The 144,179-nt window shown below is 36.8% G+C and overlaps 6 protein-coding genes across 11 annotated transcripts in view; all 6 read right to left on the bottom strand.

Annotated features, from left to right (window-relative positions):
* The window catches only part of LOC104116694 (endoribonuclease Dicer homolog 2), an 11,085-nt gene extending 940 nt beyond the window's left edge, over positions 1-10,145 (bottom strand). The window contains exons 1-22 of one of the 3 annotated variants that reach the window (XM_009627603.4): positions 9,896-10,145; positions 9,261-9,341; positions 8,970-9,147; positions 8,610-8,723; positions 7,901-8,035; positions 7,271-7,355; positions 7,093-7,154; positions 6,619-6,759; positions 6,139-6,267; positions 5,925-6,054; positions 5,719-5,818; positions 4,955-5,150; positions 4,713-4,873; positions 4,220-4,438; positions 3,888-4,117; positions 3,318-3,589; positions 2,799-3,232; positions 2,606-2,709; positions 2,296-2,492; positions 1,923-2,132; positions 1,036-1,446; positions 132-410 (exon numbers count right to left, since the gene is read on the bottom strand). In XM_009627603.4, coding sequence (XP_009625898.2) covers positions 132-410; positions 1,036-1,446; positions 1,923-2,132; positions 2,296-2,492; positions 2,606-2,709; positions 2,799-3,232; positions 3,318-3,589; positions 3,888-4,117; positions 4,220-4,438; positions 4,713-4,873; positions 4,955-5,150; positions 5,719-5,818; positions 5,925-6,054; positions 6,139-6,267; positions 6,619-6,759; positions 7,093-7,154; positions 7,271-7,355; positions 7,901-8,035; positions 8,610-8,723; positions 8,970-9,147; positions 9,261-9,331 — 3,858 coding nt within the window. In that variant the 5' untranslated portion in view covers positions 9,332-9,341; positions 9,896-10,145. The remainder of the gene's footprint in view (positions 1-131; positions 411-1,035; positions 1,447-1,922; positions 2,133-2,295; positions 2,493-2,605; positions 2,710-2,798; positions 3,233-3,317; positions 3,590-3,887; positions 4,118-4,219; positions 4,439-4,712; positions 4,874-4,954; positions 5,151-5,718; positions 5,819-5,924; positions 6,055-6,138; positions 6,268-6,618; positions 6,760-7,092; positions 7,155-7,270; positions 7,356-7,900; positions 8,036-8,609; positions 8,724-8,969; positions 9,148-9,260; positions 9,342-9,895) is intronic. The other 2 variants (XM_070175309.1, XM_070175310.1) reach the window with 2 other exon arrangements.
* A 58,674-nt stretch (positions 10,146-68,819) lies between these two features.
* On the bottom strand, positions 68,820-70,525 carry LOC104112799 (large ribosomal subunit protein eL38-like). The gene is made up of 3 exons (XM_009622824.4): positions 70,390-70,525; positions 69,195-69,378; positions 68,820-69,055 (listed from the first exon to the last, which is right to left on the bottom strand). Exons 1-3 carry the CDS (start codon positions 70,390-70,392, stop codon positions 69,033-69,035), a joined length of 210 nt encoding a protein of 69 aa, XP_009621119.1. The 5' UTR covers positions 70,393-70,525; the 3' UTR covers positions 68,820-69,032.
* A 3,148-nt stretch (positions 70,526-73,673) lies between these two features.
* LOC104112798 (actin-related protein 7) lies at positions 73,674-80,610 on the bottom strand. 2 transcript variants are annotated; one of them, XR_690066.4, is made up of 8 exons: positions 80,337-80,610; positions 79,243-79,458; positions 78,486-78,627; positions 76,655-76,899; positions 75,996-76,179; positions 75,217-75,517; positions 74,436-74,503; positions 73,846-73,989 (listed from the first exon to the last, which is right to left on the bottom strand). XR_690066.4 is itself a non-coding variant. In XM_009622822.4 (7 exons), exons 1-7 carry the CDS (start codon positions 80,412-80,414, stop codon positions 73,837-73,839), a joined length of 1,086 nt encoding a protein of 361 aa, XP_009621117.1. In that variant the 5' UTR covers positions 80,415-80,608; the 3' UTR covers positions 73,674-73,836. The 2 variants fall into 2 exon arrangements, 1 of the variants encoding a protein (XP_009621117.1); XM_009622822.4 differs by lacking the exon at positions 75,217-75,517 and having other exon boundaries at positions 73,674-73,989; positions 80,337-80,608.
* Positions 80,611-100,003: 19,393 nt separating this feature from the next.
* LOC104120711 (pumilio homolog 4-like) lies at positions 100,004-106,649 on the bottom strand. Its single transcript, XM_009632531.4, has 11 exons — positions 106,423-106,649; positions 105,077-105,719; positions 103,569-104,199; positions 103,053-103,479; positions 102,828-102,969; positions 102,606-102,713; positions 101,621-101,833; positions 101,432-101,542; positions 100,957-101,151; positions 100,640-100,814; positions 100,004-100,401 (listed from the first exon to the last, which is right to left on the bottom strand). The coding sequence occupies exons 2-11, from the start codon at positions 105,647-105,649 to the stop codon at positions 100,343-100,345; spliced, it is 2,634 nt and encodes an 877-aa protein (XP_009630826.1). The 5' UTR covers positions 105,650-105,719; positions 106,423-106,649; the 3' UTR covers positions 100,004-100,342.
* Positions 106,650-114,065: 7,416 nt separating this feature from the next.
* On the bottom strand, positions 114,066-127,082 carry LOC104120710 (SART-1 family protein DOT2). Of its 2 annotated transcripts, XM_018766384.3 has the most exons (14): positions 126,903-126,979; positions 126,418-126,612; positions 125,280-126,209; positions 120,786-120,927; positions 120,640-120,694; positions 120,045-120,158; positions 119,836-119,932; positions 119,688-119,754; positions 119,488-119,547; positions 118,779-119,394; positions 117,480-117,841; positions 116,436-116,656; positions 115,671-115,755; positions 114,066-114,408 (listed from the first exon to the last, which is right to left on the bottom strand). In XM_018766384.3, the coding sequence occupies exons 3-14, from the start codon at positions 126,152-126,154 to the stop codon at positions 114,334-114,336; spliced, it is 2,769 nt and encodes a 922-aa protein (XP_018621900.1). In that variant the 5' UTR covers positions 126,155-126,209; positions 126,418-126,612; positions 126,903-126,979; the 3' UTR covers positions 114,066-114,333. The 2 variants fall into 2 exon arrangements, with proteins under 2 accessions (XP_018621900.1, XP_009630824.1); XM_009632529.4 differs by lacking the exon at positions 126,418-126,612 and having other exon boundaries at positions 126,903-127,082.
* Positions 127,083-129,454: 2,372 nt separating this feature from the next.
* On the bottom strand, positions 129,455-134,753 carry LOC104120709 (thioredoxin-like 3-2, chloroplastic). Of its 2 annotated transcripts, none has more exons than XM_009632527.4 (5): positions 134,304-134,753; positions 131,720-131,794; positions 131,019-131,090; positions 129,882-129,899; positions 129,455-129,761 (listed from the first exon to the last, which is right to left on the bottom strand). In XM_009632527.4, exons 1-5 carry the CDS (start codon positions 134,612-134,614, stop codon positions 129,728-129,730), a joined length of 510 nt encoding a protein of 169 aa, XP_009630822.1. In that variant the 5' UTR covers positions 134,615-134,753; the 3' UTR covers positions 129,455-129,727. The 2 variants fall into 2 exon arrangements, with proteins under 2 accessions (XP_009630822.1, XP_009630821.1); XM_009632526.4 differs by having other exon boundaries at positions 131,024-131,090; positions 134,304-134,747.
* Between the last annotated feature and the right edge of the window lie 9,426 nt (positions 134,754-144,179).

The following is a 144,179-nucleotide window of genomic DNA, read 5'->3' as shown; positions in this document are numbered from 1 at the left end:
AATGATGGAAAGGAGATGTTTTACACTTTCATTGCGGGAAGAGCTGTCCGTCAACTTTTTTCCTTTCGTTTCTAAAATTTATGGTTTTCAGATGAAGTGTTATTTCTAACTATGAGGCAAGTATGCAATACCTTTGGAAAAGTAGTTTCGGACTCCCATCCGAACGTGGACACGGGATCCAATTTCTCAAAATTCAGAACAGTATTAACCATCTGTCTCTGCAGATCTTGTGAAGCATGAAGAATGTGCTTGTGTAGGCCAGCCTTAACAGCAGCCTGAGCGTAGCATTCATTATTTACGGAGGCAGACCTCAAATCAGTAATGAGTCCTGGAGACAGTCCCGGATATTTGAAATAGAGATGCGCTGTGACAGCATAATCTAGCACTGCATCTCCAAGAAATTCCAAGCGCTACATAGCCAGGTAAATCATCAACAGTTGAATCAAGAAAGTTACCTAGATTTAGGAAACATCAAACTTGATATATTTCATTGTTCATATAACATTAAGTTCACGAGATTGCTAATGGAAGACTACAAGTCAATTGGAAACAACGTCCGATTACTGCTTTTGTTTTTAAGATATTCTGAGTCAATTGGTTCAGATCACACGCAATTGTAAGAACTTCAACCTTACAACAGAACAGGAAAAGGAAATCTGAACTTCGAATAAGATAAGACGGCAAGACAGGATTCAAATAAAATCATGAAAAAATCGCTTGAAAGAATTAAACGGTGACAGCCTCTCTACCCCCCACGGGTAGGGGTAAGGTATGCGTACACTCTACCCTCTCTACCCTCCTTAGACCCCACTTGTGGGATCCTACTGGGTTGTTGAATTAAACGGTGCAGTTTGTTCCTTGTCACTAGCAGTTTTATGAAGAATCACTAAGTACTATCGAGCCGCTTAGGTCAATGAAATGTTCGGGTTAATAAGAAATAGACCCAACTAATTGACGATTTAATGATAGAGCAACCACAAGAAGCAAAAATGCAATCAACATCAAGATGGATAAATCTTTATTTACGAGAATAACCTGATAGCATCGTGGAATCTCAGGTAGCATGTAAGATCCGTGAGTTAGAGCTTCAACAAGCAGAGAAGGATCATGGAACTTGTAATCTAGCAGTGATTCCAAGTATCGAATATTAACTAGCTTCTCAGCATTCATGGGGAAGTGCCTCAGCGTAGGTGCAGCTACAAAATCAATGTCGATCCCAAGCCATTTCATAAATGACAAAGCCGCTACTTCACCACCTGAGCTGAGAAAGGCACCTATCAGTGCTTCAACAACATCAGCTACTCTCTTACTTTTAATCTTCTGCCTTCCCCTACTATACATTTTTACAGAAGGCATCAGCACTTCTTCATCGAAATTGCGAACTTGAGAATTATCACCAGGAATGAGCCATCCTTTAAGATCGAATGGCTCATTACGAATAAATCCCTGTAAAGAAAGGTATTTATTGAGATAGCACACATCAGGCAATCCAGAAGTTTTAAACAAATAAAATGTTAAGACTCAACTATAGGAAATCTTTAAGTATACACAGGCATATTTACTTATTCAAGGATCCAAAAACAGTGTCAAAATTGACATGTCCTACGACAAACGTACTCCAATTGATGCACTGACAAAAAGTAGACAATTTTTACAAATATAGATAACAGCAATGGCCAATAACTACTAATTTACATTATAACAAACACTAGACTTAGTTGTGTGGGCAAGGGACAGTAGAAAAGAATGTTCATACGTGATAGTTCGTAACTTTTAGGTTGCAGGAATAATTAACATTCAACAAAGGATCTTTGATTAAAGTGCACGTGCAAATAAGTAAGAAAAATTAATATAGACATGGAGTTGATACTATCCAAACTCATAAGGAAAACCCAACTAAACTATCACCAAGGAATACCTACCGGTATTTTACGAGCACATCCAAGCTTGCACAATGCAGCATTGGAAATAATTTTGTTTTTCTTAACAGTGAGTAGACCCTCGTGATGATTTTCATAAGTCTTGAACAGCTGTATACTCGCAGCATATTTGAGAAAAGAGTCTCCAAGTGTCTCAAGTGATTCCAAATGAAACTTTTCAACGCATTTCTTTGTAGTAATTGCCTCCAGAACCTAAAATAACCAAACAAGGACCACAAATCAGCTAAAACACAAGGAAGTCGAGAAAAAGCTAGTCCAATGATGTAAAGTCAAGCCCTAGACTATGTGTAAAGTTAAGAGTTTAAGACTGATTAAATTGGAGCTAAATCTGTGATGAGATCATAGCAGCACATACCTTAGCGGTTGGAATAAAAATGTTTTGCGTGCACTGATCCGAGTGCATCCTTTTCAAGTTTGAGGCCATAACCAATGACTCAATCCGATGCATGACCGAAGGAACATATGAATAGGTATAAAGGGTAGAAATAGAGATAGGTGACATGATGATGGAACAAAGTTCAGGGGGCAATTCAACAGATGAATCAGTTGAATCTGCAAAGTCGGCCAAGGAGGTCAAATGAAAATTGAATAAGTGATTTTCCATTAAACTATGAAACTAAGTTTTGAGTTCTGCATTATAATAAAAAGAGAAACATTTGTTCAACCTTTAGCCTTCTGACTTCTGCATCTTTGAAGGTAATTGTGCACTTTGAAAATGCGTTTCCCCCTAAGAAGTGGTTCTCCTTCAAAGCATAAGTTGATCCCATGCCTGTAAACCGCACCTTACTTAATATTTTGAAACCAAAAGTTCATACAAGGAAAAGCTGCACCAAGAAATTAGTAGTTAATTGTACAAACCGCTTTTTGTAGTATTCTTTGTAGGTAATGGATTCTCCAGTTCTCTGTTCCAGCAATGAGTTGCAATCTAAATTATCCAAAAAACCGGTAATGCAGTACACATAGCCATTATGAGGCGTACAGACCAATGAGTTCTCCAACATGCAGCTGCATACCACCCCAGTTTTGATGTTCACACTGCGTTTGCGACCTTGTGTAGAACAACAATCAATATGCTTATCCCCAAGAACTTGAGAAGGAAACAGCACAGAATTCACACATTCCCAATTTATTTGAGGGTTTTGAGTTGAACCCAAAGATGGAAGCAAAAGATAATCAGAAACTGCAGAACCAACAGGCAGTTGAACTGCAGACAAAGCGTCCTGCAGCTTACTCAGATCGCGGTCAAGAAGAATTCTGAATAGACTGACTTGAAACCTCTGACATCGTAAAATCTGGAGAGAGAATATAAAAAGTATTACCTACTTTTTTACAGGTGACAAGTAAAGAGAGGATAGAAGTCATAAAAATTATAGTCACCTCTTCAGACGTAAGCCTAACAACTCCACTATAATTTACTTGAACTAGCAAGCTTCCATTATCAACATCCAAGTCAAAAATCAATCTTTCATCGTCTAACTTGAGCCTTGTCCTAACAGCAAGTATTATCCCACGAAGCTGGTAATTGCTGTAAGAGTCATGTTGCAAATCAACTACGTAGCAGTAGTACACTGCTTCTGTATCATTGGCACAATGACTAACCAATTCTGGTGGAAAGTACTTTGATTCTTCATCAGTATAGATTTGACATCCTGCGCAATATAATGGGTTAGAAGGCAAGTAACTTTAGTCCAAAAAAGAAGGACCAAATATACCCCTCTACTTTCATAATATTGTCTAGCATTTAACCTCCGTTATACTATCGGGCCAAATTTACCCCTACAATCAGCAAACTTTTAAATTTAGGGGTATTTTCAAAGTTTGCTGATTGTAGGGGTAAATTTGGCCCAATAGTATAACGAAGGTTAAATGTAGACAATATATGAAAGTAGAGGGATATATTTGGCTCTTTTCTAAAAAAAACAACCTATTACCAAAAGCGAGAATTACCCAATTCTTTGACGATGGCTTCTTCCTCCACGATATCAGGAACAAGATTGTCGGTCAATGCACCCTCACGATGAAGTTCTTTACAAGCTTCAAGGCAAGCAAGTTGCTTCAATATTTTGGTATTCCCTTTCACACTAATAACTTTTTGCAGTGGGCAATTTTTGGGAAGATGTAGGGTGCAGGTTTCTGTTTCCTCCTCAATAACACACCTAGGACTGGGTTTATAGTACCTAAAATCACATTGAAGGGCAGTCAATAATGCAACATTTAACACCTGAAGTACTCAAAGATACCAAATCATTAGAACGTAGCAAGGATTATGCAGTACAAACCCATCCGAAGGTAGCCTTGAGCAATAGAAGTATAACAATGACACGCTAGAACTGAGGGTGACAACTGCTCCAGTTGTTTCAACTTTATAGCAAGGTTCATTGTGCAATTCATCATCAAGAGGTGAACACGGAATAGAAGCATTGCGTAATGATTCTTGCCGCATGATCTCCCCACTTTTCATATAATTTTGCATGCGAGTGAGAGTTGAAGCATCCCCGCTAGGAATTAAGCCAGAAATAGAAGGATAATCAGTCCATTGTTATAATTAAATCTTCCAAATTTTATCAATAATAATTGCACAAAATCAAGAGCTGAAGTAATTTAATGTTTTTAAAAGTTGCACAACAGACAGGAGCATAAATAGAATGTTTTAAGTGAAAAATAGACCAATAACAATATATAATGATAGAACCCTTTAAAACATTCATATATCAATTATACTCAAGTTATAATATTTGTATTTGCGAGGAGGGAATGGATGGAAAAGCATACCTCCCAACCATCATAATAAAGTGTGAGTTCTGCATTCGAGCTCGACCACGAGACTGTATAAAGCTACAAACGGTTGCTGAGGGATCAAATCGAATGACAAGGTTGCAACTTTGAACATCCAAACCCTCTTCAAGAATAGAAGTCGCTACAATAATGTTGACCTGCAGCGTTTTGCATGGAAATGAAACTTTCAATCTTCAGAAATTATCTACAAAGATGGGGAAAAATAAAACCGGACTTACCACACCCTTGCGAAATTCTTCAACAATTTTATTTTGAACATTTCTGCTCTGTGACTGCAGCATAGAACTATGTCCTGCAGTGTACTCGGTTTTCCAACCACTTAATTCCGGAAGCAACTCATTTAACAAAGACCGAAGAACAATAGCTGTAATGATTCTCTCAACAAATATGATGCATCTCAAATCCTTCAGGTCTCTATTGGATTGGAAACAAAAGTCAACAACAAAAAAAGATTGTTAGCCAGTGAATCACCAAATAGAAAATCCTATTTCCCAACAAGAGAGTTGCATTATTTAAGACATCTCACAAAATCAAGGAGCAAATAGAGTGATAGACTCCAGCATCATATTTAATCAAAGATAAGACGAGACAAGAAGCAGAGGATTACAGTTTTAACATTAAAACGTGATCATTAAAAGCAATAGCATAAACCATCGGTAAACTACCATGTACAATGTTATTTCAAAAGCATAGATGAAAGTACAGTCATGTAAGGGAGTCACTTGGCAGCATAATGCTCCCTCCATTACAGTTAGATGGTTTGCGAGTTCAATGACTCTAGAATTGAAATTTTTAGCACTCATCTTGTGCTTCTAAAAATATTTAAAGCCGTCAACACAAAATTGCATGTCATTCTCTCGTTGCCACAAATCCTAAGAAATCTATCCGACAACTTTTTTTTCCATTTATTCTATAGAACATCCAATAGATTGAATTGATATTGATGCTTTTAACAAATAGAGTTACTAGTCAGACCTCTCACCTGTACTCAAGAAGAGACTCTATAAGACTATTAATTTTGGATGTCAAATATCCAGCATCAACATTTGCATGAATATCACCACCAAGTGACCAATGTGAACCTATGTTTCCAGGGAGGGAGAGAGAGCGCACGAACAAACAAGAAAGAAGTCAAAAAAACATATTTACAGCTCAGGAAAAGAAAATGGATGTTGCTAATTATGATACCAGATGGTATGCGAGCCGAGAAGACCTTAGATGCACCCAAACTGAAATTTCTAACAATCGTTTGAGCACAAACATCTAATTCTCCCCATGAAAAGAAGTCGCTTTCTTCAGAGGACAAGAACTCGGCTGCCTGATTCAAAACGAATTCATGTTAGGAAAATGATCAAGGCCAAACTGATTAATTTTTTTATGCACAAGCAAGGAACGTATTTACCTTGAAAGCCGGAAAAACACCCAGCTCACTCAAACAAAATACGAAGGACGAATATAGTTTTGACAATCTTTTTTTTGCAGAACCAGCACTTAAATCAGATAGGCTCGATTTTGAAATCGAATCTTCATACTGCAATGATAAGAAAACACAACCAGAATTGAAAGAGCAAAAATGTAGACCCCATATGTTGAACAAGCCAACATGATTGTTCTAATCTCATTACAAGAATATATTAAGGTTTAGTTCTAAGTTCCATTATTTTCTCAGTGCACTACCCGTTTTCAGCTCGCACACAAACTACTGTATATAGAGAAAGGAAGAGCCAACATAAACTGAATGATAAATGATGTTGTATATAGGTTCCAAGGGGAAAAAACATATGATATAAAGGGAGTAAATCCAGAGAGAAAGACAAAAGGTATGTATGAACATTCTATAAATAGAAAGGCAGAACCCACTGGCTAAAGAATTGATGCTCACCTTGTCTTTCAACCTTATCAGGTCAGAAACTAAACTAACAAACAATGTGCACGGAATATCCACATGTTGATATATCTTCAGCTTTGGAGTTGAGAATGGGATATACTCGGCCAAAACAGATTCACTGACACACGTGTATACCTTCATTTGCAAAGGCAGAACACAATCAGAAGAACTGAATATATATCTACTTGTGTCTGTCTACTTGCATACATTAAAAAGACATGCTACCCAAAAAACAAGTGCAATGCTCTGCAATGTACTGACGACAAGTATCTGAAGCAAAAAGTTTAATGCTTGCACAGTCCAGTAATAAACACGACTTACAGAAAGATACATTTGCAAAAATCAAGTTGATGCCATCACCAAAACAATTTCTTTAAAAAAGGAAACAACATGCTTCTATCCTTTGAACTACATTTAAGAACATATCGCATGACGTGAATGGATAAAAGGAAAATATTTGGAGAGAACCTTGGAATTCATAAGGTTCTCGAGGTCACGAATCATTTTCCAAGTAAATTCCGCGCTAGAACCTGAAATAAAAGTATGAATATGACAATCCACAGAAAGACAGTTTGCTAAGAGTATGAATTATGAGGTAAAAGCATCTCAAAGGATGTTCAAAGCTATAAAATTAAATGTCAGTAACCTTTAGTCTTTATAGGGGAAGCAGTCATTCCCAATATTCTCGGAAGTTGTGCACTTTCGAGGGTTAATTGACGATGATAAAATTCCTGAAAAGAAAATCCACCCTTTAAGACAAAAATTGTTCAAGCACCGTAATAAAGGCATGCTCAAGCAAGATTATCATGGGTCTTTTCTTAAGTGCAGTTAGATTGGTTGGACTAGTTAGACTTAAGTCACATATGTACAAAAGCAATGACGTGAGCATAAGAGTGCCACATCAGGTAAATGTATGCCTATAAAAGAATTAAGCCATAAGACATGTATTCCCGTATTCTCTCAAATCTCTTTTTTATCTAATTCCCAAATTCTCATAAATCTCTTTTTTATCTAACTTTTTACAAGTGGTATGTGAAATGCAACACATACACTCAAGCGGCAGGAAGTACTGAAATAAAATACTGTTGAAGAAGTGGCGATAAGTACACATTAGTAATCAATATCCATTGACAAAGAAATCAAATGTTGTTGATATAACTTTGCTCCATTCTTTCTTCTTTATGATGGTAAGTAGGGCACTCTCCCGAAGATAAGCACAAAAGTTTAGATCCAGCGTGATACCGATAGAAGATGAGTATGAGTATAAACAACGTACCTTCATTATGCAGGCATAAGGGTGTTTGGCTCGTGCATTGTGACATTCATCAAATATTAGAACTTTGATCATTTCAATTTTTAAGAAGCTATGCCTCAAAGCAGCAAGTAGTATTGCGGGTGTCATTACCAGCACCTGAAAGACAGAAACGATAATTACTTATCAAGCATCCAGGTATATATTTTTTGATAAGGGCATCCAAGTGATATATATACAGTTCCTAACTTAAGTCCTAGCATGTACAGTAAGACCTGTCTATAACAGCATCCCTATATTAAAAGCCAAGCTTTTTCCGGAACCAATTTTCATGTTATGTTATAATATCTGTTCTCTATAACAGCAATTCGCGATAACATCCAAAAATAGTTGGAACAAACGAGGTTATTATAGAGAGGTTTGACTGTATAGCTGAAACTCAAATCTAAAATATTCGCCAAGAGCCATGCCAAAACAACAAAAAAAAGCAGCTTTGTTTGCGAATTCCCTTGGAGAGAAACTATTAGCTTATACTTCATAGCCATTGGCTTTGGGCAGGAAAAATAGAGGAGACATGTAGACATGCAATTCCATTTTTGTCCCAACAAAAAATTGTAGTATTTAAGTAACTTCAGTAATGGAATCTTTTTGAGAACATCGTAGCCATATCTAATGCCTACTCAAGCAAGTGTTAATAATTTATCACTAAAGATAAAATATAGTTCACGCATACCTCATGATTGTCCACCTGTTGTTGCCATGTAGCAGCATCCCAATAATCGACACCCATTTCTCCCCAATACTTGCCCACTTTCAAGTCAGTATGCATAATGAGAGCATCTCCTTGCTTTGTAATTATCAATCGCAAGATCAACAACATTAGGACAAGTCAAATAGACAGTTATGCACCTAAAACCATAGCCCTTAGAAAAAACACAAACTAAAGAGGTACTCCTCAAACAGTATAACAATTCGCAAAATGTGGTAAAACCAATGCTCAATAAAACAGTTCTACAAACTATAGACAGGAGTGAAAATATACACATTAAGATAATGAAGTTTAAGCACTAGCTTGGGAAGCTAGAAGTAGTACCTGAGCCACCAAAACAACAGTCGGGACCAAGAAAACAGCTATGTAGGGAGACGGCTTTCGAAGAAGGTAAGCATAGCTTCTCAGAAGCATAATAGCGATAAGGGTCTTTCCCGAACCAGTCTCCAAATAAACAATAGTGTTCTGCTTTAATGCCGTCTCCAATGCCTCTAACTGATAACTACATAACAAAATCATACATAAAAAACACACATTACAAAAGTTCCTTCCTTTTTTATTTTTTTTTCTAACTCCATGATACATTAAAAGAGAAAATAAATGTAAAATGCCAACCTTCTTGCAAAAGGCAGAGAGACAGCGCAGAGCTGTTGGTTTTCAGAGACTGTAACTTCAGTTGGATCCATTGATTGTTATCTACATTAACATCAGGCCAAATAAACATAAGGACACCAACCAAGTAACAAAGATGAAACAGAAAAATCTACAAGAAAATGACAACCAGTTGATCATACATAATAGAAGCCTATTTATCTTACATACCCTTTTTACCATTTTAAGGAAACACAAAGAAAAACCAAGGATTTCACAAGGCACAAATAATTAAAGATTTAACACCATGTAAACACCCACTTCATAAAAAATCCAAGAAAACTCTATGAGTAACAATGATGAAACAGTAAACTCCTAAAGGAGATGACAATCAGGTGATCATACATTAAAAAAAAAAAACACAAAACTCCTGCATACCCTTTTTACCTTTTTTTTTTTTTTAAAAACACAAGGACAAACCAAAAATCAAGAAAAGAAATCGGATCAACCCCCCCCCCCCCCCCCAAAAAAAAAAAGACATCACAAGTAAATCACATATGCATAAAAGAGTAATCTGTATGAAAAACACCCACTTGAATAAAATGCATAAAAGAGTGATATTTATGGGAAAAAACACATAAATAGTTAAGAAAACTCACTGGCTAGAGTTGAATTGCAGGATTGGTGTATAGAATATTTCAAACAGTTTTGAGTGTTCAGTGAAGAAGAAAAAGTAAGAGAGATACAAGGGGACTATATGTAGAGGTCTTTAGCTTCTATGGCAAGGAAAAATACACTCCCCCACCTCAGAGTAACTCTGCAACACCACCATACCCCGCACCCCTTCCCCTACCCCAGGGAAAAAGCAATGACAGTACAATTTTTTATCAATACAACACAACCCCAGATGAAAAGACAAGAAGCATATTGACCTATTAAATATAGGAAATCCAAATTGAAGGAATAAATCAAAACTCCTTTAATACTTTTCTGTTTGAATTTCTCTAAAGAGAGAAACGCACTCTGTATATACATTTGTTTTTTATTTCATTATTACCCTTGAGAAGCTATTTAATGACAATCTGATATCCAGAACGAAATTTGATAATAGGAAGGGTATTTTAGTCATTTTGCATAAGAAAATGGATACGGGATTCTGTTTCTCGTCACTGTTACGAGGAAATAGGAAAAACGCTGACGATTACTGCTGCTTTCCTCTGTGTGCCGTGCACGTGACCGAGAAATAAGAGGGGGAAAAACCTAAACATTTTAAAAGTTCAAAATAAAGTTGGTTTCTATCAAAATATAATTATAATTATTTGTTTGGCTTTTAGTGAGCGATTGGACATAACAATTATGAAATTCCGGAAAAAAAATAAAATATTTTTTTAAATAAAAATAGTATTTGAAAATTAGAGTTATGTTTGGATATGAATACATAAAAAAACTATTTTATAATTTTTTGTGAGTGATTTGAACTGAAATTTTTGAAAAATAACTTTTTGGAGTTTTTTAAATTTCTGAAATTTTTTAAAGTTCAGATTCAAGTGAAATTTAAAATTTTCATGATCAAACATTGAATCCGGAAAAAGTAAAAAAATCCCCAAAAAAGTAATTTTTTTTATAGTTAAACGGTCCTTAATTTAGTACTTTGTATGATTGACTACAGACAAATTGTCAAGATGATTTCAAATTTATATCGGAGTTAAAGTAATTATTTATTGTTTTAAAGAGGAATAAATAAAAGTGCATCTTATCAAGAATTATAAATAACAAATTACTAAGTACTATTAATTAATGCTTCTCTCAAAATACCATTCAAAGAGATCAAAGTTGTTACTATTGGAATATTTATACTTTCATTGGCAGAGCATTTGGTTTACACACGCGCTAATACTTTACTTGTAAAGTGGCATTAAAAAATCAATTAGTTACTTTCTGACAAAAATTAATTTGAATTTCTTAAAATTAAATAAAAATTGTCACTAGATTCAAAAAAAATATTTTATTATAAAGTTCAGATCAGTTGCTAACTTACAAAGGATGTGAATTCTTTGTCACAGCATAGATAGTGTGACAATTGAGTGCTATTTTTTTTTTTTGCATTTTCATGTAAAACATTTAAGTAGTACTTCTTATGTCCCAATTTATATGGCATAGTTTGAATTTCGAGAGTCAAACTTCTTAATTTGGATCGTGAATTTGAACATAAAAATTATTAATTTTTTTAAAATAAAATTTACACACTTAGAAACTATATAAAAAGTACTACTATAAGTCACGACAACTAATAAAATCAAATTATTTAAAATCCATATGAAAAAATTGCATTGAAACAAAATTTGTTTGACTCTTAAAATTCAAATGATGCCACATAAATTGAGGCGAAAGGAGTAATAATTATTAATGATAATTAATTACTTCATCACTGTGAAAGAGAGTAGTAAATAATTTACTGCAATTGATAGGCATTTCAATCAATGATATGACATTAAGTAGGAGTAATAAATATACAAATCAAATATATTATGGATGAGCATGGCATTAAACGGTTTATAATCCTGAAAAAAGAGTAACATTTAGAAGAAACACAAAAATAGTTAGGAAAACTTACTGGCAAGAGTTGAATTGCAAGATTGTGTACAAAGTAATTCAAGCAATTTTGAGTACAATTTATAATCAAAATACAATACAATCCCACTTCTTTTTTCAGAATGAAAGAGAGAGAGAGGGGGGAAATGAAAAGACAAAATCTTTTGGCCTATTATAGTATTATATAGGAAATCCAATTGAAGGCAAAAACCAGTACTCCTATTAAATTTTAATAATATTCTGTTTAAATTTCATAAGAAGAAAAAAAAAACGCAGCAAGTACATTTGTTTTTTCTTCCTTATTTAGCCTTGAGAATATGTTTAATGACATGTGAGCCTTTTGTTGTATAGACGGAATTACGATAAAGAAAAGGGTATTTTCGTCTATATATATAACAATTCAAGGGAAAAGAAAAAGACTGACGCCTACTTGGGCTTGCTTCCGTGTGCAGTGCACGTGACCATGAAATAAAAGAAGAAAAATTAAATTAAACATATTAAAAGGTTCAAAAGAAATATAGGAAAATTATATTTATTTGTTTGGTTCTTGGCCATTTGCATGAATGACTTCCAAATAAAATATAATGTCAAGTTGATTTAAATTTATATATGAGTTAAGTAAGTTATTATTATTTTAAATAAAACTAAAGTAAGGGTATCCTATTGAGGATTATAAATATCGGATATCTTATTACTTATAACTAATTACTAATCTAAAGAATACCATTTAAAGAGATGCATCATACCAGATCATGTATTATTTCTAATGTAATTGGCAGAGCACCTGGTTTACCCACATGCTAATGGTTTTTCCATAAAATGGCATTGAGAAATTAATTGTTTACTTTTCGACAATAATAAACATGATTTTCTTGAAATAAATAAAATTTGTCACAAGATTCACTAGTTTGCAACCCAAAAAAAACTTTACTAAAGATGATATCAAATGCAAGGAATGTGAAACCTTTAATTTGTCTTAGCATAGGTAGTGTGACAATTGATTGTTTTTTTTACTATGTGACATAATGGATTAATTTCTCTATTCTTAATTAGAGTTTTGGATTCGAAGCTTATAATGAAGGAAATAAACCTTACACGATGTCACTTTGGATTAGTTGAGCCAATAATCTCTGATAGTAGATGATTAAACAAAAATAATTTTTTAAAAAAATTTCGTGTGCAGACTTTAAGTGGTACTAGTATTACTAGTTACTAATGACCATTAATTGTTTCATCACGGTATAATTTAGTACTCAAAATGTAGGAGTTATAAATATACGAGCCAAACATAAATGAGTATGTTGTGTATAATTTTGATGACTTAAGTTTGTTTATTATCAATCAAAAATGCGATGAAATAACATTTCATTTTGTCTGCTCTACCCATCCAAATTCGAAATAGTAGTATATTTTGAATATGAAATATATTTTTTTTAAAGTTCAATGATCTAGTACAAGTTCCTTATCAACTTCCTTATCAATCAATGGGGGTCATTTTCTTGATTTCAACTTAGGAGAAGAAAATAAAGGAATTTGTTTTCCTGCTAACTCTTCTCCAAATTCTAACATATGGCCTTCACTCAAACAAAAAAGAAAAAGAAACACACAGAGGCAAAAACCCAATTAAGAATAGCATTCTGAAAGAGATCAAAGATTATTAATATTGGATTATGAATGAAATATTTATAGTTCAATGGCAGAGCATTTTGTTTGCACGGGCGCCTATGTTTACTTGTAATATGACATTGACAAAATTACTTAGTTGCTTTCTAACAAAAATAAAAATTGAATTTCTTGAAATGAAATAAAAACCGTCACTAGATTCACGAGTTTGCAACCCAAGAAACGTTTTAGGATAAAGTTCATGAGATCACTTGCAATGATGTGAATTTGTTTTCACCGCCCGAAATTCCCACATTCAAAACCGTGATGAAACCTAACATTTCACTTGTTAGACAAGGCAACGTTAGAATAATTTAAATTATTTTTAACAATTTATTTTAATTAAATAATAAAAAACCCAACAATCGAAATAATATCTGAATTTAAATGTGCAAACCAAAAATAATATGATGTCTAAATATCATCCCAAAATTGGAGTCACAAGTGCATGATCTTCTAGAATAATACAAACAAGGGTCTAAATAAAATAAAATTGTCTAAAAAAAAGCACATAGCTAAGATAAAGTAGAAGAGGACTTCAGAGTTGTGAACGTCGTGCATCTATACCTCAAGTCTCATCTGATAGCTAAATTTGAGCAATTCTACAGTACGTCGTTGGGACCAACTCCGAAATCTACACAAGAAGTGCAGAGTGTAGTATGAGTACAACCGACCCCATGTACTCTGTAAGTGTCGAGCCTAACCTCGACGAAGTAGTGACGAGGCTAAGGCAGGTCGCTTACATTAACCTATACGCAATAATAATAATAATAATAATAATAATAATAATAATAATAATAATAATAATAATAATAATAATAATAATAATAATAATAATAATAATAATAATAACAGGAATAGAAGTAAGATCAGTAAAGCATATCAATAATTGAAGTCAATTCAGTAGTCATAATCCCTCAATTAATTTCCGTTGCGGCGTGCAATCCGCTCCAACAATATAAACTTAAAATAAAATCTCTTGTGGCGTGCAACCTGATCCAACAATATAATCTTTCAATTAAATTTTGTTGCGGCGTGCAACCTGCTCCAACAATATAAACTTAAATTAAATCTGTTGCGGCATGCAACCTGATCCAACAATATAATTTAACAACTCTTAAATATAAAAATACTCCAATAAATACCATATTAATAAGAAATTATTAGGCAACAAAGCATACAGTAATTATGATTTATTTAGAAAAATAAGTAATGACAAGTAGCAATTAATTGTGAAAAACAAGGAGAAAATAGGCAATTTAATATTTAATATGCTAAATATCAAGTAACAATTAATACACATAATTTAATTAAGCATATAGCAATTATAGCATGAATTCAAGACATAATATTGAACAGGGAATATGAGAGAAATAATCAATGTAATAATTAATTCATGATTTTAAATAATTTATGATATTCAGATAATTATGCAAACAATCAATTTGACGACGTATAGGCACTCGTCACCTCGCTTGTAAATCATTACACATGAAATTCACTTAACAATAATTTAAGGGTTCTATTCCCTCAAGTCAAGGTTAACCACGACACTTACCTCGCTTCGCAACCAAATTCACGATTTCAATAAACGTTTGCCTCGCGAATTCATGTCTGAAAGCTTTAAATCTAGTCACAAATAATTCAATATACTCGACACGAGTCGTAGGAATTAATTCTATATGAATTTACAAATTTTCTAGATTAAAAATCTGGAATTCATTTTAAAAATTGACAGTGGGACCCACTTCTCGAATACTGGAAAAACTAGCGAAATTCGAATACCTATTTCGAGACGAGTCAAACCATACAAAAATTATCAAATTCTGATGTCAAATGGACCTTCAAATCCTAAATTTTCATTTTTGGAAAGTTTTACAAAAAAAACCAATTTCTTCCATCTAAATCCGAAATAAAACGATGAATATAGATGTGAATTTATGAAATATAATTACTTTCGGGTATATAACACTTACCCAAGTCGAAGTTGTGAAAAACTCTTTCCACTGAACCGCTTCTTGCTTGGGTTGTACTTCGGACCAGAAGCCTTTTTCCTCTTCTTGTTAGCTTCAACAATATTTGCTCCCATTATTGTTGAATTTCCACGGCCTCTCCTTTCAGCAGCTTTATTGTCCTCTTCGATTCTCAACCGAACAATGAGATCTTCAAGGGACATTTCCTTTCGTTTGTGTTTCAAATAATTTTTGAAGTCCTTCCACAACGGAGGCAACTTCTCAATCATTGCTGCTACTTGGAATGCTTCGTTGATTACAAGACCTTCAGCAAGTAGATCATGAATAATCACTTGCAATTCCTGGACTTGAGTAATAACAGACTTGCTATCTATCATTTTGTAGTCCAGAAATTTTGCGGCAACGAATTTCTTCATCCCGGCATCTTCAGTCTTATATTTCTTTTCAAGTGCATTCCACAATTCTTTGGATGTCTCCATGCTACTGTATACATTATACAGATTATCATCCAGTCCGCTAAGAATATAATTCTTGCATAAAAAATCAGAATGCTTCCACGCTTCAATCACGAGAAAGCGTTCATTATCTGGAGTTTTATCCGGCAGATCAGGAACATCTTCCTTGATGAACTTCTGTAGACATAACGTAGTTAAGTAGAAGAACATCTTCTGCTGCCAGCGTTTGAAATCAATCCCGGAAAATTTTTCGGGTTTTTCTGCCGGTGCCAACGCCGGTGTTCGGCTTGTCGTTGCGTTGGCAGTCGCCATCGGAACAGCTTGGTTTTCGTTTTCAGTCATCATCTTTTACAGAAAAGAATGACACAAACAAACGTTTAATACACGTTTTCAAACTGGAGTAAAAATCACGTAGATTTTAATATCCAACAAAACGCCACGAAGGTTTAACTCTCCAAAACGGGAGTACACAAACCACAAAGGTTTTAGTTTGCAGAATAATAAGAATAACACAAGTACAGAAATAAATATTAAATTCCTTAAGATTGTTATTCCCGGTCAATATTGCTGTATTTGTAAATATTAATTCTGCAAAATATAAGTTAACGTAATGAAACAATAATAATAAATTCGAGCCCACTGAATTCACAGTGTTTCCTTAAGGAATTTAATCCCCTCCTAGTACCCAAGGTAATGGATTATTTCCTCCCAGGATAGAACGAATAACACACTGGTGTAGCGGTACTTCAAACCCCAGTGTTTCGGCGAACACAAAGTTCGGTAGCAAATCACACTTACAGTTGCTTTGTTTGAAGTTAAAAAACAATGCAGAACGAAGGAGTATATACTCAGAAAAACGTATGGAAGTTCTGAGAGGAAGGAGTGCAATGTATAGCCAATTTGTTGAGCAAATTGTATGTTGAGTTTTTGTTATCTTTCTTCAACATTTGCTGCTCATATATATAGCAGCCAAGAAGGAGTGCAAGACCAAACCGTTTACAAATACGGATAATCTTACGTTAATATTTACTATTAACAAATAAATTTGGTCCAAAAAATTAATCAATCAATCATTTGAGCCGAAGCCGAAGCCGAAGCCGAAGCCGAAGCCGTAGCCGTAGCCGAGCCGAGCGAGCGAGCGACGACGACGGTGCGAGGCTTGCTTTCTTCTTAACTCTTTAAGAGCTACAAGATGATCAATTATATATATACCCACCAAAAATGTCTTCCACTTCCAATATGGGACAATGTCTCATTGTTAAGAGGGGAAAACTTAAAATTTTACTCAAAATTTCATTTTCCCTCCATTTCCCATTCACCCTCATTTTAAGAATATTACATCTTAAAAAATAAAACCTCAACAATCCCCCCGCGCTAAGGATTTTTCCATAAAGTGGCATTGAGAAATTAATTATTTACTTTTCGACAATAATAAACATGATTTTCTTGAAATAAATAAAAATTGTCACAAGATTCACTAGTTTGCAATCAAAAAAAAAAAAACTTTACTAAAGATGATATCAAATGCAAGGAATGTGAAACCTTTAATTTGTCTTAGCATAGGTAGTGGGACAACTGATTTTTTTTATTTTTTTTTATCTATAGCAGCCAAGAAGGAGTGCAAGACCAAACCGTTTACAAATACGGATAATCTTACGTTAATATTTACTATTAACAAATAAATTTGGTCCAAAAAATTAATCAATCAAAAATCCAAATCCAAATCCGAAGCCGAGCGAGCGACGACGACGACGGCGCGAGGCTTGCTTTCTTCTTAACTCTTTAAGAGCTACAAGATGATCAATTATATATATACCCACCAAAAATGTCTTCCACTTCCAATATGGGACAATGTCTCATTGTTAAGAGGGGAAACTTAAAATTTTACTCAAAATTTCATTTTCCCTCCATTTCCCATTCACCCTCATTTTAAGAATATTACATCTTAAAAAATAAAACCTCAACAATCCCCCCGCGCTAAGGATTTTTCCATAAAGTGGCATTGAGAAATTAATTATTTACTTTTCGACAATAATAAACATGATTTTCTTGAAATAAATAAAAATTGTCACAAGATTCACTAGTTTGCAATAAAAAAAAAAAAAACTTTACTAAAGATGATATCAAATGCAAGGAATGTGAAACCTTTAATTTGTCTTAGCATAGGTAGTGGGACAACTGATTTTTTTTATTTTTTTTTATCTATGTGACATAATGAATTAATTTCTCTATTTTTAATTAGAGTTTTGGATTCGAACCTTGTAATGAAGGAAACGAACTCTATACGGCGCTACTTTGAATTAATCGAGCCAGTAGTCTCTGATAGCATAGCAGATGATTAAACAAAAATAATCATTTTTAAAAATTTCATGTACAAAATTTAAGTGGTGCAATTAATTACTAATGACCATTAATTGTTTCATCACGGTATAATTTAGTAATTCTCAGACCTTACATTTAAAGAAGTGATGCTAAGTTGGAGTAATATAAATATACGCAAACACAATGAGTATGTTGTGTATAATTTTGATGACTTAAGTTTGTTTATTATCAATGAAAAATGCATGAAATAACATTTCACTCGGTGTGCTCTACCCATCCAAATTCGAAATAGTAGTATATTTTGAATATGAAATATATTTTTTTAAAGTTCTAAGGTTGCATACAATAAATACTTGTGGTTCGGCCGGGGCATAACGGAAGCTTAGTGCATCAGGCTGCCCCTTTTTACTGATCTAGTATAAGTTGTGACGTACAAACAGATTCTAGGGTCCTTTAATTAAAAGACCTATTCTAAATCTTCGTAAATGAGCTTAAGTTATTTTTTATTGGATGGATGACCCTTTAATTAGATTAAAGAATTTAAAAAACAAATAAAATGTTGTTCTTTTGTTTATTTTTTCTATTCCAATTTCAAATATATTCTATTGAATCGGTCAGAAATTGATTAAATAAAAGATTATTAATATCGGATTATGAAATATTTATAGTTCACCGACAAAGCACTTTGTTTACACAGGCGCCTGTGTCGACTTGTAATATGACATTGAAAAAATTAATTAGTTGCTTTCTGACAAAAATAAAATTTGAGCTTTGTAATAACCAAATTATCGGTAGAACGCGCATCCCCTTAAATGGAACCTAAGAGATAGTGTATCTGAATTAGTCGAGGTTAGTAGGTCTCTCGAAAACCAGTCAGTATTTTCGCGAAATGTATTTACGTACCTCTAACCTAACACATATTATTATCGGTATTCTAACAATTTGAAGATATTTTAATTTTACAAATTTGAAGATCTTATTATATTGGCTCTAACAAGATGCCGATGTAAATATTATTACATTACTTTTAAGTTGAGAAAACTAATAAGTTAAGATATTAACCAAAGAGTAACATCACTTTTTGGAAAAATTGCAGTGTCATACAACTATTTGAGGAGAAACGGGAAGAAAAAATGTTCTCATTTGTTCAACGGCAAAAAGGAAAAATAGCAATCGAATTGATCTCAAGGAAAACGACGTTGATCTTAACAACTTATAAATGGATCAGCTAAAGTTGTCGTGGAGTAATAAGTATTTCTTTTCTTTTTTATATCTGGTCTTGGATTCGAGCTTTAGATATAAATTTGTCTTTATTACAATATGTTTCACTCTTCAATGTAGAATTTCGAGACACAAATTTAAATTTAGTGGAGCCCCGATACGAGCAGACAATATGTTTGTGAAACCAAAAAAAAATTATAAAGGGCTTATAGCTAGTGGATATTATACTTCCACGGTCTATTCAAAGAACGAGGATTAAAATATTTAATCTTTTGTGTGAAAATTGAACAAAAAGATGTATTCACTTAATTACCTTTAATTAATTATTACCTTGACACATTGTAATATGTAAATAAAGAAAAATTTTGGAAAAATAAAATTAATTTTTTGTTGATTATGTAAAAAAATAATTATTTTGAACCAAAATATAAAAGTCAAAATGTCACTTATTATGGATAGAAAGAAATATTATTTTTCAGTGACGTAGAGAGGGAGAACTGTTGAAACCTTGGTCTCCAAGTAAACATTAGTCACTACTCACTAGTGGAATAATTCATTTTTATTTTTTGAAAGCTCCATTATTATGTTAGAACTGAGAAAGCAAATGGACAAAAACGAAAGAAAAAAAAGAGAAAGCAAATGGACAAAGAACTTTTTAGTTTCTATACTACGACAAAGACTAAAGGACACTATCGACCAATAACAAAATACAATTAATTTATGGTTTGACAAAGGATAGCCATCGCCTAATATTTAAGGTGTATTAGAGTACCTATGAGTTTGTGAAATTTATTATCCTAACGCTCTGCTAACCGATAAGATTCGGATAAGGGTTTTAGTTATTCTAAGGTCAATATATTCTGTTTAATTAGTGATTAAAGCGGCTAAATAAGATTTAAGGAAAATATTTTAAGTCTTATTTAAACTCATTGTTTTAAAATGGTTGTGAAGGAATTCAAAGTGTGGGGATTAAAACATTTAATCTTTTGTGTGAAATTTGAACATAAATTTTAAAAATATTACATAAGAAATGTTGGGGTATGAAAATTAAATGTCTGTCTACATATTTAATAATTTAAAATATATTTTTATTTTTTTTAAAAATCGTAATAAAATATTATTTTTCAGTGACGTGGAGAGGAAGAACTGTTGAAACCTTGGTCTCCAAGGAAGAACAAGTCACTACTCACTAGTGGAATAATAATACATTTTTTGTTTTTGATGTGGAGAGGAATACTTTTAAAAGCTTAATCTCTAAGAAAAGCTCCATTATTATATTACAACTGTGAGAAAGCAAATGGACAAAGAACTTTCTATTCTACGACAAAGACTAATCGACCAATAGTACTAGTCTGTGTAGCCCTTTACATTTTTTTTTATTTTTTTTTGTTGTTGATAATTTGAATAGTATTTTTATTTTAAATATAATATTTATTTTGATTGTTATTTGATGTAGTGATATCGTTACACTAGTAAAACCAGTACTGGATGGGTGTGAGAGAGTTTAGTGCAAAGCTCAATGAATTGTAGAGCTAGAGTTACAATTATTTAACTGACTATAAAATAGAGCAATTTCGAATAATACATCGACAAAATTAAACCATTTATGTTTTCCCTTTTTCAAAAACTCATCGTGAAGGTGTAAATTGATAATAAAAAGAAATATAAGAAACTGTTTAATCATTGAATCATTAAATAATTTAAATATTCATATCATTCGCCCAACATTTTTACAGCGATTTATTTGGTTAGTTCTTAACACAAGATGCACTTCCTTTGCATGGTAACTAGTGAGGTATGCTATTTGCCCTGCTTTATATTTTGTGATCTCCTCGTATCTTTTTAAAAAAATTCTACCTATAGCTCTTATTAAGAGCAAAGAGATTAACTGGACGGGTTGGGTCAAAAATTTGAGTGGATTAAAGTGTGTTAAATAAAAGAAAATTTTACCGCATACATCAAAGTTTTACACCTTATTTATTATAAATAAAAATCTTTTAAAATATTATTTTCTATAGCTACCTTTTAGTTTTTATAGCAAAATATGTATTTATTGGTCACTCCCTACCGTTAAGCCATTAAATACGTTGTCTAACATTTTTCTCTCCTTTTATTTTTTTCTCTCCCAAAATTACTGTATAGTATCAAAGTTCTCTCTCCATGATCTCTCTTAGAACGCCATTTTCTTTCCCATTCTATAGCCACGATTCTCCTTTTATCTTCTCCATTGTCTCTCTCAATTTTCAATATTTTTTACTTCAAAAAGTTGTGGTAAGTGTTAAAGTTATTAGCTTTTTTGCGGTACTGTGCTTCTTCTTTTTCTCTTTACTATTTTTTTTTAAATATTCACCATTGTTATGCTTTCACCAGAAAACTTGAAATTTTCTATTCCAATAGCTGATTCAATAACTCCGAAGAGGGTTACCCGAGGTATACTCACCAATGCACTCAATTTCGATGGGCCATCTTTCGATTTGCAAATCACTCAAGCGGAACATATATTTGCAGGTTTAGCAACAACAATTGTTGCAGAAAGGAGAACAAAAATACGCAATGACACACCGAAACAAGGCCAATTTGAGAAATCTTCGAAAGAATTAACACTTTCTGATGCGAAAAAGAGAAGAAAACTTATGGATGATGCTTCAGGGGGTAAGGGAAAAGAGGTCGATACAGGAACTAGCTCAGAAACACCGAACGAAAAGGTAATTGTAGATGTATTTATATGTATTTGAGTCCGCATACATTGATTATTACTTTCTACAATAATTTTCTCTTCTTGTATGTTGTTGTCATTATATGTATTCAATAGTGCCTACACTGATTTTTACTTATTATAGTGACTTTTGACGGTTGTATTTAGATGTATTTTAGTTCATTCAACAACTTTTTAAAATACACTAGTTGTTCTAATTTTAGCTATGTATTCCAACTAAGTGTTTTCATTTGTATTCTAAAGCCAACTGTATTATGTTGTATTTAAAACAATAATCATTGTCATAACTCGCATTTTGTGGTAATTATCAATACATTATATTTGTAAATCATGACTGAGTTATGTATTCCAAATTATTGTATTCATCTATATATTCAACCATTTATTTTATCTTTTTAATTTTTGTTGTATGGAGAAAATAAAACTCTTTGTTAAACACCCGCCTATTTTATCACCGCATATCAGTTCCTATACTAACACAGACATAGTCTCTGACCTCAAAGAAAAGCTTACTCCAGAGCAGTACAAAATATTTAGTACTACTTGTTTTGGAAGTTTCCTCGATATGAAGCACTATGAGGTTCAACATCAATTGTTCAGGTGCTTCATGGTTCTGCAGCTGGAATAAAGTCATGATGATTCATTTTCAATATATGTGAATGGTACAATATTATGCTTTTCAATTAGGGAGTTTGCGGTAGTTACTGGTCTTAATTGTGTTAGTGACGCTGAAGATTTTCAGTTTAACACAGAGATGCCTAACATGATTGTGGATACATACTTTGATGGTGCAAAGAATGCCAAGAAAAAAGATTTATTGGAATGCTTTGACGACAATAATTGGGGTTATGACAACGGTGGAGATGCCATTAAAATAGTTGTATTATATTTCATACATACTTTTATATTATCCACCGAGAAGAACTGCACAACCATCCCAAGACTACATTTTGACTTGGTCGAGAGCGAGAGATATTCTGATTATCCATAGGGTAAGGATGCATTTCAGGCCCTTATTAGATCTATTAGTAAGAAGATGGATTCTCAGAAGAAGTATTACAGGATAGCTGGGATGCCTCTCGCTATGCAAGTATGATTCTACGAGTGTTATTCAAAGGTTGACCCCAAAATTACACTCCGAGTTGATAACCGAATTTCCAGAATACTCAATTGGAAATTCACAGTCAACCAGCCAACTTATACTTACTTGATGAACGGCATGTTCAGCGACTAGGAAAACTTGATAATTTACTATTATTTAATTGACTGGTATTTTAGTCAACATATATTTCTATTAGTAAAAACAGTATTGAAATTAAAAATGAAATGCAGTTTAATATATCATATATCAATGTACCTGTTTTCATAATTAACTGGAATGCAGTAGAATACATAATACAGTGTTAAAATTTAAAACTAAATACAGTTGCATACATCATACATCAATGCTTACTTTTCAAAATAAACTGGAATACATTAGAATACATAATACAGTTTACAGCTACACATTTAATTCAATGTTGTTAATTTTATATACAATACAACTGAATAAATTTATATAGATAATTTCCCATATACATAAAGCATATTACATTAGTAATCATATATCAAGCGTGATTTGCATTGAGTGTATGTCTGTTTTTAGATAAAATACAACAACATTCAACCAAACGCTAGAGAGCTTGCCGTTATTCAGTTTCCTCTGGATGGCGTTGATGAAGACAAAAGTCCTATTCATACAGACAACAATGAAGATGATTCTGATGATTTTAGTCCTACACCGTCTCTTCAGCCTAAGAAGAAACATGATGCAAGCGTTAGTCCATTTTCATCTCCACCTCACAAAAAGCGCAAACAAAAACTAATTGATCCCTCAACTGTAGAGAGTTCAATTCCACATGTATTTGCAATACCTCAAGCCAAGTTTCCTCCTACTGCTAATATTGAAATCAAGGAAACTGTATTGAGTGTTAAGAAGCCAGCTGATTCTAAATCTGATGATTTATCTGCTTTGAGGCAGGACCTAAATTTATTCAAGGATTATGTAAGTATTGTTAAAACATATTCAACTTTACAGTTTATGTATTAACTTTTATATATGTTTCTAACCCCTCTTTAATTGTTTGTGTATTTATTAGGTAATGAGCGAGTTCACTTCTCTATGATCATTGATCAATGAAAATTTCAAAAAACTTTCTAAACATGTTAAAGCCAATCAGAATATAGAAAGGGTATACCAAAGATAGAAATATATTGGGAGACATGATGGTGGTATTCAAATGTCAACCGAGGCCAACTTGCATGATAATCCCAAAGTCCAAGCACAACATGATATAGCTGTTGGGGAGAATTCAGAGGTTAATATTTTAAAACCTATTTAGTATATATGTAGTATAGTGATACATGTGTAATCAATGTATTTATATGTTGCTACAACTATATTCATGATTTTCAGAATACATTTATATACATGTGAATACAGTGTTATATCTGTATTCATGATTTTCTAAATATATATTGTAAATCAGCTTTTACTATTCTTCAGTTTAATCATGTATACAACAACATACATATTTTAGAATACACCTATATACATGTAAATACATTGTTATATATGTATTCGTGATTTTTAAATACATATTGTAAAACAACTTTTACTATTCTTCATTTTAATCATGTATACATCAACATACATGATTCAGAATACACTCATATACATGTGAATACATTGACAGAATACAAGTCCGTATACCTACTATGAATTTATGAAGAAATATTTTTAATATAATTTGATTTGGATGTATCCAGAGAAATACATGTATCTAGTTAAAATAGCATATGGATGTTCATCGGCATGAATGTCTGTGTTCAGCTTCATTTCCATAGCCTTAACATACACCTAATAGAATACATTAATATAGCATATATTTTAAAGAATTGTATTTATCAGATTAGATTAAAAATATTTCTTCACAAGTTCATAGTAGGTGTGCAAACTTAAATTCTATCAATGTCTTCACATGTATATGCGTGTATTCTGAATCATTTATGTTGCTGTATACATGATTAAACTGAAGAATAGTAAAAACTATTTTATAATATGTATTTAGAAAATCATGAATACATATATAACAATGTATTTACATGTATATAAGTGTATTCTGAAATATGTATGTTATTGTATACATGATTAAACTAAAGAATAATAAAAGCTATTTTACAATATGTATTTAGAAAATCATCAATACAGATATAACATTGTATTCACATGTAACTGTATTTTGAAAATCATGAATATAGTTATAGCAACATATAAATACATTGATTGCACATGTATCATTATACTACATATATACTAAAGAGGTTAAAAATTATTAACCTCTGAATTCTCCCCAACAGTTATATCATGTTGTGCTCGGCCTTTGGGATTATCATGCAAGTTGGCCTCGATTGACATTTGAATACCACCATTATGTCTCCTAGTTTATTTTTTTCTTTGGTATACCCTTTTTGTATTCTGATTGGCTTTAACATGTTCAGAAAGCTTTTTAAAATTTTTATTGATCAATGATCGTAGAGAAGTGAACTTGCCCATCACCTAATAATTACTCAAATAATTAGAGAAGGGTTAGAAACATATATGAAAGTTAATACATAAATTATAAAGTTGAATATATTTTAACAATACATATATAATCCTTGAATGAATTTAGGTCTTGCCTCAAAGCAGACAAATCATCAGATTTAGAATCAGCTGGCTTCTTAACACTCAATACAGTTTCCTTTATTTTAATATTAGCAGTAGGAGGAAACTTGGCTTGAGGTATTGCGGTCACATGTGGAATTGGACCCTCTGCAGTTGAGATATCAATTAGCTGTTGTTTGCGCTTTTTGTGAGGTGGTGATGAAGATAGACAAACGCTTGCATCACGTTTCTTCTTAGGCTGAAGAGGCGGTGTAGGACTAAAGTCATCAAAATCATATTCATTGTTGTCTATATGAATAGGACTTTTGTCTACATCAACGCCATCCAGAGAAACCTGAATAACAACAAGCTCTCTAGCGTTTGGTTAAATATTATTGTATTTCATCTGAAAATAGAAATGCACTTAATGTAAATCACGCTTGATGTATGATTACTAATGTAATATGCTTTATGTATATGGAAAATTATCTATATAAATGTATTGTATACAAAATTAACATCATTGAATTAAATGTGTAGTTGTAAACTATATTATGTATTCTACTGTATTCTAGTTAATTTTGAAAAGTACGCATTAATGTATGATGTATGCAACTGTATTTAATTTTTAATTTTAACACTGTATTATGTATTCTGTTGTATTCCACTTAATTATGAAAGCATGTGCATTGATGTATGATGTATTAAACTATATTTCATTTTTAAATTCAGCACTGCTTTTACTAACAGAAATATATGTTGACTAAAATACCAGTCAATTAAATAATAGTAAATTACCAAGTTTTCCTGGTCGTTGAACATGCCATTCATCAAGTTGGCTGGTTGACTGTGAATTTTTAATTGAGTATTCTGGGAATTCGGTTATCAACTCGGAGTGCAATTTTGGGATCAACCTTTGAACAACACTCGTAGAACCATAGTTGCATAGCGAGAGGCATCCCAGCTATCCTGTAATACTTCTTCTAAGAATCCATCTTCGTGCTCATAGATCTAATAAGGGCCTGGAATGCATCCTTACCCTAAGGATAATCAGAATATCTCCCGCTCTTGACCAAGTCAAAATGTAGTCTTGGGATGGTTGTGCAGTTCTTCTCGGTGGATAATATGAAAGTATGTATGAAATACAACACAATTATTTTAATGGCATCTCCATCGTTGTCATAACCCCAATTCTTGTCATCAAAGCATTTCAACAAATCTTTCTTCTTGACATTCTTTGCACCGCCAAAGTATGTATCTGCATCCTGTTAGGCATCTTTGTGTTAAACTAAAAATCTCCAGCGTCACTAACACAATTGAGACCAATAACTACCACAAACTCCCTGATTGAAAGCATAATATTGTACCATTCACATATATTGAAAATGAATCATCATGGATTTCTTCCAGCTCCATAACCATGAAGCACCTGAACAATTGATGTTGAACCTCACAGTGCTTCATATCGAGGAAACTTCCAAAATAAGAAGTACAAAATATTTTGTATTGCTTTGGAGTAAGCTTTTCTTTGAGGTCGGAGACTATGTCTGTATTAGTGTAGGAGTTGATATGCGATGATACAATAGGCGGGTGTTTAACAAAGAGTTTTATTTCATGCATACAACAAAAATTAAAAAGATAAAATAAATGGTTGAAAATATAGATGAATACAATTATTTAGAATACATAACTCATTCATGAATTACAAACATAATGTATTGATAATTACCACAAAAAATATGAGTTGTGACAATGACTGTTGTTTTAAATACAACAGAATACAGTTGGCTTGAAAATAAAGATGAAAACACTTAGTTGGAATACATAGCTAAAATTAGAACAACTAGTGTATTTAAAAAAGTTGTTGAATGAACTAAAATACATCTAAATACAATCGTCAAAAGTCACCGTAATAAGTAAAAATCAGTGTAGGCACTATTGAATACATATAAATACATCAACATACAAGAAGAGAAAACTATTGTAAAAGGTAATAATCAATGTATGCGGACTCAAATACATATAAATACATCTACAATTACCTTTTCGTTCGGTGTTTCCGAGCTAGTTCTTGTATCGACCTCTTTTCCCTTACCCCCTGAAGCATCATCCATAAGTTTTTTTTTCTTTTCCGCATCAGGAAGTATTGATTCTTTCGAAGATTTCTCAAATTGGCCTTGTTTCGGTGTGTCATTGCGTATTTTTATTCTCCTTTCTGCAACAGTTGTTGTTGCTGAACCTGCAAATACATGTTCCGCTTGATTGATTTGCAAATCGAAAGATGGCCCATCGAAATTGAGTGCTTTGGTGGGTATACCTCGGGTAACCCTCTTCGGAGTTATTGAATCAGCTATTGGAATAGGAAATTTCAAGTTTTCTGGTGAAAGCATAACAATGGTGAATATTTTAAAAAAATTAGTAAAGAGAAAAAGAAGAAGCACAGTACTAGCATAAAACTAACAACTTTAACACTTACCACAATATTTTGGAGCAAAAAATATTGAAAATTGAGAGAGACAATGAAGATGATAAAAGGAGAATCGTGGCTATAGAATGGGGAAAAAAATGACGTTGTGAGAGAGAGATAGTGGAGAGAGAACTTTGATACTATACGGTGATTTTGGGAGAGAAAAAACTGAAAGAAGGAGAGAAAAATATTAGACAGTATATTTAATGGCTTAACGGTAGGAAGTGGCCATAAATACATATTTTGCTATAAAAACTAAAAGGTAGCTATAGAAAATAATATTTTAAAAGGGTATTTATTTATAATAAATAAGGTGTAAAACTTTGCTATAGGAAGTAAAATTTTCTATTTTAAAAAGGGATCTTTACACATATAAATAACCATATTAATTGTTTACGTTTTCTAGCTATATACATAGAACATACATTGACTATACATAATTATACACATGTAATACATGAATTATGCATATATTATATCTTCACCGGCTATTTTTAATTTAAGTGATAGGGTGGACGACTATTTGAGTTACTTCTTTTAAAAAACACTATGTGCCATCACTTTTCATCTTGTTAATATTGTAGAAAGTGATCTTTTCATCTACAACTTCACTTACCATAAAATAGCCTCGCATCATTATTCATGCTTATATCAAATTATCCTGCCTTTTATTTTCCTGAAAAGGAAGATCAGTTTCGTAATATATTTCATAATTTGTAAATATTGAAGTTCACAATCTGCAAATACTTCTATTAAGTAATGGTTTGGACATCATTATCTGCAGATATTGAGTTTCTTTGCAATATTGGTGAAATATTAAAAACTTTATTTGAAAAGAGTAAAAACAGTGGAATAAGAGTAATGCTTTTTACACACATACAACTTTGTTTTTTCAAATGAAATTCATGTCCAAACTAATTTAGAATAATGTTATTCAACTTCAAATTCTCTTTTTTTTTTCCTTCTTTTTTTCCAATTCCAATCATGCAAAAGCCTACTAAAAGAACTTCCTGCACAAAGCAACACTCACGTTGAAAGAGCGAGAGTCGAAAAGAGGATTTAGTACCATTATTTTTCATCTCGTAAACATTGTACAGAGTTAGTTTCTGGCGATTCACTTGTATTAAGTGCAAATGGCCATAAGATTCCCCAAAATAGACAATCTTATGATCCTCAACATCCCGGCCTTGTCCATTCCTGCAATTAGGCATGAGAATTGTTTCAAATATTTCTTGTTCCACATTGAAACATTCGTTATATGAGAAATAAATAGCTTCATTCCAGTAGTGCAACTTATATCATGTCGTATAGGCAAATATATATGGACCTGAGACTCTCCATTTCTTTGATTCGGATGAGTAAATCTCAATCTGAGCGATCTCAGGTTCCAATTTAGAAATTCGGAGGCAGATAATTTTATAACAAGGCGATTTCCAAGGATCAAAGGCTAAACTCATCCCCATAAGTATAATAGGAAGTGTGATGAATTGTTGAGTAGTCGGGTTGAATATGAAGTAGTTGTTGAGAAACGTGTCAGGCTAATAGAAGAGAAAAATATTTGAAAGAGAAAAGCAATAAATTGAACAAGACAAGATTTACGTGGTTCGGCAATTTTGCCTACTCCACGGCCACACAAAGAATAACTCTTTATTAATTGAAGAGAGAAAGAAGAAATTGAGGGATAATTTGATAATGAAAATGCATACCTCTTTTATAGACATTTGAATGCCCTGCCGAGGTAAGCGCTTACATCATAAGAATGCCGATATAAGTGCTTAGATCATTCGAATGCCGATGTAAGAGCATACATCATAAGAATGCCGATGTAAGCGCTACATCATAAGTTCATCTCTTTTTGATTTTTCTTTCTTTTGTTTTGTCCACTTTTTTTTCCTTCACATACAACAATATGTTTGATATTATCAATCTCCCCCTCAAACCTATGTTACATCAAGAAAGAAATTAAAATAAAGATTTGCTATTCTCTGGTGGCGCCTTCACCCTATCAGTCTTGAAGACTAACTGAGGCAGTGCACAACCTCAGTTTGTCAACACCGACAACTTTGGTCAACATGTCTGACGGGTTCTTTGATCCTGGTATCTTCTGCGAGGAAAGAGTTTTTTCACTTATCAACTCTTGGATATGATGATATCTCAACTGGATATGCTTCGATCTTGCATGAAACACTGGATTCTTGGCAAGATGAATTACACTCTGGCTATCGCTGAAAAGCTCACAATTGTCCTGCTCTTTACCTAACTCTTTAAGAAAATTCTTGAGCCAAATCATCTCTTTTCCAGCTTCTGAGATTGCCATATACTCTGCTTCAGTGGTAGATAGAGCAACACTTTTCTGAAGTCTAGATATCTAACTAACAACAGTACCACCCAAGGTGAATGCGTAGCCCGTGGTACTTTTTCGACTATCCAGATCGCCGCCTAAATTTGCATCAACAAAATCTTGTAAGATAATATTGCTCCTTTTAAAATAAAGTGTCATACCTGAGGTGCCTTTGAGATATCGCAATATCCATTTTACACCTTTCCAATGCTCATTTCCTGGATTTGACATGTATCTACTGACAACTCCAACTGCATGGGCTATGTCAGGTCTAGTGCAAACCATAACATACATCAAACTTCCTACTGCTGAAGCATATAAAATTTTGGACATGTACTTCCTTTCTTCATCTGTCTTAGGTGATTGGTCCTTCGACAGATTAAGATGGCTTCCGAGTGGAGTGCTTCTGGTCTTTGCATCATGAAGACTGAACCTGCTTAGTACCTTCTGTATGTACTTTTCTTGAGATAATTTTAAGGTTCCTTCAGACCTGTTTATGCTAATCCTCATCCCAAGCATTTGCTTAGCTGGTCCTAAGTCTTTCATTTCAAACTCATCCGCGAGTTGTTGCTTAACCCTGTTGATCTCATTTATGCTAGATCCTGCAATTAGCATATCATCAACGTACAACAGTAAAATGATATAGGATTTATCAAGATTTTTGATATAATAGCAATGGTCCGTCTCACATCGTGTGAAACAACTATTATGCATGAATCCATCAAATTTCCTGTACCATTGTCGGGGTGCTTGTTTCAAACCATACAAACTCTTCTGAAACTTACACACAAGGTTTTCTTTACCAGAAATTTAAAAACCTTCAGATTGCTTCATATAGATGTCTTCTTCAAGGTCACCATGCAAGAAAGCAGTTTTAACATCTAGCTGCTCCAAATGCAAATTTTCTGTAGTTACGATACTTAGCACCAACCTAATAGTAGTTAATTTGAATACAGGAGAGAAGATCTCGGTGTAGTCAATCCCTTCCTTCTGCTGAAAGCCTTTTACTACTAATCATGCTTTGTATCTCTTCTTACCATCATGCTCTTCCTTAACCTTGTACACCCACTTGTTTTGCAATGCCTTCTTTCCTTTTGGTAACTCTGTAAGTATCCATGTTTTATTCTTTTGAAGAGAATTCATCTCTTCTTTCATGGCTAGCTTCCACTTATCAGAGCTTATCGCCTGCATTGCTTCAATAAAATGCTCTAGTTTTCCAGCATCAGTCAGAAGTAAATAGTGGAGAGAGAGAGAGAGAGAGAGTTAATCTATCTGGAGCATTCGTGACTCTTTTAGATCTCCTTAATGTAGGTTCAGGATTATCTGATCCCGAATTTGATTCAAGTCCTGACTCCAGATCGGGTTCTCCATCTGATTCTATCTCTGGTTCTGGTTCTGATTCTGATCTAGATTCGGCTTCTGGTTCGGCATCTTCAATTTCAGATCCAGTTGTAGTCTCTCTAGCCACTTCATTTTCTTATATTTCTTCTAAGTCAACTGTTTCAGATATCTATCTACTGGTGCTGGTTGGTTCTACTTCAAGCTTATCTTTGTACATCACATTTTCATTAAATGTGACATTCCTGTGTCTCAGGATCTTTCTATTCTGATCATCCCAAAATCGATAACCAAAATTATCATCACCATAGCCAATAAAGAAATATTTTTTGGCCTTAGGATCAAGCTTATCTCTATCATTAGAGTTTACATGCACATAAGCAACACAACCAAAAATTTTCAGATATGAGAGAGTTACCTCCTTTCATGTCCATACCTCCTCAGAAATTTCAAAATTCAGCGGTACAGAGGGTCCCCTATTTATGAGGTAAGCTTCCGTGTTAACAGCCTCAGCCTAAAAATACTTCGACAATCCAGAATGTATTCTCATACTTCTGGCTCGTTCATTCAGGTTTCTGTTCATCCTCTCAGCAACGCCATTTTGTTCCGGTATTCCAGGAACTGTCTTGATCATTCTGATACCATTCTCAAAGCAGAATGCTTTAAACTCTTGACTATCATACTCTCCTCCATTGTCAGACTTTAGACATTTTAACTTTAGACTTGTCTTATTTTCAACTTCAACTTTCCATCTTTTAAAGGTAACAAACACATCAGATTTATTTTTCAGAAAATAAACCCATACCTTTCTTGTGGAATCATCAATGAAGGTGATATAATAGCGTGAGCCTCCCAGAGAAGTTACAAGTGCTGGTCCCCACACATCTGTATGTACTATATCCAGCTTCTCTTTCTTTGGCGTCCTTCCCACCTTTGAGAAACTAACTCTCTTTTGTTTCCCGTAAATACAATCTTTGCACAAACCAAATTCAACATGCTTTAGGTTTGGCAACTTTTCTTTGGATACCAACAACTTCATTCTCTTCTCACTCATATGCCGAGCCTCCGGTGCCACAATGTTGTATCACGACCATGATCAACTGTTGCTATAATATCTCGCTCTATTCAGTTGCATACAGTGTTCCCTTCTTGAAGCCTCGTGCCACAACCAAATTTCCTTTGGTTATCTTCCACGATCCATTACCGAATATTGTTGTATATCCTTCACTGTCAATCTGACCCATAGATATCAGATTTTTCTTGAGGCCAGGAACATGTCGGACATTTTGCAATTTCCATAACATGCCTTATGAAGTCTTTATATGAACTTCACCTTTTCCGACAATGTCCAGAGGTTCGCCGTCTGCTAGATAAACTTTTCCAAAATTTCCAGTAATATATTTATGTAATAATTCTTGCATGATGTAGAGTGAAGGGAAGCACCTGAGTCGAGAATCCAAGATTCGACTGGACTGTCTGCACAACAAATTAGTACATCACCGACTTGTTCAACAATTGCATTTGCTGAATTATCATCCTTGTATTGATCGTTCTTCTTCTTCTTTGGCTCTCTACACTCACTACTGCAGTGGCCCTTTTTATCGCAATTCCAACACATAATGTCTTTGCGATTTTTGAATTGCCCTCTTCTCCTTGACTTTGATCTGCCACGACCATGACTTTGTCCTCTTTAGTTGTTTCTCTCCTGCTTTCGATATTCAAAGCAGATCCTGGGGAATCACTTGATTCTCTCTGGCGAATATCTTTGCTTAGAACCAAGTCTCTAATATCATCCAATTTGAGTTTGGTAATTCCCAATGAACTGTTAACTACAGTTACTGTTGCAGACCAACTCTCCGGTAGAGATGTAATAGAATCAATGCCCTGACTTTGTCATCGAATGTTATATTGACAGAACTCAACTAAGTTAATATTACATTAAACTCATTGATATGTTTCATAACAGATCCACCTTCTGTCATCTTTAGGTTGAACAATCGACGCATCAAATAGACTTTATTTGAAGCAGATGGCTTCTCGTACATATTTGATAACGCCTTCATCAGGTCTGCAGTGGTCTTCTCGTTAATAATGTTAAACGCCACATTTCGTGTTAGCGTCAAACGAATCACACCAAGAGCTTGGTGATCTAATAGATCCCAATCCTCTTTGGCCATATTCTCTAGTTTTACCTAGGTCTGAGGTAAGTGTAACTTTTTCTAGTACAAATAATCCTTTATTTGTATTTTTCAGTATCCAAAATCTTTGCCATTGAACTTGTCAATCTTAACCTTCCCTTCTTTACCAGATGAAAATTGATGTGCAAGACCAAGAAGGAATCTTTCTCTTTTTCTGCATTTTAGGGGTCGTTTCATAGGATGTATTAGGAAAAATAATGCAACACGTATAAGTTTTTGTATTATTAACCCTTTGTTTGATAGTATTTTTTCAACCTATGTATAATTAATCTAATTCTCTCCAAATATGTACAATAGTGGATTTGTTAACCTCCAACAAAAATATTTGCAATCTTCAATAATGACAGCGAGTAGGCAGTCCATATCTACTTTTAATTCTTTATATGCCTTGTTTACCCAAAAAATGAATAATCAATTGAATTTATACGCAGTTCTAAGGATACATGGTATAATTCGATACAAGTTTGAGAAAGTATATAAAAGAATATCGAAATGAACTGTAAAAGAAATGAATGCAAACCGAATAAATTAATTAGCCTAAGCTTTAAAGTTTTATCACCTTCAGACTGAATGGAGAGTAACTAATAGAAGAACAATATGACTAAAAATCAAAGCCAGAAAAAGGATAGTATATTGCTTTATGTTCTATGAATCTGCCTCTCTCCCCCTCACAAATAATCAAAGCACCTTTTATATAGTGAGGAGGTCCTATTCTTAATATCATTTTTAAATACGACAAGGAATCACATGATAGATTAATTAATTGGCCTCTCATTGATATGCGTCGTAATTTTCGCCGAGCTTCTCGCCCAATTGCGGATATTCCTCAATAAGCTTTCCTCGATCGAGGCCGATCGAGGCCTCGATCGATTTTCATTTAGCCCGATCTCGATCTTGGCCGATCTCGATCTTTGGCCGGTCACTATTTTGCTCGACCTTGATCTTAGCAGATCTCGATTTTGACCGGTCTCTATTTTGTTCGACCTCTGGATCTCGAGCTCGGTAACCTAGCTTCGCATCATGGCTTGATATTACACAAAGTTGATCCTTGGTCTATCGTGTTCCAATCTTGATTATTCATACGAAAGGCAAACTCGGTTTTGACCGTATACAGATAGTTCCCTCGTTTCTCGGAAAGATGATGACGAGAAACGATATGAATTTCCGAATTCTGACTCGGTGGGTGACGACGTCAGCGAAGAGCCCGATTATGACATATGTGACAAACGTCCCGTCGGTTCAGTTACCAAGGCATAAAATGCATGTCAGTCGTTGGTCGGCCACTACCAGTTTTGAACCGTCATTACGAGGCTATAAGTATTCAAACCTTCATATTTATTCAAAACTTTTCACTCAAAACTTCTTCTCTACTCTTGCATCTTCTTCAAAATATCGTTTTGCTTCACAATTCTCACACCGCATACAATCTTAATTCTCTTTTCCTTTGATCATCAATGGCGAAAACCTCCAAAACAGTGCCGCAAAAAGAGGCCGCTTCTTCATCACGGCCCGTCGGTGGCGAGGATGTGCCGTAAAAAGTGCTTAGATCATACGAATGCCGATGTAAGAGCATACATCATAAGAATGCCGATGTAAGCGCTACATCATAAGTTCATCTCTTTTTGATTTTTCTTTCTTTTGTTTTGTCCACTTTTTTTTTTTTTTCACATACAACAATATGTTTGCTATTATCAATCTCCCCCTCAAACCTATGTTACATCAAGAAAGAAATTAAAATAAAGATTTGCTATTCTCTGGTGGCGCCTTCACCCTATCAGTCTTGAAGGCTAACTGAGGCAGTGCACAACCTCAGTTTGTCAACACCGACAACTTTGGTCAACATGTCTGACGGGTTCTTTGATCCTGGTATCTTTTGCAAGGAAAGAGTTTCTTCACTTATCAACTCTCGGATATGATGATATCTCAACTGGATATGCTTCGATCTTGCATGAAACACTGGATTCTTGGCAAGATGAATTGCACTCTGGCTATCGCTGAAAAGCTTACAATTGTCCTGCTCTTTACCTAACTCTTTAAGAAAATTCTTGAGCCAAATCATCTCTTTTCCAGCTTCTGAGATTGCCATATACTCTGCTTCAGTGGTAGATAGAGCAACACTTTTCTGAAGTCTAGACATCCAACTAACAACAGTACCACCCAAGGTGAATGCGTAGCCCGTGGTACTTTTTCGACTATCTAGATCGCCGCCTAAATTTGCATCAACAAAATCTTGTAAGATAATATTGCTCCTTTTAAAACAAAGTGCCATACCTGAGGTGCCTTTGAGATATCGCAATATCCATTTTACACCTTTCCAATGCTCATTTCCTGGATTTGACATGTATCTACTGACAACTCCAATTGCATGGGCTATGTCAGGTCTAGTGCAAACCATAACATACATCAAACTTCCTACTGCTGAAGCATATGGAATTTTGGACATGTACTTCCTTTCTTCATCTGTCTTAGGTGATTGGTCCTTCAACAGATTAAGATGGCTTCCGAGTGGAGTGCTTCTGGTCTTTGCATCATGAAGACTGAACCTGCTTAGTACCTTCTGTATGTACTTTTCTTGAGATAATTTTAAGGTTCCTTCAGACCTGTTTATGCTAATCCTCATCCCAAGCATTTGCTTAGCTGGTCCTAAGTCTTTCATTTCAAACTCCTCCGCGAGTTGTTGCTTAACCCTGTTGATCTCATTTATGCTAGATCCTGCAATTAGCATATCATTAACGTACAACAGTAAAATGATATAGGATTTATCAAGATTTTTGATATAACAGCAATGGTCCATCTCACATCGTGTGAAACTATTATTATGCATGAATCCATCAAATTTCCTGTACCATTGTCGGGGTGCTTGTTTCAAACCATACAAGCTCTTCTGCAACTTACACACAAGGTTTTCTTTACCAGAAATTTAAAAACCTTCAGATTGCTTCATATAGATGTCTTCTTCAAGGTCACCATGCAAGAAAGCAGTTTTAACATCTAGCTGCTCCAAATGCAAATTTTCTGTAGCTACGTGTCACGACCCAAAACTAACCCCTGTCGTGATGGCACCTATCGTGGAACTAGGCAAGCCGACTCATTTTCAAAACAAACCGATATCTTCATTTTTAAAGATAATTTCAAGGTTATTTAGCATAAACCTTCATTTAAAGAGTTCAAATCAAAGAAAAACAGAAGTGCGGAAAAGAAAAGCCCGACATCGGGGCGTCACTAGTCATGAGCATATACTACAATCTGGCTAACAATATCAAGGCTAACTCAGCCCGAAAAATAGCTAAATACAACTAGAGAAAGATAATAGGGAGAAGAGCAGGGGCTGCGATCGCCAAACAACTACATTGCTATCTCCAAGAAAATCTGCAACCAGAACACTCAATAAACGCTACCATGTCCAGCTACACCTGGATCTACACACAAGGTGCAGGGAGTAACGTGAGTACGCCAACTCAGTAAGTAACAACAATAAATAAAGACTGAGCAGTAATGACGAGCAATAAACATATAACGTTCATATCAGGAAATCTCAGTAAAATACCACATGCTCTTAAAAATCAGGATTTGAATCAAACATCTCGTTTAAACCCAGTTCCAGTAAAAATCATTTTAAAGACATTTTTCCAAAAGTTTCTCAAACAAAGGCTCAATGCAAAGGCGAGCAAAATGATGAAATCATAAACAACCACTCGGCCGACCTCACAGTCACTCGTGCCACTCGGGCATACCTCACAATCACTCTTGCCACTCGGGCATACCTCACAATCACTCGGGCATACCTCACAATCACTCTTGCCACTCGGGCATACCTCACAATCACTCATGCCTCCCAGTCACTCAGCACTCGGCACTCGCACTCAGTAGGTACCTGCGCTCACTGGGGGTGTGTACAGACTCCGGAGGGGCTCCTTCAGCCCAAGCGCTATAATCTGCACGGACAACTCACGTGCGATAATAATAAAGTATGCTGCAGGCGGGCAGCCCCGATCCACACTCATCCTCACCAATCAGGCCCTCGGCCTCACTCAGTCACAAGTATGCTGCAGGCGGGCAGCCCCGATCCACACTCATCCTCACAAATCAAGCCACTCGGGCATTTCAGTAAAACAGGGCATTCGGCCCAAAATATTTGTATGCATCAAAATAGAGTCACAAAACTGAGTTATGCAGTAAACAAGTATAACCATGACTGAGTATAGATTTTTGATCGAAAACAGTGAGAGGATGATACAAAACAGCCCCTAAGGGTCCAAACAGCATTGGCGCAAGGCCCAAACATGGCATTCAACCCAATTTACAGAAATTCTTTCTAAATCATATAAGTATCAATGGTTTCAACAAAGTATGCAACTTTACAGTGCACGCCCACACGCCCGTCACCTAGCATGTGCGTCACTAAAAATAGTAGAATGATACGAAATCCGGGGTTTCATACCCTCAGGACTAGATTTACAATCGTTACTTATCTCAAACCGGTCAAATCTCTACCCCGCAATGCTCTTGCCTCTAGACTCTACCTCCAAATGCTCCAAATCTATTCACAATCAGTATAATACCATCAATATATGCTAATGGAATGAATTCCACAAGAAAAGCTTCAAAATTAGACCAAAACCCGAAATTGGCTCAAAAATCGCCTATGGGGCCCACGTCTCGGAACCCGACAAAAGTTATAAAATCCGAAAGCCCATCCAACCACGAGTCTACCCATACCAATTTTACCAAAATCCGACCTCAACTCGACCCTCAAATCTACAAATCTTATTTCCAAATTTCTAAGTTTCAATTTCTGATTTACACCTCAAAATCATGTAATCTAGTCGGATTACTCAATAATAATTCAATATTATGGAGTAGAAATGATCACAAGGGACTTACCTCAAGTTTTTCTTGAAAAATATATCAAAAATCGCCTCTCCCCAAGCTCCAATTCGTTAAAAATGGCAAATGGGACGAAGTCCCTGTTTTTATAATTCTGCCCAGACATCATCGGTTCTGCCTCGATCTTGGCCCTCGATCTTGGCCTTCGATCGAGGTCCTCAATCCTGGTCCTCGGTCCTCGTCCTCGATCCTGGTTCTCGATCCTGGTTCTCGATTATGACTTCGACCCGGCCTTCGATCGTAGCCCTCGACTCTGGGATCGATCTTGCCTTCGATCGTGGCCCTCGATCCTGGGCTCGATCATGCCTTCGATCGTGGCCCTCGACCTTGAGCTCGATCTGGGATTCGGTCGTGGCCCTTGACCCTGAGCTCGATCTGGGCTTCGGTCGTGGACCTCGACCCTGAGCTCGATCTGGGCTCACATCTGGGCTCGATTTCTGGGCAGAAGCAGTTTCCAACAGAAGAAAATTGCAGCAGCTGTTCTAGTTCACTTTTTGATCCGTTAACCATCCGAAACTCACCCAAGGCCCTCGGGACCTCAACCAAATATACCAACAAGTCCTAAAGCATCATACGAACTTAGTCGAATCCTCAAATCACCTCAAACAACGCTAAAATAATGAATTATACCCCAATTCAAGCCTAATGAACTTTGAAATTTCTAATTTTTACAAACAACTCCGAAACATATCAAATCACGTCCGATTGACCTCAAATTTTGCACATAAGTCCTAAATGACATAACAGAGGTGTTCCAATTTTCAGAATCGGATTCCGACCCCGATATCAAAAAGTCAATCCCTCGGTCAAACTTCTCAAAAATAAAACTTTCGGCATTTCAAGCCTAATTCCTCTACGGACTTCCAAATAATATTCCGGACATGATCCTAAGCCCAAAATCATCATATAGAGCTATTGGAATCATCAAAATTCAAATCCGAGGTCGTTTACATATAGGTCCATATCCGGTCCACTTTTCTAACTTAAATTTTTTAATTATGAGACTAAGTGTCTCATTTCACTCCGAGTTCCTTTCGGACTCGAACCCAACTAACCCGATATAACATGATATAGCTGAATAACACAAAAAGAAGTAGGAATTGGGAAAATAGGGTTATAACTCTAGAAACGACCGGCCGGGTCATTACATCCTCCCCCTCTTAAACATCCATTCGTCCTCGAACGGATCTAGAAACATACCTGGAGTCTCGAATAGGCGTGGATATCTGCTCCGCATCTCTCGCTCGATCTCCCAAGTGGCCTCCTCCACAGACTGACCTCTCAATTGCACCTTCAATGAAGCTATATCCTTTGACCTCAACCTTCGAACCTGTCGATCCAAAATAGCCACCGGCTCCACATCATAAGTCATATCACTCTCTAACTGAACCGTGCTGAAATCCAAAACATGGTACGGATCTCCAATATACTTCCGGAGCATGGAAACATGAAACACTGATGCACACTCGACAAGCTGGGTGGCAAGGCAAGCTTATAAGCCACCTCTCCTATCCTCTGAAGCACCTCAAAAGGCCCAATGAACTGGGGGCTCAACTTGCCACTCTTCCCAAACCTCATAACACCCTTCATGGGTGATATCTTCAGCAAAACCTTCTCCCCAACCATAAAAGACACATCACGGACCTTCCTATCCGCGTAGCTCTTCTGCCTAGACTGTGCCGTGCGAAGCCACTCCTGAATCAATTTCACCTTATCTAATGCGTCCTGGACCAAGTCTGTACCTAAGAGCCTAGCCTCACACGGCTCAAACCATCCAACCGGAGATCTACACCTCCTCCCATACAAAGCCTCGTACGGAGCCATCTGAATGCTCGACTGATAACTGTTGTTATATGCAAACTCTGCGAGTGGCAGAAACTGGTCCCATGAACCCCCAAAGTCAATGACACAAGCACGCAACATGTCCTCCAATATCTGAATAGTGCGCTCGGACTGCCCGTCCGTCTGAGGGTGAAAAGCTGTGCTTAACTCAACCTGAGTACCCAACTCTCGCTGCACGGCCCTCCAAAATCGCGATGTGAACTGAGTACCCCTATCTGAAATGATGGAAACTGGGACACCATGCAGGCGAACGATCTCTCGGATGTAAATTTCAGCCAACCGCTCTGAAGAGTAAGTAGTACCAATTGGAATGAAGTGCGCGGACTTGGTCAGCCGATCCACAATAACCCAAATAGCGTCGAACTTCCTCGAAGTCCGTGGGAGCCCAACTACAAAGTCCATAGTGATCCGCTCCCACTTCCACTCTGGGATCTCTAACCTCTGAAGCAAGCCACCTGGTCTCTGATGCTCATACTTAACCTGCTGACAGTTTAGACACCGAGCCACAAACCCAACTATATCCTTCTTCATCTGCCTCCACCAATAGTGCTGCCTCAAATCCTGGTACATCTTCACGGCACCCGGATGGATGGAATACCGCGAGCTGTGGGCCTCCTCAAGAATCAGCTCTCGAAACCCATCTACATTAGGCACACATATCCGGCCCTGCATTCTCAGCACCCCGTCATCACCAATAGTCACATCCCTAGAATCACCTCTCCGAACCCTATCCTGAAGAATGAGCAAGTGAGGGTCATCGTACTGACGCTCCCTGATACAGTCATAAAGAGAAGACCTGGAGACCATACAAGCCAATACCCGACTAGGCTCCAAAATATCCAATCTGACAAGCTGACCTGCCAAGGTCTGAACATCTAATGTCAATGGTCTCTCTGCTGCTGGAAGATATGCTAAACTCCCCAAACTCTCTGCCCGGCGACTCAAGGCATCGGCCACCACATTGGCCTTCCCCGGATGGTACAAGATAGTGATATCATAGTCCATAAGAAGCTCCAACCATCTCCGCTGACGCAAATTAAGATCCTTCTGCTTTAACAGATATTGCAGACTCCGGTGATCAGTATAGATCTCGCAATGAACCCCATACAAATAATGACGCCAAATCTTCAAGGCGTGAACAATGGCTGCTAACTCAAGATCATGGATAGGATAGTTCTTCTCATGGGTCTTCAACTGGCGCGAGGCATAGGCAATCACCCTACCCTCCTGCATCAAAACACAACCAATGCCTATCCTCGAGGCATCACAATACACGGTGTAAGAACCTGAAACTGATGGCAGAACTAACACTGGAGCTGTGGTCAAAGCAGTCTTGAGCTTCTGAAAGCTCTCCTCACATTCATCCGACCACCTGAATGGAGCACCCTTTTGGGTCAATTTGGTCAAGGGCGATACAATAGATGAAAATCCCTCCACAAAGCGACGATAGTAACCCGCCAAACCAAGAAAGCTCCTAATCTCCGTGGCTGAGGACGGTCTGGGCCAACTCTGCACCGCCTCTATCTTCTTCGGATCCATCTGAATATCCTCATTGGACACCACGTGCCCCAAGAATGCTACTGAACTGAGCCAAAACTCACATTTAGAGAACTTTGCATAAAGTTTCTCCTCCCTCAATCTCTGCAATATACAACCCTCAAATGCTGAGAGTGCTCTTCCTGGCTACGAGAGTACACCAGGATGTCGTCAATGAATACAGCGACGAATGAGTCCAAATAGGGATGGAATACACTGTTCATTAGATGCATGAACGTTGCTGGGGCATTGGTCAGCCCAAAAGACATCACCAAGAACTCATAATGGCTATATCGGGTTCTGAAAGCTGTCTTGAGAATATCTGAATCCCTAATCTTCAGTTGGTGATAACCGGACCTCAAATCAATCTTGGAGAACACCCTCGCTCCCTGAAGCTGGTCGAATAAATCATCAATACGAGGCAAAGGACACTTGTTCTTGACTGTGACCCTGTTCAACTGCCTGTAATCAATACACATTCTCATGGAACCATCCTTCTTTTTCACAAATAGAATCGGTGCACCCTAAGGTGACACACTAGGCCGAATAAACCCCTTATCAAGGAGTTCTTGAAGCTGTTCTTTCAATTCCTTCAACTCCACCAGTGCCATTCAATAGGGTGGAACAAAAATAGGCCGAGTGCCCGGCACCAAATCAATACCAAAGTCAATATCCCTGTCTGGCGGCATGCCCGGTAGGTCTGCAGGAAACACATCCGGAAAATTATGTACCACCGGAACATAATCAATGACAGGAGTCTCTGCACTAACATCCCTCACAAAAGCCAAATAAGATAGGCAACCCTTCTCAACCATGCGTTGAGCCTTCAAATATGAAATCACCCTACTTGGTACATAATCTATAGAACCGCTCCACTCAACCCTCGGAATTCCCGGCATAGCCAACGTCACCATCTTAGCATGACAATCTAGAACAGCATGACATGGAGATAACCAATCCATACCCAATATCACATCAAAGTCAACCATGCTGAGTAACAATAGATCGACTCGGGTCTCCAGGCCCCCAATAGTCACCACACATGACCGATATACGCGGTCCACAATAATAGTATCGCCCACAGGAGTAGATACATGTACAGATGAAACTAAGGACTCATGGGGCATATCCAGAAAATGGGCAAAATACGAGGAAACATATGAATACGTGGAACCAGGGTCAAATAATACTGAAACATCTCTGTGGCAAACTGAGACAATACCTGTAATCACAGCATCTGAAGCAATAGCATCTGGTCTGGCAGGGAGAGCATAGAAATGAGCCTGACCACCCCCTGATCTGCCTCCCCCTCTAGGGCGACCCCTAGCTGACTGACCTCTACCCCGAGCTGACTGGGCGGATGGTGAGGTAGCTGGGGCTGTAGTCAGAGGCTAACTCCTCTGCCGAGATAAATCTCCATGACGACGAGGACACTGCCTCCACATATGCCCAAGCTCCCCACACTCAAAACAACTCCCTGGTGATGGCAGTGGAAACTGAAGGGAACCCCTAGCACCGGGATGACTGGTAAAAGAACCTGACATGGAAGAGCCCTGAACATGTGGAGCACGGGACGAACTCTGAACTGGAAAGGCACTAAGTGATGAGTGGCCTTGATGAGAACTGTGAGAACCATGGCCAGATGATGCACCCCGATGAAATGGCCGAGCTGACTGAGCCTGTCTGAAATGACGACCTCTACCGTGCTGGAACTGACCCCCAAAAGGAGCACCGCTGAATCCACCCTGACCACAAGGCCTCTTGGCCTCCCTTTCGACCCTCTCCTAACCGTGAACCATCTCAATCTGCCGAGCAATGTCGACAACCTCATCAAAGGTAGCACCTAAAACCCGCTCCCTGGTCATAAGCAACTGTAGTTGATAAGTGAGGCCATCAATAAACCTCATGATCCTCTCTCTGTCCGTGGGAACCAACCAGATAGCATGACGGGCCAACTCGGAGAACCGTATCTCAAACTGCATCACATACATATCACCCTGGCGTAGCCGCTCAAACTGTCTACGCAGCTTCTCTCTGCGGGATCGAGGTACGAACTTCTCCAAAAAGACCACGGAGAACTGCTGCCAAGTAAGGGGTGTTGCGCCAACAGGCCTACGCCTTTTGTAAGTCTCCCACCATCTAAGTGCACCCCCAGAAAACTGAAAGGTAGTGAATGAGACCCCACAAGTCTCCAAAATACCAGCAGTATGGAGTATCCTCTGACACCTATCCAAAAAGTCCTGAGCATCCTCTCTCTTTGTGCTACTGAAAGGTGGTGGCTGAAGTCTCCCAAACCTCTCCAACCTACGCTGATCATCCTCAGGCATAGTAGGAACCACATAATCCTGAGCAATAGCAACTGGCTGGGCTGGTGGTGCCTCTGGTGTCTGAAGTCCCTGAATAACCTGCTCGGGTGTGCGAGCGACTGGAGTCTGAGTGCCTCCCCTGGCCTGAGAAATGGTTGCGGCCGTCGAAATAGAGACCGCCTGAGCAAGGCCAGTACACGCTGTGAGAATCTGAACTAGGGCCTCCTGAAGGCCTGGAATCACAATAGGCACATGTGGTGCCTGAGCTGGTGCATCAACAACAGGAACTTGGTCCTGATCTGGGACAACCAGTGGATCTGTAGGTACTGCCCCAACTGCTGTACGGGCTACGCCTCTGCCCCTACCACGGCCTCTACCGCGGCCTCGGCTTCTCGCGGCCCTGGCTGGTGGTACTGGTGGCTGGCCCTCCTGACCGGTAGTACGAGTCCTCACCATCTGTGAGAGAATGAAACAACAGATGTTTAGTTACTAGAATCAACAGATTCGCACGACAAGAAATCAAGAATGTGGATTTTCCTAAAGGTTCTGCAGCCTCCTGAAGATAAGTATAGACGTCTCCGTACTGATCCGCAAGACTCTACTAAACCCGCTCATGACTCGTGAGACCTATGTAACCTAGGCTCTTATACCAATCTGTCATGACCCAAAACTAACCCCTGTCGTGATGGCGCCTATCGTGGAACTAGGCAAGCCGACTCATTTCCAAAACAAACTGAGATCTTCATTTTTAAAGATAATTTCAAGGTTATTTAGCATAAACCTTCATTTAAAGAGTTCAAATCAAAGAAAAATAGAAGTGCGGAAAAAAAAAGCCCGACATCGGGGTGTCACTAGTCATGAGCATATACTACAATCTGGCTAACAATATCAAGGCTAACTCAGCCCGAAAAATAGTTAAATACAACTAGAGGAAGATAAGAGGGAGAAGAGCTGGGGTTGCGATCGCCAAATAGCTACCTTGCTATCTCCAAGAAAATCTGCAACCAGAACACTCAATAACCGCTACCGTGTCCAGCTACACCTGGATCTGCACACAAGGTGCAGGGAGTAACGTGAGTACGCCAACTCAGTAAGTAACAACAATAAATAAAGACTGAGCAGTAGTGACGAGCAATAAACATATAACGTTCATATCAGGAAATCTCAGTAAAATACCACATGCCCTTAAAAATCAGGATTTGAATCAAACATCTCATTTAAACCCAGTTCCAGTAAAAATCATTTTAAAGACATTTTTCCAACAGTTTCTCAAACAAAGGCTCAATGCAAAGGTGAGAAAAATGATGAAATCATAAACAGCCACTCGGCCAACCTTACAGTCACTTGTGACACTCGGGCATACCTCACAATCACTCTTGCCACTCGGGCATACCTCACAATCACTCTTGCCACTCGGGCATACCTCGCAATCACTCATGCCTCCCAGTCACTCAGCACTCGGCACTCGGCACTCGCACTCAGTAGGTACCTGCGCTCACTGGGGGGTGTGTACAGACTCCGAAGAGGCTCCTTCAGCCCAAGCGCTATACACATGCGATAATAATAAAGTATGCTGCAGGTGGGCAGCCCCGATCCATACTCATCCTCACCAATCAGGCCCTCGGCCTCACTCAGTCACAAGTATACTGCAGGTAGGCAGCCCCGATCCACACTCATCCTCACAAATCAATCCACTCGGGCATTTCATTAAAACAGGGCATTCGGCCCAAAATATTTGTATGCATCAAAATAGAGTCACAAAACTGAGTTATGCAGTAAACAAGTATAACCATGACTGAGTATAGATTTTCGATCGAAAACAGTGAGAGGATGATACAAAACAGCCCCTAAGGGTCCAAACAGCATTGGCGTAAGGCCCAAACATGGCATTCAGCCCAATTTACAGAAATTCTTTCTAAATCATATAAGTATCAATGATTTCAACAAAGTATGCAACTTTACAATTGCTACGAGGCGGATCAAGTCACAAATCCCCAACAGTGCACGCCCACACGCCCGTCACCTAGCATGTGCGTCACTAAAAATAGTAGAATGATACGAAATCCGAGGTTTCATACCCTCAGGACTAGATTTACAATCGTTACTTACCTCAAACCGGTCAAATCTCTACCCCGCAATGCTCTTGCCTCTGGACTCTGCCTCCAAATGCTCCAAATCTATTCACAATTAGTATAATACCATCAATATATGCTAATGGAATGAATTTCACAAGAAAAGCTTCAAAATTAGACCAAAACCCGAAATTGGCTCAAATATCGCCTGTGGGGTCCACGTCTCGGAACCCAACAAAAGATATAAAATCCGAAAGCCCATCCAACCACGATTCTACCCATACCAATTTTACCAAAATCCGACCTCAACTCGACCCTCAAATCTACAAATCTTATTTCCAAATTTCTAAGTTTCAATCTCTGATTTACACCTCAAAATCATGTAATCTAGTCGGATTACTCGATAATAATTCAATATTATGGAGTAAAAATGATCACAAGGGACTTACCTCAAGTTTTCCTTGAAAAATATATCAAAAATTGCCTCTCCCCAAGCTCCAATTCGTCAAAAATGGCAAATGGGACGAAGTCCCTATTTTTATAATTCTGCCCAGACATCATCGGTTCTGCCTCGATCTTGGCCCTCGATCTTGGCCTTCGATCGAGGTCCTCGATCCTGGTCCTCGGTCCTCGTCCTCAATCCTGGTTCTCGATTATGACTTCGACCCGGCCTTCGATCGTAGCCCTCGACTCTGGGATCGATCTTGCCTTCGATCGTGGCCCTCGACCCTGGGCTCGATCATGCCTTCGATCGTGGCCCTCGACCCTGAGCTCGATCTGGAATTCGGTCGTGGCCCTTGACCCTGAGCTCGATCTGGGCTTCGGTCGTGGACCTCGACCCTGAGCTCAATCTGGGCTCACATCTGGGCTCGATTTCTGGGCAGAAGCAGTTTCCAACAGAAGGAAATTGCAGCAGCTGTTCTAGTTCACTTTTTGATCCGTTAACCATCCGAAACTCACCCGAGGCCCTCGGGACCTCAACCAAATATATCAACAAGTCCTAAAGCATCATACGAACTTAGTCGAATCCTCAAATCACCTCAAACAATGCTAAAATAATGAATTATACCCCAATTCAAGCCTAATGAACTTTGAAATTTCTAATTTTTACAAACAACTCCGAAACATATCAAATCATGTCCGATTGACCTCAAATTTAGCACACAGGTCCTAAATGACATAACAGAGGTATTTCAATTTTCAAAATCGGATTCCGACCCCGATATCAAAAAGTCAACCCCCCGGTCAAACTTCTCAAAAATAAAACTTTCGGCATTTCAAGCTTAATTCGTCTATGGACTTCCAAATAATATTCCGGACATGCTCCTAAGCCCAAAATTACCATACAGAGCTATTGGAATCATCAAAATTCAAATCCGAGGTCGTTTACATATAGGTCCATATCCGGTCCACTTTTCTAACTTAAAATTTTTAATTATGAGACTAAGTGTCTCATTTCACTCCGAGTTCTTTCCGGACTCGAACCCAACTAACCAGATATAACATAATATAGCTGAATAATACAAAAAGAAGTAGGAATGGGGGAAAACAGGGTTATAACTCTCAAAACGACCAGCCGGGTCATTACACTACGATACTTAGCACCAACCTGATAGTAGTTAATTTGACTACAGGAGAGAAGATCTCGGTGTAGTCAATCCCTTCCTTCTGCTGAAAGCCTTTTACTACTAATCATGCTTTGTATCTCTTCTTACCATCATGCTCTTTCTTAACCTTGTACACCCACTTGTTTTGCAATGCCTTCTTTCCTTTGGGTAATTCTGTAAGTATCCATGTTTTATTCTTTTGAAGAGAATTCATCTTCTTTCATGGCTAGCTTCCACTTATTAGAGTTTATCACCTGCATTGATTCAACAAAATGCTCTAGTTTTCCAACATCAGTCAGAAGTAAATAGTGGAGAGAGAGAGAGAGTTAATCTATCTGGAGCATTCGTGACTCTTTTAGATCTCCTTAGTATAGGTTCAGGATTATCTGATCCCGAATTTGATTCAAGTCCTGACTCCAGATATGGTTCTCTATCTGATTCTATCTCTGGTTCTGGTTCTGATTCTGATCCAGATTCGGCTTCTGGTTCGGCATCTTCAATTTCAGATCCAGTTGTAGTCTCTCTAGCCACTTCATTTTCTTATATTTCTTCTAAGTCAACTGTTTCAGATATCTGTCTACTGGTGCTGGTTGGTTCTACTTCAAGCTTGTCTTTGTACATCACATTTTCATTAAATGTGACATTCCTGTGTCTCAGGATCTTTCCATTCTGATCATCCCAAAATCGATAACCAAAATTATCATCACCATAGCCAATAAAGAAATATTTTTTGGCCTTAGGATCAAGCTTATCTCTATCATTAGAGTTTACATGCACATAAGCAACACAACCAAAAAAATTTAGATATGAGAGAGTTACCTCCTTTCTTGTCCATACCTCCTCAGAAATTTCAAAATTCAGCGGTACAGAGGGTCCCCTATTTATGAGGTAAGCTTCCATGTTAACAGCCTCAGCCTAAAAATACTTCGACAATCCAGAATGTATTCTCATACTTCTGGCTCGTTCATTCAGGGTTTTGTTCATTCTCTCAGCAACGCCATTTTGTTCCGGTATTCCAGGAACTGTCTTGATCATTCTGATACCATTCTCAGAGCAGAATGCTTTAAACTCTTGACTATCATACTCTCCTCCATTGTCAGACTTTAGACATTTTAACTTTAGACTTGTCTTATTTTCAACTTCAGCTTTCCATCTTTTAAAGGTAACAAACACATCAGATTTATTTTTCAGAAAATAAACCCATACCTTTCTTGTGGAATCATCAATGAAGGTGACATAATAGCGTGAGCCTCCCAGAGAAGTTACAAGTGCTGGTCCCCACACATCTGTATGCACTATATTCAGCTTCTCTTTCTTTGGCGTCCTTCCCACCTTTGAGAAACTAACTCTCTTTTGTTTCCCGTAAATGCAATCTTTGCACAAACCTAATTCAACATGCTTTAGGTTTGGCAACTTTTCTTTGGATACCAACAACTTCATTCCCTTCTCATTCATATGTCGAGCCTCTAGTGCCACAATGTTGTATCATGACCATGATCAACTGTTGCTATAGTATCTCGCTCTATTGCAGTTGCATATAATGTTCCCTTCTTGAAGCCTCGTGCCACAACCAAATTTCCTTTGGTTATCTTCCACGATCCGTTACCGAATATTGTTGTATATCCTTCACTGTCAATCTGACCCATAGATATCAGATTTTTCTTGAGGCCAGGAACATGTCGGACATTTTGCAATTTCCATAACATGCCTTGTGAAGTCTTTATATGAACTTCACCTTTCCCGACAATGTCCAGAGATTCGTCGTCTGTTAGATAAACTTTTCCAAATTTTTCAGTAATATATTTATGTAATAATTCTTTGCATGATGTAGAGTAAAAGGAAGCACCTGAGTCGAGAATCCAAGATTCGACTGGACTGTCTGCACAACAAATTAGTACATCATCGACTTGTTCAACAATTGCATTTGCTGAATTATCATCCTTGTATTGATCGTTCTTCTTCTTCTTTGGCTCTCTACACTCACTGCTGCAGTGGCCCTTTTTATCACAATTCCAACACATAATGTCTTTGCGATTTTTGAATTGCCCTCTTCTCCTTGACATTGATCTGTCACGACCATGACTTTATCCTCTTTGGTTATTTCTCCCCCTGCTTTCGATATTCAAAGCAGATCCTGGGGAATCACTTGATTCTCTCTGGCGAATATCTTCTCTTAGAATCAAGTCTCTAATATCATCCAATTTGAGTTTGGTACATCCCAATGAACTGTTAACTACAGTTACTGTTGCAGACCAACTCTCCGGTAGAGATGATAATAGAATCAATGCCCTGACTTCGTCATCGAATGTTATATTGACAGACCTCAACTGAGTTAATATTACATTAAACTCATTGATATGTTCCGTAACAAATCCACCTTTTGTCATCTTTAGGTTGAACAATCGACGCATCAAATAGACTTTATTTGAAACAGATGGCTTCTCGTACATATTTGATAACGCCTTCATCAGGTCTGCAGTGGTCTTCTCGTTAATAATATTAAACGTCATATTTCGTGTTAGCGTCAAACGAATCACACCAAGAGCTTGGCGATCTAATAGATCCCAATCCGCTTTGGCCATATTCTCTAGTTTTACCTCGGTCAGAGGTAAGTGTAACTTTTTCTAGTACAAATAATCCTTTATTTGCATTTTTCAGTATCCAAAATCTTTGCCATTGAACTTGTCAATCTTAACCTTCCCTTCTTCCGATGCCATTTTTCACAAAAATAATTTATGTGAATAGTGCCTGTGAATAGTAACGATGATCAATAATGTCGCACAATTCTTGAGAATAGTACCTGCACTGATACTATACTTTTCTACTAGAATTACACTATCGGTACTCTGATACCAATTGTTGGGAAACGTGTCAGGCTAATAGAAGGAAAAAATATTTGAAAGAGAAAAGCAATAAATTGTACGAGACAAGACAAGACAAGATTTACGTGGTTCGACAATTTTGCCTACTCCACAGCCACACAAAGAATAATTCTTTATTAATTGAAGAGAGAAAGAAGAAGTTGAGAGATGATTTACAAATGAAAATTCATACCCCTTTTATAGGCATTTAAATGCCCTGCCGAGGTAAGCGCTTACATCATAGGAATGCCGATGTAAGCGCTTAAATCATACGAATGCCGATGTAAGCGCATACGTCATTAGAATACCGATGTAAGCGCTTACATCATAAGTTCATCTCTTTTTGATTTTTTTTTTTGTTTTGTCCACTTTTCTTTCTTTCACATACAACAACAGGTTTGCTACTACCAGTAATCCTGATTAAATGTGAAAGATTAATGAATGGTGCAACAGAGCAAAAGTCCATTGCAAAATCAAAACTTGAGGAAAGTCATGTAGTGCAAAAGGGAATTTATGGAATGGTGGTGGAATTGGATTTTCTAGGCCTAAAAAAGGCACAAATTTGTAAAAAAATGTTACTTGAAAACCATGAATGGTACAAGATGATGCCACTTGCAGGATTGACACAACGGATTCTGAGGCGTGTGAAGTGACAACATAAACAACAATGATAACAAACCCAGTGAAATCCCATAAATGAGGTATGAGAACGGTAGTGTGTATGAAGAGCTTACCCTTACCCTACCCTATCCTGGGAGGTAAAGAGGTTGTTTCCGAAACACCCTCGACTCGAGAGGAAAGGCGTGTGAAGTGACGACTAGAGATTAAAGAACGCCATGTTTTCGATATGCATTTGCATTGGACGAGTGATTTTACAGGCAGACGAAGGAGGATCTCCGTCAACAGTCCGTCATTAAAAAATACGACATTTGCTGAAAATTTGGACGGACTAATTATGATCTTCTTTTTGCTGTTTGGCATTCTGATACTATGTATAATAAACTTTTGGAATATGAAAAGGAATAAGGAGTGGTTGTCTAGAGAAAGTTTGTTGAATTGAAGCATTTGGAATTGCAATGGCCATTTTTATAAAAGCTAGTTTTCTGCAAACATTAAGCTTGCCAAGAACGTTTCCATTGACATTCTTTATTTTGTTTAGTTGTTGGATATTAATTTGATTCCTCAAATGCAATTTAATATGCAACCAAAAGTCAATGCAGTAGTGTTATACACTTGTGGAGTTGATTTAGCTAGTTCATTTAAACTTCCTTATTATGTTATCGTTATTATTTTATTGTTAAGATGCAAATCAGTTAAGTATTATTTAGTTAAACAAAATAATAAATAAATACATGTACAGAAAAACCAAGAGCATACACAAAACATTGAGATTTACTCATATGAAAACTATCAAACATAAGTTTCAATATTTACCAGATGAAAATTGATGTGCAAGACCAAGAAGGAATCTTTCTCTTTTTCTGCATTTTAGGGGTCGTTTCAGAGGATATATTAGGAAAAATAATGAAATACGTATAAGTTTTTGTATTATTAACCCTTTGTTATAGTATTTTTTCAACCTATGTATAATTAATCTAATTCACTCCAAATATGTACAATAGTGGATTTGTTAACCTCCAACAAAAATATTTGCAATCTTCAATAATGACAGCGAGTAGGCAGTCCATATCTACTTTTAATTCTTTATATGCCTTGTTTACCCCAAAAAAACGAATAATCAATTGAATTTATACACGGTTCTAAGGATACATAGTATAAATCGGTACAAATTTGAGAAAGTATATAAAAGAATATCGAAATGAACTGTAAAAGAAATGAATGCAAACCGAATAAATTAATTAGCCTAAGCCTTAAAGTTTTATCACCTTCAGACTGAATGGAGAGTAACTGATAGAAGAACAATATGACTAAAAATCAAAGCCAGAAAAAGGATAGTATATTGCTTTATGTTCTATGAATCTGCCTCTCTCCCCCTCACAAATAATCAAAGCCCCTTTTATATAGTGGGGAGGTCCTATTCTTAATATCATTTTTAAATACGACAAGAAATCACATGATAGATTAATTAATTGGCCTCTCATTGATATGCGTCGTAATTTTCGCCGAGCTTCTCGCCCAATTGCGGATATTCCTCGATAAGCTTTCCTCGATCGGTTTCTATTTAGCCCGATCTCGATCTTGGCCGATCTCGATCTTTGGCCGGTCTCTATTTTGCTCGACCTTGATCTTAGCCGATCTCGATCTTGACCGGTCTCTATTTTGTTCGACCTCTGGATCTTGAGCTCGGTAACCAAACTTCGCATCATGGCTTGATATTACACGAAGTTGATCCTTGGTCTATCGTGTTCCAATCTCGATTATTCATACGAAAGGCAAACTCGGCTTTGACCGTATACAGATAGTCCCCTCGTTTCTCGGAAAGATGATGACGAGAAACGATATGAATTTTCGAACTTTGACTCGGTGGGTGACGACGTCAGCGAAGAGCCCGATTATGACGTATGTGACAAACGTCCCGTCGGTTCAGTTACCAAGACACAAAATGCATGTCAGTCATTGGTCGGCCACTACCAGTTTTGAACCGTCATTACGAGGCTATAAGTATTCAAACCTTCATATTTATTCAAAACTTTTCACTCAAAACTTCTTCTCTACTCTTGCATCTTCTTCAAAAAATCATTTTGCTTCACAATTCTCACACCGCATACAATCTTAATTCTCTTTTCCTTTGATCATCAATGGCGAGAACCTCCAAAACAGTGTCGCAAAAAGAGGCCGCTTCTTCATCACGGCCCGTCGGTGGCGAGGATGTGGCGGAGCCTCACCCTGAGGAATTCGTTCCGGTAGGGTGCTCAACCGTCATCAACTTTAAGGTTGAAAAACCTTCTTTGGTACCGGGCCGATGTGAGCCGATCTCGAGGTACGAGTGCACAATCACCAAAAAAATCCCCGATAAAGTAAAGAAGGAATGCAACTCGGGTGAAAAACATGTGGTAGTCCCATCGCCTAAAGAATCAATTACTACCCATGTGGAGGGATTCTTAAGTGTTTATACTTATCCCTTCACGTTGGTCCTTTAGATCCCGTCATCGTCGCCTTTTGCAAGAGATATGAGGTGACCCTCGGCCAGATCCACCCTTCTTTTTGGAGAATAGTGATTCTCCTCCGATTCTTCTCGAGCAAAATCGATGGGTTTCTTTTTACCCTCGATCACCTCATGCGTCTTTACAATCCCCGACTCTATCGAGGAGGGCTAATCTAACTTGGTCGCCGAGCCACCAAAGCACCGTTCTCGAGTATAGATGAGACTCGTGACCGAGGTTAGATCGGCCGATTCGTTCAAGTTAGAACTTCGGACCTGATCCCTGCTGATGACATGCCGTTTCCTGAGAAATGGAACATGAATCGTGAGTGCTATTCCCCTTCGAACGTTTAATTTTGTGACTCTGCTTTTCATTTTCTTGATCCACTTTTTCTATGCTTGTCACAGCTGTGGTCCGAATGCTGGAACCGATTTCGGAACTTAAGCAATGGATTGAAGGTCTGGTGCTGCAGAGACCGTACTCCGAGTGCGCTTGGATGGAACTATCAAAGGGTCGATGGGAGGCTCGCAATCATGGTAAGTTTCTTTCTTAGATTGTTTATCGTTTGATCTTTTTCTCTTGCTTACCACCCTTTTCCCTCCCCCCCAATTTTTCCTTTGTAGGCCTTGGGAAGGACATTGCCATGAGGCCCCCATCTGGTGACGAAGAGGTCCCTGCTCCGAAGCAGGTCAAAGAGAAGAAGAGAAAAGAGGCTCTGAGTTCCCCGGTCTCGGAAAAGAAAAAACCGATGAAGAAATCTCGCAAGCCCAAGGAGGCTCCGGTATTTTGCCTCCGGACTCGATCCTTCGATTAAGGGATGAGCCCGAAGAAGGAGAAGAGGAATCAGCCTGTGTGCAGTTGTGATACAACAACCCTTCGAATCGGCGGAGGTTGATAAGGAAGCTCTGGCCATAATTCCTAAACAAGGAAAACCCGAGGCCATTCCGTCCCGAGCTGAGATGGTCGAAGGAGAGACTAGTGCAAGACTTATCGGGCAGCAGAAGATACCTCGAGGGACGAGCTCGAGATAATTGACATTACTGGATCCCCTCAGATTTCGGATGTTATGATTCATGAGGCCAGCATGTTGAAAGGTCGATCTTACAAGGGTATTCAGGAGTCGACAGATATCCATGGCTTTCTGGATGGGTTCAAGTCCGCTACCTCGGAGAATATTATCAGGTTCGGTGGATTACCGGTACAGAGGAAAACATCATGGTCGGGTGCTATCGGGTCTTCATCAGGCTTAAAATTGGTGGACCGATTCCCGGCCCTGAGTGTTAATCCCGACCGTAGGCAGAAAATAGTGCTATCTGTCCCGGAAGATGCCCGAATTTTCTCTCTCCCCCCCCCCCCCCCCGTGGGGATTGCTAGTTACCTTCGGTCCTTGGTGACCGAATAGGATCAAGCAGTGATGAACGCGGTAGGATCTGCTTGCCTTTTCAACGAGGCCCAACATGCTCTGAATCGGGTAACTTCAAGGGTACCCCTACATTTTCTTTTATAATTTAGAATTGTAGATAATTCTAACATATTCTTCCTTGTTTGCAGGCTTCGGTGTTGCATCACGAGGCTTTCCTCCGAATCTGGGAGGAGCATGAAGCTGAGGTTCGGAACCTCACTAAGAAGAGTGACACCTACAAACTTCTTAGTGAGAAGCTTCGGGTAGATTTGGCAATGGATCGGGATGATCATGCCGAGATGGCTGAACAGGTATTTCGAGTGCTTCACGATAGTGAAGATGAATTGGAGATAACTACTAATGATCCAATTCTGCAGGCCCGACAGAGGTTCGAACAAATCGGACGGCTCCAAACGCAGGCGGATGCGATACATGCCGAGGCGGCAGAATGCAAAAGAATATGGACATTCTAGCCTCGAAAAAAGAGATTGTTCAAGCTCAACTGGAGTCGGCAGAGACCCAGCTCCAAGCTGTGAAAGAGAATTCCTCGCTGTAGATCGAGAAGATTAAGGAGCTTCAACATTGGTTGGATTTGGCCACTTCTGATAAGGCAAGCTTGGCCGATGAACTCGAAGTGGATAGGTGGTCGAGGCTAACAAAAGAGCTAATGCCAAAGTGGCCCAGTTCAGGGTCGATGTCGAAGTCAACCAGGCCAAGGCCAAGAGCATGATCGAGCATGCGAAATGGCAGACTCGAAGGAAAACTCTCGAGAGGGTCAGTGCCCCGAGGACTCCGAGAGCTCGAGCGAATCTGAAGACGGAGAAAATCTCGAGGATGCAACCTCCAATGAAGATCAAGTCACTTTAGGACATTAGGTTTCTTGTTTTTCTTTTGTATTTTTCCTGAGGCTGTTTTTTGGCCGTTGTAAATTTAGACCGATTTGGTATTTTGTAAAAAACCTTTGTATATAAATATAAGGCTTTTCTTGCCCTTTCGGTTCTTGTATTTTTTCGTTGCTTTTCTGTATTTTACAAAGGTCGAAAATGCCTTAGCATAAAATTGTGTTCGAGGGTTCGAACAAACCTTGCCTTTATTTCCTTTCTGGGTTTAGGTGTTATCAGTGTTCGATGTTACAAATTTCGGACATCTCCGAGCTGTTTTAAATTGGTCGTAGCCTTTTAATTCGGGAGTTAACCATTGTAAGGCTTGTTTTCCCATTTTATCTGGGCTTGCGCGAGATAGTAGTTCCCGAGTGGGGTGTCTGTGACTTTTAGAGATCGGGGCATTGCCTATTAGGTCTTTTGCTCCGAGGCCCAGTGACTTGGGCTGTTTTGAGTCGGACGACAGTCCCCGAGTGAGGGATAGGCTGTTCGTATTCCGGTTAAGTATTGCCCTTGGGATTATTTATATTCGTAAGTACGAAGCTCTTTACAAAGAAGGAAAAAGAAAGAAATTCTTCTAATTTTAAAGCATAAGATGTTTGTAAAGAACATATTTCTCTTTATTCTAGATCGAAACAGGGTTCGAGCAATCTATATGGGCATAGTTTGATTTGATTGTTTGATCCTTACAATAAATCCTATTTCTCGAGATCCTCCTTTTATGAAGTAGTTTCCTTTCTAGAGTTGATATCTGAGAGGGTAGCCTCCCAGTATTCGAGGTTGATTGCAAAGAAACCTCGGATAATGTCGAATTGATCTCTGATGCCAATACGTAATCGGGCTTGATTCTAAGTTATCACGATTCATTGTTACCTTGTTAAAAACCTTACCGAAAAAACCCATTTGGGATAAAACTCGGTCTAAGGAAAAAAGAGTGCAACACGTGCTTTCAGACCTAAAGACTTTGTGTTGTTAGCTAAAAAGTTTGTTGTCATTTCTTGTAGACCACTGCATGTGTTAATCTGAAAATAGGAAAGGAATAAAGAAAAAGGCGTACCTTAGCAGTAGTACCGTTTTAGGCGAGATATGTTCTAATTGCTTGGTAGTTGTTCCCCATTCATTGTTCCGAGCTTGTAAGATCCTTTTCTGGCGACCTCGACAATTTGGTATGGTCCTTCCCAATTCGGGCTTAATTTTCCTTCATTAGGATATCGAGTGTTGAGGGTGACTTTTATTAGCACTAAGTCCCCGGCATTAAAATATCAAAGATTAGTTCTTCGATTGTAGTATCTCTCGATTAGTTACTTTTGGGCAGCTAATCGGATGAGGGCGGTTTCACGCCTTTCGTCCAATAGTTCTAGGCTCGTATTCATGGCCTCGTTATTTGATTCCTTTGTTGTATATCGAAACCGGATATCGACTCTCCTACTTCAACCAGTATTAGAATTTCGGTGCCATAAACTAATGAGAATGGGGTAGCCCCAGTACTAGATTTCGAGGTTGTGCGATATGCCCAAAGAACTTCGGGTAGGATTTCCTTCCACTTACCTTTGGTGTCAATTAGCCTCTTCATAAGATTTTGGATGATGGTTTTGTTGGTTGATTCGGCTTGCCCGTTCCCTAACTTTCTCGAAAGCATGTGCTTCAACCTACTTAGAAAAATAGTCAGCCATTAACAAAATAAATTGAGCTTTACCTCGTGCCAATGGGAGGGGGCGATGATATCCATTCCCCATTTCATAAATGGCCACGGTGACAAGACCAAATGGAGCACTTCCCCGGGTTGGTGAATCATTGGCGCATGCTTTTGACATTCGTTACATTTTCGAACAAATCATTTCGTATCTTTTTCCATGTCGATACAGTAATAGCCGGCTCTGATTACCTTTTGTACCAATGATTCAGCACCGGAATGATTTTTGCAAGTGCCTTTGTGAACTTCTCTTAGAACGTACTCGGTGTCTCCCGGTCCCAGACATATCGCTAATGGACCATTGAACGTTCTCCTAAACAAGGTTCTATCTTCGGTCAAAGTGAACTGTGCTTCCTTCGTGCGTAAGGCCCTAGATTCTTTCGGATCTGAGGGAAGCTTTCCGGTCTTCAAATATTCTATGTACTTATTTCTCCAATCCCAGGTCAAGCTTGTGGAATTTATCTCGGCGTGACCTTCTTCAACTACTGATCTCATGAGCTGCACGACGGCCCCTGAATCGAGCTCGTTGTCCTCGATTGATGATCCTAAGTTTGCGAGAGCATCGGCCTCATTATTCTGATCTCAAGGCACATGTTGGAAAGTCCACTCCTTAAATCGGTGCAAAGTTACTTGTAACTTATCTAGGTATCTTTGCATTTGGTCTTCTCTAACTTCGAGGGTTCCGTTAACCTGATTCACTGCGAGGAGGGAGTCGCATTTGGCCTTGATCACCTCCACTCCTAAGCCTTTGGCTAGTTCGAGACCTGTAACCATGACCTCATATTCGGCCTCATTGTTAGTTAATTTCACAGTTCTAATATATTGTCTGACCATGTTGCCTATGGGTGGTTTTAGTACGATGTCAAGCCCGGACCCTTTCGCGTTCGAAGCACCATCCATGAAGAGGGTTCAGATTCCTGAGGACGTACCCGAATTTATCAATAGTTCTCTTTCGACCTCGGGTACTATGGCCGGTGTGAAGTCAGCTACGAAGTCTTCAAAAATTTAAGACTTAATTGCTGTTCGGGGTCGATATTCGATATCATACCCGCTAATTTTTATGGCCCATTTGGCCAACCGTCCCGAAAGCTCGGGATTATGCAAAACATTTCGAAGTGGATATGTTGTTACAACATGTCACGACCCAAACAGATGGGCCGCGACAGGCACCCGATACCTTACTCAATCGAGTACCAACGTAATATAACTTTTCATATCATACTATCATAGGTAACTGAGCCAGAAAGGCTGTCATGAGAGAAGTAGAATACAACATGTAATACCAACTTATACATAAGACATACAAGCCTATAAGACCAAAATAATCACTCGTACACTGAACATAGGCCGACAAGGCCATACAATCTTTTACGTACATGACATCTGCCTACAAGCCTCTAAGAATACATAATTTTCATAAAGTTCGGGACAGAGTCCCGACATACCAAACAATACACGTCTAAATCATACTGACCAAACAAGCAACTCCGGAGCAATGGAGCGCACCAACATTTTCCGCTGAGCTGATAGCCTACTTGGATGGCTCTCGACCTGTCTATCGGGACCTACGGGCATGAAACACAGCGTTCCCAAGCAAAAGGAACGTTAGTACATATAATGTACCGAGTATGTAAGGAATGAAAATCAGTAAACTATAGTCATAAGAGAAACATGGAGTAAAAGACTCAACATGTATATCTGAATAGCTCTGTGAATCCTTTAATATTGTAATGTCATGCATATGCGTATAAATGTCATACCATGCATGGCTATATGCGTTCATAAAATCATCAAGTCTCTGAGGGCATCCCATCATATCATCTCGACCACTGTGGGCAAATCATCAACGTATACCAGCTGATCAGGTGGTGGTGCATATATAACGCCGTAACCTTTTTCCATATCCTATAAACATATATACGCGTATATAACGCCATCTGGTCATGGGTCAATGTATATGTATAAATGCATGAAATGCATAAGAAATACGTTAATAATATTTTCTCGGAATGCCATAAAAATAATATGCATGTCGGATAAATTTTATCAAATACGTATTTTTCTGAGACCCATGAACAGAAGATATAATAATAATTCACATGGAGAATCAAGAATATAGACACCCCTAATATTTCTATGAATAGAGTCATTTATGGAAATTGTGCATTTGCTCGTTTCGTTCGTATCGTATAGATCATGCCAAAAGAAAGAAGGGATAACCTTAACATACCTGAGCTGATTCTCTTGACAATCCCTCTAACACGTGTCAGTTGCGACAAATCACGTAACGGCGGATCGAAGTAGGGAATAACCCGTATGATATTCTTGATATCATAGCACGTTATTTCTTATCCGACTAATATTCACTCCATTGAAAGATATCGATTGTATTAAACCTGTTAATCAGTACCAACGTTGCTCGCCTAACTCTAAAGTGGAAAGCATGCCATAACTTATTCCTATTCTCCAAGTTATATTACCACTAAAGAAACCAAACCAAGGTGTTTGCTCTACCGGCTGAAATATTGTGATGTTTTAAGATTTTCACCATGCAAAATATTGAGAGCGTAGGTTTTAAAGCTTCTTAAGGTAGTACAGTAGAAAAGTTCCTCAAGTTGTAAAGAGCAAATGTTCTACTGGTGCTGACTGTGGAGACAAGTGCTTAGGCGTTCTTGTATGCTAGCTAATTTATTTACAAGCTTTGCTGCGTTTTGAGGTTTATCCAAAGAACATTTCACGTGTAAACAAGGCACCTTATGTGTTATGACTCATCATGCACATTGGTGCCACCTTGGCCTAGCTTAATGCCATGTGGCAACCCATAAAATCTTTATCCACTTAATCCTATTTAATGCCATAATTATCCCCATAATTAATTAATTATCCACATAATTAAGAATTATCTCAAATTACTTAAAATACTACTCACTTTTAACACACTTTGTACACCTTACCATTATGCTCATGTGGTACCTTGTATGACACTAGTCCATAAATACCTGTATTATAGCTCAGACCATATTTTTATTCCAAAATATCAAACTTTGACGAAATTTATTTCCTTCGATTTGCTTACCCTCTCACCTTCAGGAATTTACTCATCACTTATTTGAAGTAGCACAATACTTATAATCCCAAAATAATCTCATTCCCGAACTTACGTCGATTAACTTACGACGAAATTTTAACATATAAAAATGCGGGATGTAACATCTCATTTCCGAGCTTTCATTAATTTATTTATGGCATACTTTCACGTACGACAATATGGGGTGTGACACAACATATATGGGGTGACATTGAAAGTATGGTTTTAATTTCCTAGAGGCGCTTATCAAAGCGAGCGCCAATTTTTCTAGGTGGGAATATCTAGTTTCGGCCTCACTTAAGGTCTGACTGACATAATAAATGGGAAATTGCGTACCTCGTTCTTTCCGGACTAGGATTCCACTTACCGCTACCTCTGATACTGCCAAATATAAATAAAGTTGTTCGTCTGGCCTTGGTGTGTGAAGCAGCAGCGGGCTCGATAAGTACCGTTTAAGTTCCTCCAAGGCCTTATGGCATTCCGAGGTCCATGTAAAATTATTTTTCTTTTATAGCAACGAGAAAAATCGGTGGCCTTTATTGGAGGACCTCGAGATGAATCACCCCAGGGAGGACATGTGCCCAGTTAACCTCTGCATGACCTTTACACTGTCTACCACCGTGATGCCATCGATATCTTTGATCTTGTCGGGATTGATCTCGATTCCTTGGTTAGATAACACGAACCCAAGAAATTTGCCTGACCCGACCCCGAATGCATATTTTTTCGGGCTTAGCTTCATGTTGTACTTCTTCAATATACTGAGAGTTTCCTGCAAGTGCTTTAAACGGTCATCTGCTCGTAGGGATTTAACTAGCATGTCATCAATGTAAACTTCCATAGATTTTTCTATTTGTTCTTCAAACATCCGATTTACTAGGCGTTGATAAGTGGCACCAATATTTTTTAATCTGAATGGCATTACATTGTAGTAGTAGGTACCATACTTACTGATGAACGAGGTCTTTTCTTGATCATCCGGGCTCATTTGTATGTGATTGTACTTGGAACAGGCATCGAGAAAACTGAGGATCTCGTGGCCAGCTGTGGAATCGATCATGCGATCGATATTAGGCAAAGGAAAAGAATCTTTGGGGCAAGCTTTATTTAGATCCTTGTAATCTATACACATTCTAAGCTTGTTTCCTTTTTTAGGAACTACTACTACGTTTGCTAACCATTCAGGGTATATTACTTCATGGATTGACCTTATTTTAAGAAGCTTGGTTACTTCGTCTTTGACGAAAGCATGTTTGACCTTGGAATGAGGTCTTCTTTTTTGCTTCACCGGATGGAATTTCGGATCTAAGCTTAGTCTATGGGTGGTGATTTCCGGTGGGATCCCTGTCATGTCAAGATGGGACCAAGAAACAATCCATGTTAACTATAAGAAATTGAATAAGCTTTTTTCTGAGCTCGGGATTTAACCTCGTGCCCAGGTATACCTTTCGTTCGGGCAGTTGTTCGATTAGTATGATTTGCTCCAGTTCTTCGACCGTTGATTTGGTAGCGTCGGAATTATCGGGGACTATGAAAGATCGAGGGATCCCATAATCATCATCTTCATCACATTCCTGCTTTTCTAGTTGGGTCGAGGCCGACGTTTGTGATTGCTATTTGGTCTCCTCCTTCGAATTTGATCCCTATGTCGATGAGAGTGACGATACCGGAATTACTTCATCGACGGTAAACATTTCCTTTGCGGCGGATTGCTCCCCGTAGATTGTTTTGATTCCCTCTGGTGTTGGGAATTTTAGAACTTGGTAGGGTCGAGGGTACTGCTCTCATGTTGTGGATCCATGGTCTCCCGAACAGGGCGTTGTACCTTATGTCGCCCTTGATCACGTGGAATTTCGTTTCTTGGATGGTCCCGACCACGTTTACTGGCAAAGTTATCTTGCCCTTAGTAGTTTCACATGCCATGTTGAATCCGTTTAGTACTAGGGTCGCAGGCACAACCTAGTCCTATAGACCGAGTTGCTTTACGACCTTCGATCGAATGATGTTGGCTGAACTACCTTGATCAATTAACACACGCTTAACTTGAGTTTTATTCATGAGTACAGATATTACTAGTGCATCGTTATGGGGTTGCATGATTCCTTCCGCGTCTTCATCGTTGAAGGACAAGGTTCCTTTCGGTATGTAATCCTGAGCCCGAGATCGCTTCTCCCTTACGATCGGGACCTTAGTGCGTTTAAACACTGGCCCTTGGGCTACATCGATCCATCCGATAATTATGTGAATAATGTGTTGTGGTTCTTCTTGCTCATTTTGTCTATTGAACTCTCTATTTTTGAAGTGATTTTTGGTCCGATCACTTAAAAACTCCCGAAGGTGCCCTTCATGGAATAACCGGGCTACTTCCTCCCTCAATTGCCTGCAATCTTCCGTTTTGTGACCATGAGTGCCATGATACTTGTATACTTGATTGGGATTTCTTTAAGCTGGATCGATCTGCAGAGGTCGAGGCTATTTAATATCTTTGATGCTTACGATAGTCGATACGATGGCGGAAGCATCAACATTAAAGTTATACTCTGACAATCGCGGTACTTCCTTAGGTCCGGTGTGCTTGTCGAAACCATTCTTGCTGATCAGCCCTCGAGAGCCTTGGCCTCGATCGCTTCTCCCCTCACCCCGTACAGAGTTGTGCCCATGTTCGTTGCCTCTACGATCTCTATTATATGGTTGGTATCGATCCCTATTCATTCTCAGTTCTCAATCGATGCCTCTTTTGGTAGCGAATCTAGAAGGAGCCCCCCAGTTGGTCATCTTCGACTCTAATCTTTAATTAATATCGATTATGTATATCGGCCCAGGTAACAACCAGGTACTCAATCAAGTTCTGCTTCAACTGCTGTGAAGCCACTAAGCTTCATTCATTTAGTCCTTGGGTGAAAGTTTGAACGACTCAATCGTCTGTGACCGGGGGTAGATTCATTCGTTCCATTTGAAAACGAGATACAAACTCTCTTAGCATCTCGTTCTCTTTTTGCTTTACCTTGAAAAGGTCCGACTTCCTAGTCTCGATCTTTATGGCTCCGGCGTGAGCTTTTACAAAAGTATCTGTAAGCATGGTAAAAGAATCAATAGAGTTAGGTGGTAAATTATGATACCATATCATTGCTCCTTTTGATAGGGTTTCCCCGAATTTCTTTAGTAACACGGATTCGATCTCGTCATCCTCTAGATCATTCCCTTTAATGGCACACGTGTAAGAGATGACATGCTCGTTGGGGTCGGTCGTTCCATTATACTTAGGAATCTCGGGCTTGCGGAATTTCTTGGGGATCGGTTTGGAAGCTGCGCTCGGGGGGAAAGGCTTTTGTACGAACTTTTTGGAATCCAAACCCTTCAATATTGGTGGTGCCCGTAGGATCTGATCAACCCTGGAGTTATAGGTTTCCACTTTCTTGTCGTTTGCTTCGATACTTTTTTCCCCCTGATTCTATCCGCTTTGTCAGTTCCTCGAGCATCTTTATAATTTCGAGGTTAATCCCCGATTCTTGTTCATTTGACCTTACCACAGCTAGCCTCGTTCTATGGGTGATTTCTTGGGGTGGACCGGGATCGGCCCTGCTCGGTGCCTGAGTTTTGCTCTGCAGCTAGGCTATTGCCACCTGTTGAGCTTGAAGCATTTCGAAGATCATACGCAGGCTGATCCCGTCTTCTCCAACATTTTGGGTAATTTCGAACTGCAGATTGGGTTCCACCATGGATGCTATTTTCGGGACCGGAATATTGATTCGCTTCGATAGCCACATGCGAATTAACATCAATCGGATCCACGACCCGAGCTTCAATGGGGTCAGCGGGTGGCCTTCCATCCCCAGGCATCTCGTTGTTATTCTCCCCTTGATGGCCAGATTCGTTGTCGATATGTAGGGTATTAATTGAGAGTTCGTCATTTTTAGCCTGAAATCAAAGATACTTCCAAGAGCAAATGTAAAATAGTGTGTTTTACAAAGATTTGTATCAAATAACCACTATTATTCTTAGCCCCACGGTGGGCGCCAAACTGTTTACCCGAAAAATGGATAATCAATTGAATTTATACGCGATTCTAAGGATACGTGGTATAATTCGGTACAAATTTGAGAAAGTATATAAAAGGATATCGAAATGAACTGTAAAAGAAATGAATACAAACCGAATGAATTAATTAGCCTAAGCCTTCAAGTTTTATCACCTTCAGACTGAATGGAGAGTAACTGATAGAAGAACAATATGACTAAAAATCAAAGCTAGAAAAAGGATAGTATATTGCTTTATGTTCTATGAATTTGCCCCTCTCCCCCTTACAAATAATCAGACCCACTCTTATATAGTGGGGAGGTCTTATTCTTAATATCATTTTTAAATACGACAAGGAATCTCATGATAGATTAATTAATTGGCCTCTCATAGATATGCGCCGTGATTTCTGCCGAGATTCTCGTCCAATTGCGGATATTCCGGCTTTCTGTTTTTTTGGCTCGATAAGCTTTTCTCGATCGAGGCCGATCTCAACCTCGAGCGGTCTCTATTTAGCCCGATCTCGATCTTTGACCGGTCTCTATTTTACTCGACCTTGATCTTAGCCAATCTCGATCATGACCGGTCTCTATTTTGCTCGACCTCTGGGTCTCGAGCTCGGTAACCTAACTTCGCATCATGGGTTGATATTACATGAAGTTGATCCTTGGTCTATCATGTTCCAATCTCAGTTATTCATACAAAAGGCAAACTCGGTTTTGACCGTATACAATGCCCCGTTTTTCATAATATGAGACCTTGTTTGTTACATAGTTCTGTAACGAGGCTTGCTAATTCTCTCTTTTTATGTTGTAACACATCAAATGTTATAATATTGCGACTGCACTTACCCTTATAATTGAGAAGTATTAAACTAAAGTTTAAAAATGAACTAGCTAAATCAACTCCACAACTTCTAAGCATGTGTAGAAAACCATTGCATTGACTTTTCGGTTGCATATTAAATTGCATTTGAGGAATCAAACTAAAATCCAACAACTAAACAAAATAAAGAAAGTCAAAGGAAACGTTCTCGGCAAGCTTAAAGTTTGCAGAAAACCAGCTTTTATAAAAATGACCATTGCAATTCCAAATGTTTCAAACCAAGATACTTTCTCTAGACAAACACTCCTTATTCCTCTTCATATTCCAAATTTCTATACATAGTAACAGAATGCAAAAAAGCAAAAAGAATATCATAATTAGTCCTTCCAAATTTTCTGCAAATATAGTTTTCTCAAATGAAGAACTATTGACAGAAATCCTCCTACATCTGCCTGTAAAATCACTCGTCCAATGCAAATGCATATCGAAGAAATGGCATTCTTTAATCTCTAGTCCTCACTTCACACGCCTCAGAATTCCCCGTTTCAGCTCTGCTCGTGGCATTTTCTTGTACCATTCTTCATTTTTAACCAACCCTTTTCACAAATTTGTGTCTTTTAACTTAGAATATCCAATTCCAACACCATTCCTAAAGTTCCCTTTTCTACAACATGACTCTCCTAAAGTCTTTATTATGCAGTCTAGCAATGGACTTTTGCTTTGCTCTACCAAACATAATCCATTCACATTTAATGAGGATTACTATATATTCAACCCGACTACTCAACAATTCATCACACTTCCTAGACCAGGAGGAGATGTTATTGGGATGAGTTTAGCCTTTGATCCGTGGAAATCGCCTCATTACAAAGTCATCTGTCTCCGAATTTCTGAACTGGAACCTGAGAACCAGATTGAGATTTACTCATCCGAATCAAAGAAATGGAGAGTTTCTGGTCCATCTTTCCCTAAACGTTACGATATAAGTTTCAGACATGGACTAGTTTACTGGAATGGAGCCATTTATGTGTCATGTAACAAACGTTTCAATTTGGAACAAGAAAAGTTTGAAGAATTTCCTATGCCTAATTGCTTTGATGGACAAGAGTGGGATAAAGAGGATCATAGGATTGTCTATTTTGGAGAGTCTTATGGCCATTTGCACTTAATACAAGTGAGTCGCCAGAAACTAACTTTGTACAATATTTACGAGATGAAAAATGATGGTACTGAGTGGTTCTTGAAATACGAAGTGAATGTTGAAGATGTTGTGTTAGCATATCCTAGGATAATTCGACGTTACCTTGAGCCAACAGATTTTCATTACTATGCCATGGCTGTGGTTAATGTTGTAAGAGGAGAGAAAGAGGAGGATACTTTCTTGGTTTTGCATATTCCTGAAATGGCCATTCTACGTTACAATTTGGCAGATAAGTTATTCCATATGCTCTGTGATTTTGATAGTGGCCAAGATAATGGTATTCTTGAGGAATTTGATGAAGAACTTGCTGTGTGTCTTCATTTTCATAGCTCAAGCACTTACCAATATATTGAATCTACCTATTATTGGTAAGTCCAATTATCCCTTCCCCGAACCTCGTGCTTAGCAGGAGCTTAGTGCACCAAGCTGCCTTTTTATGTTATCATAACCAATCAATTATATGGTCAAAACAAAGAGAGGTAATTTGCAGTGGATTAATGTTCTTGTCCGGACTGAGATGTATTAAGTATATACCCTCACTTGTCGCACTAGTACTATACGTTCTTTACATGTTGTGTCTTTTGCTTTTGTTACTCTATTATATTGTTGTTACTATTGTTTGTTGCTTTATTTATTTTTTTGATGAAGTGTTCCATTAAAAAAGCATCAAGATTGTTAATCTATTATATTGTTGTTACTAATGTTTGTTGCTTTATTTATTTTTTTTGACGAAGTAAGGTGTTCCATTAAAAAAGCATCAAGAAGATGCATAGTTACAGGAGGCCTAGTTACAAAGGCAAAAACAAAAACAAGAAACTAGGCCCTATATAAAGTGTCAATCTAGGACGAGTACTAGATTTATTTTCACTACTCCTAGAGCTATGTAGGAAAAGTCACTCTAACCAGGTACGGACAAAATCTGCGTATACATTACCCTTTCAAAACCCCACTTATAGGAATACACTAGGTTTGTTATTATTGAAATGCATTATGTAACACAGAATATGAAACTGTCATTGAATAATATTTAACAAAAATGGAATTGAGTTTTTGATTAAATGAGCTAGTACTTCTAGAATCCATTTAAAATCTCAAATTTTCATTCGACATGAGATCATTCTTTCTTCCAAGTATTAGACAATTTTAACATTCGACCGCCGTTATAAAAAAGACATGATTTGGTATAAGATCCAACTTATATATTTTTTTGAAAGAAGAAAAGCTTACATTCCTTGTATTTGGATAATTTAAGGATACTAGTACTAATCAAAGGAAATTGAGAATACCCAAATAAACCAAATTTGGCATCCTACCATCAAAATTCTGTTAACACCATATAAGGGCTCACAATAAAGTCAAAGCGGACAAGAGAAACAGCAGTGCAATATCTAAAATTGATCAAAACTTTAGACTTCGACAGGACAAGAAATGATAAAGAAACAAGTTCTTAAAATTTTCCAGTACCTAATCACAATCTAAGGAAAAAACATCAAGCCTTCCATCTTCAAAGATCTTGCACGCTCAAACCTACAAATCAAAACGTATTCAAACCATTAGATTCATGTACTTCACTAAACTACGCAAACTCAGTAACAATAGAGCAGATAAACTTACCAAATGGAAGAAGGTAACTAAAATGTAAGCACTGAGATAAATAAGTATATACCCGGAGGAAGTGACTGCTTCAACTTGTCGGCCTTCTCAAAGTCGGACACACAGAGTGTGTAGAGGTACTTGGAGCAACGAACCTTGAACTTGACCATATCCTTGTTCTTCTTTATCTTGACGGATCGTGCATCCTTCCTCCTTGCTGTGAGAAGGAAATCCTTGATTTCGTGGATTTGCTTCGGCTGAAAAAAATTATTCAGTTAAAACGTTCACTCTCAAATACAAGGATTAAAAGAATGCACAAAGTAGTCTTAAACAAGTTCCAATGCCCAATCTCAACAAATTAACTGGTAATGAAATGTTCGCCTGCCTAACAAGTAGGAACTAATCTATAAAAACGGTTCAGTTAAACATTCACTCTCCCACACAACGATATAAAAAATGCACCAAGTAGTCCTAAGCAAGTTAGGATACACAATCTCAACAAATCAAATGGTAATGAAATGTTCATCTGCCTAATGAGTAAGAACTAATGTATCTCGGACAACAACAACAATTACAACAACGACTTCATCATAAACAAGTTGGGGTCAGCTATATGACCCCTCACTGATCCTGTTACTCTATAATGAAACTCATCTCGAGCCAATATTATATGCAAATACAAAGAAAAAGTTCTACAAGTTATCTATATCTTCAAAAAGTATAAATCTCTGTTAAAACCACTCCTACCTACTTTAAAAGTGCTAACATGTCTAAAACATATTCTCAAATAATCTATCTAGGACAAGGCGAAAAGAAAACATGATTTCTCATTTATCTAATTATAGGCTGTAACAGAACAAGAAAAAGCACATATAACCATTGCATTATACTTCTATTATCCAAAAACCTTAACACAACAAAATCAATTAATTACTAACAGCTAAAATCTCCAACACAAGTCCTGATATAACCATTACATTATACTTATATATATCCAAAAACCTTAACACAAAATCACTTAACTTCCATTAACCCACAAATAAACTACTAATCTAAATTAATTAATTATATATATATATATATATATATATATATATATATATATATATATATATATATATATATATATAATAATTAACAATACCCAACTCCAAAGATCCATTTTTTACCCCATAAAAACCACCCCTTTCTACTAATATAATCAAGAATCCCTAGCAAATGTACACATAACAAGAAAAGTTAAAACAAAAAATAAGAGTAACTATTACCATGATTGGGTCTTCGGGTTAGGGTTTGTTGTTGCTGTGCTGCTGCCAAAGACGAGAGAAAGAAAGAAGCAGTAATGTATAAATGGGGTTACTAATAAAACCCTAAGTTGTTAATTTCCAATTTTATCCCTAGCCCGGAACCGATACCGGGACCGGGACCGGGCCAGCCCACTAAGAGCCCGACAGGCCCGGCACGTTAACCCACCAAATTTTCTCTTTTTAGGCCTACTAGCCGTTGGGCAACGGCCCAAAACGGTTATATTTTATTTTACCATTTACTTTTGAAATATTTCATTTTAGCTCCAAATTCCAACTATAAATACCTTTAACTCTATATTTTTCCTCACAACAATCTCTCATTCTCTCTAAATTCTCTTTTCTGTCTCATAAACTGTTGCTGTTAAGACTCAACAATATTCAGAGCTGTCGATTAATATTTCTCTCGTCTCACAACCAAACTTTTCAATTATTTTTCGGTGTTTGAAGTTAGCGTGAGCGAGCTTTAACAATTTACGGTTATATTTCTTTCTGTTTTGGTACATTCGTTCCAACTATTACTTTACTACTTTTGTATTTAACTCTCATATTTGTTTCTTTATCTTTGAATTTTTAGTTTTTGTTATTTTATTTGGATTATGGCTTCAAATAAACGTATGTTTGGTAAGGAAAAGGGTAAGAATAAAGGTAAAACACCAGTTAGTAGTAGTAGTTCTGTTAATCAACAATCTTCTCATAATTCTGAAGATGATTCTTCACAATATAATAATGAAACATATTCACAATGGAAAATGCAATTTGAGGCTACCGGTAGAAAACAAATAATTAACCCATTTGAAAAATTATTTAATTACGGTAAGAAGAAAGAAATAACAAAATCGATAGCTAGTGACTGTTTACCTTTTAACTTTACGTTTTCTAAAGGTTTTATTACTTATATTAATGGAGTAGATAATAATTCTTGCTTTACTGGTATTCCTAGAGCTACCTGTAGAAACGATGTTCTGAAATTTTATAGAGAATATCAACAGTATTTACGCTCTTTATTTTCGAAACTTAATTGTAGAGTTTCTCTTACATTTGATATTAGTCGTGATGTTCACCACTTAGATTATTTAACAATAATATGTTATTGGATAAATTCTGATTGGGTAATGCAAAAACGTATTATAGCTTATCACTATATTGAAGATAAACACAATTATCCTTCTATTTGTGCAACTATTCGGGATATTTTAACGTACTATGGTCTTAATAATAAAATTATGTGTATTTCGTTTAATAATAACGCTTCAAACATTATCGATATTATTTCAACTTTAAAAATACAATGTGTACCTCTTTTAAATGATAATTTTCATGTTAGATGCGTATGTGATATTTTTAATTTAATTGTACGTGATAGCCTTAATTTTTTTGATTCTTATATTACCAAAATTAGAGGAGCGATTGCATTTATTTTTCGAAGTAATTCAACAACTAGAATTAGGGAATTTAGGAGAAAGTATATAGAAAATAACCTTAGACCAAGAACAATACCTGTAGAAATTGTCACGATGTGGGATTCTTTATATATCATGTTAAATATTGCATATAAATATAGAGAGCCTATATCTGCTACATATAATAAATATATTGAAAATTCTGCTAATTTTTTAATTGATTTAGATTGGGAGGTTGTTAAAGATATTGTTAGATTATTATCAAAACTTTATCAAGCTACTCTAAAATTTTGTGGCAGTTGTTGTCCTAGTGTTGATAATATGTTACTTTATATAGCTGATATTGCTTATTTACTCTTTAAATTTAAGGATAATGAAACTTATAGAGACGTTATTATTGCGATGAAGGAAAAAATTAAAACATATATATTTCCTATTCTACCTATTTTTCAAATTGGTGGTGTATTAAATCCCTGTATAAAATTACATTATGCGGAAGAATTAACAAGAGTATTATATGAACATTTAGAAATTGCTGAGGGAGAAAAACCAGATTTGGAAACTGCTAAATCTAGTATATTTTCAAACGTTTCTGCATTATATGATTATTATCATAAATTAATATATAGTGCTAAACCAAATATTTCTACCTCTAATTCTACCAACTCTTCTGAAAAAATGGGTGGTACAGCAAGCTTTAGTAGTAGTACTCTTTGGGATGAAATTGCCGCTGTACAACGTCAATCTCGAATCGATTTTAATGAGCTTAATTTTTATTTGAAGCTGGGCTCGGAAGATCGATATTCTAACATTGACATTTTGCGATGGTGGAAGGATAACTCAAAAGAATTTCCCGTTCTTTCCAAAATGGCTCGGGATGTGCTAAGTGTTCCAGTTTCAACTATAGCATCAGAAGGCGCTTTTAGTCAAGAAAGCATGTAAATCAAAGACAACAACCATTCATTGATTGGGCCGATATTGGAAATGCTAGTATGTTTTAAAGATTGGGTTAGATCAGATAGAAAAAATCAAGGGGCAGAAGAAAAGCAATCAGAGGACAAAGAACTTGAAGATGTCATGACAATGCCGTCTGATGACGAAAGTGATAATCAAGATAATCAATCACCAGATGACTAATTTTATTAGAATCTTTTGATCGTATCTATTGTACTTAGAAGTTTTTTTCTTTTCTTTTCTTTTTAAAAAAAAAAAGATACTTCATGAAAGTAAAATTAAGTCCATTGTCAAGACTAGAATCCAAAATATCTCGTTAAGAGTGAATAGATCTCAATTATCTTATCGCACTCCAACGTGGTTTGTGTACTGAAACTAATAGTATGTTTGGTCAATCTTCTCTAATCCTAGAGCACTTTTTTTCCAAAGTTGGAAGTGTTTGGTCAAGCTTTTGAAAGAAAAAGAAGCAGAAGCAATTTTGGAGAAGCATAAAAAATTAGCTTCTTTCCAAAAACACTTCTGAAAAAAATATATTTAATAGCAGTTTTTAAAAGCTTGGCCAAATACTAATTGATGCTCAGAAGTGCTTTTCAAATTAATTAGCCAAACACAAACTACTTCTAGCCAAAAATACTTCTGAGAAAAATACTTTTGAAAAACAACACTTGTCAAAATAAACTGATTTTGTAGCTTGGACAAATAGGCTATAAGTCTCACACACACACACACACACATATATATATATATATATATATATATATATATATATATATAAGGTTGTGCGTACCTCGACTAATTCCTTTTCTTCTTTGGGAGGACGGAAACTTGAATTCCCAACTCTTACAATTTGCAAGTAACCAAGGTATTATGAGCATAAAGTCAGATATCCACTGAAGTAAACCTCTTAGTTTAAATAAGAAATCTGAAAACCACTAGGTGGTGAGTTGATGTACAAAACTGCATTTTAAAATGAGCAAGAAGTTGATCAAACTACCTTTCTAGCAAAAGAGTACAAGTGACTACGACTTAAAAAATACAAATGTGTCGGCTAGTATTAGAAGCATTTTCGATGAACAACAGAAGGTCCACTCTCGTCGTATTCTGCCTTAGTTATGTGCTGGTTTTGAGGGAAGACAACTTTGGCAAGTATAGCACCACCGATCCATGCTGAATATGAAGTCAAGTTCTCTGGCATATATTCTGGAGCCTGTAAGAATATCAGAAAATAAAGGAAACTTTAGTAACTACAAGCAAAAGTGACGAGCAAGAGATGCGATATGAATGGAGGATATCCTGCCATTACATATCAAACAAAACAAACAACTAATCCTTCCAATGATCTGCTCCCCGGTTTTTAACTATCGTGAGTAAGGTGGTAGGTCTTCGTTCATGAACGAGCACTTATTAATTAGAGAAGCAAAGTGGTAGCTCCTGATTCAGAAACCTGGAGTTTCCGCACCTGGAGTTTCCGCAATGACTTGGGCTGACAATCTTATGTTTGCCATAATGGGCTGCTTTTATGATGGAAACATAAAAGCGGTAATGGTTTATGGACATGGAGAACGAACAAGCATATACAGCTTGAAGCATTTGATCACTGCCAAGAAGTGAAAAGAATGTTAAGTTGTCTATCAAAGATTAACAATAAGATACCTTTACTAGCGAAGGACGAACTGCTGATGAGCAAAGTGTAGCTTCTCTTTGGAACCGGTCCTCAAACCCTACAATCACAAGAACACAAAGGTTAGCAGCTATAACAGTTTCCTGCAATATAAGGAAAAACAGTAGAGCTTCAATCAGTGAAAGCTTCTTTACTCCTAATGGATTCAAGGAATGAGCAACTATCACGTGGTCCAAGCATAATACAAGTTTAAATGAGATGTATTACACTACTACTTCATCTAAGGAACAACACAGTCTAGACTGTACAAATGGCCAGTGCAAACTTCAAAAGGAAGGAGGCAGTTCAGGCATATCCAATCCATCTGTGCCAATCGACTGACTGAGGGTCTTTGAGTCCATTCCCTTCTTCACCTTACACTCATCACACAATCAAAAAGATAAGAGAAATGTCTAATCACACCATTGAGATTTGAGACACCATTATATGAACTTTTTAACTTCATTTGCAATATATGTTAGCCTATGTAGTGAGGGGGAGGAGGAACAAATTCTCTTCAATGTCATACTCGTAACTCCATACCGATCTACCTGCCTACCTCATGTTACCATTATTGTTGTTGTTATTATTGTTCTTGTTGTTATTGATAAAAACATAACTACAAAAGAAATCTATGCTGTTTATTATTTTGTCAATACCAACTCTTTTTAATTTTTTAACTACTATGGTGTCTAGACAACCTGGTGCACTCCTCGACTGATCCAACAAGCAGTCTTTCACAGACCAAAAGCACGAGTGTTGATGCAAACATACCCACCAATGCTGAAGCAGATAGATTCACACTGAGTGTTGGAGCCGGGATCCGAATCGGAGAAATGGCCCTCTGATCAATAGCATACTCATCAGCATTTGAATATATTTTGTTTGTCATCACTGTGCTGGCATCCATCGAGAATATTACAGGAGTAGACATAACTTCCAACTTGGGAGAAAGGGAAGGGAGATGTTGAGATTGCCTTTATGTTTCACTCTGTGTTTGCCAAACAGTTGCTGTAGCCTTCAAGCATATGAAGCACTAGCCAATTCTATGATGGAAAAGATCGAGGACATTCTCCTAAGAAGAAGATATTTTGTGGAAAACAATTATTGCTTCTGACTGCTACTTATGGTCCAATAGATATGTTATAGAAAAATTCTCTGACAAAATTGACATAGCTAGCTGCTTAGGCAATTGGTGGAAAATTACTTAATCTCAAATGTATACAGTAAATAAATATTGCAGGCTTGCCAAAAATTTATTCCAATAACGGAACATAAAAAAGGAATATTACTCTTCACGGTCGCATTAATTCTAACGAGAAAAGGACTGACTGTCATACAACCAGCATTTCAAACATCCAATAAAATTGAACTACTTGAGATAAAACCAACAAACATGCGAAGCCGGTATCAATGAAGAATGCCTTTATAACAAAAACCAACAAAACGAGGAAAAACTAAAAAAAATTAGCAACAAAACAGAAATGCCGAAATACAGAGAAATATGAACATTTGTCAGTCACATTCATGTAAACACAGAGATGAAGACTGACCGGTTATAGTAGCAGTGCCCCCACAAAGCACTGTGTTCTCTAGCAGCTGGCGGTGATTTTCAGATGACACAGACGAAATACTATGAACAAGCTGCTCGACTATTCCATGAGTATCGTTATCCAATATAGATGGTTGAAACAATGCCTCTCCAACTGTGTATCTTTCTTTTCCAATTGTGATTACCTAAAATACAAAAAATGAAATGAGATCCATTCGAACATCAACAGTTCTACAAGCAAGATAAGGATGACAGAACAAGAATAAACGAAGGCTGGCGGGAGAAAACTTTATCAAAACCAGTAAACTGTAATACACCATGATCCAAAAATACAACTCCCTTACTCCTATTAATTTCTAGCTAATGTTTAGTGGAGTGCAAAATCTCACACACGCCCTTTAGTTCCTTTTCCTAAGATATTTGCTTAGTTCTCCAGTATTCACGGATCATCATTCACATTGAAGGTAAGACCCCATTTCTGAATGTCCTTTAGAGAAATTGAATAAAGGATTTCTTTCAGCAGTTTGAGAACAAACGGTTCTATTTACCTCAAGAAACCACAAGAAGTCGTAGAAATTAGAGATGTTTAATACAATGAATTGTAAAACAATCAACTTTGTACTATGGTGACTTATAAGCTGAAAAGTAGGGCTTGGAAACCTGTCCATCTGGCAGAGTATGTTTCTCTTCCAAGCATGATTGTTGAAGCTTCTCATACGCAATATCATCATCAGCACAGCATGCATAGCGCTCTTTCAATTTTTCAACATCAGAAATATTGAGTTTCACTGTTGGATTTGATTTACTAAGCTCATCCGCTAGTAGCTTTGTCAAATCCAAACCCCCGATTTCCAACCTTCTTGATGCTATGTGCTGAACAGCACCCTCGATGACAGGTGCAATATCTAAAAGGTCATAAACAAGACAGCAGGAAGAACTGTGAGAAATCAACACTGAAGGGAGAAAAAACAAAAAAAAGCAAAGCCAAATTGCCAAAAATAAAATACAAACAGTTCAACTTCTAGAAGTAAAGAAGCGCATATAAAGAAGTTGAATATTTGTTATAGGCAGAATAAGGAAAATTCATATTTCTGATAGCAAACAGAGCAAAATCAATTCTCATAGTTCCTTTATCTGAGGCAAGAAAAGAAAACATCTTTATTCTGCTCATTCCACTAAATAGAGGCTACGAGTTTCTTTTCTTTCTATCCATTTATTTGGATGAGGTAACATAAATCTTATAAAACGTAAGCACCAAACGGGTGCCAAGCCTGTATGAACTGGTGGTAGCGATGAGTGATAAAATTATTCCTCCTACTGTTCATATTTTCTCAAAAAACAAAATTGAGTTACTATGAGCTCTCATCTTCCGATACTCTAAAACTCAAATGATGGAGTCTCTAAATGTACGGAAGAACAATGCAGCATTTATATGCAAAAGAGTGACATTACAACATTTCAAGCTAATATCCTCCTCATCGAAGCCCAAATCCAAATTTTCAAAATGCAAGAAGATGAATAAAGTATTCAAGGTCACTGAGAATTAACGTGCTCTAGAGAGGTGTGCTGTTCACCAGGTGTCAAGTGTTGCACACACTCTTCTCTTGAATATATATCTAGAATATATTTTTGGGGCGGTAGTGGTGAACTTGGCCAAAGAAGGTGAAACAGTGGAAACACGAAGTGAACATGTGCAGCAGAACAGGGACAAAGGAGGTATCGCCTATTTTGTCCGGAAGACGAACTTGTTAGATGCAATTCCCTTTGTACATCCATTGCTCTCTTTCTTTACACTCTTCTTGCGGTTATGCTTCTCATTAATGGAGATTGCAACTACCCTTGTGCTCCCTAATACCACTAAGCACGGGTTCTTTGTGAAATTACCTCAATCGAGGAAAGGCAGTACCTTGAAACCTTTCATGACCTATGCTTTTCTTTTTCTGGAGCTCATATTTAAGGTTAGTGACTTAGTGTATTCACTTTTTTTTGTGGATGCATGTGTTCTATTGCATATGGTGCTGTCCCTAAGTGATGTGGCTGAAGCAAGGTTTAAGGGGCTATAGGCCTATTAGTACAATTTTCTTCATAAAGCAGAATAAACTGTAATTGCTTCAGCTCAAAAAGGCTCAACTCAAAATAGACAAAGAAAATGCAGAATATTGAGGGGAACATCAACCGTAGCCACCGCAGGCTGGATTATTACCCTGACCATTTGCTTGAAACTAATAAAACCAACTGTATTACAGTACTAAGTTTTTCCAACCAATAGTGCAATCATAACCGCATTCTCAAGCCTTTTATGTCTCTTTTCACTTATACATTTCAACTTGAAGGAAATAGCAACAAACGTAAGCAGACAATATTGCTACATAATGACTATGTAAATAGGCCCGGCCCAATCAGATAATGGGAAACTAAACAAGAGCAAAAGCAAAGAATTTTTAAATAAACGGATATTGAAGGATGAAAAGTTTAAGGTAATGTAGATTACCAATTTTCCCATGACCAACATCAACGGTGCAGCCAGATATGCGTCCAACAGCATAAAGCGACAATACTGCCTGCTCAGAGGCATAAAACCCCGAGATGTTAAACGTTTCAAACATCAATTGCACCAATTGTTCCCGAACAGCCTGTTAACACAAAGCCAGAGATACATATTAATTACACTCTCGTACAAGTTACTATGCACAGTAAAGACATCAATGTGATGTCGCAGTTGAAAACAATAAGCCAAATCTAGCATTCAGCTCTAATAACTTACTGGTTTCTCCATATTCCAAGAATTTTCTTCAACATTACAAACCAAACAAATTATTAACCCCTCTTTAAAGCTTCATGACTAGATATACTGAATTACAGAAAACCATGTCACCTAGAACATCTTCTCTTAGATACTATTCCCTTTCTGTTTTGAAAAAAATCAGGGGTCCGGACCAACTTCCGTGCACCTTGAATAGCCCGTCCCGTCCACAAGCACATGTTGTGAAGGTAATCATGCCCACCAAGACTGACATAATGGGCTTACACCAAACGTTGTAATTAGGAGTTTAGCATTTCAAGCTACCCAGAATGCAATTCTTTAAATCATTTTCTAATCATGCCTTTCTAGCAGAGTTGTATACTTAAAGTTCACTAATTTCTATAAAAAATTTGGTAATCCCCACCCCCCCCCCCCCCCCAAAAAAAACAAAAAAAAAAAGAAATTACAGAAACTCTGAGAAAGTCAATTAAAAAATAAATCTCACCTTGGGAGTGCAAAGTGGGTCAGTGAACAAAATTTGGCCTTCATTTCCGATTTCCCAACCAAGACCAGTATAAAGAACATGGTGCAACAGGTCTTCCATAGCATCCCAATCTTTAATAAAACCTCTCTCAATGGGATCCACAGTGATATCATCCTCCTCCTCAACCAAGGAACCTTCATCATCTTCAGGAATGCGTTTCATTTGGGTCGGTATTACCTAAATCATACATTCCCAAAGTAGTTCAAAAAAAACAAGCAATAATTACAGTATTACTACTATTTATAATTGTGGTGTTCATGCAGCTTGCACCAAGAAAATCGGGATAAAATAAGCAATAACTACAGTATTACTATCTCAATACCAAAGAATTCACACAAATTGGGATTAAATAGGAAGTAAATAGCAAAAAGTTCCATTTTTGAAGTTCTTTTTTTATGGGGGTTTCTTGTACTTTGGCAGGGTTAGTACCATATACTACCAAACGAAGAAAAAAAAAAGCAATAACTAAAATTATACCATCTTAAAACCCAAAATTCATACAAATTGGAAGTAAAATAGCAAGTAAATAGCAGAAAGTTCCGATCTTGAAGCTCTATTCTTATGGGGTTTTCTTAAAGTTTAGTACCATATATTACCAAAGCAAGGAAAGAGTAACAAATAGTATACTGTATTACCATCGTAAATCCCAAAAGCACACAAAATGGGGCAAAATAGCAAGTAAATAGCAGAAAGTTCCAAAACTTGAAGCTCTTTTCTTCTGTTTTCATTTTTAAATACTTTTGAAGAATTAGTACCATATATTACCAAAAAAAGAAAAAGAAAGCAATACCTACATTATACTATCCTAAAACCCAAAAAATTCATACAAATTGAGTAAATAGCAGAAAATTCCAATCTTGAAGCTCTATCCTTATGGGTTTTTCTCATACTTTAGTACCATAGATTCCAGAGTAGTAATAGAGTAATACCATTGTAAAACTCAAAATTTTCACACAAATTGGGGTAAAATAGCAAGAAAACAGTATAAAGTTCCAAACTTAAGCTATATTTTTGTGGGTTTTTTTTTTTTTTAAGTATGGAAAAGAGGAGAGTACCATAGAAGGAGATTGATCGGGAACAGCAAAACCAGCTTTGAGTAATTTAGAACCAGCGTCCACTACTACTGCCTCCATTCTTCAAAATTATTCCCACCTCTCAGTAGTCAACACTCAAAACTGGTGGAAAGAGGTATTTGGTGAAGTGTGTGTGAGAGAGAGAGGGAGAGAGAGCAGAGAATTTTGGCGGAAATTGAAAATGGTGGCTATTCCCACCTCTTTTCTTTTCTTACCCTTTTCATCTTCTTTACTCCTTAAACTTGTTCTTTCTCTTTTCTTTCTTCTTTTTGTTCTTTAAATTTAAATAGGAGACTTTGGCAAGTTAAAAGAAAAACAAGTATCCGATTAATCAGTAGAGTTGATGTCATGTGACATTTCACGAGTTCACGTAGAAATAATATTTTGTAAAAATATATAATAAACCGTCATGGTACATGGGTTAGGTTTAAAAAATCTTCTAAAGTTTTAATTTTGAGGCACTTTTGATCTTCTTGGCAAGAATATGTTTTAAAAATATTGTTTTTTATTAAAAGGGGAAAAAGACTTTCACGAAATATGAATATTTGGAATAAAAAATATTTTCGAGGAACAAGGATGCTATATTAATCTTGCATAAGTTATGATTGGTATTAATCATGTAGAGTTGAACATCGAAAATCAAATAATGCATTAGTTTTGCAGATTAAAAAAATAATTAGTCATGCATATTTTTATGTTATACATGGAAAAAGTGGACATTTAATTACGGAAATATTATATAAAACCAAAACATATATGTTGTACTATTTGTTATCTTCTCATTACGCAGCCAACCAAAAGCACCTATAATTAGTTTTTTACACCACACAGCAGCCCGACAAGGTCCACAGTGTTATAAAATAAAAACTATAGAGTAAAGATAAGTATAGAGAGAAATTAATATATTATTCAAATTTTAAACTTATGTACATGATAAACTTAAAACTCCTCTATTTATAGAAGAAAGGAAGCTGATGTGTAAGCTGCTGCGTAAGCTGCTACTACAAGTTGCTGTGTAAGCTGCTACTGCAAGCTGCTGTGTAAGCTGCTACTGTACCATATATAAATAATCTTCTATCGGGGGTTATGTTTATCCATAACGGAGTACCAAAATGATAAGCTTCTTCAGGAGGCTTATTTCCAATAGAGTACTAAATAGATAAACATATTTACGGCGGAGTCTCATATGGATAAACTTCTTCAGGAAACTTATTTACAACGGAGTAAATGATCATCCATAATATAATATATTTATAACACTCCCCCTTGGATGTTCATTAAAAGATAATATGCCTCATTAAAACCTTACTAGAAAAAACTCCGTGGGAAAAATTCCTAGTGAAGAAAAAAGAGTACACATATTTAGTAATACGCATTGCTAGTTGCCCCATTAAAAACCTTATAAGGAAAACTCTGTGGGAAAAAACTTAGTAAGGAAAAAAATATATCGCGTATTTTACTCCCCCTAATTGTGGGAAATTTGTTTCATCAAACCGACAATTTGCAAATCGAGCAGTAAATAAATTTTCCGTTAATGATTCAAGATAGCGAATAATAGAGCATGATTCAAACCCGACATATATTCCTAACCTTCTCTGTGGGCCCATCTTAATGCGTTGTGGTGGTGTTACTAGCACATAGCCACATATACAGCACATCCAAAAATTCGTAGATGGACAATATCTGGTTCATGACCAAAAACTAATTGTGACGGAGAATATTTATTATAATATGTCGGTCTGAGACGGATAAGTGATGTTGCATGCAAGATAGCGTGGCCCCAAACAGTAGTGGGCATTTTTGTTTTCATAAGTAGTGATCTTGTTATCAATTGCAAGCGTTTAATAAATGACTCTGCAAGGCCATTTTGAGTATGAACATAAGTTACAGGATGTTCAACTTTTATCCCAATTAATAGATAGTAATCATCAAAAGCTTGAGATGAGAATTCTCCAGCATTATCAAGGCGAATAGCCTTTATAAGATAATCTGGGAATTGTGTCCTTAATCGAATTGTTTGGGATAATAGCTTTGCAAACGCCAGGTTACGAAATGATAGTAGGCACACATGAGACCATCTTGAAGATACATCTATTAGGACCATAAAATATCTAAACAATTAACTTGGTGGGTGAATAAGTCCACATATATCCCCATGTATACGTTCTAAAAAGGCAGGGGATTCAATGTCAACCTTCATTGGTGATGGTCTAGTGATTATTTTGCCTTGATAACAAACATCATAAAAAAATTTATTATTTATAAGAATCTTCAGGTTCTTTAATGGATACCCACTCGAATTTTTAGTAATTCGTCTCGTCATTATTGATCCATGATGGCCCAAACGGCCATTCCAAAGCACAAAAATATTTGAATCAGTAAACTTCCGATTTACGATAGAGTGTGCTTCAACTGTACTAATCTTTGAATAGTATAAGCCAGAAGATAAAGTTGGTAACTTTTCTACAATGCACTTCTAGCCAGAAGCATTCTTTGTAATACAAAGATATTCCATATCCATTTCATCAGTCGTCTCAACATGATACCCATTTCGGCGGATATCTATAAAACTCAACAAGTTTCTTCGGGACTTGGAGGAGAATAATGCATTTTCTATTATAAGTTTTGTTCCCTTAGATATAAATATAATGGCTCTTCCAGAGCATTCAATCAAACTTATATTACCAAAAATTATTGAAACATTTGCTTTTTCCTTATGCAAATAAGAAAAGTATTTCTGATCCTTGAATATGGCATGAGTTGTTTCACTATCAATTACACAAATATCTTCATGATTGGTCTTTGATCCAAACATAATTTGAGGATTATCCATATTCTTCAAAATGAAATAAATAAAATATGTTATAGTAAACATCATTATCAAAGTATAATTTTTATTTATGTACAACAATTACATAACCATACTATCTATGACAAACAACCAAAATTAAAATATTTACATTTCTACATATTCACCACCGATCATATGACTTGTTTCTCCTTCTGGGAGTGCAAAGTAATCAGCTACATCCAAATGCATGAAGTCTAGATTATCTTCAGAAATAAAATTTGCTTCAACATTTTTCTCTGCCTTCTTCAGGGAGGCTTGATAAAGCTCAATCAGGTGCTTTGGCGTACGACAGGTACATGACCAGTGTCTTTTTCCTGCACATCTATAGCATGCATTTTCTGACTTTGCTGCTTGTACCGCTTCATGCTTTTGTTCCTTTCTTTTCCACTGCTGGTGATGAGGAAGGTTCTTTGGTGCATTATTATTAACATGATTAGAGTTTCTTCCCCGATCACGGCCATGATCACGACTGGGGCCACGTCCTCTTCCACGCTTAGCTTGGTGGAAGTTCGTCTCATTCACTTCAGGGAATGGACAAGAACCAGTAGGTCGGCTTTCATGGTTTTTCATTAATAGCCCATTATGTTGCTCGTCTACAAGAAGATGTGAGATAAGTTCAGAATATTTTTTGAATCTCATCTCTTGATATTGCTGATGCATGAGCATATTCGAGGCATGAAAAGTGGTGAAAGTTTTCTCCAACATATCATGATCAGTAATATTATCACCACATAATTTCAATTGGGAAATAATTATGAACATAGCAGAATTATACTCACTGATATATTTAAAATCTTATAGCCTTAAATGAGTCCAATCATAATGTGTCTGTGGAAGAACGACCATCTTCAGGTAGTCATATCTATCTTTTAAATTATTTCACAGTATGACTAGATCTTTAACAGTAAGATATTCTATTTTCAGGCCCTCATCAAGGTGATGTCGTAGGAATATCATTGCTTTGGCACGGTCTTGGTTTGATGCTTGATTTTTGTCCTTGATGGTGTATGCCACACCCATCGCATCAAGATGAATTTCAGCATCAAGCACCCAAGAAATGTAGCTTTTGCCCGATATATCCAAGGCTACAAATTTAATTTTAGAAAGAATTGACATTATTTAGAAAAAAAAAAGTTCGTACCTTTGATACTTTCAAAGTATTTGCTCGAGATGGCATAGTCTCGTGTTGATAACATGTTATAAAATAAAAACTATAAAGTAAAGACAAGTATAGAGAGAAACTGATATATTATTCAAACTTCAAACTTATGTACATAATAAACTGAAAACTCCTCTATTTATAGAATAAAGGAAGTTGATGCGTAAGCTACTACTGCAAGTTGCTGTGTAAGCTGCTTGTAAGTTGCTGTGTAAGCTGCTACTGCAAGCTGCTTGTAAGTTGCTACTGTACCAGATATAGATAATCTTCTATCAGGGGTTATGTTTATCTATAACGGAGTACCAAAATGATAAGTTTCTCCAAGAGGCTTATTTCCAATAGAGTACTAAATAGATAAACATATTTACGGCGGAGTCTCATATGGATAAATTTCTTCATGAAGCTTATTTACAACGGAGTAAATAAACATCCATAATATAATATATTTATAACACACAACAAAAAATACTCCTAGTTTTTATTTTTTACAAATTTTAGCCGGTATGCTAATTAATGCAATAATTATTTTATAATCAGTGTACATATATTATATAATAATGTTACACTTATTATATAATAATTATATATTGAATATCTATGACGGACAACTAAAAACTGTTACGACTAGGGAGATTTTTTTATTTATTTTTTGTTGTCAATTGGCTAAAAATCTTAAGATCCCTTTTATCTTTTATCTCGATAGAATTTTCGTGATAGAGATGGCCTAAGATACATATGGAATTTGAAATTTTGTTATGGGCTTTCAGTTACTTCACTTGTGAGATTACACTAGTTTTATTTTTGTTGTTTGTTGTTATTATGAGCCCACAATTGAAAATTTCAAGAGGCCCAATAGAAAAATAACCGGGGGATTTGCAGTCGTACCCTATTGTATACGGTCAAAATCGTACTTGCCCGATTTTGTATGGTTAATCGAGATCGGGGTGGCAGACCGAGGTTCAATTCCAAGTTATATTGGATCGTTACATGAATAAATATTGCCTAACTCGTGATTGAGGGATCGATTGAGATCGAGACCAGCTAAGGTCGAGACCGAGAAGGATAGGGATCAAGTGAGATCAAAGGAAGTCTGCTAGGTCGAATAAAAGAAAGCTGATGAATCTGTGACCGGGCGAGGATTGTGGCGGAGATCTTGGCATATATCAAGTCAAGACCGGTTGATTAGCCAATCAGAAGATTTCCTTCTGTATTTAGAATTGCACCATATGTAGAACTCATCTACTATATAAAAGGGATTCCAATCATTTTGTAAGGGGACACACACAACTAAGCAATATATTACGTTTTATCTCTTAAGCTCTCTTATTCAGTTGTTCAGTTCTTCCTTTTCAATAATATACTCAGTTGGTTCGAGGGCGACCTAGCTCGAGGGCCAAAGTTGCACGTTACATTGGTTTGCTTCATTTTACAGTTAATTTCTTACTTCAATTCTTATATTTCTCAGTTTGTGCCAAGTGAAATCACATATCCTTAAAACCACTTACAAATTTAATTGTTATCCAATTTTAAGGGTAAAAAGTTTGGCTCCCACCGTAGGACTAAGGATAATAGTGATTGACTGGTGCTAATTTTCATAACACACATTGTTTAACACTTGTTCTTGTAAGCGTTTTTATTCCAAGATCAATATGTCGAACTCTCAAGCAGTACCCACACACATCGACAATGGTCTTGGTTTTCATGGCAAAAACGACAACGTAGCCGCCCTAGGAAATGAAGTGCCTCCAGTTGAACTCGAGGGAATACCACTTGCAGACCCCATCGATGTTAGTTCCCATGTTTCCCTGGATGCAAATTTGGGCATCGAGCCCGAAAATAGCATTCGCAGAGACGTTCGATCAGCTGGTCAGAATGCATAGGGCGACGAAGAAGGCGGAATCAGCCTTCGAATAATATTCGAAATGCTGCAGGCTCAACAAGTTGCAATAGCACTTTAAAAACAGAACCATGCACCGAGTAGGGGCAAACCCGAGCCATCACAGGAAGTATTTCACAGGGCTGAACCAGTACCGATGAGGTCAAATGTGAATGAGTCAGGGACCGACCCCGCTATCTTGAAAATGTTCGAGGAGCTGACAAAGCGAAATGAATTGGGGGAGAAGAAGATTGAAGCGAATGACAAAAAAAGTGGAAACATATAACTCCCGAGTTAATCAAATTCCGGGGGCACCACCGATTTTGAAGGGTTTGCATTCAAAGAAGTTCGTACAAAAGCCCTCCTCCCACCCGAGCGCAGCTCCTAAGCCCATTCCGAAGAAATTCCGCATGCCAGAAATTCCCAAGTATAATGGAACTACTGACCCCAACGAGCATGTCACTTCTTACATATGCGCAATAAAGGGGAATGATCTAGAGAACGATGAGATTGAGTCCGTACTGCTGAAGAAATTTGAAGAAACTTTATCAAAGAGGGCGATGATATGGTACCACAATTTTTCACCTAACTCCATTGATTTTTTTGCCATGCTCGCATATTCCTTCGTCAAAGCACACGTCAGAGCGATAAAGGTCGACACTAGAAAGTCGGACCTCTTCAAAGTAAAATAGAAAGACAACGAGATGCTCAGAGAGTTCGTATCTCGGTTCCAAATGGAGCATACGAATCTGCCCCCAGTCGTCGACAATTGGGCCGTTCATGCTTTCACTCAAGGCCTAAATGCATGAAGTTCGGTAGCCTCACAATAGTTAAAGCATAACTTGATCGAATATCCAACTATAACCTGGGCTGATGTGCACAATCGGTACCAGTCAAATATTAGGGTCGAGGATGACCAGTTGGGAGCCCCTTCCGGGTCCATTTATCTAAACAGGACCATCGACAGAGTTAAAAGGGATATTGACCGGGAACCATGGTCAAACAGAGATCAATATCGGTCATATGGTGGAGATTGGAGAAACAACGGGCCTGGACGCAACCCCGTTCGAATTGATAGAAGAAATGATCGAGGACAAAGCTCTTGAGGGCTCATGAATAAGAGCAGTTTTGACAGAAATGTTGAACCCAAAGAAGCACCACGACTATCGGAATACAACTTCAACATTGATGCATCAGTTATTGTATCGGCCATTGGGCGCATCAAAGACACCAGGTGGCCCCGACCTCTGCAGACTGATCCGGCCCAGAGAAATCCTAATCAAATGTTCAAATATCATGGCACCCACGGTTATAGAATAGAAGATTGCAGACGGCTGAGGGAAAAGGTAGCTCGTTTGTTTAACGAAGGGAATCTTCAAGAATTCTTAAGCGATCGGGCTAAAAACCACTTCAAGAACAGAGATTCAAACAGACAGAATGAGTAATAAGAGCCGCAACACGTGATCCACATGATTGTTGGAGGGGTCAATACTCCTCAGGGGGCCGTATTCAAACGCACCAAGGTGTCAATCACGAGGAAAAAGCAGACTCGAGACTACGTACCGGAAGGGACCTTGTCTTTTAATGACGAAGATGCAGAGGGGATCTTACAACCTCGCAATGACGCACTGGTATTATCTGTCCTTATGAATAAAATTCAAGTTAAATGTGGTTTGATTGATCCAGGTAGCTCAGCCAACATTATTCGATCGAGGGTCGTAGAACAGCTCGGCCTACATGATCAAATTGTGCCCGCAGCCTGAGTACTTAACGGCTTCAGCATGGCAAGCGAAACCACCAAAAGTGAAATTACGTTGCCCGTGAGCGTGGCCGGGACCATCCAAGAAAAAAAGTTCCATGTGATCGAGGGTGACATGAGGTACAACGCTCTGCTAGGAAGGCCGTGGATCTATAACATGAGGGTAGTACCCTCGACCCTTCACCAAGTTTTGAAGTTCCCGACATCGGAGAGAGTTAAAAAAGTGTACGGGGAACAACCCACCGCCAAGGAAATATTTGCAGTCGATGAAGTGATACCGGTATCGGCGCTCTTATCAATGAAGGGATCAGACTCGAAGGGAAAGTAGAAGGCCAAATAGCAACCATAGACATCGGCCTCGACCAAATTACAAAAGCAAGGGATCGATGAGGATGACGACTACTGGATCCCTCGATCCTTCATAATTCCCGATGACTCCAATGCCACCAAATCGACGGTCGAAAAGCTGGACCAAGTCACACTGGCCAAGCATCAGCCCGAACGAAATGTATACCTAGGCACGGGGCTAACCCCAAAGCTCAGGAAAAAACTTATTCATTTCCTTAAAGCTAACATGGATTGATTTACTTGGTCCCACCCCGATATGACAGGGATCCCACCAGAAATTACCACTCACAAACTGAGCCTGGACCCCAAAATTTTGCCTGGTGAAGCAAAAAAGAAGGCCCCAGTCCGAGGTCAAACATGCCTTCATCAAGGACGAGGTAACCAAACTTGTCAAAATATGATCCATTCGGGAAGTAAAGTATCACGAATGGTTAGCAAACGTAGTGGTAGTCCCTAAGAAGGGAAACAAACTTAGAATGTGTGTAGATTATAAAGACCTGAATAAAGCATGCCCCAAAGATTCTTTTCGTTTGCCTAATATTGATCGTATGATCGATGCCACGGCCGGTCATGAGACTCTCAGTTTTCTCGAAGCCTACTCCGGGTATAACCAGATACATATGAACCCAGAGGATTAGGAAAAGACCTTGTTTATCACATGTACAGTAACTACCTTTATAGTGTAATGCCATTCGGTCTAAAAAATACTGGTGGAACTTATCAACGCCTAGTAAACCGAATGTTCGAAGAACAAATAGGAAAATCAATGAAAGTTTATATTGATGACATGTTAGTTAAGTCCCTGTGAGCAGACCATTTAAAGCATTTGCAGGAGACTTTCGATATACTGAGGAAGTACAATATGAAGCTCAACCCTGAAAAGTGTGCATTCGGGATTGGCTCGGGCAAGTTTCTTGGTTTCATGGTGTCCAATCGGGGAATCGAGATCAACCCCGATAAAATCAAAGTTATCGAGGATATCACGGTAGTGGATAATGTAAAGGTCGTGCATAGGCTGATGGGGCGGATAGCCGCCCTAGGACAATTCATTTTAAGATCTTCATATAGGAGCCAACGATTATTCTCGCTTCTTAAGAAGAAGAGCAATTTTGCATGGATGGCCTTGGAAGAACTAAAGTGGTATTTATCGAGCTCGCCGCTGCTTCACACCACGAAAGTGGACGAAAAGCTTTACATTTACTTGGCAGTCTCAGAGATAGCAGTAAGAGGAGTCCTGGTCCGAGAAGAACAAGGTACACAATTCCCTGTCTATTATGTTAGTCAGACCTTAGGTGAGGCCGAAACTAGCTATCCACACTTAGAAAAATTAGCGCTTGCTTTAATAAGCGCCTCAAGGAAACTAAAACCATATTTTCAATGTCATCCAGTATGTGTTGTAACAACTTATCCTCTTCGAAATATTTTGCACAAAACCGAGCTCGGGTCGATTGGCCAAATGGGTCGTAGAAATCAATGGGGTATGATATTGAGTATCGATTCTGAACCGCCATCAAGTCTCAAATCTTGGCAGAATTCGTGGTTGACTTTACGTTGGCCCTCATAACCGAGGTTGAAAAAGAACTACCGATAAAATCGGGTACATCTTTGGGAGTCTGGACCCTCTTTACGGACAGTGCTTCGAATGCGAAGGGGTCCGGATTAGGCATCGTACTAAAATCACCCACACGTAATGTAGTTAGACAGTCTATCAGAACTACAAAATTGACTAACAATGAGGCCGAGTATGAGGCCATGATTGTAGGTATCGAACTAGCTAGAAGCTTGGGCAGAGGTCATAGAGGCTAATTGTGATTCCTTCATCGTGGTAAACCAAGTGAACGAGACTTTTGAAGTTCGAGAAGACCGAATGTAAAGGTACTTGGATAAACTACAAGTGACTCTACATCGGTTTAGGGAATGGACCTTGCAACATGTACATCGAGAACAGAACAGCGAGACCGACGCTCTTCAAACTTAGGTTCATCGGTCGAAGATGACGAACTCAAATCGGAGACTGTCATACAACTCATGAGATCGGTAATCGAAGAAGGTCACGCCGAGATAAACTTCACAAGTTTAACCTGGGATTGGAGAAGCAAGTACATAGAGTACTTAAAGAACGGAAAGCTTACATCAAATCCAAAGGAGTCGAGAGCTTTGCGCACAAAGGCAACACGGTTCACTCTTTCCGAAGACGAAATGCTGTTTAGAAAGACGTTTGATGGATCGTTGGCAATATGTTTGGGACCGGGAGATACCGACTACATTCTACGGGAAGTTCACGAGGGTACTTGTGGAAATCATTCCGGTGCCGAATTATTGATCCACAAAGTAATTAGAGCAGGATACTATTAAACCGATATGGGGAAAGATGCAAGAGAGTTCGTTAGAAAATGCGACAAATGCCAAAGGCATGCGCCCATGATTCATCAACCCGGGAACTACTCTACTCGGTCCTGTCCCCACTGCCTTTCATGAAATGGGTAATGGACATCGTTGGCCCTCTCCCGTCGGCCCCAAGTAAAGTTTAATTTATTTTGTTTATGACTGATTATTTCTCTAAATGGGTTGAAGCACAGGCTTTCGAGAAAGTTAGAGAAAAGGAAGTCATATACTTCATTTGGGACCACATCATATGTCCATTCGGGATGCCCTCCGAAATTGTATGTGATAATGGAAAACAATTCATCGGCAACAAAGTAACTAAATTTCTCGAGGATCACATGATCAAAAGGATCCTATCAACACCTTATCATCACAGCGGAAACGGACAAGCCTAATCGACCAACAAAACCATCATCCAAAATCTAAAGAAAAGATTGACCGACGACAAAGGAAAATGTAGAGAAATACTACCCCAGGTTCAACGGGCATACCACACAATATCGAAATCCAGCACCGGAGCAACATCGTTCTCGTTAGTTTATGGCACCGAAGCTCTGATCCCGGACGAGGTTAGAGAACCTAGCATTAGGTTTTGATGTGCAACAGAGGAATCAAATAACGAGACCATGAATATGAGCCTAGAATTTTTGATGAAAGACGTGAATCCGCTCTCATCCAATTGGCCGCTCAAAAATAACGGATCGAAAGGTAATACAATCAAAGAGCCAATCTTCGACATTTTAACATCGGAGACTTGGTGCTAAGAAAAGTTACCCTCAACACCCGAAATACGAATGAAATGAAACTGGGTCCGAATTGGGAAAGACCGTACCAGGTTCTCAAAATCATCCGAAAAGGATCCTACAAGCTCGACACGATGAATGGCGAACGACTGCTAAGCAATTGGAACGTATCGCACCTAAAACGATACTACTGCTAAGGTAAGCCCTCTTCCATTTTCATTTATATTTTAAACTAACCCTTGTAGGTGTTCGACCAAAAACAATGATGGATTCTTCAACACAAAGCCTTTAGGTCTGAAAGCACGCGTTGCACTCTATTTTCCTTAGACCGATTTTGTCCCAAATGGGTTTTTCGGCGAGGTTTTTAATGAGGCAACCATTGGTCGTGCTAACTTAGAACAATTTAACAGTATCCGAGGTTTCTTTACAATTAACCTCGAATACTGGGGGAGGGGGGCATTGCCCTCGAATGTCAACTTTGATGCGAAGAAATTACTTCATGGCAGTTAATAAGCCCAAGGGGCAAATCCCGAATTAAAAAGGCTATGGACGAATTAACACGGTTCAGAGACTACGAATTACGTAACAAAATAGACCTTCAAATTCCCTCATAAACCGGTTAAAAGGGCTACCTCCGGCAAAATCATAAAAGGCTTCGATAATATCATGCCTCGAAAACTCTAATGAGTACAAAATTGTTCGAACTCCCGAACAGTTCCTTATTTCATGCTAAGGCATTACAAGTTTTGCAAATACAAATGATAAAAAACCTTTTCAAGCCGAAAAGGGGAGAAAGCCATAAACGATCTTTTTATAAAGGCTCTATCGGCCTAATACAAAGCCTAAGGGTTGTTTTTGCTTCGAGTTCGAGAGACCATCCTCGTTCAAATAAGAAACCTAAGGGTTACCTTATTTCGATTCGAGCAAGCACTCACTCGATCGTAAAGACTAAGGGTTGTACTAGTTCGGTTTCAATCAAATTGTCTAAACATCGGGCCTTAGAATACAACTTCATAATTCTATAAGGCAGAAAGGAAGAAAGTTTTTATATATATACACGTCAAAAATTATTTACAAAGGCAACATGGCTCGATCAAATTTCTCTACAAAAGACCAAAATGGTCTTAAAAGAAACACAAAAAATGCTAATTCTAAACGACTTAGTCTTCTCTGGGAGCAGCATCTTCGCTCTCAAGGCCTTCTCTGCTTTTAGATTCGCTCATACTCCCAGAATCATCATCATCAGGAAAGGCCAACTCTCTGTCTTCAACTTCGAGCTCCTTAGCATTCTCGATCTCGGCTATAAGATCGAAGTCACGAGCATGGATCTCCTTGAGAGTCTCCCTTCGAGACTGGCATTTAGCATGCTCGGCAACCCAGTTTGCTCGAGCCTGAGCAGCTTCGGCAACCTTCTTCAGCGTCGGACCGGTAGACGGACACCATTGCATCAGCATTAGCCTTGGCCGTTTTGACCTCCGATTTGGCCGCTGCAAGTTATATGGCCAGCCTCTCTCGATCGAAAGTTGTTGAACCCAACCGAGACTGGAACTCCTCAATTTTCTTGGCTTGCATCAAGGCTTTTTCTTTCAAGCTTCGGAGTTAGGTCTCAGCCGAGGCCAGTTTAGTTCGGGCAGCCTCCTTTTCTAAGGCAAGGCGGTCCATGTTCTTTTTCCACTCCTCGGCCTCCACTTTCACGGCGTTCACTTCAACACGAAGCTGCCTGATCACATCGAGCTTTTGCTGTACCCGTGGGACCGAACTGTTAGCCATTACGCTCGAGTCAGAATCATTAACTTCAAAGATTCTTTTTACCTGCTCGGACAAATTGGCTTGTTCTCTCTGAGATACTTCTAGCTCAGCCTGAAGTCCTTTTGCCTCTCTTTCTCTCTGCTCACTGAGAAGCTTGAAGGCATCTCTCTCTTTAGTAAGCCCTCAGATTTCGACTTCGTACCAGCTCAGCTCCCCTCGAGATCGGAGAAATACCTCGTGATGAAGCACATAGGCCTACAAAAATAGAAATAAGGAATTATACAAGGAAAGAAAAATACAAGTATGAAAATTAACAAAGAGAAAATGAACTTACTTGATTCAGGGCTTGTTGAGCTTCGTTGAAAAGATAAGAAACTCCCACCTCGCCCGAGCTCTTCTTCGGAGCCTCCAAGTCACTCAGACTAGTGACATCTTTTACCCCAACAAAATAAACACGGAAAGGATCTTCCTCTCTATGGGCTCCCTCTCCGTGACAAGTCTCCACGGCTTGAGCATCAAAGTATCATCGACTGGGAAAAAAAAGGAAACGAGGGTGAATCTCCGATCTCTATTGCCCCAAGTGGGTCTTTTGGGGCGCCGCCTCCGTATTGGGGAGCCTCAAGCCCGGTTTCCACACCGGCATCCACCGCCTCTTCAACAGTCTCTTCGCCCCGAGATAAAACATCTTCGGTTCCTCTCGACTCGGGATCTTGGGCCGAAGTCTCCTCCTCGACCTCATCGAGCCTGGACGGAGCAGTATCGACTCCCACCAGTTTCGAAGATCTCCGAATCTCGGTGCTAGCTCACGCACGGACTACCAACCCAGAATTATCTTCTTTCTCCTCTTCTTTTTCTTATTCTTCTTCTCCATAGTTAACGGGATTGTGTTCCCCTTAGGTTTATGGGATGTTCTCTTCTTGAGTTTTTGACCCTTGTAGTTCGAGGCCCTTTTCCTCTTATTCTCCTTCGCCGGTTTCGAGGTAGGCGGTAAAGCTTCTTCATCACCGGACAAGGGTCTCATAGTCTCATCCTTTCCGAGACTTACAAAAGGAGAAATTAAATAAACTCATACTTGAGGAAAAATGCATGAACGATAGGCAAAATCGACAAGCCAAGAAGAAGGCTTACCATGATTACGAGCCTCCCACCGGCCTTTGACAAATTACGCCACGCGCGCTCGGCGTATGTTGATGTTGAAACTAGGTTCTTGAACCAGTTCTCGAGGTGGGGAACCGCACCCGACATCCAAGCAACGACTGCGTCGAGAAAAACACTGATAAGAAAAGATGAAGAAGTAAGAATAACAAAAACTAAAAACGGGATCATACTTACATTTCATATTCCATTTCTCAGGAAATGACATACTCTCATCCGGGATTAGGTCCGAGGTCTTCACCCGAACAAACTGGCCCATCCAACCCTGATCTTTGTCTTTATCTATACTGGAGGTGAACGCCTTGGTGGCCTGGCGTTAAAGTTTTATCAGCTCACCTCGGTAGAGTCGAGGGCTATATAATCTTACGAGGTGGTCGAGGGTGAAGGGAAGCCCATCGATTTTGCTCATAAAGAAACAAAGCAGTATCACGATCCTACAGAAAGAAGGGTGAATTTGGCCGAGGGTCACCTGATATTTCTTGCAAAAATCGTCGATGACCGGATGAGGGGACCCAGCGTAAAAAGGATAAGTGTAAACACTCAGGTACCCTTCCACGTGGGTAGTGATCGCTTTCTCCGGTGCCGGTATCATAACCTTTTTATTTTTCTAATTGAAATTCTTTTTCACTAGATCAAGAAGACTTTTGGGTATCGAGCATATGTATCTCGATATCAGCTCGTATCAACCAGGAACCGGTGAGGTTTTCTCGACCTTAAAGTCAGAATCTATGACACACACCCCGGGAATAAGTTCTTCAGGGCGTGGCTCCACCACTGGTTTCTCGCCGGCCGGTCGAGATGAGGAAGCAACCTCTTTCTGCGGAACAATTTTAGATATTTTTGCCATTTAGGTTTTGTGAATAAAGAAGAATGAAGACTGAAGTATTTGGTGTTTTAGGAAGAACAAGCAAAGAAACTCAAAGATTTGAAGATAGGAAACTTTGAAGAAGGCAAAAAACTATGGAGATTGGAATGAAAAATATTTGAAAGTAAAGTTTGAAATAACGAAGAAGGGGGCTATTTATCGTTTTCACAACGACGGTTCAAAACTGTTAGTGGTCGACCGTCGACTGACGCATATTAAATACCTGGTAAACTGTACCGACAAGACGTTTCTGTCACTTCTACTATTTATGTCACGACGATTACATCATGATCAAATGCTCAAATCGTTACTTGTCATTACTCTCCAAAAAATGAGGGGACTATCAGTATACGGTCAAAATCGTGCTTGCCCGATTTTGTATGGTTAATCGAGACCGGGGTGGCAGACCGAGGTTCAATCCCGAGTTATATTGGATCGTTACATGAATAAATATTGCCTAGCTCGTGATTGAGGGATCGATCGAGATCGAGACCAACTAAGGTCGAGACCGAGAAGGATAGGGATCTAGTGAGATTGAAGGAAGCCTGCTAGGTCGAATAAAAGAAAGCTGATGAATCTGTGACCGGGCAAGGATTGTGGCGGAGATCTCGGCATATATCAAGTTAAGACCGGTTGATTAGCCAATCAGAAGATTTCCTTATGTATTTAGAATTGTACCATATGTAGAACTCCTCTATTGTATAAAGGAGATTCCAATCATTTTGTAAGGGGACACGCACAACTAAGCAACATATTACGTTTTCTCTCTTAAGCTCTCTTATTCAGTTGTTCAGTTCTTCCTTTTCAATAATATACTCAGTTGGTTCGAGGGTGACCTAGCTCGAGGGCCAAAGTTGCGCGTTACATTGGTTTGCTTCATTTTACAGTTAATTTCTAACTTCAATTCTTCTATTTCTCAGTTTGTGCCAAGTGAAATCACATATCCTTAAAACCACTTACAAATTTAATTGTTATCCGATTTCAATGATAAACACCTATATTTGTTCCACATTTTAACTTGTACCCTATTTTTTAAAATTATTAATTTGGTAGCCATCTCACAAAAAATTCGTAATAATATGACAATTACACCCCTGACAAAAGATATAAAACAATCTCCTCCTCTCCTCTCAGCAACTTTATAAAAAAAAATAGAAACTTGTCCATATTCATCTTCAGAATCACACTTGCATGAAATTGTTTCACCTTGAAGCTAAAACTTCATGCTAATGCATGCTGAAGTTATTTATCCTCCAGTCTACAGTTTTACCATGAATTTTATTCGAAACTTCAGTCTAAACATGCTGAAGTTATTTAGTTCATTTGCTAAAACTTCAGACTAAACATGCTGAAGTTATTTAGTTTATTTGCTAAAACTTCAGACTAAACATGCTTAAGTTATTTAGTTCATTTGATAAAACTTCAGACTAAACATGCTTAAGTTATTTAGTTCATTTGCTAAAATTTCAGACTAAACATGTTTAAGTTATTTATTTCATTTGCTAAAACTTCAGACTAAATATGCTTAAGTTATTTAGTTCATTTGCTAAAACTTCAGACTAAACATGTTTAAGTTTTTTAGTTCACTTGCTAAAACTTCAGATTAAACATGCTTAAGTTTTTGTCTTGTAGTATGTAATTTTCTAATGAGTTCTTGCTAATGCATGTTGAAGTTATTTAGTTCATTTGCTAAAATTTCAGACAAAACATGCTGAAGTTATTTAGTTCATTTGCTAAAACTTCAGACTAAACATGCTTAAGTTTTTGTCTTGCAGTATGTAATTTTCTAAAGAGTTTTTGCTAATGCATGCTGAAGTTATTTAGTTCATTTGCTAAAACTTCATACCAAAACATGCTGAAGTTTTGTAACGCAATCTACAGTTTTGTCCTGAGTTTTATCCGAAACTTCAGTCTAAACAAGCTGAAGTTTTTTAGTTTATTTGCTAAAACTTCAGCCTAAACATGCTTAAGTTTTTGTCCTGCAGTTTTCAATAGTCTTTTATTAAAGAAGGGCAAAATCATCTTTTTAAAATGCTTTTAACATAAAAAATGGGTACGGATGCAAACGGAAAAATAAAAGGGGTATAAGTTAAAAAGGGGCGACCAAATAGGGCGCCCCATGCAATTTTTACGACATATCTTAGGGATTTTATCTTCCTATACACTATTTGAAATCTTATTACCCTCCCTACTCAAGTTTCTATTTAATTACATGGTCATATACAATTTATCAATTATATACAAATAAGTTTTAAATGAGTATCCCTTTATATTAGGAATTGAATAAGGAATATCAATTATTTCCTTATCCCTTTATACTTGCCCACTCTCTCTCTTTGTCTCTCTCCGTCTCTCTCTCTCTCTCTCTCTCTCTCTCTCTCTCTCTCTCTTCGTCTCTCTACTCTCCTCTGTTTTCTCCCAATTTTTCTTCATTTGATGTTCTCTATGTTTATTATGCTTTCTTGATGTATAGAGTTTTAATGGAATTTATCAATGGATTTCAATGGATTTCAATCGTTTTAACTTAGCAATTTTCTTTCATGTTGCACAATTGGTATTCAAATTGAAATTGTCAATCAATAAATTTTGAAGGTGTTTGACTCTCCACCATTGACAACCACTAAAAAGCTTTGAAGCTTTGAAATCGAATTTGGGTTTTCAAAAATTATTATTTGTTTGGATTGAAAGAAGAAGAAGAAGAAGAAGGAAGACAATGTACTTACGAAATTGTAGTAAAGTTGTAGTATAATTTTATTCTGTTGTAGTTTATATATATATATATATATATATATATATATATATATATATATATATATATATATAATTTGAATGTTGTATGAAAGTTGAAAAATAGTTGTATAATTGTCAATCAATAAATTTTGAAGGTGTTTGACTCTCCACAATTGACAACCATTAAAAAGCTCCGAAACTTTGAAATCGAATTTGGGTTTTCAAAAACTATATAGTAAAGTTGTAGTATAATTTTATTCTGTTGTAGTTATATATATATATATATATATATATATATATATATATATTTTATTTGAATGTTGTATGAAAGTTGAAAAATAGTTGTATAATGTATGAATCGTTGTATAAAATTTGTATTTAAGTTATCAATACCATCTTTTTACATAATGTTGTTGATATGTATCAACACTGTATTAAGAGAATAAGTTTTGATTGAAATTTTAGAGAGGAAGAAGCACACACTACAAACAAAATATATACAAATCGGATACAAAATATATATAAAAGACATATTGTATAAAATTTGTATTTAAGTTGTGTGATATTGTAGTAGTATTTAATTGGGTAGAAATAATATATGAAAGTTGTAGATAAGTTGCAAATAAGTTATATGATATATAATTAGTTGTATGAAATTTATTTTTACTATGTATGTTGTTGTAGATATTCAAATTTGCATTAAATTTGTACGAAATTTATTTTTAATTTGTATGTTAATGTACCATATATTGTTCTTAGAAATAGAGATTTTATGTGTTTAGTTTGAATATAAATATGCAATGAAGTTTAGATTCAGTAGAAGTTCTCTTTTAGATTATGCTGATGAATAATTGTTGATTCCTTGAGAAACATAATTACAACTCTGTCCTATGTATTATATAAGAATTTCTATTATATACAAACTAAAGGAAGAGCATTTGCTGATTGAGCAAGAACAATATTTGGATCATAGATTTCGTAGTACTCGCTTTGTTTCTTTTTATATGGTATTATTTCCTTATTAATCAGTTTTAAAAAGAAAGTCTAACTTTCTATCTTTGAAAACAATTTAATTTTAAACTTCTCCGTTTATCTCCAATAACATGATTTTCTAGCCACAAAAATCTATGGCTTGTTTACGACCAATATATATTCTCGAGGTTCTAACATTTCCATCACCAAAAACGGCTACGCATAATTCAACTAGAAAATAAATTGGCAATATTGTATACCTTTATGGATTGCAAGTAAAGTGGGATCACTTCCTTACTTGATTCATAAGTCACATTTATAACTACGATTTATGTGTTTGGGTTCATTTCCTCGGCTCCACCTTCAACCTTCCAACTTCCATTCCAAAGGAAAATAAGCATAAACCTCAATTTTTCATATAAGCTTCATGTTCTTAATTTTTTTTTTTGGTAACCGTTCATTAAAAGTTGAAATATATAACTATGCTTAGTTCAACATAAATTGGGATAAACTATACAAATCATCACAAGCCATGTTGCTTAGTTTAAACTAATCTTCTACCAATATTATGCAAATACGATTGAAAAAGTATCAAAACTTCTATATATTTTCTAAATGCATATATCTTTAACCACCTACAGTAATAATACTAACACCTAAAACACACATTATATATTCATTAGTTTGATATAAACACAGAGCGTGTCATAAGTTTTTTTTTTCATATAGTAATCGACTTTCAAATCCCTTTGAGTTTATGTATTATCTCCGCGTCACTTCTAGTTCGTGCAGTTACATCAACCTGTCAATCTTAGAACCAATATACCAACAAATTAGAATTTTGCTATTTGGTACTAATCAAACTAACTAAATTGAATGTTATTCAAAATTATTTAATAAAAAGTTATAAGCTGAAAAAGCTCAATAATATTAGATGAGTTACTAAATTGACTGATATCCAATTAGTACAAGACTCTGAACCAAGTGGAGCTCAGAACATGAATTGATAGTACACAGATAACATGCACCACCAACCAGATACATATTTACACTAGAATTTATTAGCAAAATAAAAACATTTTCATATGTAAAATACCCTCAAAATTTTATGCTAGAGAAGTATCAGCTTCTCAAACACTTGATGAATGTTAAGACTTATATACAGTAGTTAAAAAACATTTGTAAAATAAGTTGCCTCATTTCTCTATTCTAACATAGCTCTTAGTGAGAATAATTACAGGTTTTCCATTTACATTTCAAGAAAGGAAATTATAAAGACTTATTTAGGCAGGAGCAAAGTTGAAGTGCTGCTTATTTACAACCATTTATCAGCCTCCTAAAACAAGCAATGCCAAAAGATTGCAGAATTTGTCAGCTGTACAAAAGAAGAATGTCTTCAATTCCTCAAAATTGGATTGCCTCGCGAAGAATTCGAAGATAAAGCTACATGTTTCTCTGGAAAAAGATGACGCAAGCAAGGATCGTTAGAAGTTGCTTAAAGAACAGTGTTTAGCACGCACGAGACATTGTACAACAACAACAACAACATACCAAGTAAAATCCTACGAGTGGGGTCTGGGGAGGGTGTGTACGCAGATCTTACCCCTACCTTGTGAAGGTAGACAAGCTTGTTTCCGAGACATTATAAGTATATATATCTAGATAATTTTACCTAAACAAGGGGGGTACTAACCTCCTGTTGCGATGAGCTTTTCAACGCGAGATACAATGTGTTTTCCATAAGTGTACTTCTTGAGAGCAGTAAGGTGTATTCTAATGCGAGAAAGAATTAGCTCGCGGCTCTGATCATCACATGTCTCTAGAACCTTCTGCACTACATAGTTTCCGAAAGGATCCTTCATCATAGCCTACATTTGGAAAATTAAAGTGATTATAGTTGAAAGAAGTAAGAACATCAGACTTTTAACATCTTTACTTTTCATTGTTGTTCCTTTTAAATGCAGAACAGAATGGTGCAAAAATCTCTGAAAATCAAGAATAGTGACAGACCTGTAGAGGCTCATTTTCTTGTGTCGAACCAAGCATCTCATTCACCAGGAGTTGACACTCCTCTGGCGTTGCAAAGATCAAGCACTTCTCAACGACGTTAGAAGCATATTTGTGCTGACTCATCTTTACAATTTGTCCAGTAAGTTTGTCTATTATAACAGACCTCTCGTGTGGTTTACCGTGTTGCAGTACATGCTAATCAAGTAAGAGGAAGGCTAAATCAGGACCAGAACAGAAGAGTAATAAGTCATAGTACAAAAAATCAAGAATTGCAGACTATATACTGCAATCGCAAAGCTAAAAAAATGATAGTTAGTAGTCTAGTGAACAGTAGTTCTTAAGCACTACTAACACTTAAGCGGAATATAGAAGTCTGAACATGAAATCCAAAACCGGTATCACTTATTTAGGGAAGGAGTCGGATGTCAAGTAATGATGAAATGTAAGGAGCAAATCTCTTAATTATGTCGATTACCTGAATGACATAGTTTCCATACTGATCCAACACTAGAGTACCAACAGCTTGCATTATCTCGTCCATAATAATCTTTTGTGTGTCTGAGTCGTTACAGTGCTCAAGAACTCTCTGACAATTAACAAATCCAAATTGATTAAAGGAACTTAAACACCAAATCAAAGAACTAAAAAGATAGCAGATCATTACCTGAATTACACGACAGCCATAAGGATGTGTAGACAATGACACAACTTGCCCAAAGAAGGAAGCTACAATAAGGTGAATTCTATCTTGAGGTACATGTTCTATGCACTTTTGAATAACATGATTACCGTTCTGATCACGAACACATTTCATTACATAGCCATCCAGTTCTATAACCATTTTAGTTTGCAGTTCCACATCAAAGACCTCCAAAGCCTGTGATCACATAATATGTTTCAATCCGAAATCCAGAAAAAAGGGACAACAGGATGAACTACTAAGCAAGGATATAATACTCAATAAACTATTAATCCAACCACATAATACTCTTATCTCTTTTGCCGACTATAGATATGATAGAAACAGGTACAACAACAACAACAAACCTAGTGGAGTCCCACAAGTGGGGTCTAGGGAGGGTAGTATGTGTGCAGATTGCATACCTTACCCCTATCCTGGGGAAGTAGAGAGGTTGTTTCCGATAGACCCTCGGTTCAAGAAGATGAAAAAAACAATAGAAACAAGTAATAACAACAATAAAGGCCAGAAAGATAATAATAGCAATCGAAGAGCCAGAAAAACAGATGGAAGAAAGTTATAGCAACAAGCAGTAACAACGGCTAAATACTAGGAAACTGAAGCGGAAGACAGTAAGAAAACATCATGTAATACTAGCAATCTAAGAACAAGACACTATCAGACTAGTCCTAAAAAACCTGATACGGAACAGAAAAACGCTCGACTATCTACTAACCTTCTATCGTGATTCTCGACCTCCACACCTTCCTATAAGGGCGACAGAAACAAGTATAACCAATAAACACCCAACAGAAACCACCAGTGATCTCTATATAATGCTAAAAATAATTTGCCTCAAAATTTTCAGATGCTATCTGAGATACAGAGGAACATTTTGCTACTAACAAAGTATTCATGTCATTCTGGAACTTGACCAAGCAATTATACAGAATAAAGTATAAGGATCAACCTTCTGAATAACTCTGCATCCATACATTTGAAGACTCAGAGGCAAAACATGACCAATAAGTTGCCTCGCTAATTCCTTTCTTTGACTCTCCGTTCCGTGCTCAAGGAACTGCATATATTTATTAAAAATGACCATAAATACAAAGTTCATCTAGATCCGGATAATGTCCACTTAAAAAGGAAAAAAATATAATATTATGATAGTATAAATGACAATACATACCTTCTGAATGACATAATTTCCAAAGACATCGGTCATCAAACTGTGAGCATGAGGAAGAATTTCTGGGAATATCTTCATCTTTTCTTCAACAGTGGCAGTTTCCAGCTTCTTTTGAATAAATCGACTCCCATACTGATCCTTACTAGGTAATAAAACAACGCAAAATAAGAGGAAAAAAGAAAGATGATATCAATAAAGTATATACAAAATACAGCTTGCGCACACCTGAATTCTACGACATGATTGAGAACATCCAAAAGATCCAACGACCTGGGCTTGTTCTTGAGATCGTCCAGTAAAGATGGAACAACCCTTCCTTCAGCAACATTGTCTGAATACCATGAATTCGCTAACTTATTTTCTTGACACGGTATAATAGCTGAGCCAAGAGCATGAGTCGAATGATACTGATCCCTTAAGCTGTAACAATTATGTAGAAAAGACGAGGGATATTGTTGCTTCTGTTGCGGGAGTGATGTGTCAGCATACATAGTTCCAAGAACTTTTAAGTCTGTATTGCCATGAGAAGCTCCAACAAAATTTCTTCCCTTTGAAGAATTATCTACAGAAGTTTTCTGTAGGTATTGGGTAGCCTCCTTGCTGTCGCTCCTCAAATGGCGTCCATTCGCGCTGACACCATTTAACTGAACACCTGACAGATTTTTGAACAATGTGAGCAATAAAAGTATTTGGATTCAAAATATAATGCACAAGATATCATGATTGAGCAGTAACGCTTACCAAGATTTCCATTCAACGCCACGTTCAGCTTCTGATTGTATTTGTATCCACCAGGTATATATCCAGTAGAATCAACAATTTGATAATTATTGACTTGGTGCTGGACATTAGATTTTTGACTCACAAACTCAGGACTCAACGTCCTTAGGAAATTCGCACGTCCATCTATGTAGAAGGTAGAATTATGGTCCCTTAAAACATCTTTATTTTTCACAAGATCAGCAGACTCGGAAGCTGTATCCAAATTTTCAGCTCCACAGTATTCCATAAACTGTTGGTGATCACCCTGCCTGTAACCACTTGATACTCTAATTTGAAACCAAGACTGCTGCGTATTATCATCATAGTGAAGTTGAGATAAAGAGGTAATGTCAATTCCATCACTGTGGCCAACTGAAAGCTGAGGACTAGGTGATTTTGTAAATGGATGAGGCTCAGGTGTTCCACTCCTTCTTTGTGATGAACCGATTGCAGATGTGAAAGAATTAGTGTGACATGGCTTAGGATGCTGAACTTTTTGCACTCCAGAAAAGCCGGGGGGAGCTTTTCCGGTATGCAATGCCTCTGTGGTTTCTGTGCTTGTAGAGTGTGAAAGATCAGCGGATGAGCGTGCAGGTTGGTCAAGTCCTTCCTGAAAAAATAAAATCTCATTTTGATATTGGAAAATTCAGAAGTATCATGTAAAGTAGAGGAGGAGAAGGGACTGTCTTTTCTGAAATTCATGCGTCTTGGTTTGGAAGATCAATAACTACGAGACAAAAGAAAATTCGTCCCGATTGATGCTTCCTTATAATAGGACTCCTATCTTCAGACATATTATCAGTAAATGGCTAGTCTATTTGATGGTATCTCCATAATAAAGAAACTGAAAGCCTTTTTTTAAATACTTTATTGCATTTTTCCCTGAAAATTATTAAATGCCATTTATCATAAATTGCAGTATAAAACTGATACTTGAGGACTACTTGCTCACTAGAAGAACTTTTTGTTTGATCACTAAGCTTTACCTATATTGTGTGGACTCTTCAAAATGCTGCCGCAACCGTGTTGAACCCTCTGAAAATACACTACTTTTGGAGGGTCTGACACGCACCTAGCGACATTTTCGAAAAGTCCGAGCAACATAGAATTGTACCATGTGCACCAAAAAAGAAAAAACAATGCTAATACTCCCTACATCTCAATTTATATGATGTTGTTTGATTGGGAACAAAGTTTAAGAAAGAAAGTAAGACTTTTTTAAAACTTAGTCTAAAACAAGCGATAGATATTTGTGTGGCATAAATCATCTCATTAAGGGTAAAACGAAAAGTTTAAAGTTAAACTGTTTCTAACTACAGAAAGATGTCGTTCACATAAATTGGGACTGAGGGAGAATGTCACAAGCACACATCAACATGGAAAAAAGGAGGTAAATTATTTATATCAATGAACTAAATACGAAACATCTGGATAAAGAAAAGATGCTAAGGGAAGTAATATACCAGCACAAGACAAGAGACTATCACCTGAACTATGTCCGCAAAACTCTTTTTCCTTACACCAATTCCAGAGCTTGGTTCTAACGTTCCTCGCGAAAGATTCCTCGCAGCAGCCTTCCTCAGATTTATCATTTCATTTTCTGCTCTTTGTATAGGAAAACCAGGCTGCATCGCGAACAAGGATGAATTGCCACCTTGTTCAATCCTCTGAGCGATTCTCCAATCCTCTCGAGATAACAATGGTGGGGGCAATCTTGGATTAAGATTGACATTTGAGTAATAGTATGCTAAGTACGCTGGATGTGATCGAATTTGTTCTTCTGTCAAAATTTCACTACTAGTGGAATTACCATTGTTGTTACCGTTATTACTACTAGATTGTGCTAAATTGGAATTCTTAAACAAACTTCCAACAGCATTCAATGATCCTTCAACAGTAGGAGGAGCACTACCACTTCTTGATATATTCAAATCTCTCTCCCTTTCACCAACTAAATCGCGATTATGTTGTTGTTGCTGCTGCTTTAGAAGTATCGATTCGAGCTCACTCTCCAAACTGTTCTTGCCCTTTAAATTCCCATTTGAATTTGGTGCCATCATCTTATCACAATTACTTATATTCACATTGGACGCACAATGTTATGATCTACACTCTGTGTTGTCATGTCAACTATATAAACCCCATTAAACACAAAAATAATCAGGTAAAACCACAACACAAATTAGAAAGAGTCAAAAATCAATACCAGTAAAGATATAACACATCAAATCAGAATACAGCAAGAAGCAAGATTATACTAACTACCAAACTAAAAGTAAACACCTTTACTGGATTACAGTGAAGGGCAGCCAGTGCACTAAGCTCCCGCTATGCGCGGGGTCGGGGAAGGGCCAGACTACAAGGGTCTAATGTACGCAGCCTTACATTGCTGCAAGAGGCGGAGTAATTTCTAAAAAAAATTAAAAAAAATCAATAACCACAAAAAAAAAAAAAAAAAAAACATATCCTATTTCGCAACCCCAAAATGCCAAGAACAATTAACACACTATACAAACAGCGGTAACAAGGGAAATCGCACCTAAAATTTGATTGTTGTCACTACATTAGAAGCTTCCCTTTTGTTAAAGAATTCAACAATTTATATATGTATAAAAAATATTATTTTTACCCTATTTATGCCATATTAGTTTTTGACAAAGGAGATTCAATTGAACACCCTTCATTGTACATAGCTCTGCCGTTGAGTACAAACATCAAATTCAAACATAAAATTGCACGAAATTCAATAACTTTTAACACATAACAAACGTGTAATTCAAGAAAATACAAGACAATTAAAAAGAGGGTATATATGAAAAGCAAAAATACGTACATTGATAGAAGAATCTTGGTGTTTCCATACGACAATCTAGGAAAAGGGGTTGTGTGAAAACATGGAAAAAGGGCAATATGTGCTAAGTATTATAGGAATAACCAAAAATCAAACAATTTAGCAATGATTAAGGTTGTTTAATTCTTGTATGACGTTAATTGCTTGTGCTCCTATTGTTGGGGATGGGTTGTGGTTTTACGTGCATGGGGCTTTGTTGGTTAATTAGTACTTTGAACAACGTGACAATAATTCATGTTGTTTCTTAAAGTGATAAAGATGTATAGGAACGTGTCATATCGAGAAGACTTAGGGACTTAGCTAGGAGAAAATATTGGAAATTTGGAACTAAAATTCTCCTAAAAAGTTGTGGAATCTTGTTTCGGAAAGTTCTTAAATTATATACTATGAGTTATGACAATGTAAAAAAAATTGGTTATAATTAGCGCTGGAGTCAGGATTTAAAGTTTAAATTTGTCACTAAACCCATAACTCGTTTTAATTACTGGATTGCATTACAAGATATACCCATTTATAAAACTCACTTTCATGATATACCGAAGTTTTGAAATTATATCAAATATCCCAAAAATATTACATCCTATACCTTCTTATATTCTATAACGTGTCACAATATTCTACTTTGGAATACGTTTAATAGCCTAATAAGGAGAACAATATCCACCAAACATATCATATTATTTTAGTGAAGAATACAATATACAAACCACATACCACAATATTCTAATTTGGAATACAGTATTCGAACAAAATATACAACAATATTCTAATTTGGAATATACTATTCAAACCAAACATATTACATAAACTAAACATACTATATCATTCTAATTTGGAATACAATATCCAAATCAAACATATGATAATTTTCTAATTTGGAACACATTATTCAAAATAAACATGCTACAATATTCTAATTTGGAATTAATATCCAAAATCCAAACTAAACATACCACGATATTCTAATTTGGAATACACAGTATTCTAATTTTGGAATACAATAGGTATACAAGATAAAATAAATTTATAAAGTAGGTATACAAGGTAAAATACTTGTATAAAGTAGGTATACAAGGTAAAATTATTATTTTAATAGTATATGATGTTAACTGGTGTTTTCAATGGGCATATCGTGGAGATAATCCAATATTTATACATATTTAATGAATTTCCTAATATAAATATAAAGTTTAAGTAAAAGCTAATGGTTTCATCCGAATCCGTATGCAATGTATTAGCTCCACCCCTAATTATAAGTGTAACTTAATATGCTATAGCAAGCTATTTGCTTTATTTTTCTAATTGTCGGATTATGTTTGTCATAAATAGTTACCCTTTTTATTGCAGGTAACTCAACATGATGATGTGAAAATGTTACATTGTTAGTACAGAGAGCTTAATCTTTTTAAGCTGAAAAAAAAAGTAGTTCCCTGTATCTCAATAACTCTAAATATGAAAATAGAAAAATAATTTAGAAATCACGTTTATTGAGGAGAAAATATTTGTAACGGAGAGGAGTCACATTCGTTTGTTGATTACTTCCGCCGTTCTGAAGATTGCTGGATATATTCTTTAGAGGAGCGGATCCACATTCTTGCTGGGTATTACAACTTCGCTTCAACTTCTTAGCCGATTCCGATTCCGATTCAGATTCTGGTTAATTCTCGCCGATTTCTTGGTTGGTCTAAATTCCAGAAAAAGCACAAAAATATTCGAAGTTTCTTCCATCACGACCTATAGGTGGAATTGGGTCGTGACAAGAACATTGCATTCTCTATGATAAGTATTGTTCCATTAGGCAGAGTTATAGTGGCTCTTACAGAGTCTTCAATTAGATTACTACTACCAGAAATTGTAGTAACATCTGCCTTACACATACCTAAATGAGAGAAATATTTCTTCTCTTTGAATATTGTATGTGTCGTACATGAATCAATTAAGCAAATATTTTTACAATGGAAATTTGATCCAAGTTTGCTTTGAGAGATATTCATATTTTCTTAGTCTTCTCAAAGAGCTTCTTGAGACGGTAGAGTCATGTGCTGATAACGTGTTATGAAATATAGCTCAAAGTAATAATATAGAATAAGGAAAAACAAGCTAAGAGATATAGAGAAAAAGAGAGGAGAGATTATTATTTTTTCTTCAATTGTGTGTATTTTCCTATCTATTACAAATTCAGGTTCTATTGTTCCTCTCTTGTCTTGATATTTTAATAGTTTGATATTTTAGCGCAATTGTATCTCCTTGCCTGCCTATTTTGTTCTTAAATCTTTAGTTAGTATTTTCCCTAGCATTATCAAATTAATTGCATTAGTGATAGTTTTGCTTACTTGTTTATATTGTTATCTACTGTTTACATCTTTATTTTGAACCTTTATTTCAAACATCCCCTAGTAGTTCTGTCCTAGTTTTGTACATTTTCTTTGTGACCTTTAGTTGTAGATTATAGCCCCCTTTTAGCTCTTGTATTGTATTTCTTCACCTATTTTTCTATCCTTTAGTTGTAGATTATAGTTCTTTTAGTTCCTTTATTTTATTTCTTTACCTTTTTTTTTCCCTATCCTTTAGTTGTAGATTATAGTTCTTTTAGTTCCTTTATTTTATTTCTTCACATGTTTTTTTTACCTTTAGTTGTAGATTATAGTTCCCGTTAGTTCCTTTATTTTTATTTCTTTACCTGTTTTGCGACCTTTAGTGGTATATTATATTTCGGTAACTCATTTTATTTTGTCGCTTTGTTTACGGGATAGTGCTTGCGTAGTGACTCCTAGATTATAGTGGCTTTGGTAAACGATGGTAGGGTAACGTCTTGTCCTCGGGGGTGTCAGCGCGGGGGAGGGGATGCAGGGGGGAGGTAAGGGAGGTAAGAGGGCTAAGGGAGCTATTAGGCTGAGAGTGGGGTCTTGGAACGTAGGAACTTTGACTGGAAAATCTGTAGATTTAGCAAAGATTCTCGAGAAAAGGAAGATTAATATATATTGTGTACAAGAGACTAGGTGGGTAGAAGATAAGGCGCGGGATATGAGCAGTTTTAGACTTTGGTATTCTGGGAGGGTGGGGGGCAGGAACGAGGTAGGTATCTTGGTTGATAAGGACCTATGTGAACTAGTGGTGGAGGTTAGGAGGGTGAATGATAGGCTGATGACTATTAAGCTAGTTGTTGGAGGTTTTACTTTGAACATAATCAGTGCGTACGCACCACAAGCATGCTTGGATGAGGAAGTCAAAAGGCATTTCTGGGAGGATTTGGATGAGATGGTGCGTGGTATCCCGCATACCGAGAAACTTTTCATAAGAGGAGATTTCAATGGCCATATTGGAGCTACCTCTTGGGGGGTATGATAATGTGAATGGTGGCTTTGGTTTTGGAGATAGAAACGGAAGAGGAACGTCTCTGCTGGACTTTGCTAGAGCATTTGATTTGGTGATAGCAAACTCGAGTTTTTCGAAGAAGAGGGAGCACTTGGTCACTTTTCGGAGTTCGGTGGCCGAGATTCAGATTGATTATTTACTCTGCAGGAAGTCCGATTGAGGTCTTTGCACAGATTGCAAGGTTATCTCGAGTGAGAACCTCTCGACCCTTCATAGGCTCCTGGTCATGGACCTTGAGATCACGGGGAAGAGGAGGAAGAGGGCAATGTATAGCCAATATAGGATCAAGTGGGGAGTCTTGACGGAAGCTAAAGCGCAGGAGTTGGGGGTCAAGTTGGTGACTATGGGGGCTTGGAGGAGTAGTGAGGACGCAAACGCTATGTGGACCACGATTGCGCAGTGCATTAGGGAAGCCACGAGAGAGGTATTAGGGGTCTACTCTAGTAGTCACAAGGGAGATTGGTGGTGGAATGGAGAGGTGCAAGAAAAAGTAAAAACCAAGAAAGCAGAGTATCTATAGCTAGTGTTAAGTGTAGACGAGGAGGAGAAGAAGGCGAATAGGAGCATTATAAGTTGGCTAAGAAAGAGGCAAAGCTAGCAGTTATGGCGGCCAAGACTGCAATTTTTAGTTGTTTGTATGAGGAACTCGAGGGCCGAGGTGGGGATAAGAGGTTGTTCAGGTTAGCCAAGGCGCAAGAAAGGAAGGCGCGTGACTTGGACCAAGTGAAGTACATAAAGGACGAAGAATGTAGAGTTTTGTTGGATGAGGGGCTTATCCGTCGGAGATGACAGACCTACTTCCATAGACTCTTGAGCGAGGAGGGGGATAAGAGCATTGTACTAGGTGATTTGGAACTCTCCGGTAGTCGTTGTGACTTTAGGTATTGTAGGTGGATTAGAGTTGATGAAGTTGAGGGGGCGATGCGTAAGATGAGCAGGGGCAAAGCGACCAGGCCGGAAGAAATCCCGGTAAAGTTTTGGAAGAGTACGGGCAAGGCAGGCTTGGAGTGGCTCAGTAGGTTATTTAATACCATTTTTAGAACTAAGAAGATGCTCGAAGAGTAGAGGTGGAGCACAATGGTTCCTGTATACAAGAACAAGGGTGATATCCCAAATTACAATAACTATCGGGGTATCAAGCTGCTTAGCCATACTATGAAAGTCTGGGAAAGAGTGGTAGAGCTAAGGGTGAGGAGGAGTGTATCTATTTTCGAGAACCAGTTTGGGTCTATGCCGGAGCGTTCGACTACAAAAGCCATCCACCTTGTTAGAAGATTGATGAAGCAGTATATGGAGAGAAAGAATGACTTACATATAGTGTTCATCTACTTAGAAAAGGCATAGGATAAAGTTCCGAGAGAGGTTTTGTGGAGATGTTTGGAGGATATAGGTGTACCTGTAGCCTATGTTAGGTTGATTAAGGACATGTATGATGGATTAAAGACCCGAGTGAGGACGGTGGATGGGGACTCAGACCATTTTTCGGTTATGATAGGGTTGCATCAGGGGTCGACACTCAGCCCTTTTTTGTTTGCTCTGGTGACGGACGTACTGACACGCCACATCCAAGGGTAGGTGCCGTGGTGCATGCTATTTGCAAATGATATTGTATTAATTAACAAGACGCGAGACAGTGTGAACACGCAATTAGAGGTATGAAGGCAGACCCTGGAATCTAAAGGTTCCAAGTTGAGCAGGACCAACACAGAATACTTAGAGTGTAAGTTCAGTGGCGAGACTTAAGGAGGGGAATGAGAGGTGAGGCTGGACTCGCAGGTCATCCCTAAGAGAGAGAGTTTTAAGTACCTCGGGTCTATTATTCAGGGGGATGGGGAGATTGATGAAGATGTCACACATCGTATTGGGGTGGGATGGATAAAATGGAGACTCGCTTCCGGTATTATGTGTGACAAGATGGTGCCACCGAAACTTAAGGATAAGTTCTACAGAGTGGTGGTCAGACCAACGATGTTGTATGGGGCTGAGTGTTAGCCAGTCAAGATCGCTCATGTCCAGAAGATCAAGGTAGCAGAGATGAGGATGTTGAGATGGGTGTGCGGGCACACCAGGTTAGATAGGATCAGAAATGAGGTTATTCGTGACAAGGTGGGTGTGGCCCCTATTGAGGATAAGATGCAGGAAGCACGGCTTAGGTGGTTTGGTTATGCGAGGAGGAGGAGCACAGACGCCCCGATGAGAAAGTGTGAGAGGTTGACATTGGAGGGCCTACAGAGAGGTAGAGGTAAGCCAAAGAAGAAGTGGTTATAGGTGATTAGGCAAGACATGACACAACTTCAGCTGACCGAGGACATGACCCTTGATAGGAAGGTATGGAGGTCGAGGATCATGGTAGTAGAGTAGGTAGTCTAGAGTGTTCATAAAGTAGTATTGACACGCAGTCTCATTTTCTGTTGGTAGTAGGTTTTTATGCCTAACCATTATTTTCTTTCATTGTTGATTACCTTACTATCTTGTTGTTTTTATTCTGCTTTTATATGATTTTTTGGTACTGTCCCTTTTTGTCTATATTTTTATTAATGTGGTGTTTATGCTTTCCTGAGCCGAGGGTTAATTGGAAACAACCTCTCTGTCCTCACAAGGTAGGGATAAGGTCTGCGTACACACTACTCTCCCCAGATCTCACGGTGTGAGATAATATTGGGTATGTTGTTATTGCTAGGTTCTTTTTTCATATTTTGTAAGTGTTGTGACAGCAATTTGTTGTTGATCTTTTGGTATATATTACTTGTATTATTTGTTTTTTGAATTTGTACTCCTTCAAATTTGTCAGTTCATAAATTTGGCTTCTCATAATACTATATGCATTGTTTTACTTTACTTCTCAACCAAAGAACAACTCTTATTTTAGAAACGGAAAAAGGTCCAAATATGCCCTTATACTATACGAAATTGAGCACATTTGCCCTTCACTAATACTTTAGCTTAAATATGCCCTTACCGTCATATAGTTGGTCCATATATGCCCTTAGAGTTACACAGTTGGCCCATATATGCCATTTTCGAAACGGAATCCACCCAAATTAATTAGTTTTTTCGTTAATTGTATTACAAACAAAGTTTTCTTTTTATTAATACTTTTTTTTCTTTACCTTTCTCTTTTCTTTCTTCTTTTTTATTTTCTTCTCTCTTTTTTTTCCTTTTTCTTTCTTCCTTATCCGATTTCCTCCATTACTGATGTCTTCTCCATTTTCATCACCAATTTCACTTGACAAAACTCATAAATTCCAATTACTAAGAAAATTCTCCCATAAGAATATTTTTATAGATCATATGTTTTTCAATTTTTTAATTTTTACTAAACATATATTTAGTTCTAAAAAATTTAACAAAGTAAGATTGAAATAATATTTATGTAACAAAAAATCCGAAAATCCAACAAAACCGAACAATCTAAACCGATATAATTGGTTTGGTTTGATTTTGATAAAAATCGAACCAACCCGTTCCATGTACACCCCTAATTTACATAAGTTAATAAAAAAAATAGAAAATGTCCATCTGAAAAAAGACTAGCAACTCAAATTTATAACACTACAACTTGAACTCTAGGCTTTTAATCTTTAAATTATCTTTCTGGAAACAATTTAAATATTTTGATCTTTTGAGTATAGTTAAAGGTTGAGATGTTTTTATTACTTTAAAGTTTAAACCATAATTTTTGTAATAATTTCATTTCATTTATTTAGAGGGCCAGTGAAATTGAAACTTGATTACCTTATGGGAGAATTTTCTTAGTAATTAGAATTCATGAGTTTCGTCAAGTGAAATTGGTGACGAAAATGGAGAAACATCAGTAACGGAGAAAACGGATAAGGGAGAAAGAAAAAGGAAAAAAAAAGAAAAAAAAAAAAAGAAAAGAGAAATGTAAAGAAAATAGTGTTTGTAATACACTTTAATACAATTAACGAAAGAGCTAATTAGTTTGGATGAATTCCGTTTCGAAAAGGGCATACATGGACCAACTATGTAACTCTAAGTGCATATATGGACCAACTATGTAACGATAAGAGCATATTTGAGCTAAAGTATTAATGAAGGGCAAATGTGCTCAATTTCCTATAGTACAAGGGCATATTTAGACATTTGCCCTTTTAGAAACGAACATCATAAAACTTTGGTCTATTTTATTCTCTTTTTTTATTTTTAGCTTGAGTTTGAAAAATAAATTTCATGAATCATGATTACAAATTCTAGCTATCTATTCTAAAATTTGGTTGACAGAATACAACTTTAAAGAGTAATGAGTTACCAAATCACACAAACCAAAAAGTGAAAACACCATTACATACCAAATTTACTGCGATATGATATTGGTCTAACATTTTCAAAACTAAACCTATAATACCGAACCAAAATCTTTCAAAATCGTACCAAACATGAACACCCCCAATTCAATAATTGAACTTTAGTTCCGTCCGCCTGGACACAGCTTATGTACAATTACAAGAGCTTATGCATAAAAACACCAGTATATCTTAAGCTAGGAAGTTTACACAATTAAGTTTTGGGCTTCTTTTGTGAAGTCCCCTCTCCTGGCTCAGACTTGCGCTTTATGCCCAAAAAGTGCTCAACCTGAAAGATGAAGCGATAAGAATGATAACCCGAAGAGAACTAGATGAGTGAACAGGCATAAATATAGGCTACTGAACTGATGGTTATGTGCAAGCACTAAAAACCATAACATCAGAAATAGGATCATTAAACCATCTCAAGTCAATCGGCATAGGAACAAGCATCCCTACTTTGCTCTACACTTTCAACTCTATTACGACAATCAAATAATGCACTGTAAGATAAAGGCAAAAAGGTGCTTTTTTCAATATGTCATGGGCAAATTACAGCGTTTCAGTACTAGGCACATATACGAAAAAGGTTTACATGGATAAACATACCACTAATGCTAGTTGCATGTGTCTAAGCATTGATTAAGCGTCATAAATCATAATAAAACAGAAAAGCAATATCCTCAATAGAACAAATGCGCAAGCGCATGCCACATAGCTAAGGACAGAGACTTTTGAGTCTAATTTTTTTGAGAAGAAGACTTAGTAGTCTACTTAGACCTGAAAGAAATTCATATCCTCGGTAACTTAGGGGTCGTTTGGTTGGGAAACAAGTTGTCCCAAGATTAATTATCCCGGGGTTGTTATCCCACCCTCTGATAGGGATAAAAAATTAACACTACAATCCCGGGATAACTAATCCCAGGATTAGTTATACCACGATTTTATCCTGTGGGATAAACTCATGTCAAATTTAATCCCGAGATTAATTATTCCTTATCCCTCGTACCAAACGAGCCAAGGAACAATATATACTGAGAACATTTTCCACAGCTAATTAAGGGTGTTTTAACCAAAAGTATAACTAAGTTCATCTGCCACTAACCAAATACTACAAAATAGGACATAACTAAGTTCATCTGCCACTAACCAGATACTACAAAATAGGACTGTTCATTAGGTAACAACAGTAAGACTTCTTACTTATCAAGAGGGGAGGAAAGCAGGTCCAGCAAAACTAAAGACGACACATTCAAGGACTATATAGCACACAAAACGGTTCAGGTGACATCTCTTCGGGAATGTTACATCCAAATCATGGAGTCTTAGATAACTAAAATTTGCTCCAGTGCTGTGAGTGTGAATCATACAACACAAATATCAACACCACATTAATTATGCTAAATCATGCTACAAGCTAGATAAAAAAGAAAAGCACAATGGTTTGCATCATGAACAAATAGCACATTAGAACACACTGAATCACAAGCACTGAGCATAGCATGAGAAGCAATCCACCGCAAATATATGTATTCAGCAAAAGATACTGACCTTCTTATCACCGAGCATGGGGGTCAAACCTCCAGGCAGGGCCTTCTCAACAGTAGCAAAACCACTTCTAGGATCACTAGTTTGCCTGGTATAACAGAATACTTTACAATTACAAAACCATACAGAATGTGTGGACACATAAAAAAAAACAAGTTTGTGACATGAAAAATATGAGAGAGTCAGTTATATGTACATATATTTCAATGACATGCATAATCTGAAGGGTTGCAATCATTCAAAGTTAAACGTGATCGAGTAATCTAAAATACACATGCACAAATCTGAACATCTGTGAGATAAAACAAACATCACTGTTAACAAAGACTAATCTTCTCAAGTCATTGAATATGTGTTCTGACTTGAGAGCAAAGACAAAGGAATGCACTGAAGAAGTAAATCTCAACGTTCAAGTTTAAAAATAAAAAAAAGGACAGCCCGGTACACAAAGCATCCCGCGTTCACGCAGGGTCCAGGAAAGGGTCGCACCCCAAGGGATGTGATGTAGATAATCTATCCTAATGCAAGCATTAGTGGCTGCTTCCCCAGCTCGAACCCGTGATCTATAGGTCACACGGAGACAACTTAACCGTTGCTCCAAGGTTCCCTTTCTCAAGTTCAAATCAAAATTGATGAAAATTTCGACCGGGGAAAAGTATAAAAATCCTTGCCTAGGTAACTGACAAGTCAACTGCATAGTTGGTAATCCACATGAAAAGACCTACTTTTTGAAAATAAAGCACTTTGAATCAAGAAACTAAAACATACCCTGGTTTAACATTTCCACTGAGAACAAGATATGGAGTTTTAAATTGAGCCTGAGCTTCTCTCATCCTCTCCACAGACAGTGATGGCGTATCTGAATTTTTCATCTGTTTTATCTTCAGCTCCTCCTGGTATTGCCGCATACGCTTTTCTTGCTTCATCTTTCCTGGCCCCTTCCCATGAAATTTATGTGAAAGCAACCGAAAAGCCTCCTTTGGAGTCAGCTGAAAAAGAGAAGCCACGTATTAGTTGAGTAAGAAATGAGGCTACATTAGCCAAAACTCACAGAACCAGATCAAATAGGTAATTCTCAGTCCCCCGCCTTTTTTTTGTTTTTCCAATTTGGCAAGTATCATTTCAGCCAGTTTATTATATTGAAATTAATAGAACTCCCTCTCTCTCCCACACACACACTCAACCACTCATTTTCCAATCTAGTTGGGCTTTCAAAACAATTGACATATGGGTGCACAAGTTTCACACCAATAATGGACACAGTAGTCGTACAGCAACAAGCTTACCCAATAACCTTTATTTCAAACACTTTGAGATGTGACACATATATAATGCCATCCTTATCTTCTACTGCTCAGAAATCTCCTCCATGTCATTATATGTCCACGGAGCAGTACTATAAGACCAGTGTTGGAGTTTTATGTATGCAAAGAGATGGTTACCTCGACTTTATGTTCACTTTTTAAAAAAAAAAATACTGTGGGAATCACTTATCAAATGAATAAAAAAATAAATCTCGTAACCTTATCAGTAATAAGATTCACACTATTGAAAACTGTAGAACAAAGATTTCCCTCACGAGAAAGTACAGACATCTTTGGACAAGAAAGTGTGGGACAGGAGGAGGCAAGGAGCTTTTTCAATTACAAAAAGAAGGATGGCGAGTGACAGCCTGACAGGTGCCATAGAATGTGTTGAAAAAAGGTATAACTGAATAAACAGAATACTAGTCCGAGGGGTTAACAGCACAAAACTACTGGTGAATAGAAATTAGAGAATCCAAAAACTGATTAATCAAGTAAAAGTACTTACAATTCGCCCATACTCATCAGTCCTTTCAATGCGTATTTCTTTTTTCCCATCCTCACCACGGATGCCTACGAGCTTGCTTTTCTTCTTGTCCATGTTACGACCACCCCATTCAATATCTTCCTTGAGTGTACCTCGTTCTTGCAAAAGTTTGAGAGCCCCTGATAAACCCTTTCCAACTGGAACTTCATGTATCGTCGCATCTGGAGTTACTTCCATTTCCTCCTCCTTTACAGAGGGTTCCTCTTCCTCGGTTTCCTTCACCTCAGTCCAACCACCATCCTCAGTCTTCATTTCTTCATCAGAGGGTTTTGGGAGCACCTCTTCCTCCATGAAGACATCATCACTACCAGGTTTTTGTTCTTCTACAAAAATCAAAGCAGCATAACGTCAGAAACATCACCCTTGAAAGCCTTTGCCGAGTTCCAGTAATGACCAAAGTGTAAGTTGCAGCTAATTGATAAAACATAAAGCAAAAATGCAACATTAACACGTGAAAAAAGCTCACATGCTTAACAGGCATGTTGTATCATTCCAATTTTACCAGATGTTCCTGCAGCGACTAAAAACATGTGTTGTGTAGAAAATGGGAATCTCTCTTTCCTCGGAATCAATTCCAATCAGAAACGAGCATTTTTCTAAATGACTTTTTTTATGACGTCTTTTTGTTAAGAACTTATAACAAGGCTAATTCAGAATGCTCGTCATAAAAAAAACACCCATAGGCAGAGACATGTAAGAAAAAAAGAAATACCCATAAAAAACAACACTGCTTCTATTCACTAAATCGTCAATAAATTAGAGAGAAGATTAATATACTATAACCTCCGAATATTTGCTTTCTTTCTTAATCATACATAACAGAAATAGGGGTGAAAAGGAATAGTGATTCAATTGTAAAACGTTTGTTTCAATAAATCTGGAGACTCAATTCTAATACGTTTCAGGATTTTGTTTCAATATATCTGGAGACTCAATTGTTTGAAAGATATATCTGGAGACTCAATCGTAATATGTTTTCAGAAATTAGTTCGATAATACCCCATATATCACACTCCACACCTCACCAGGCGAAGAAAGAGGGCACGTTAGATTGAATTGAGTGGTTCCATTCCATACTCTGTTTTCTTCCCAGTTCACAAATTACTCATTACTAGAAACATTTAAACTGTGCCAGCACACAAACCTATTCCAAAACATGGTCTACCCACAGCACATGCAATTGAGTAAACCTTGCCACATCCCTTGAGAAAATAAAATGTCAATTAGCACAAGAAGTCAAACAAAACTAAAAGTTCTTACCTTCATCAAGCTGAAGACCCCAGACAAACTCTTCCATCTCTGTGAAGACAACCTTGTTCTCTTGTGACTCTCCAGATACAGAACTTGGATTATCCACGGTTGAATCATTTGCACGGGAAATGGCAAGTGAAGCAATTGACTCTGGAAAGGTTTTGGCAAGGCCCTCTTGCTTTTTCAAAGCAAGCTTTCTGGCTCTTTCTAAGGATTTTCTAAGCTCCTCGTCATCATCATCAAATACAGTATCATCTTCCTCTCTCTGGTTGTTATTAGTCTTCTCGGGTCGAAGCGCTTTAGATGCCTCTTCAGCCTTGGCATAAGCAGCCTGGTAAGACTTGCTCTTTGTCTCTGCCTCTGCTCTCTCCATTTCCTCCCTAAGGGCCTGCCTTGTCTTATCGTTGCGAGAACCAAGATCACCAACACCCAATCCAGAGGATTTGGCCTCCACTTCAAGGGCATCTAGGTCCATCTTCTCTTTCTTCCTCAGTGATTTCTTCTTCTTGGGCTTCTTAAATTGAAGCATCTCCTCTTGAGTGTAGTAGTCAGACAATAATTTCCCAGAAGAATTGAGATCTTCAGCCAGAGTTTTTGAGGAAGACCCCTGAATCCTTTTCCGGAGCTGGCAATCAAAAAAAGGTAACTTCATTTAACAAACATACTCCGACATACACTCCAAAAACCATTCATGATTAAATAGATAAAAATGAGTTACCTCCTCCAGTTTCTTCTCTGCATCAACACTGAATCCTCCAGTTGCATCAAGAGTAACACCCTAAAAGAAAAGCTAGGGTAAGAAAGAAAGATTGGATGTACAATTCCACTTCTCAAACTGAGGACAGTGCTTTAAAAAAAAAGTTTCAGATAAACAAGATTTTCTAAGAAGTAAAGAGAAAAGGAAACAAAGAGTTCAACCTCCTCTTCAGCCGGGTCATCATATTGTGGTAATATTTTCCTTTCAAAACCAGGGTCGTCATTGAACCTAAATCCAATAAGAAAGAGATGAATTAGTCATTCAAAACTTGTGTACAAAGCAAGTATATACAGCAATATTAAATCTTACTTGTCATCGTAGATCCCTGTTTTCTTCTTTGCAGCCTTGTAAGCGTCATCCCTCTTCTTCTGTTCTCCAATTTCCACATTTTCAAGCACATCAACCTCTGGGGTATACAATTCAAGTCACTACAAAATCCGAATCCACAGATACTGAAGACCGAAAGAAGAGACAAAAGAAGAAAGGGAAAACACGAGCAATATAACTTGATTGGTTACCTTGATTAATATCATCACCAGCAAGTATGCTCTGATCTTTGAGTGTCAAGACAACTGCCCCACCTTCAACTACTTTGTCAAGCCCATGCAGTACTTTCATCCCACCTAGCTCTTCTGTAGAGATAATACAGACAAACTTCAGAGCATTCTTCAACTATTTTCTCAGAGAGTATAATATAGCTAAATTTAACTTCCGTTCACAAACTGCACAAAAAGCACATCATATTTCATGAAAGGATAATCTTGGCTACTTTCATTTCCCCAATGATGACTTTAAAACTTTTATTTCACATGCTACACCAGTTTGATTAGAGTTGGATGACAATGGGGACCTCACCAACAATTTTCGTATCATAGGCAGGAGTAGAAGTGAAATCAAACAGACTACGAATGAAAAGCGCATAAAAGGGAAGCTTAGGACCCAAGAAGAAAGGTAAAAACCTGCACAAGAAAAATGCACTAAACATATTACTCATTTCCTTAGAGTTCCGAAGACTAAGAAATATATAATGACCTCGATTGACTTCAGATGATCTCCTAACACAATTGATTAGAAAGATTAACCAACAGATATATTCAGAAAGAGGAGCCATACTTGCAGCTAGCCGAGCTTTCTCCTCGTCATCGCTTTCTTCGTCATTTATTTTGTCCTGCAAAAATCACACCATAATAAATCATGAAGACCTGAGGTCACATCAATCCAATTTCTACAGAGAAAGAATCACAGGCACATCAGCAGACCTGCTCTTCAAAAATCTTTGAAAGCTGCAACGCTCTCTCTTTCTCAGCAGTCCTTTTCTCCTCAATCTTACGGCTCTTGCTAACCCATGTCATCACCTCAGAAGCACCTTCTGATTTTTTCTTCAACCTCTCTTCCTTCATCCTACAGTCATAAACATTTCTTCAGATTATGGCTATCAAATAAACAAAATCACTCGTCAAACTACATCCAGATTTTACTGTGTGAATACACCCTTCTAGAATGCTGTGCAGCTGAAAGTAGCAACCAATTGTGCACATACAGATAACCTTATTAAATTACCAAAAAGGCACTGTAGACATCATAGAAGCCGCATATCATAGCGACAAACCACGTGCAAGCTTAGAATAGATGATAAAACAATATTCGGAACAAAATAAATATATATGGATAACCACAAACAGAATGGTGACAATCACAGATTAAATTACTTAACTGGCACCATCATCATCACCTCTCTCTAGTCTGTATCTTGTTAAACTTACATAGTTAATGTTAATAACATCAGCACCACCACATGGGTGGATATCATCATTATCAAACAGGATAATTGTTATCATGCATATCATCATTTTCGTTAGTATCTAGTTCAACAGGGTAGAATCAAAGTGGATTGTGTTATTTATTTAATTTAAACCTTTTATGTTCTTAATTAGAAGTTAGAACAGATTGCAATTAATGGCTTTTGGAAATGTTATGTTTGCTTTAACAACTTATCATCTAGTCTCATAGTAGTCTTACCTACACTCTCTCTTTCTCAACCCCCTTCCCCCTCAGTTAATTGATTTTGAAATGATATTTTTAAATTTTTAATACTATGAGCTACCATCAAGTATCAGACTAGTTTAGTAGTTTTACCTGAGCTTTTTCTGGTTTCCAGTTTTTTCCCAATTTTAGTCAGTTACTCCATTATTTGATAAAGGTAACAGTATATTCATCAACACAAAGCTTGTGTTGGAAATCACAATTACAAAAAAAAAGGAAGAGACCTATTTATATCTGTCCAAGATTCTTCTTACAAGGACTCTAACAACTCTAATAAAGTCTTAAGTTTCATCTACGCAAAATTCTTTACACCAAAAATAAAAGGACAAAATACAGTTGAGCTTAATTTTCTGTAAAGAACTCCTCCTATCTTCAAAACACCTATCATTTCTTTCCTTCCAGACATTCCACCAAATGCATGCTGGTATAGCCCTCCACCATCTCTTCTTCCTTCCCCAGCCACCTACATTGTTCCAGCACCTCAAAAGATCACAAGTAGTCCTGGGCATAACCCAAGTTGTATTCACCAATGCAAGGAATAACTGCCACAACTGAGATGTAATAACACAATGTAGAAAAAGCTCAATAGTAGTCCTCTTCTTTGCAGATTCTCATGGGTAAGACAGGCCTTCTTGGCTACTAGCCATGTAAAACAGGATACTTTAAAAGGAACTTTTACTTTCCAGATAAGTTTCCAAGGCCAGAAGCATTGTTGTTGTCCAGGATTGCATAGAAGCTTGTAAGCCCCCTTGACTGAGAAACACTTGCCGCTGTTCCCTTTCCAGATGATTGAGTCCTCTGCTTCAGATGTTCCTTTGAAAACATCCAGAGCATTGAAAAATTCAGGCACTCTTACAATCTCCCAATCATTTAGTGCTCCTTCTGAAGTTAAGATTCCATCCCTGTTGACTCCAAACTTCCTGTATTGTTGATTCAGGTTCTACCACCAGACTATGTAGATCAGGGAAGTTGTCTCTAAGTGGCCCATGTCCCAGCCAGTTTTCATCCCAGAATGATACTTTCCTGCCGTTTCCAATAAAGAACCCTATATTTACTGCAAATTCCTCCCACTGGTTTCTAATTACCCTCCAGTTGCTGCCCCCCATAAGCTGTCCTTACAGGATTTGTACACCAATTGTTCAGTTATCCATATTTCTGAGTGATCACATTCCTCCATAAAGCTTGGTTTTCAAAGTTGTACCTCCATAACCATTTCATTAGCAGACTCTTGTTGTGCATTTTTAGATTCCTAACACCCAAACCACCCCTTTTTTTAGGAGTGATAACTGTACTCCATTTTACCAGATGTTTTCTTTTCTCTGTTTCCTTGCCAGATGAAATTCCTTCTTAATGCATCAATTCTCTTTTCCACCTTCACAGGTAGTGGGAATAAAGACATCACATAAGTGGGCAATGAGTCAAGTACACTATTAACTAGTGTGGTTCTGCCTCCCAGAGATAGGTATTGAGCCTTCCATGTTGCCAATCTTTTTTCACACTTTTCAATCACCCCGTTCCAGATTTCCATTGCCTTGTTTTTAGACCCCAGTGACAGCCCCAGGTATGTTGTTGGCAAGGTCCCCACTTCACATGCCAGAACCCCAGCTAATACCTGGATTCTTTCCACCTCACTTACACAGAATAAATTACTCTTTCTCCAGTTTATGTGCAGTCCAGAGATAGCTTCAAAAATGACCAAAATTATACTCAGTTGTCTCACTTGCTCCAAGTTGGCTTCACAAAATACCAAGGTATCGTCAGCATACAGTAGGTGTGATATTTCCAGACCATTTGGTACCCAGTTACTCCATCTTCATGGAAAAGAAGAAACCAAGGGGTACCATATGATTCAATCATTCAACTGATGAATAAGTCTTGACTTCTAACTCCATTCATTTATTTTTAATAACTACTTTTAAGCCCAATCATATGATTTAGGATTTCCATTATTTGGTCTGACCAAGTGGGCAAGGATATCAAAAGAAATAGTACAAATTAGAGAGAACTAAAATGGCAGAAAACTATAATGCTCCTCCTATCCACAGTCGTATTTGGTCTCCTATGGGACATGGACTTCTAGAATAGATCTGCGAAGGCCCAAAATAAAGGACTCAGCCATAGCTATTGGTAGCCTTTTTTTTTTTAGTCTCTAGAGAATTCTAAGGTTCTTGCTGGTATGTTTATCCTGGAGATAAAAAATGAACTATAACAAGGGCTCCGACCGTACTCGTGTCACATGGCCATAGCTCAACTATTGCCAACACTATCTTGTTATACAATTTTTTTTACTTATTCATGACTAATGGTTGGGTATTGGCAAATAAAATATTTTTCACATTTCCAACGCACGGTTCCTGAGCAGGGTACCTCAATGCATTACACGAATCCTATTTGACATCTATGCTGTCAATGAGAGTCAGATATCCTTCAAATCTATGGCAGACTCCTTATGAAACGGGTAAGATCAGAGCAACCAGTATGATTTCTATCCACAACACCAAATAATGATGATAGCACCCTCTACCTGATAAGAGTAGGCTTAGACAAAATAAAGCTCCATGATTCCTACATAAAATATCTGAAAACTGTATATTATTTGTTCATTTCTTAGACATCTTATGCACCATCTTTTTCTTAATTTCCTAGCTAAGTAGCTTTTTTATTTTTAGTTACTCAATAAAAGGGAGCTGCAGCAGCCTATAATTTCAGAGGTTTTCTTCACCAGCCCACTGTTTCTAAATAACTTTACCGGAAAGGGGGGGGGGGGGGGGGATTTTCCAAGCCACCAAGACAAGAACAACTAAACCTCAGTCCCAAACAAGATGGAGTAGGCTATATGAATCCTCACTAGCCACGTTACTCCATTTAAATCATCTCATACCAATATTATACAAACACAAATAAATAGAACTAGAAGTTCTGTATATTTTCTAAACGTATACATCTCTAAAAGATTAAACCACTCCTAGAAAGTATAAGACCTAAAGTAAAAGTGCTAACGTCTAAAACATATTCTTAACTAATATGTACAATCAAATACTATTCCCTTACTTGTTGAACTCCGAGCCTTTTTCTTAAATGCTTCATGAAGTAGGGAAAAGAAGGAAAGAGAAGGGAAAACAGAAAATGTTTCGACCCTCCATTCGTTTGACATAGCTCTGTCAAAAGGGTGCGACCGGTGTGGATACTTCATGTACTCAAAATACACTAAGAATTACCAAAAAGGATTTACACATATTCGTTCAGGATACTTTCAATTGTGTCAAATATGTAATGTTACTAATGTACCATGGCTAAGTCAATGCCCTTGCTCAATTTGACAAAAGAAAGAGAAAGAAAAGAGAATAAGTTTCTTCCTGAGTCTACCATTTCTCCTACTTCTCTCCTATTTACCCTACTTTTACTTTTTCTTCCTTTCCGAAGGTGTCAAGCATTGTATTAATGTTGTATTCAGAAGCATAGAAGGACACAGGAGCAGTAAACAGTTTGAGATGTAAACTTTCTTAACACTTACATCATTTCTATTAAAAAGCTTCTAATCCATATATAAAAAGAAGAGAGAAAAGACTGACACAGACAAATTAATTGCTAAGCTTTTTATCTTAAGTAGACAATAAACAAGAGATACCATTAACAGCAAGGACATACTTAGAAACCTAAGTAGCTTTAACACACTTAAATATGGAACCAATAGATAAAAGATTACTTACTTCAGAATGCGTTCCTCCAGTTTTGAAGCAGAAGATTGTGATCCAGCTGTTTCAACTGCATTATTTCGTGCCCTATCGTCATCCTCATAAGAAACAATTTCTTGCTTGGCCACATCCTGATAATCAGAATCTTCATCATCAACTCTTTGCACATCATCCTTCCGCCTGTCCTTACTCCTATCATGACCCTCGTCTCGCTGTCTACGGTTGCCTCTATCTTTGTCTCTTGACCTCTCCTTATCCTCATCCGCTTCCCTCCCCTTCTCTTTAGTTCTCTCTCTTCCCTTTTCCTTGTCAACTGCATCTCTACCTCTTTCCCTGTCATGTTCCCTTTCTTTTTCCTTTTCCCTATCTCTGTGCTTCTCCCTTTCCTTCTCCTTGACCCTCTCCTTTTCTTTTTCTTTATCCTTCTCCTTGTCCCTGCCCTTGTCCTTCCCCCTCTCCTTCTCTCTCGCCCGCTCAGTATCCCTTTCCAACTCCCGGTCTCGCTCCTTTTCTTTTCCACGATCTCTACGGTTTTTATCTTTTTCCCTGTCTTTATCTTTATACTTGTCCCTATCGCTATCTTTCTCCCTAATCTTCTCCCTTGTCTTATCCCTTTCACGCTCATCTTTATCCTCCTTCCTCCTATCTCGAGTTGACGACCTATCTTTCTCCAAGTCTTTACTCTCACGATCTCTTTTATATTCTTTCTCTTCTCTTCGGCTACTACTTTTCCTATCCTTACTTCGATGCTTACTTGAATCTTTAGATTTATCATGCCCACTTTCTTCCAAATCAAAGTGCCCATCTTCCCACCTCTCCTTAACCGGAGAGTCATCATGATCCCTCATTTCAACACTTCTTTCACGCCCATCTATCTCCATCATTCCCATCAGAAAAAGGATACACCGTATAAGTAATTTCACTACCAACAAGTCTTAAAAATCCCTGAGATGAAGTTAAGTGAACACCACATATAAGTATACTCACATAGGCAAAGGAAAAATAAGGAGAAAAGACATCAAAGAAAGCAACTATTTTTACCCCAAAAAAACAAACAAACAAAGAGAATGCAAGTTGATAGCAAGAGAATGGAACTGGAGATTATGTTGTTATCATCCCAACTGCTCAATCAAAAACCAATTATACTGTATACCTTTCTAATAATAGCAATTTTGAGCACCCAATAGCGTGGTCTAGTCAAAGAATCATGAGGTTTCAGGTTCAAATCTCAATTGAGGCAAGAGTACTAGGTGCTTCTTCTCATCTGCGCAATCCTGAAGGGTATGTGCGGGTGGGAGGTAGTATGTACTTGTGGAATTGTCGAGGCGCATGCAAGCTGGCCCGGACACTACCATAAGGAAAACTAGCAATTTTGAGAAAATTAATAACTAATATACCAAAGGCGAATTATTTATTAATGTGTCGTACAAATTATATTTAGAAAGAAAATAAGGATGCATAATAACTCACAAAATTCACGAATAAATATCTCAAAATCGAAGTTGAAGCTTACTATGCAGACCAATTCATAATTAGTATTATACCCTAAAGTAATCGGAAATTTAGGGGTTTTTTCTTTATAGGTGAATCTTCAGAAAAGGAGAATAGGAAATAGGATAAACAATAGGAGGAACTTACGGTTGAATTTCGCCGGAGAAGAAATCGACGGAGTTTGCCGCAGAGGATCCGTGTACCAGTGAGCTTAGCAACGGAGGGCGTCAAAGTTCGGTCAAGAGGAAAATTTTGGAGATATTTGAAATTTAGGACCAAAGCCAAATTTGGGCTGGATTTTGAGTCGATTAGAGAAGAAGAAGAAACAGACTTGAAGGGATATGGGCTTTGTTAGAAATTGCAGTTAACTAAGGCCTCATTCTAAAGACCAAAAAATGTTGGGACCTTTTTGTTTATCACATATTTTAAACTTATTTACCCGGTTTATCTAAATTTTTATATTTATTGAAAGTAACTAAAAATTTTATAAAATATATATAAATTCGGTTAAAATCTATAATTTGTCTACAACTTAAAATTGTTTGTACAGAATACGATCAAAAATTATAATTTACATACTTTATATACAATTTGTATACAATTATGTTAGTTGTATATATATATATATATATATATATAAATAATTTAATTATGTCTTCCTTTTCGAGTTTCAATCTAAAATTTCAACCAAAACCATCCGAATCTCCACCAAATCCTCTCAAAATTGAGATATAAACTCCAAAGGATATTCCCAATCATTTGCAACAACCCAATTCAAACAAAAAATAATTTTCAAATTGGGATTTTCGAATTCAAAGTTTCTAACCTTTCTAATGGCTATCAATGGAGGTTTAAGCTCATATATACACTGTCTAATTCATTTTAGTTTCAATTATACTGTCAATTAGTTTCAATTTAGTTCTAAGCGCCACTTTTGTAGACAATATCTTATTTATTCATTCAAAAAACTTCTATTAGCCCATTTATATTGGTGCTTCACGCGTGTATTCTATGAATTTGACCCAGTTGAATCCTTTTTCTTCACCGTTCTTCAAAGCTCCGAGCGCATGTTCATCTACAAAAATCGAAATGAAGAGAAACTGATAGATAAATGTATATATAGAGAAGAAAAATAGAGAAGAATGAAGCCTAAAATGGGTAAGATTTGAGTCTAATATATTATTTTGTATATAAATGGTAAATTCTATATACTAATATAATTAAGCAATAACTTCTATAGAGGGATAAATAAGTTTATAATGTAATATGGACAAGTAAAAATTAAACTTCTCAAAACACTGCTTGGGAAAATTAATTTTCATTAGCACAATTATTAGGAAAAAAATTATGGGGGTACAAATTTACGATGATAATATGATTAAATAAAATAAGTAAATGTTAGATCTTTCTCTTTTCTTTCTGTTCTTCCCTTAATCAACGGTCCTGCCTATCCCTCCTTCAGTTTAAAATAAATTTGATGTTATTTCCCTTTTCTTTGTGAGGCCAAAACAATTTTGAGAATTTTATATATCATTTACCCGAGGATTTTTCATTTTTTAAAATTGTTTCGTGGGAATAAGTTAAGAGATTGTGATTTGTGAATAGCAAGAGAAGAAATAAAAAGGAAAGGTCTTTGATGGGAATTGAACAGTGCACGTAGGTGGTGCAGGAGTGAAACAAGCTATGATTTTATGCATTATTATAACTTTTTTCTTAAGTTGAATGTTTTTTAAAAGCAAATATTTGTTTGCCTACTCTTGTATTATTTCCTCACATTTCAGACTTAATTTATTGTTTTTTTCTTTTGGTCTTACCTTGCTAGATGAATATGTAGTTAGTTTAGACCATTCATCAGTCTTAGTATATGCATCCGTTGGAACACAGTAAAATTTAGGATTAATTTTACTGCACATATATGATATGATAATGACTTTTGTGTGGTTCTTACTTCTTATATTTCACCTGATTTTAGTTATTTTTATTTTACAAAGTTTCTAATTGATAAAATACTCAAATGCGGATTTAGGACGGATTTTATGATTTTAGTTATTTTTATTTTATAAAGTTTCTAATTGATAAAATACTCAAATGCGGATTTAGGACGGATTTTATGAATTCAACCAAATATCTTTTTTTTAAAGGGGGGGGGGGGGGGGAATGGGGCAGATATTAATCATGTTCCCAATAGCCAGATGTTGTTTAGAAGTAGGTCATGTTAAATAGAAGTCAAACAATTCAAAAATCTATACTAAGTTCCCGTTTGACCATACATTTTATTTGTTAAAAATTAAAAACATTGTTTGTTCATAAAATATGATCAGTTTTCTTTTTTTTTAAAAAAATTCAGGTTCCGGGCAGGTTTTGGGTGAATTTTTTTATTCTACTTACAAAACTTCAAGTTTTTTCAAATAAAATGCATGTCCAAACACAACTTCAACTTCCAAAAATTATTTTTCAACACAAGTTCAAAAACTCTTTTTCCAAGTTTCAACCAAATCTATGTCCAAACGCTAGCTAAATCAACTCTTGTACCCCAGGAATTGTTTTCTGATCTTATTAACACTACAAAGAAGTGAAGGGTGCAGGAACAACAATAATAGCAACTACGCCTCAATTCCAAACAAGTTGGGATGGGCTATATAGAATCCTCGCTTTCTCCATTTAAGCTCGACTTTATGCCAAGAAATGTACAGGATACATGAAAAGAAATAAACACCTTTATCTTTTAATGTTGAGACAAAAAGTCAGTATCTGTGTATGGTTATCCTTTCAAGTGTACATGTGAAGAATAACAATTTATTGAATGGCATCTTGAAAATTTGTACAAACCTGGGAATAATATGAGACCAGAACAAAACAGGATAAATGGATTCTGCAAGTATTGGATATGCCTTCAAGTTATAAATTATTATCTTCATTTTCTATCATATCGCGAACCTCAGTAACGACTAAATATGCTTTGTGGCCTCCAATTACTTCCGCTTGTTTATTTCCGTCCCTCCATAACTGCACATAGGCCACATTCATACTATCACTAAACCATTTGAAGATGATAAAAAGCATTTGAAGCTAAAACCATATGAGTAAAATTAGCTTTCGAGCAGCTAAACAAGATGCGTTTGTTACCTGTATGGTCGGCATTTTCTGTTCAGGTTTTGTTGCCATAGAGATTTGGACACATGAAAATGTAGAAACTCACATCATTAAATGAAGAGAATAAATTCAAGACACAGTATTGCACGTAACTAATCAAATAACTCCAATGACACAACAGTACCACTTTATACGAATGAAAGACAATGTTTTCTTAGTGAAAAGGAGTGGCTTTAACTAGTAAAATTTGTTTTTATCGAGTAAAGCATTTATACATCTAAATATCTTATGACATCTAATATGTGGGGTGAAAATCATATCTCTGTTCTCCGCCAGATTGCCCGAAAATGGAAGGCCTAGTTTAATGTAACCAGCAAGAGGTAAAGTTATCTTCCCCCTATTTCTAACTTCGGAAATCATGTGCATGTCAACATTTTTCTAGACAAATGGTGCCCCATCATCCTATTTATGATTTTCTAGCCACTGTCTGCAATAATTCATACAACTGATTCAACTAAAAAAGTAACACATCTACTAGTGCATGTAACATATGTACCTTTTATGTAATTAAACTGTAATATTTATTTACTTCTGTAAAGATTCTTGGATTAGGTATTCGGCCAGACAGATAACATGAATTTGGATGCAATGCATCTGGAAAAAATCTAATAGGGTCCGGACTTGAGGTCAAGAAATCACATCTAGCTTCAGCATCTAAAATCAACTAAAAGCTATAGGATTTAGCCGCCAAGGGGGTGGATTTTAGCAATCGAAGAGTTGCAGTGACACCCCTAAGAACCAAGGTTCGAATCCGAATAGATGCAACACTATGTTTGTCTAAGCCTTAGCCAAAGAGTTAAGCCGATACTTATCAGTAAGAGGCAGGAGGTATTTGGTGAATTGATTGAAGTGCACGTTATCTGGCTTGGACACCATTGTTATTAAAAAGAAAAAGTACGATTTGATTGGTAAACGTACAATCCATTGACAGTCTAGAAAGAAAAAAGAACTTGATGCTTTCATAAGGGATATGCCGCAAAGGCGCTAGTTGCAAAGATGGTGTCTAAACAGCCTCAAGAGTAGTTAATTTTATAAGCTTTACAAGTTTAGTATCCAATAATTACATATCAAAAGACATTGACCATTTGGTTGAGTTAGGGGGAAGGAAACCTTACAGTTATTCCTGCACGAACCACAAGCTTGTGTGGAACATTATTGACATCAACACAATAAAAGCGTGTTCTGTGAAATCAAGATAGCAGAAGATCTAGATCAGTACCCAAACTCAACTAAAGTTATTCATGCTCAAGAAAGTGATGCACAATGCATACCTAAGTACACACAAGATACTTAATGCCACAAACAAGCAGTTAAGCATGAGCAGTTACTGCCTTAAAATAAAATTGATTCTTGAAATTATAGTTTTAGAAGTAATAGCCACCGTCCTCATCCAAATTTATGAACTCGGGTAATTTAAGGGTCCTCAATCCTTCCCTGCTATCTGAATCACTGTGACTAATTTGATAACATGAGAACTGTTCACCAATTTATTATTGGGTCTTTCAGGAAGTAATAAGAGAATTACAAGAGAAAAATTCAGAGTACCTAATCCTTCTAAAAATATTTAAAGAAGCTAGCAATGCTTATGAGTTATGACATGTCTCTAAGCAAATAAATGTCACAAGAATCCAAAGTTTTGAAATAGACAAGTTTGAAGAGTAATCAGCAAAAAGTTTGAAGAGTAGCACAAAAGCTTATCGCAAATCCTATAGGAACAAATAGAAGTGCAACCGAAGTAGACACTTTAGGCCTAGAAAAAGCCTTTTTAATGCAAGGTGCTATATCTGAAGGGAAATGCAAGAGAGCACAACCTTGGGAAGTAATCAGCAGCTAATTTTTCCAATTTTGGTTTCAAGTATATGCATTTGCGACACCAGGTTGCCATCCTGCAGATTCAAATAGATTCAAAATTACATCAACTCAATACCAGCTTCTTTCTTGATAATTTTTCAGATATTGCATATAAAATAAACTTTTCCAGGAGAATAAGTGATACAGCAGCTATATGCTAAGCCACAGACATATTTAAGCCTAAGGTGTTTCAATCTTTTTCAGGGCCACAAAAGTGGAAACTGTTCTAGGTTCTCAAAGAAATGCTTCAGTAGAAAAAGAGTAGGAAAATAATATTCATGGAAAAACACCTTCCCGTTCTATGGCTCCAAAATCGTTGTCTATGGGAAAAAGATCAAAGACTGAACATGAGAATTTAAAGCATTCACTTCTACCCTGCTATGCTAGTGGCAGACAGAGCATGACGAAAAAAGCAAACAAGGAAAAAAGTAAGTAGCAAAAAAATATCCCTCTCTCTCTCTCTTCCTTGTGTGTATGCATGAACTTTATGGTGAAAGGTCAAAGGAGGAATTTTCTTTGGCTCAATTTCATGAGAAATGCCAGAATAAAACAGAAGGCTTTAGAATGCTAAGTGATAGTGTTAGAATGTTAGAGCAAGATATTAGAAGTGTTAAAAGTTTTTAAGATAGATATTGTCCTATATTGAGCAATATGTGTCTTGTATTTGATACCTATAAATGTTGCATCCCTCTCTTATTTTCACATCTGGTGTCCACCTGTATAATCTTGGTAGCAACTTAAATAACTTCAGCCTACCAGCGAATGGTCATATGCTGCCGGCCTCTCAGCCAAAGTTTCACTTTTATAGTTACTTCTCTTTCCTCATTCCAGTAACCATTCACCAGTGGCACGATACCTATATCCGATGACTGGCAGCAGCACCCTCTTTTCCGCTGATCATTCTGGCAACACCGCACCTTTATTCACAGACCGTTCCATCAACATTTTATCTCTTTCTGGTGACTGTTTGCCTTTATCCAGTGACTGTTCCGTTGACGCTCGCCTCTTTAGGGTAGCCGTTCTGACACCATTGCACTACTTTCTTGTGACTGTTTGGTGATGTTGTCTTTTTTCTAGTACTATTCCGACCAATATTCTGGTCATCTTTCGACTGTTATTCATTATCCAAAAACATTTCCAGTGAGATTGCATGACCACTGACCCTGACTTCTTCAGTTAGAGCTGACGACCACAACCTTTTCAATAGGTTTCCAACAACTGAAGTAGTTATGCAATTTTCTAGTGATTGTTTTTATGCCCGTGTTTTGAAAATAGGCAAACTTCCCAACCATAAGTTTGAGGAGCATTTTAAACGTTTTTAGTATTATAATGTTAGAACTTAGAGGGAGAATATTATGAACACAACTTTTAAGTTAGATATTGTCCTAAATTTGACATATGAATCTTTTTAACACATATAACTAGGTGTATCTTGTATTTATTAGATCATTGAGCCATCGATATATCTCCTCTTTGCTATTATTTTCCCAAAGGTTTTAACTTTGACAAGAGTCTATCTATCACCTTGAAGAAAAGAAATGTTTGATGACTTGGAGATGGATAGATAAGAGAAACAACGGCTAATGGAGAAAGAAGCTAAAATTCAATAGATCATAGTCTAACATTAATACGATATATAGAAGCAAAATCAAAAGACAAGCTCATCCACAAGATACCAAAAGAACTTCAGCCTTTTTTTTATCTTTTAGGTCATGGGGAAAACCAGTCACTTGGAAACAAGAACCTTCATCTAAAGTAACAAAAGCTTAAATGTTGACCACATGATCAGTTAAAGGACAATAAGATTAAAGCTAAGAGAGAAACACGGAGATTACGAATAAAATGATTTCCTTGGAGTGAACATTGGTATCAAATTTCAAGCTTGTAACCTTACAAGAAAGGCTTTCATCTCTCAATAATAGGTACTTTTCAATGTGAATTCCAGATGATGAGCACTTCATATTGAGTTATCTACTCATACTTGATATTTGAGCCAATCAACAGTAACCACTGTTCTATCAATATACATATGTCCCAATTTGTATGATGCAGTTTATAATTCGAGAGTCAAACGAGTTTTCGAGTTTTCTTTGACCGTGATTTTTCTTTGAATTGTTAATTATTGTGACTTATATTAGTAACTTTGTGTAGTTTCTAAATATGTAAACTTTTATTTCAAAAGACTTAAAATTTTGTGTCCGGACTGCATCAAACAAATTGGGATAGAGGGAGTACTAAAAATCAATCTTTAACAAAATAAACATATCTTTTACACAGTGCCAGCGTGAAACTCTAGTACGCTCAATCTCATATTTCCATTAGAAAAAACATCATGAGCAAGTGAAATTCATTTAATTGCTTTTTACAGAAGACAACTGAAAAATTATAAACCAAAAAAGCAAAAAACTTTATAACTCTTTTACTTTTTTACAATTAGATAATAACCCTTTATTTCTTTCATATGTTCGAACAAGAAAAAAAGTTCTTTGACCCTATTTTTTCTATATGAAAGACATGAATCACAAATAAGAATAACACACGTACCATAGAATTACAACGGATTCATTAATTTGCTGGGCTTCAGAAATGACCCGATCAAATTGGGCTTCACTGGAAATGGGTTGTAGCTCAACTGAAGCTGGTGAATTATCAAGATCTTGTACAGAACTTTCTTCACTGTTATTTTCCAAAACCTCAGCTTTAGCTCTGAATTTTAAATGAATTTTTGAACAATTTACAGATACTGGGAAGACAGGTATTAATTTTAGACATTTGAAGTTTGATATGTAGAATTGGTTTGATTTTTTCGGAAATAATTGTTGAATAACTGGGGAGAATTGTGTAGAGCTAGACATTGGGTTGACTTGTTGTTGGTTATGAATTACGAGTCACATCACAGGGGCAATTGGCAGAGTAGTTGAAGAAGAGGAGAGGAGTTAAGCGTGCATTGCACGTGCAATGTTGACGGCAGGCATGCGATGTACCATTTAGGGGTCCTTTTTCTTTATGCAGATGTTACTTGCTTTCGGGTTCCACTAATCCGAAATTCTACTAAAATTAAGCGAGTTTATATGTCTCATTATGCATTGTATCGCTTTATTTCTAGAGCTTGAACCCGAGATGTCTAGTTATGTATTTGCTTTGGTTGACTCTAAATCTATTTATTTTTATGTGTTTCTATTTTACTAGATTTAGTGTACGTGCGTTACACGTGTAATTTAACTTATTTATCAAACATTACAAAATTAGTATCTAAAAATTATAAAGTTTTTATTGCATATATATCAAGAATTGTTGAGTTATACAATAGATATTAAATTATCTAAAAAGCTTACATCTTCACATTCTCTGGGAGTTGAGCAAAGTATTGTTTATTTGACTAATAATGGCTTCTATATTTTGTATTTATGACATGATGAATAATCAGTGATATAATGGTTTGATAGTCTATTATTTTTTTGGTTTCAACAAATGCTTCCAACTTTTAATAAGATTATTTAAAGGTTGAATTTTTATAATGTCGTAACCAGACTAAAGCAAGAAAATTTTAGAAAAACTTTACCTCCTCATCAATAAAGTTAAAGGTTGTATAGGAGACTCTCATTTTTTACATTCACTTTATTTTCGTAAGAATCTTCTTTTGATTTAATTAACGAATACCTACATAATTAACAAAATCCTCTCAATAATTAAGTAGTAACTTTTTTATAATACTATATCATACGTAAAATACATGTATTAATTTGCAGGACAATTTCACTGAATCAGATTCCTATGTCCGCACAACATAGAACAAACTCTTACAAACTATGCTTATGTTATAATAATAATAATAATAATAATAATAATAATAATAATAAAGGTAAAAAATTAAATAGCTGTGAACTCTAGCTCGTTCTCCCATTCTCACAGATATATAAGAAAAAGTGCCTAAAAGCATCAAAAGCTTTAAATCAATAATACAATCTTTTTTCATATATGAATCAATAAATGTTATTTCAACATAAAATTTATAAAATTATTTTCGTTCTAGAACGTGCCTAAGCAAAAGCAGGCACATGCAAGGGGTGTCAACTTTAAAATTCTAAGTTTTCTTAAAAAACGTTGACCAAGATAACAAGATGGAAAATTATTGTCTCAAAGCAAAAATAATCATGTATTCAATGGCAGAAAACTTAGCTCTTTATATCTTTTAATGTCAAATTCTTAGCAATATAAGTATGAAAAATTATAAAAACAATTCCTCAAATAAGTTTTATATTCATAAATTGAGTATTTACAATGAATCTCTATCGAACTCATCATGTGTACTGCATGACAAAGTAAAACAATGTATAGCTCCTTGTCTTCTGTTTAAAGAATCATACAAATACCATATTTATCTAATAAATAATTGTCCATATAAAAGTATACAAAAGAAAATTGGTAGTACCAGATTTGTTTGGGTGATTTTGTTTTTGGGTGATTTTGTTTTTGGGTGATGTGAAACCACCTGATTAGGTAGTGTTTCTGGAAATAATATTTTGGAGTTTCTTAGGCTTTAAACTTTTTTTTTATTTGCTTATATTGGTTTTAAAGTTAAACTTCTTTATTTGAGAATAGAAGTGGAAAATTTATTATGATTTCATACTCCTAAATATTAGTAGTTCATTTATATATAAAAAATTTAGAGCATTTAATATCGTTACACAAGTAGATACATATTCCAAATTAGGAGGAATGTAATAACCGAATATTAGCTAATTTTAAAGTCTTAAAAATTATAGAAATAATTAAATTATAATTTTATCCAACATAAAATTTATTTGTAAGGGTAAAAAAAGCGAACGACATTTCGTTAAGGAGTTTCGTGCTACGCACGTTGCGCGTGTACCCCATTTTAATAAGGAAAACATTTTAAAATATCATATAATATTAATGTATGCATCATTTATTTATAAGAAATGAATTCTAAAAAATTATTAATAGTATATCATAAAAGGAGTGAAATCATGAAATTTGCGTTCGTTCTTTCAACCGATTCCGACTGATGTAGTGTATTAGTTTTCTTGTATTTATAATTAGCGTCATTTAAGTTCGGACTTTATGCACGTGTTAGACTATAAAAAATTGTTTATATTTCTAAAAATATTTTTTATGGAGAAAAAATATTTCAACTAAAAAATAGGTATATTCTATGCCTAAATCTTATTGAATTTCTAAGCTTCAACGTTGGCCTACTTAAATCCCATTAAAATTCTGATTTCTTGTAACATTTGACATTTAGGAATTGTTTTTTAACGCTTGTTACTTGCTTTCAAATGTAGAAAGAAAAAGTTCATAACGAAGCCAATGACATATTTTATTAACTCAAACAAAGATTATGAGAAATAAAAGTGTTATGGTGCTTATATTTAAGCAAATGAAAAAATATGAAAGAAGTTATGTCCAATCAAAATTGATTTTTACCATCTCCAACAACATAATGCCGTCTCAAGCTACAGTTTATATACCCATCACGATAATTCAACGTAAGCCCTATGATTCGAGATAGAAAAAAAGATTAGAAACTTAGAAGATCTAAAAAGATATAGAGAGACCGAACAATATCAAAAATAAAATTTAAGACTTCGTAATTTTTATTTGACTTTAAAAAATACTACAAACATTATCAAAGAATACATATTATGTTCACTAAATTGAAAATAAACAAGGAGACTTTAATATCAAAAATTTACATAACTTAATTGAATCAAAATTTCAAACAAGGAGATATCAATGAGTCAAATAATCAAATTAAAATATACACCATTGCAAAATAAGTTGATTTAGTTAATTCTTTCAACTATTTCATCAAGCACATGTGTATAATAAAGCAATGATATTATACTCACACGAATAAAATAGAGTAGAACTATAATTTCTTATTGACTAAAGATTGTTAAAGAAATCGAAGCTTGTGTAGTATTTCATGGTGTTGCTACAATATTAATCTTGATCGGGTCTAAAATAGCTCCACATACCATAGTTTTTTCTGTTTTTATCTATGATACAAGATTTCATAATTTATTTCCTGTATGCAAAAACAAATCATATCATAATATAAATTCATCCTAACATAATAAGCACATAAAAAAATAAAAGAAAAGAAGAAGCTCACCAGCTTTCAAGAAGACCAATAAAGAGAAAGTGAATTTAAGATGACTTCTAATTTTCATTACTCAACATAAAAAGCAATATACAATTCATCACACGATGAATTTTTATTAATATGCCATAAGTTAAAGAACGACAGAAATATTGCCGATTTCTCTTCGTGCCTAGGTTTTTAAGTGTTAGAATAAGTAGTAGGAAGGTATTATAATAGTTACGTTACTTACCTAGTTCATATAAGTTAAGAATTTAAATAAGGTAAAATGTTGATTGATTTTATTTTCCTAAATATTTGAACTTTCTATATAATTCAAATAAGGAAAAAATTAATAAGAAATATTTTAGTTGATTTCAAAACTCTAAATGTTAGAGAAATAATTAAATGACGATTTTGTCTAGTGTGAAATTTATTTTTAAAGGGTAAAAAAGACGAAAGACATTTCGCTAAGGGCCTTCATGCTTTTAATATAATACTAGTATCTATGAACGTGCGTTGCACGTTAATAATGGCACGTGGCGATTTAAACATTTATTTATATGAAGAACAATAAAATTTAATTAATGAGAGAAATTTTATGTATAATATTACAATAATCATCTAAATACCAAAAATTATTATTACATTAGCAGAATACATGAATTTAAAATAAAAGGACATCATCAAAACTTACACAAATGATCAATTTGTCATGTTAGTTAGATAATTATATATTATAGTTTAAAAGCATTTAATGTAATGGTATCTTAACGAACACTTCTTTGTGGACAATATTTTTTTGTGTATGTTTCCTCCTAATGCGTTGGTTGCTCTGCTTTAATCAGAACTCTTGTTGTCGATCTTTATATCTCTCTTGAAAGTGCAACATACAGTTGTTCGTGCAAGAAAACATATTGTAGTAAATATAGTCTAATATTTAGAATGTTTGTCCTTATGCTATTTATTATATTTACAAAACATAAACATACTAAAAACTATTTTCACACAAATTTAAAAGGACATTCCTTAGTTTCAGAAGATGAAAGTTGAATTTAGGGATAAGAATATACTTAGAAACATATTAACCAGTATCATAATTTTTGCATGTATGACGTCATTGTCAAAACTTCTATATATCATATGCGTGCTATTACATAAGCTATTCGACGTAACTAAGTTTTTCATTAGCATGACAAGTTTATTTTTCTTCAAAATTAACCTATATATACAATGGAAGATCAATTTTAACTTAGTCTACTATATATACGGTGGCACTAACATAAGTAATAAATAAGAAACTTGATAACAAACATATATGGTAGAAGGTCATTTGGTATTAAAGTATTTATGTATTCTTCTTGCTACTAATTATTAGTATCATTTTATGCTGAGTCAAAAACTGGAAAACATTTTGTTTTTACTATAAAATTTTGCAATCAACCTTTTATTTAGTTGATCAACATATTCATTTTTGTTAGCTATGATATCTTTTTAATTCTATCATGCGATTTGCACAAATTGCGTTTTAATCTAATGATAGAAATATTTCTCTTATTAAATGCACTACTATTACCATTGGGATTGATAACCAAGTGTTCAGGAAGAACCAAATCATCTTTTATTGGATGATCTTCTTCGTTTCCGACACGAAGCAAAAAGACATTGAATATTGGATATGTTCTTACTTTATATTTCTTGTCAGTTGAATCTTTTTCGTTGAGGCCAGAAGTATAACTTTGGTAAGCTAGCTTTTACAGTCTCTGCTTTTGTCGATTTTGGAACTACTGGTAGTACTTGACAAAATCACCTCCCAAACCATTAATTTTTCACCAAACGATTCATTAATATCCAATATATCTCTAGAACTCCATGCAATTATTTCAATCATTTGACACAATTGCGCTCATTTGATATATTCGTGATGATTATTTAAGTTGTTTGAAGAGGTAAATCAAATCTAAAGTGGGTGGTCTCACAATAAAATTATTGTTTATACACCACTTGTTATTATTGCTAACGGTTTTGTTACAACCCATGTTTTCGTACGTATGAGTCGTCATAAGTCAATTGATGTAAGCTCAGAAGTGAAATCATATTTGAAAAGTTTGCAAAGTAAGTTAATCATATTACCTCGGAGGTTACAAATATTAAAGATCATTAACAACAAGTACAAAGATGGTTGGAAGTTTCACAAGCTAAAGGAATTGAAAACAAATAATGTTTCGTCGAAAGTCGACAAATTGGGAATGTTATAACATGTACTTTTGGAGTGAGACCAGGGTGTTTAAATTGATAAGTAGGTTATGTTATGATTTATATTAGTCATATTACATCCGTGTGTTATGTTTTTAAGTCAAGCGAGTTGTGGAACAAAAGTCGATGAAAGTCATCACAAGTTACATTCATAAGTTTTACTGAAACTTTGGGTCAAATGTAACTGCAATTTTCTCCCAATATACTTAGAGTTATGGTGTGTTCCACCTATCAAATTAAAGCTCTATGAGTCTAGTTTCCAACACATTAAACCATTTGTCAATACGACATCGGAGTAGAGAGATATGTGCATTTTTGCGATACTGCGCAAGCTGCTAGGTGACAAGTAGGTGTGTCACCTACTTGCTTAAATGAAAGCCCAAAAATGGGCCATTTCGGGTCGTCCAAAGAGGCCTTTTAAGGGCCTATTTTCTTCATATATTATACTTAAAATAGAGCATAATAACCAGACATAAGCTCTGCAAAGAATCCTCCCAAAAATTTCCCACAAACCCTAATTGATTTTCTCTCCCTTTCAAGTTTCTAATTGGAGGTAAAACCTAGAGTTTGAAGAACCAAGATAGGAGCTGAGTTATCCAACAAATAAGGTGAGTTTACTGCTCTCTTTCATCCATTTTGTCTGCTGTAAATTCATGGTAAGTCGTTCTATACTTGTAAGAACTCACGGGACGGTGATCGGAAGCCGTGAGTTCGAGTTATTCACTTGTAGCGGACTGTTTTGTGGACTGTTTTGTTGTGCTGTTGGGCAGCATCTTTTACTACTGTTTTGTGAGAGTTTTGGAGGAGGAAGGGTGTGGAGAAACACCACATAAATGCAGGATGTTGGGCTGGTCGTTCATCGTAACAATTTCGGGTTGTTGACACTACTACGGTGGTCGTTTTGTGTATGAAGCGATTGGGGTGTGTTGGGCTGTTTTGTAGTATTGTATGGTATGCATAAGGTTGGAAACTAATGTATATATGTTCTTATTGTTGTTTTTGGTGTTGTGGTGTTATCTTGAATTTGGAAGAAGTAAGGATTATAGGGGAGATGCTGTCCGTTTTAATACAAAATAAGCTTGTCGTTCGTTGTGCGTTAGTTGTACCTTTCGTAACTTAATGATAGTATTATTATCGTTGTTGTAGATTAAGGTGAGAAGAGGTGAGTTCAAGTTGGTGATTGGAAATATTGTGATAAGGTATGTTAAGGCTAAGCCTTCCTTCATTTTGGCATGATCTCGTAGCTACATGTGTTAGTAATGAGACAAAAAGAGAAGTTCATATTCATGAATTTATTCACACTATTCTAGTCTCATAAGTTACAATATTATTCCTTATCGAGACTCTATATTCAATTTTAGTATTGTCTTCTTTCAGTCAAGAGAGCAGCAAGCCTATATATACAGTATTACAGTATTTTCATTACCATCGAGCTATAATCGATGGGCAGGCCCCTATTGGGCAACCACTGATCAGATGGTAAGTATATACCGAGCCTACTGTGGCCGAGCGCCTATGAGCGAGCCCAGAATGGCCGAGATACAGAGCCTAGTATGGCCGAGCGCCTATGAGCGAGCCTACTACGGCAGGGCAGTTACACATACCGAGCCTTATAGGGCCGGACAACTTTTTTACATACTATATGGAGAGAGTTGAGTCAGTATCAGCAGGTAAGCATATATTCAGATTATTTTTGACTCCCAGTTACATTTCGTTATTATATCATCAATTCAGTTTCAGCTTTCAGTTATTTTGTTGCCTTACATACTCAGTACATTATTTGTACTGACGTCCCTTTGTTGGGGACGCTGCATTTCATGCCTGCAGGTCCTGATAGACAGCTGGATAGACCTTCCCAGTAGACAGAGCCAAATATCAGCTTGGTTGGTAAGCTCCACTTCCCCGGAGTTACCAGGTCTAGACCTTGGAGTCTGTTATATATATATACAGGTTTGATGGGTAGGTCGAGGCCCTGTCCCGACCATGATACAGTTCAACTATCTCTAGAGGCTTGTAGACAAGTCCTGTATAGTTTGTATAACAGTAGATGTTCACGGCGGCCTCCTCAGTCTGTACATTTATATATATATATATATATATATATGAGTTTTTGGGTATGTTTACCCCTTAGATGAGACAGACGATATTTTTAGATGATTCAGAATATGGTCTCATCGGCGTAGGTTGAGGGTTATTCCTCTAGAGTTCACAGTTACAGAGTGGTACGCTCGGGCCGAGTATGGTACCGGGTGCCGGCCACGTCCCTTCAGGTTTGGGGCGTGACAAACTTGGTATCAGAGCAGTTCTATCCTAGGGAGTCTACAAGCCGTGTCTAGTAGAGTCTTGTTTATGGGTGTGTTGTGCACCACACTTATAAGCAGGAGGCTACAAGGCATTTAGGAGTCTGCTACCCTTCATTCAAATCCAAATCGTGCTATAGAGCTGAGTCATAAGAGTTCGAGCCAAAGCTTATGTTTGCTAATGATATAGCGATGCTTTCAATTAGAAAAATTATAACTAGTTAAAGGGCTAATACAACAGCATATAAAAGCATTAAGTAGAGAGAGAATTTTTGATTACGTGGCCCTGTTTGAGACCCTATTAGATCGTGCTTACCATATGTGCAAATTTCCCATTTACCCTAAGACGGGAATATCCAACATACCCCGTGAATAACAGGCCATGGGAGTATCAAAAGGTAAAAGTATAAGATTCAACAGGTAACAGAAGCAAGGTGAAGAAGGGTACGAGGTACCTAGTTAATGAAGATTGTCCGAATTTCCACGTCAGGCAGAGAATTAAAAGGATTCTAAGTTACCTTCAACAGAAATAGAGGTATGTACAATTAGTCACACCCATCTCAGTTATGCCCTATGGGAGCTAACATATATATTTAAAAGAAGGATGGGATATCAAGATCCAGTTTGGGTTAGAGTAACCCGAAATGGTGGATTGAGCCAGGGGAGCTAAAAGTGAAACAATGTTTTGTTGAAGTTTTCAGAATAATGCGAGTATTGGCAGGAGAATAAGAAGAGAGTAAATGAAATATTATGAGTAAGATGTGATAAATGGGTGATAACAGTAAATCAAAATATGATATGATGATAGAGTCTATAGTCAAGTGAAGGAAAAACATAAGAGGTGACAGGTCTTGAGACAATAAAAGAGTATAGGCCAAAAGTCATATCCTCATTTCGAGAAATGAGTTGGTGCGTCCAACATGATTACCAAGACAAAACAATTTAGACCCCCGGAGTAATAGAAATTAGCATGGGCTAGTGAACAAGATAAACTGAACATCAATTAGGGATCAAATGAGGTGATAATAGTTGACATCAAGAGAATTTCAAATATTACATTCCAGCAATAATACAATCGACAACAGAAGAATAACCTGTAAAGGTCCCTCAGGAAGATGCTTCCCTAAAGCAAGAACTTTGAGCAAAGTCAATCATAAGGGATTAAGTGTTCCAGTTACACTAGGTATCTGATACCGTCGTGTGTAAGATATTCAATCATCCTTGATACATTAGGAGCCAGTGCAAAAGTTAAGTTAAGTTAGAAGACATAACCCAAGAGTGGTTACCCAGAAGGTAAATATGAGCATGGACTGATGAGTAGTTAGAAGTTCATTCAGGAATTCAGTAAGAGCCTAGTCATGGATAGACAAGAGGTCTTAGATAAATCAGTAGACCATGCAAGATAAATGAAGTGAAACCCAACATAGGAAATTTGATCTCGTAGATACAACATCGTAATCCTTGAGGAATATTCTGATAGGAGTTGGGCAGTAAAAGGTACCGTATAAGTGTTATGGAAATAAAAGAGAGAGTGCCACTGAGGAGATAATAAAAATTCGAGTGCAGAAGTAACCCTACGAGCATAAGGGCATAGAGATAAGTAACTAAGGATAATTATTGGCGAGTCAGTATATCAAATCTTTCATCGGGTATACGATGTAAAAAGCTCACAGCTCTACTAGAGTCAGAGGGTCTTCCCTAAGTGCTACAACGAAAGACTAGCTGAGGAAATAAGGAAGAAGGCTTCAACATAAGCAT

Source organism: Nicotiana tomentosiformis, chromosome 5, assembly GCF_000390325.3.
Source record: "Nicotiana tomentosiformis chromosome 5, ASM39032v3, whole genome shotgun sequence".
NCBI classification, from domain to species: Eukaryota; Viridiplantae; Streptophyta; class Magnoliopsida; order Solanales; family Solanaceae; genus Nicotiana; species Nicotiana tomentosiformis.
Note: the sequence above shows the minus strand (reverse complement) of the source record. Positions and strands in the feature narration are given on the sequence as shown.

Coding starts and splice junctions, on each gene's coding strand:
- LOC104112799 (XM_009622824.4), bottom strand. Junction 69,056..69,194: donor GAAGCAGTCACTTCCTCCGG/GTATATACTTAT, acceptor TTTGATTTGTAG/GTTTGAGCGTGCAAGATCTT.
- LOC104112798 (XM_009622822.4), bottom strand. CDS start 80,414: ATGGAGGCAGTAGTAGTGGACGCTGGTTCTAAATTACTCAAAGCTGGT. Junction 79,459..80,336: donor CCGATCAATCTCCTTCTATG/GTACTCTCCTCT, acceptor TGTATGATTTAG/GTAATACCGACCCAAATGAA. Junction 78,628..79,242: donor ACCCACTTTGCACTCCCAAG/GTGAGATTTATT, acceptor TTGTGTTAACAG/GCTGTTCGGGAACAATTGGT.
- LOC104120711 (XM_009632531.4), bottom strand. CDS start 105,649: ATGATGGCACCAAATTCAAATGGGAATTTAAAGGGCAAGAACAGTTTG. Junction 102,714..102,827: donor GAAATTATGTCATTCAGAAG/GTATGTATTGTC, acceptor AAATATATGCAG/TTCCTTGAGCACGGAACGGA. Junction 100,815..100,956: donor AAGAAAATGAGCCTCTACAG/GTCTGTCACTAT, acceptor TTCCAAATGTAG/GCTATGATGAAGGATCCTTT.
- LOC104120709 (XM_009632526.4), bottom strand. CDS start 134,614: ATGTCTAGCTCTACACAATTCTCCCCAGTTATTCAACAATTATTTCCG. Junction 131,795..134,303: donor GAATCCGTTGTAATTCTATG/GTACGTGTGTTA, acceptor TTGAATCTGCAG/GATGGCAACCTGGTGTCGCA. Junction 131,091..131,719: donor GCTGCTGATTACTTCCCAAG/GTTGTGCTCTCT, acceptor TTGATTTCACAG/AACACGCTTTTATTGTGTTG.
- LOC104120710 (XM_009632529.4), bottom strand. CDS start 126,154: ATGGGAATGATGGAGATAGATGGGCGTGAAAGAAGTGTTGAAATGAGG. Junction 120,159..120,639: donor GAAAGCTCGGCTAGCTGCAA/GTATGGCTCCTC, acceptor TTATCTCTACAG/AAGAGCTAGGTGGGATGAAA. Junction 119,933..120,044: donor TGGTGATGATATTAATCAAG/GTAACCAATCAA, acceptor TGTATACCCCAG/AGGTTGATGTGCTTGAAAAT.